This window comes from Populus euphratica, unplaced genomic scaffold (assembly GCF_000495115.2).
Source record: "Populus euphratica unplaced genomic scaffold, PopEup_1.0 scaffold158.1, whole genome shotgun sequence".
NCBI classification, from domain to species: Eukaryota; Viridiplantae; Streptophyta; class Magnoliopsida; order Malpighiales; family Salicaceae; genus Populus; species Populus euphratica.
In genome coordinates this window covers 670,116-775,890 of record NW_011499913.1, presented here as the reverse complement: position 1 = coordinate 775,890, position 105,775 = coordinate 670,116, and the positions used below count along the sequence as shown (strand labels likewise).

Genomic DNA, 105,775 nt, shown 5'->3' with positions numbered 1-105,775 from the left:
AACTCAAACCCTGCGTCGAAGCAAGCCCATGCGCTGTGGGCAACCTATTTTAAAGAGGCAATTACATTCTTGAACCTCAAGGGGCTAGAAGAGGGTTCGGCAAGCTTGGATGTGCATTATGCTCTTGATCAAGCTGGATATTGCGAAACTGCATTGTCTACAGGCCATGTTCATATTGCTTCAGCTACTGATAGAATCCAGAAATGGAAGAGTGTCTTTTCTGCTGCCTATGCAGCAGTAATTACTGTCGAAAATTAATTCCTGATTTGAAGATTATTGCTATTATTAATGTACGAATTCTAGTATGAATTCTTCCTATTTCTTCATCTATATATTCAACACTCATGCATGAAATCAAGGATTCTGCTGAGTGCAGCCATGTATTAGTTTCAACAGGATTTATTTCATCAGAATAATTTGTTAGTTAGCTAGGGATGCAAATATTGTTGCTGTTGCTATTTAGCTAGGTATGCAAATATTGTTGCCGTTGCTATTTGGCTAGGTATGCAAATATTGTTGCTGCTAGTGTTTTCTTTCCCTTGTGGCTCCTCTGCTGTGATCAAGAATGTCTTCCAAAATATTATTTTCTGTGATCAAGAATGTCTTCCAAAATATTATTTTCTGTGATCAAGAATGTCTTCCAAAATATTATTTTCTGTGATCAAGAATGTCTTCCAAAATATTATTTTTACTTGATTAATGTTTTGATCTAAAGAAAAGTAATTTGGGCTAACATCCTTCCCGAAAATTTCAAGGTAATAGGCTTTAGTCCTTTTTGCTGGATAAGTTGACAAAAAACAGGTTGAAAAACTAAGACAAACGAGCTCTTAGTTACGATTCAAAAGTTATTTTTCATAAATATTCTAGGACAAGTAACCCAAGATACAATCAAGATTCAAGTCTAGCAAAAGAATGACTAAACATTTGCTTTTATATTAAGAAATTAGGTGTCTGTTTGTGTTAGAATCAAAAAATTAAAAGCTAAAATTTTAAGTTTTGATTAAAGCAAATTTCATCTTAATTTTCCAAACAAATGCCATTTGGTAGATCAATTTTCCCTCCTCCATTTTAGTGATTTTATTGTCCTATGCTGCATAATACAGCTCTTACCTTTCCGTGTCTCCTTCAGTGGATTTCTTGTACCACAAAATCAGCTAACTCTCTGTGATGCTGCGTATCCATCGGGGCAGGAAATAGAAAAACAAAATATAATCTGAATGTGATCCAACCTGTTCTGTGTATCCTGTCAGGACAACAGAACTTGCAATAACATTCTAAAATTAGGCATGTTTCTGCTCTCTAAAATGCTAGCAGTGAGATGCAAATCCAACACAGAACATCACAGCAAGAAGCCTTCAATTTCTTTCGTTTGAACAATGGGTTCCAGGAATGCTAGTGTTTTGTTTTTTGCTCCCATTGCCTTGTTTCTCTTCCTGCATTTTCCCTCTCAAACCGAGGCAACAATCCCAACAGAATTGGTGAGCAAGGTCTGTGCACAAAGCAAAATCCATAGCTATGAAATGTGCGTGAAATTCCTGATGGCCAATCCAAAATCATTGATGGTGACCAGTGCCAAGGCGGTTGCAGAGATTGCCTTGGATATGGCAAGAAGAGAAACAACTGATGCAAGCTGTTTCTTTGCAGCCTTGCTCAAGAGAAAAGACATAAACCCTGCATCTAAGGCAGCCCTCGAGAGTTGTTCATCCTTTTTCAAACAATCAGTTACATTCTTTAACCTCGATGGGCTATCAGGCGGGACTGCAAGCTTAGACCTGCATTATGCTTTTGATAAAGCCACGGAATGTAAATCAAGATTATCGGCAGCCCATGTTAGTATCAAATCTGTTACTGACAAGCTCGAGGAATGGAGGAATTTCTATTCGATTGCCTCTGCAGCCGTAAATGCAGTTGAAAACCCCGAGCATTGATTCCTGCGGATTTGAACATTATGGATGATGATATTAATGTATCATTGATATGAATTTTGTCTTCAATAAAAACTCGTGTAAGAGCCGATGTTGTTGTGTTTTCTTTCCTCGTGTAAGAGCCGATGTTGTTGTGTTTTCTTTCCCTTGTGTCTTCAATGTTTGCGGACAAGAATATGTTGAAGGAAGCTTCATACTATTTCAATGAGTTCTTTTCATCGTATCAGTCATGACATCATGTATAGCGACAAGAAAGAAATCAAGGTTTCTTAAGCTTAAAATTATAACCTTAAATAGCATAGAAAACTTTGCATTGATAATCTTGAACATTGTAATTTTTAATCTTTTATTATCTTTAGAAATATCATACAAAATTGTTTATGTAGGGTTTAAAACAAATCTAGTTATCGAGTAACTAATACAATTTTGAAAATTAATTAAAAAAAATATAAAAATAACTAGAAAAATAAAAAAAAACCAAAATATTTTTAAACTTAATTTGGTCATGTTCCTGAAATTTGCTGGTGCTATCAAGCCGGCCTTGTAACAAATTAGATATATAAAAAAATACTCATAAAATTTCAATACAATTTAATAGTTGGATTAAAAATTGTTTATTTTAACAAAAAAAAAAATCACTTCATTTATCCAAACTTCCTTCTAAGAATTTTTTTTAAAACTAAGATGTGGATGTAAATCAGCCAGTGGCCTTTCATTGCTTTTCACATCTCTGTTTGATTATCCAACAACAGCAGGGAAACACAATGAACTAGATGAAGCATAAAGGGAATTGTGCATCTCCTCTTCTGCCTATCTCATGAAATTAATAACATACAAACTTATAGTGTGCTAGCAATCAATGCAAAATGCTCCATGGTCCCGAATTAGACTAAATAATTTATTTTAACTTGTGTTTGGTAGATGTTGAATAAAATAAAACAACATATTATGACAAGTTAATTTAGACCTGACAGACCTTAAATGTAGACCTGTTCAGGTTTAAAAAAAATAAAGGATTTATTAGACCTGACCCGATAAAAAATATAAATCAATTTATGACTTAATTAATAAAACACAGGTAAAAAATCTTTCAACTTTATCTATTTATTTATTTTGATCAAAAAGAGATTGCTTTGATTTTTTTTAAAAAAAAATAAGTCAACTCGGGTTGACTCTTCCAGCCCATGACCTAGACTTTACTCTTGATCAACTCTTGAGTCGGATTTTAAAATTATAATATTAACTATTTTTATTATTATTTTGTCCAATTCAACTTTAGTTGACTCTCCCATACGGTAACTTAGGCCTCTTTCCTGGTTGAACTCCTAATCAGGTTTTAAATTTATAATAATAATCATTTTTATTTCTATATTTACTCGGATCAACTTGAGTTAACTTTCTTGATTCGTAACCTGAGTCTTGTCCCGTGTTAACCCTCAAGTTGTGTTTTAAAACTATGATAATAATATTTTTTATTGTTATATTGACTCAACTCAACTCAGGTTGACCATCTTGACTAGTCACTCGAGCCTTGGCCTAATCGACCTCGAAATCGAGTTTTAAAATTGTGATAATAATTAATTTTATCTTTATATTGACTTGGATCAACAATCAACCTAACTCGTGACTCAGGTCTTATCCTAGATTAATCTCCAAGTCAAGTTTAAAAATTATAATAATAATTATTTTTATCATTATATTGACCCCAAAAACCCCGAGTTGACTTTCTAAATCCATGATCTAAGTTGACTCTTGAGTTGAGTCATTACTTATTAATCAAATTTTGAAAATTATACAAAATGTATTTCCAAGAGAAGCTATGCATTGTTTAGATCAGCTTACAGTACTTTGCTTACGTCTCACCTCAAATTGCGTTCATATCAAAATATTGTATCATATATACAAGTGGTTGCAGCTGCTAAGATAAAGCTACAACAATGGTGTGTGTCAGTCGAGTGCAAGGATGATAGAGATTATAATTATCAAAATCAAGGCATGCAATTCCAGAAAATGTTTCCCAAATTGTACTATGTACTAAAATCGCTCCAAAACATTCCCACTTGGGGTGCTGGATATAAAATTAAAAAAAATATTCAATAAACTCATATTTTTTTTTAAATTTGAATTTTTTATTAAGATTTTAGAAATATGTTTGAATTATCATGGAACAATTTCAACTTAATAATTTAAATTATTAAATAAAATTATAAGATATAATAACACTCCTTTCATTTGAAAGCTTTTTAAACTTGAAACTTGTATATATTCATTTTATCTTATATTTAATAAAATAATTTTAACTAAATAATTTAAATTGTGAAAATACTTTTAAAATATAATTTATATTATTTTTTAATATAAATAATTATATACACAAATGCAAAGGTGGAAGTAGCATTTTTTTTTTCCTTTTTACCCTTTTCCTACAAGTTTTGAAGTACGTTTTACATTGCGTTCTATACATTCTGAATTATAGAGTTCAAAGGAACCCCGAGTGACCTATTTAAAATTTTAAACGTGGAGGTTCTATGGCTGCTCTTTTCGAATTTAGTAACGAAGATATGCTCATCGAAAGACTTGCAAGGAATATGCAGGGGAGACCAATAAAAGTGTGTGTTAATCTTCCATAGAATGATTTTTTCTATAGGATTCCAACCCAACAAAACCAGCTAGTTTCTGTGGTGCGGCGTGTTTCATCACCTACAAAAAAGGAAACCATCTGAAGCTGTCCTATATATTCTGCTGCACTGACTAAAATTGCAACAACTTTCTAAGATTAGGGCAGTTTTTGGTCTATTAATACTAACAGTGAGATGCCGCAATAGAATCATTTCCCACAAGAAGCTCTTATTTTTCTCAGACGACAATGGGTTCCAAGAATCTTACTTTGATTTTTGCCGCCATTGTCTTGTTCCTCTTCCTGAATTTTCCTTCTCGAACTCAGGCAAATGTAGGGGCATTAGTGAGTAAGGTTTGCATGCAAAGCGATAACTACAAATCCTGCGTTCAGATCTGGACATCCCATCCGAAAACATTGGCAGCACATACTTTAAAGGAAATGGCAAATAATGGCCTGCAAATGGCAAAAAAAGATGCCATTGCTACAAGCAATTTCTTCACTGGCTTGGCCAACACAAACCCTGCGTCGAAGCAAGCCCTTGTGCTGTGTGCAACCTATTTTAAAGAGGCAATTACATTCTTGAACCTCAAGGGGCTAGAAGAGGGTTCGGCAAGCTTGGATGTGCATTATGCTCTTGATCAAGCTGGATATTGCGAAACTGCATTGTCTACAGGCCATGTTCATATTGCTTCAGCTATTGATAGAATCCAGAAATGGAAGAGTGTCTTTTCTGCTGCCTATGCAGCAGTAATTACTGTCGAAAATTAATTCCTGATTTGAAGATTATTGCTATTATTAATGTACGAATTCTAGTATGAATTCTTCCTATTTCTTCATCTATATATTCAACACTCATGCATGAAATCAAGGATTCTGCTGAGTGCAGCCATGTATTAGTTTCAACAGGATTTATTTCATCAGAATAATTTGTTAGTTAGCTAGGGATGCAAATATTGTTGCTGTTGCTATTTAGCTAGGTATGCAAATATTGTTGCCGTTGCTATTTGGCTAGGTATGCAAATATTGTTGCTGCAAGTGTTTTCTTTCCCTTGTGGCTTCTCTGTTGTGATTAAGAATGTCTTCCAAAATATTATTTTTACTTGATTAATGTTTTAATATTGTTGCCGCTGCTATTTGGCTAGGTATGCAAATATTGTTGCTGCAAGTGTTTTCTTTCCCTTGTGGCTTCTCTGTTGTGATTAAGAATGTCTTCCAAAATATTATTTTTACTTGATTAATGTTTTAATATTGTTGCCGCTGCTATTTGGCTAGGTATGCAAATATTGTTGCTGCTAGTGTTTTCTTTCCCTTGTGGCTCCTCTGCTGTGATCAAGAATGTCTTCCAAAATATTATTTTTACTTGATTAATGTTTTGATCTAAAGAAAAGTAATTTGGGCTAACATCCTTCCCGAAAATTTCAAGGTAATAGGCTTTAGTCCTTTTTGCTGGATAAGTTGACAAAAAACAGGTTGAAAAACTAAGACAAACGAGCTCTTAGTTACGATTCAAAAGTTATTTTTCATAAATATTCTAGGACAAGTAACCCAAGATACAATCAAGATTCAAGTCTAGCAAAAGAATGACTAAACATTTGCTTTTCTATTAAGAAATTAGGTGTCTGTTTGTGTTAGAATCAATAAATTAAAAGCTAAAATTTTAAGTTTTGATTAAAGCAAATTTCATCTTAATTTTCCAAACAAATGCCATTTGGTAGATCAATTTTCCCTCCTCCATTTTAGTGATTTTATTGTCCTATGCTGCAGAATACACCTCTGACCTTTCCGTGTCTACTTCATTGGAGTTCTTGTACCACAAAATCAGCTAACTCTCTGTGATGCTGCGTATCCATCGGGGCAGGAAATAGAAAAACAAAATATAATCTGAATGTGATCCAACCTGTTCTGTGTCTTAAGCTTAAAATTATAACCTTAAATAGCATAGAAAACTTTGCATTGATAATCTTGAACATTGTAATTTTTAATCTTTTATTATCTTTAGAAATATCATACAAAATTGTTTATGTAGGGTTTAAAACAAATCTAGTTATCGAGTAACTAATACAATTTTGAAAATTAATTAAAAAAAATATAAAAATAACTAGAAAAATAAAAAAAAACCAAAATATTTTTAAACTTAATTTGGTCATGTTCCTGAAATTTGCTGGTGCTATCAAGCCGGCCTTGTAACAAATTAGATATATAAAAAAATACTCATAAAATTTCAATACAATTTAATAGTTGGATTAAAAATTGTTTATTTTAACAAAAAAAAAAATCACTTCATTTATCCAAACTTCCTTCTAAGAATTTTTTTTAAAACTAAGATGTGGATGTAAATCAGCCAGTGGCCTTTCATTGCTTAATCTTGAACATTGTAATTTTTAATCTTTTATTATCTTTAGAAATATCATACAAAATTGTTTATGTAGGGTTTAAAACAAATCTAGTTATCGAGTAACTAATACAATTTTGAAAATTAATTAAAAAAAATAAAAAAATAACTAGAAAAATAAAAAAAACCAAAATATTTTTAAACTTAATTTGGTCAGGTTCCTGAAATTTGCTGGTGCTATCAAGCCGGCCTTGTAACAAATTAGATATATAAAAAAATACTCATAAAATTTCAATACAATTTAATAGTTGGATTAAAAATTGTTTATTTTAACAAAAAAAAAAATCACTTCATTTATCCAAACTTCCTTCTAAGAATTTTTTTTAAAACTAAGATGTGGATGTAAATCAGCCAGTGGCCTTTCATTGCTTTTCACATCTCTGTTTGATTATCCAACAACAGCAGGGAAACACAATGAACTAGATGAAGCATAAAGGGAATTGTGCATCTCCTCTTCTGCCTATCTCATGAAATTAATAACATACAAACTTATAGTGTGCTAGCAATCAATGCAAAATGCTCCATCGTCCCTCTGGTACCTTATTATAAATAATTATCTTCTCTTGTATTTTATATGCATTGAATTAGACTAAATAATTTATTATAACTTGTGCTTGGTAGATGTTGAATAAAATAAAACAACATATTATTATGACAAGTTGCTCTAGGCCTTACAGACCTTAGGGCCTTGTAACAAATTAGATATATAAAAAAGATACTCATAAAATTTCAACACAATTTAATAATTGAATTAAAAATTGTTTATTTTTATATAAAAAAATCACTTTATTTGTCCAAACTTTCTTCTAAGATTTTTTTTTTAAAACTAAGATGTGGATATAAATCAGCCAGTGGCCTTTCATTGCTTTTCACATCTCTGTTTGATTATCCAACAACAGCAGGGAAACACAATGAACTAGATGAAGCATAAAGGGAATTGTGCATCTCCTCTTCTGCCTATCTCATGAAATTAATAACATACAAACTTATAGTGTGCTAGCAATCAATGCAAAATGCTCCATCGTCCCTCTGGTACCTTATTATAAATAATTATCTTCTCTTGTATTTTATATGCATTGAATTAGACTAAATAATTTATTATAACTTGTGCTTGGTAGATGTTGAATAAAATAAAACAACATATTATTATGACAAGTTGCTCTAGGCCTTACAGACCTTAGATGTAGACCTGTTCAGGTTTAAAAAAAATAAAGGATTTATTAGGTCTAACCCGATAAAAAATATAAATCAATTTATGACTTAGTCGATAAAATACAAGTAAAAAATTATTTAACTTTATTTATTTATTTATTTTAATCAAAAAGAGGTTGCTTTGATTTTTTTTAGAAAAAATTAAGTCAACTTGGGTTGACTCTCCCAGCCCATGACCTAGACTTTGTGTGCTAGCAATCAATGCAAAATGCTCCATGGTCCCGAATTAGACTAAATAATTTATTTTAACTTGTGTTTGGTAGATGTTGAATAAAATAAAACAACATATTATTATGACAAGTTGCTCTAGGCCTTACAGACCTTAGATGTAGACCTGTTCAGGTTTAAAAAAAATAAAGGATTTATTAGACCTGACCCGATAAAAAATATAAATCAATTTATGACTTAATTAATAAAACACAGGTAAAAAATCTTTCAACTTTATCTATTTATTTATTTTGATCAAAAAGAGATTGCTTTGATTTTTTTTAAAAAAAAATAAGTCAACTCGGGTTGACTCTTCCAGCCCATGACCTAGACTTTACTCTTGATCAACTCTTGAGTCGGATTTTAAAATTATGATATTAACTATTTTTATCATTATCTTGTCCAATTCAACTTTAGTTGACTCTCCCATACTGTGACTTAGACCTATTTTCTGGTTGAACTCCTAATCAGGTTTTAAATTTATAATAATAATCATTTTTATTTCTATATTTACTCGGATCAACTTGAGTTAACTCTCTTGATTCGTAACCTGAGTCTTGTCCCGTGTTAACCCTTAAGTTGTGTTTTAAAACTATGACAATAATATTTTTTATTCTTATGTTCACTCAACTCAACTCGGGTTGACCATCTTGACTAGTCACCCGAGCCTTGGCCTAATCGACCTCGAAATCGAGTTTTAAAATTGTGATAATAATTAATTTTATCTTTATATTGACTCGGATCAACAATCAACCTAACTCGTGACTCAGGTCTTATCTTGGATCAATCTCCAAGTCAAGTTTAAAAATTATGATGATAATTATTTTTATCATTATATTGACCCCAAAAACCCCGAGTTAACTTTCTAAACCCATAACCTGAGTTGACTTTTGAGTTGAGTCATTACATATTAATTAAATTACTAGGTCAATTATAAAGGTATGTATTAACAAAAATAAAAATAAAAATAAAAAAAGAATTGGTCTGACTTGACCGAGAAAAGATTAGAGCTAACTCGTGACCTATGTAAAACCTATTGATTTTTTTTTTTTGATGTTTTGATCGTTTCAAAAAAATTGATTTTAAATGAAAGACATTATAGTCATTCCATAAATAACAATCCCTATATAGAGAAATCAACAAACTTATCGTGCTGTTATTAGTGGGACAAAAATCTCTCTACTAAAATGTTTTTAAACAAAATAAAAAATAATTTTTATATAATTAAAAAAAACAACAAACAACTTCACAAAAAAATTGTCTTATACCATCTATCTTTGCCGAATGTACACAGTGAAGGTGATATCTTTTCCCCAACAATATATTAATCTTGTTTGGTTAATAAAAACAGTTGGATCTCATTAAGAACTCTTTCTTAATCTTTGTTAAAAAACACTATAATTTATAATTTTTTTAATATTTTTTTTTAAATTACAGCATCAAAAGCTATTATAATATCAAATACACACTAATATAATATTTTATTTTTCCTTGTCAATAGAAATATTTCTTGTGTGAAATTTAGCATTCCCTTTGTTTCTATTTTATAAAGAAATCATCGTTTTCTTCGTCATGTTTAACAAAATGAGAGAAAAATAAATAATTTCAAGGATTATATAAAAGGGTTAATGTAAGACGATCCTCTAAAGTGTATTAACTGGCTAGAACAAATGACTTAATAATTGTTTACAATTAATTTTTTTAATGTTGAAAGCAAAGTACTAATAACTACAGTTTTTTAAATTATTGTAATGAAGGAGGATTCAATACTAAACAAAACAAATCTCGAATCTTCATATAAATTGAGCATTTGGAGTAAATCGGTGCTAAGGGTATATCCTTGCACTCGTACTCATTGTTATTAAAATTACTAATTAATATAAAATTGTATAATTTTATAAGTTAATATGTATTTAATATATAAAATCAAATTAAAAACTTAAAAACCAATAAAATTAAAGTTAATTTATATAAAATTAGTAAAATCAGTACATTCAGTTTGAGTTGATTAAATTTATGATATAATCCAAGTTAGATTCAAATTTGATCTTAAAATATTTATTAACCAGTTTTGTGATATTGAACATATCTTTCAAACTATACATTGGATAAAGCTAAAATTTTATAGAGAAATATCAAACATATAAAAATATATTGTGATAAATTTTTAGGTTAAATAAATTTCGGAAATATAATATTTCATAGGTTCAAAGTTAATAAACAAATTTTATCAAATATATCAAACGAGACCTCGATTAATTGTTTGTGACATATTTGGTGTTATAAGTGAAATTTTGCTGTGATTAATGTTGGGATGAGAACTAGACATTTAAAACTTTCCAATTATATATCGTAGCCCTAGTAATTCACCCAGATAAAAGAGAATGATATGTTTGAAATCAAGACTTAAATCTGTCAAAAATATATGAAAATTAGATATTCGGGCTTTATAGAGAAATTTTAACATGAAAATTTCTTTATTATTCTATTTTATTTATTTATTTTTAAATAATTATTTTTAATTTGAATTATTTCTAGTATATTAGACATTGTTTAGGAGTTTAGTTCTTTATTAAATTTATGTTAATTAATTATGAGTTTAGACTCATTAGCTTTCAATACAAAAAGGGACCATTAGATTCATGTTTATTTCTTATCATTAAGTGATTTCTTGTACTGATAAGTTTTGTTTTAAAACTTTTTATTTCTCATGTTATTACTTTATTAATTCATGTTATCTATCTATCCTTTTTTATTTAAATCATTCATTACTTATAATATTGTTGACTTTCTTTATTAGATTTTAATGTAATTTAATATCTTAGTTGGAATTATCAATATATAATTAATTAAAAAATTACTTGTAAGTTTACAATTCAAGTTTATATTGTATTTTTTATATTGTATCAAAATTTTTTTTTTTTTTTAATTATTGTAATGAAGGAGGATTAAATACTAAATAAATCGAATCTCGATTCTTCATATAAATTGAGCATTTGGAGTTAATCGGTGCTGAGGGTATATCCTTGTAGTCGTACTCATCATATTGGGTTTTGTTAGGATTATAGTTGCTAAAAACAATCCTTGAAACTGTCCTGGATATCCCGTTTTTTATTCCTTTCGACGAGTGTGATCCAACCTGTTCTGTATATCCTGTCAGGACAACAGAACTTGCAATAACATTCTAAAATTAGGCATGTTTGTGCTCTATAAAATGCCAGCAATGAGATGCAAATGCAACACAGAACATCACAGCAAGAAGCCTTTAATTTCTTTCGTTTGAACAATGGGTTCCAGGAATGCTAGTGTTTTGTTTTTTGCTCCCATTGCCTTGTTTCTCTTCCTGCATTTTCCCTCTCAAACCGAGGCAACAATCCCAACAGAATTGGTGAGCAAGGTCTGTGCACAAAGCGAAAACCATAGCTATGAAATGTGCGTGAAATTCCTGATGGCCAATCCAAAATCATTGATGGTGACCAGTGCCGAGGCGGTTGCAGAGAATGCCTTGGATATGGCAAGAAGAGAAACAACTGATGCAAGCTGTTTCTTTGCAGCCTTGCTCAAGAGAAAAGACATAAACCCTGCATCTAAGGCAGCCCTCGAGAGTTGTTCATCCTTTTTCAAACAATCAGTTACATTCTTTAACCTCGATGGGCTATCAGGCGGGACTGCAAGCTTAGACCTGCATTATGCTTTTGATAAAGCCACGGAATGTAAATCAAGATTATCGGCAGCCCATGTTAGTATCAAATCTGTTACTGACAAGCTCGAGGAATGGAGGAATTTCTATTCGATTGCCTCTGCAGCCGTAAATGCAGTTGAAAACCCCGAGCATTGATTCCTGCGGATTTGAACATTATGGATGATGATATTAATGTATCATTGATATGAATTTTGTCTTCAATAAAAAGTGTTTTCGTTCCTTTGTGTCTTCAATGTTTGCGGACAAGTATACATTGAAGGAAACTCTTACGAAGGTTGAATATGAAGACAGTGCTCGAGAGTGTATTAGCAGGTTAAAACAATGGCTTAATTAGCAAATAGCTTTTCTGGAACCCAGTTTTTCACCATAATTTGAGATGAAAAACATGTTTAAACGATAAAACCAAATGATTTTTGAAGTTTTCATCGCAGGTTTTGTCAGGATTATAATTGTGAAATTTGGCATGCAACGTTGATTTGAAAAATCCAAAACTCAAAACTTGATTAAACTGAATTTTTAGTTAAAATAGACAAGATATGAATTAAAAAAATAAGTTGTTTCTGATGAATTTTCAGTAACTTTCAAACTTCGTAGAGTCAATACTTAAAAAAATATAATATTTTTTTTTTATGATAAGTAATCCCATGATTCAATAATTCAAAAAAAAATTCTATGTTATATGATTTATCACACGAGTGTATCCAAACTGAAAATTTATCGTCAAGACAACTCTCCCCGTGTTTATCTTCACTTTGGGCTAAAGCTTAACCATAAGAAACAGTTGGGCTGATATGTCCTCCACTTTGGATCAACTGGGCTCGTATGGCCCATGTTTCATATTCCGAGCACACCCCTTACGCTACCCAACTCGACCTAGTCTGCATATGTAATTAGCCACAAGATTAGGGATACAGTTGGAAACCATATCTCTATCAAACCCTAACCCTAGCCTCCCATCTTTTCCCTTTTATAAACCCTAACCCCCGCTCTTTCTTCAAAACTTTCCTGCTGTTTCCCCCTCCTAACAAACTAGTTGTCAAGCTCCTCCTCCCTCTCTGTGTTTACTGTTCTCGTTTTTTTTCTCTTTGGATGTTTAATTCAGATTGCTTGCCTTAGCTATGATGATAAATGTTTATAATCCCAGCTCATTATGAGGCCTTTTTGTAAGGTCAGGGAATTTACTCTTTCCAACATTTATCTGAGCTTTTACATTGACTTTAACCTAAATTTCTCATCTGGGTTTATGGTCTTACTTATTTTTGTTCTTAATTTTTGTGAATTAATTTTCCCCGTCATACGTAATGCGGTGGTATCACTGATCGTACACTGACTGAAAACAGCGCCATGAAGTTACTGAGGTGACATGTTGTCCGTGTCATAATATGTGTGCTTGGATTTAGTATCTTTGGTGTTTTAAGCCTTCTGGGGTTGCTTTAAATCCTTGAAAGGCCACGCTGGTTTAACTCAGTTGTCTTGTTGTTGAAAGTTCATGTTTTTGCTGTGTCATAAATTTTAGATTTTGCTTTAAATCTTGTTTTTCATTTATTTTAACAATAGATTTTGTAATGACTTCATGTCTTCGTGTGCTGGGCCATGCCCTGTTTGCTGTCAGTTGGCTTGTAGTAGTTTAAGGTTTGTTTATGGTAATTGAAACTAAACTTGAATTGATGGATGTTCCCCGTGATGCTTAAATATGAACCATGCTAATGCTGATCATTGAATGACTGATACTCTTTCTCAATCTTGCTGAGGGAACAATTGCTCTAATTTTTCGTTATTACATTATATTTCTTTAGTTCATCCTGGTTTTTGGATTGTGAACTTTTAATTAACTTGATGAAACAATCAAGTTCCCAATTTTTCTTCCATGAAAAACTGCCTTCGAAGTGCCATGGCAAACTATAAACATTCTGGTTTAGTTGTCCAAATCCATCTACGAGCATGGCTCTAGAGATATTCTATCTTCCTATGGTCTAAGTTTTATTTTCAGAAAGCCAATATCTTCAGATAGGCCTAGCAAGCATTTAGTCCTAAAAACATGCTCTAGTGGGTGATGCTCGAAGAATAGGATATCTTCGAACATCAAAGGGTTTGCTTCGAAGGGTTTTGCTCAAGTAATGATGTCTTACGTGTCCAACTACCAATTTCTCTTTTAATATAAAAAAAATAATAAATATATTTTTCTGGGAGTGGACTCCGTTGGGTCTGTACTAGGTTGAAGAGGCCGCAAGATCGTGAATGTTTTGAATTATTGAATACCAAAAAAATCCCAAACAGTTATAGCATTATAGAGATGTTTGGAGTTTCTTGGTCTGTATTGCGTTAGCTTTAAGTTGTTTTAGTACTTTGAGGATCTCTGTGGGATCCTTTTTTAAACATTTTGCTGTTATTGCTACCATTTAGTACAGAGAAAATAGTAGGAATCGCGACTCTAAAAGAACCTCCAGGAAATTGGTTAGCAGCATGGTGTTTTTCAGTAGGAGAGGAAACAGTAACGTCGTCGTCGCGACTTTCTTTTGTTCATCACTACACTAAACATATCACACTCATCATCAAGACTTGGGAAATCATACATTCCCGCCTTCAATGCATTCAATAACCAAATGATCTTTATCATGAAAATTAGTTCAAAGAGCAAAGAACATGAAAAGCGAGAAAGTAACGAGGAAGGCGAAGATCAGAAACGGTAAGTGACGCTTGTTTGTTTCGCAGAAGATAATCGTATAAGAAAGCCAGCAGCTCTTCTGAATTGAAGTTATTTCCTGAAGATGTAGTTTGTGCAGCTTCTGTGCATTTGTCATAAATGAGAAAGGAAGATGTTGGGAGCTTGCTAATAAGATGACTGGAAGGAGCAGAACGTTGGATCCAGAGATTGGTTATGCGAGCCTTCAACCTTCATCCTTCATTCTACATTTTTTCACCTTAGATTCAACCTTGGTATTGGAATGCCATAAAGTTTTTTCACCTTATGAAATCATGACAATCTGACCATGAAGTTTAGTAACTATATTTGTAAGAAAATAATATAAAAAATATAGTTTATATTATTGGGGTTTATTACTTAATTCAGATTAAATTATGGTCAGCTTGTCGTTCGTTGGTATTCCAATCTCTCTGGGTAAATCAAAAGTTGCATGAAAAATTGTTTGCTATTTTTTTAACCTGGATAATAATCCAGGCCCAGCAGAGAGTCACTAGATGGGCTTAAGAGTACGACACCAATCTTCTATACATCTTGGTCCATCTTACAGATTGGAGGGATTCTTCACGAGCTTTTCGTAACATTGGAGGGATTCTTCACGAGCTTTTCGTACTTTAAGTTGACTCAATAAATTCAGTAATTTATTAATTCAAAGCTCGAGTTTTGGATCATCAGCCTGTTTATCAATTGAATTGAAGCCATTATTTTGACATGGAAGCGCTCGCTGCTGCTGTTGCTGGTGCTCTAACACGAAATAACATTCATGCTTGGCTACACACACAGAGCTCCACAGGAAGACATCATCCTACCTTCTTCAATTTTTCCGTATTCAAACGGGCCTCTGGTTTTGTCCGTTGCCATGGATGTTCTTCCACGAAATGCTGCATTACAGTGACATGATGGATGATGCGTCGCTTGCCTTGGCAACGTCAAGAGATTTTACAAAGTCTTCGAAAACATTGAATTTGGTCTTTTATCGGGCCAGATTCTAAGTGACCAGCAATTTGGTAGAGCAACATTTCTATATTCTAAATTCTTTTTCCCCCGTTTCCTTCTTGGATACGAAACAAAAACATCCTAGTATCCCTGTGAAAAAAATCAAATCTTGATTGCTTAAAACTTTTCCATCCATCTAGGTTTTATTTATTTATTTATTATTATCATTAAAATAACATATGTGTCAGCTGATACTTCGATTTTAAAGACCTGTTTTCACATCAAAATGATTTAATAAATCTCTTTAACCCAAGATTTAAATTTAAAAAACAAGGAAAATGTCATATCTTTTCAACTACCAAAGAAATCCATTGAATTTAAACTTATCTATTTAGTTTTAAGCCATAGATTATATATTTGAAATTTGAAGTATACTTACCATGAATAGAAGGAACAAATAGGCACTAGCCCTGTTTTTTATTCCCTAGTGGACAGCTTCAAAGCCAATTTTAGCCATGAAAAGATGCACAGAAAATGGAAAAAATAAAAAAATCAATGCATGTGCGCACTAGGTTCTGTTCCATGGGACCCACCTCCATCACCGCCATTAAAGGTAGGTAAGCAGATAGGTACGGTCTCTCTGGGTCCCGCAATACTAACCGTACAAAGGTTAGTAAGAAATCGTAGAAGGTGATGTACTCTTCTATTCACCCCACCAGAAAAAGACAGCAGATAAACTATATTTTATTTGGTCCCTGAATCTTGATAAAAGATCACTTCAGAGCCTATAGTTTAAGATCTTAACTTCCAACGGATTTGCTTGATTTGATTTTTGAAAAATATAATCTATCCCCTTACCAACGATTGAGTTTTTGGTTTAGAGTTTGTTCTTATGTTATAATATACATTGAAATTGTTTTTAAAATTATTTTTTTAAAAAAATTATATTGTTTTTTTAATATTTTTGAATGGTTTTGATATGCTAATATTAAAAATAAAATAAAATAATATTAATAAATATTTTTTAAAATCACCTTGCACCATAATATTGAAATTGTTTTTATTTTTGTGTTTTAAAAAAAAATTGAAAAAAAATAATTTTTTTATTTAAATTAATATTTTTTATTTTTTATATCATCTTGATGTGGTGATATTAAAAAATATATTTTTTTAAAAAATATTTTAATATATTTTTTTAAATAAAATATATTTTAAAAAATAACTACCACAATATTTTTAAACACTCTTTGAATACAGTAGAGGATGACATTAATAAAATCTATCATGGTGCTTCTAAAATGAGGGAACGAAAACAATGTCCTTGGTAAATGTTTGTTTGCATTGAAATTATTAAATAGGGAACGAAAACAATGTCCTTGGTAAATGAGGGAACAAGTACTTATAAAATATTTGTTTTACATGATAAAATGTTTTGTATTTTTTATTTTTTAATGTGCAATAAATATATAGCATACAATACAAGGCCCAATTCAAAAGCTTTAAATTTAATTTTACTTTTCTTGTTGTAGCCTTAATTTTAAATTTTTATATTGAAATGTTATGATATTATTTGAAACATTTTTGTTTAAATCATGAATTTGACTAAGGATTGAACATATAATGAAAAAAAAAAGAATCTAAGGATTGAACATATAATGAAAAAAAAAAAAGGAATTGCACCTAGTTTGTAAATTATTATTTAAAATATTCATGTGCTTTTTTTTATATATCAATGATTGCATATAAAATCATATATTCAAAGATTTACGAGAGGTAAAAAGAGAAAATAATTATAAACATCACTAATATATGTTTGAAATCATGGTTTGAGTTTTTAGTAAATGAAAAAACCAGTCTATAAATACTTTTTAACCTATTTTTCTTTTCAATGTAGTAGGTCGTTAAACTAAAAGAACTTGAAACTATGATTTTAATAATTTTTGCTTTGTTTAATATTTCAAAAACATGATTGGAATCAAAATCATGGTTATTAAAAATCAATCCCAAGCACAACCGCTAGATATCTAACAACCATTAACGATTTAGGGATTTAATTGAGCGTTAAAACTATAAGAGTTGAAATAGAATACTTCTTCATCTATAGGGGTCAAAAACTAATTTACCCTGAGTAGAAGCTTGCTTTTGTGAACTTTTTCCTGATTCTAATCTTTACCGACACGTGTCGTGCGGTGGGGCAGGGAGCACTGTTTTCACGACTTTTAATGCAGAACACCTCTTGACCAAAATGCCCTGATTATTTCTTCCACGTGGGCTTCTCTGGCTCAGCATATGTCCACGTACATTCGAGAGATCAAACAATTAAAGGATGTTTTGGTCAATTCATGTACTCCAAGAGAACCGCTTTGGATTTTTCCTCTTTTCTGAGCAAAATCAGCTGTGGAAGGCCTGAGAATCTCTAAAATGAACCAAGGAATAAAAACAGGACATGTAAAGTAAAGTCAAATAGTTGAATTCTTGCCATGATAATCAAATTATTGGAACCCTGAACTTTTACCATAGTAATTTTTGTTTTTATCCGATTAAAAAATAAAATTTAGCTAGATAGCTTTTAATTTTTATAGTTAATATTATATATAATTGTATTTTAAACATTAATTCTATAAAGCTATAATAATATCCATTAATTTATTTTATAATAAAATTTTTTTATAATAATTTTAATCAAATATAAATTTTTTAAAATTATAAGTAAAAATATTTTTTTAAATCACAATCATCATAACACCAAATTCATATTAAAGGATTATTTAAAAATATAATAATAGTTATTTTTTAAAGTATTTTTTCTCAGAAATATATCAAAATAATATTTTTATAAAAATTATTTTTAACATTTATATGTCAAAATAATTTAAAAATATCAAGAAAATATTAATTTTAAAAATAATAAAAATAATAAAATTTAATTTTTTAAAAAATATTTTTAAAATATAAAACCAAAGGGGTCCTAAGTTTGGTGAAGTGATAGTAATTTATATATATATATATATATATATATATTTTTTTTTTTTTAAGAATAATTTTTAAAGTTGACGTGTTTTTATTTATAACTTGCAATTTATTGGATTTTTCATAATTAAATTTAAAAAGTATTCTTGGAAATTGTTTGATCCACAGAAGCACATAAATTTAAAATTACTCAAAATCAATCAAATTTAAATATAATACATAAATGGAAATTTTAAATGCATATATTTGGACGTACCATTATCAATTTTTCTTTTTGGAATATGATTAAGTATTAAGGTTAGTAATAGGTATTTATGGGTCTAGTTTTCATTATATTATATACCTCTATTTCATTCATTGATTTTTAGATATACATATAAATGTTAATTATCCTAATATTATTTACTACTCAATATAAAATAAAATAGTAGTACATTAATTTTGATATTATATGTACCTTATTTTTTAATTCATCAAATTAAATATAAATATCAAAACATTTTCCTGTTTGTTACCCATACCAAGTAGTTATAATGCAATTGTGGTCGCCCAGACATCAAACAATTCTTCCATCTTCTCCGTCTCTACTTCTTCACTGCAACACAAACATATTCATCTTCACCAACCTCATCGGATTTCCTTTCCTTCTCATCGTCAACCGGTCCCTGGAAAAAGAAAATGAATTGGATCTTCAAAACTTGTCTCAGCCTTGCTCGAAGCCTCTCTAAACCCTCCCACCATCCTCTCCTCCACCTCCGCCTCCTCTTCCTCTTTGTTCCCACCTAAAAACCACCGCCCCACAATCCTTAATTCCCTCAAAAATCCCAAAAAAAATACACAAACCTTAATTTCCTCGAAGAACCAAGCTTATTGAAAAAAAGAAATCCTTCTCGAAAACTAGAAATTTTTTGCTCAAACTACGTTCTTCATCGGAAGAATCGAAATTCTTGCTTGCTTACAGCGTCGGAAAGAGAACTCATTTCTTCAAAATCAATGTCAACTCGGTCTACACCTATACTTTCTGTCTTAACAGAAGATTTACTCATTCGGATCAACGAGAAACTCGTTCAAGACTCAGATCGCAAGACATGGAGGCTCATTTGCAAAGAATTACATCGAGTTGACTCACTCACACGCAAAACTCTACGTGTCCTTCATGTTGAGTTCTTATTAACTCTCCTCAAGAACTACACCAACCTCCACACTCTAGACCTCTCAGTCTGTCCACGTATCGACGACGGGACTATATCGTTGGTGCTACATCAAGTTGATCACTCGATATGGGCTAGGAATTTGAAGTGTTTGAACTTGAGTAGGGCTAATGGGCTGAAGTTTGCGGGGCTGGAGATGTTGGTGGGTGTTTGTAAGGTTTTGGAGAGCGTTGATGTGTCCTATTGTTTTGGGTTTGGTGATAGGGAGGCGGCAGCGATATCGGGTTGTGGAGGGTTGAGGGAGTTGAGGATGGATAAGTGTTTAGGAGTAAGTGATGTTGGGTTGGCTAAGATTGTTGTTGGGTGTGGAAGATTGGAGAGGTTGAGTTTGAAGTGGTGTATGGAGATAAGTGATCTTGGTGTTGAGCTTTTGTGTAAGAAGTGCTTGGAGTTGAAGTTTCTTGATGTTTCTTATCTCAAGGTTTGTTTGCGGTTTACTACGTTGATTTTGTATTTGTGTTTGATGTTGTTCAGCTTGCCAAGTCACTTGGAGATTTAAGATCATAGTTTGTTTCATGAGAAAATGTAGATGCAGGATAATGTGGGTTTATAAGTTGGGGAAAACAGGGAAAATGGAGAGAAACGTGATTTGTGTTTTTGAATTACTAACATTTTCCTTTTTGTTAGGCAAAAAATTGGATGAGATATATGTTGAGCGAATTTGGGAAAATTTTCCGCCTTGATGTGCATTTTGCAATGAACTGGATTAAGTTAGTGTTAATGCATGTAATGAAACTTGATGGGTTGGCTTCAGGTGACGAGTGAATCGCTGCGTTCTATTGCTTCTTTGCCAAAGCTGGAGGATTTGGCTATGGTGGGATGCCCTTTTGTAAATGATGTTGGATTGCAATTTCTTGAAAATGGATGCCCTTTACTGCAGGTATCATACTTACAATGTGATGGGGTAAATTTGAAATTTAAGCTTGTGTAATTGAAGTAATCAATTCTTAATGTTCCGAGATTTGCATGTTCTTTTGGCTGCAGAAAATTGATGTTGCAAGGTGTGATTGTGTCAGTTCATATGGGTTAAGTTCCTTGATTGGAGGACATAGTGGACTTCTGCATATTGATGCAGGTCACTGCTTTTCAGTAAGTCAATGCTAACAATCTGTTGGATTTTTGGATTGATTATCTTTTCAGGTAAACTAAACTAAATTTAATCTGTCTTGCCGGCAGGAAGTTTCTCCAAGCTTTGTCAAGTGCACACAGAAATTGAAGAATCTGAACACTATCATAATTGATGGGGGTCGAGTTTCCGACACTATTTTCCAGACAATCAGCAGTAACTGCAAGTCTTTAATTGAAATTGGGTTGAGCAAATGCGAAGGGGTCACTAACATGGGAATTATTCAGCTGGTGTCTGGCTGTGTCAATCTGAAGACCATCAATTTAACATGTTGCCGTTCTATAGCTGATTCTGCAATATTTGCTATAGCAAACTCATGTAGGAACCTTCTGTGCCTGAAGTTAGAGTCTTGCAATATGATCACCGAGAAGAGTCTCGAACAGCTTGGATTACATTGCTTGCTACTTGAAGTGCTTGATCTCACCGACTGTTGTGGCATAAATGACAGAGGTAAGCTTTCAGGACACGAAGTCCATCACGTGAAGCTATTAGCATGTAGTTGATTTGATGACTTTGTTATTTGTAATCTGCAGGGCTTGAACTCCTTTCTAGATGTTCCAGGCTTTTGTGTTTGAAATTAGGACTTTGCACAAACATATCAGACAAAGGACTCTTTTATATTGCTTCTAATTGTTCAGAGCTTCATGAACTTGATCTATACCGGTAATTTAAGCCAAATAATTGTTGTGATTTTCCTCCCTAGTAGAAATATGAGATGTGATTTTCCTACCTGGTAGAAAGTAGAGTTGACTATTTTTATTTTTTGGACACAGCTGTAAGAATATTGGAGATGGTGGTTTAGCAGCTTTATCAAGTGGCTGCAAGAAGTTAAGGAAGCTGAACTTGTCATACTGCATTGAGGTCACTGACAAAGGGATGAAGTCTCTTGGTTATTTGGAGGAATTATCTGACTTTGAGTTGAGGGGGCTTGATAAAATCACAAGTGTAGGTTTGACAGCATTGGTTACCAGGTGTAAGAGGCTGACCTATTTGGACTTGAAACATTGCGAGAAAATTGATGATTCAGGGTTTCAGGTACTTGCCTATTACTCACGGAACTTGCGACAGGTATTGAATCGTGACTTCAACCTGGAACTGCTATTTCTATTGTAGTATCTATGCTTTTGTATGCAAATTAGAAAGAAAAAAATAAAATGCTAGAAGCAGTTTATACATCTCACGCAGGAGGTCACAAGACATAAATGACATGTTGGGTTTTACTTTTCGGGGGATTGGGGGAATCAGGATATTGCAATGAATAAAAATGAATGCATAGCCATTTTTTTATGGAAAAACTAGGTATTTGAACGAAACTGAATAGAGCTGTCATATTCTAAATATCTACATCGCCTGATTGCATTTCTGTTTCAAGTGGTACAAGTTAGTTTATTTTGGGTGTTAAGGTAGGGAATTCCATGCAAACACAATGAAATGTTTTGATGGTGGCAGTTAAATTTGAGCTACTGTGCTATCACGGACATGACATTATGCATGCTGATGGGAAACTTGACTCGCCTGCAAGATGTGGATTTGGTGCACCTCACAAATGTCACTGTGGAGGGGTTTGAGCTCGTGCTTAGAGCCTGCTGTGTCAGAATCAAGAAGATCAAGTTAGTTGCTGCCCTAAGTTTCTTGCTTTCCTCTGAAGTACAAGGGATTTTGCATGCCAGGGGTTGCAAAATTAGATGGGATTAGAGCAGTTTTAAGAAAGCACTAGAAAGTGATCCACTTGGCTTTATTCTTCCCTTAGGGAGGGTGTTTCATCTTAAGCTTTTGGGTTCATAAGATTTCATGATGAGTATTTTTCATGCTAATCGCTTTGTATAAGACTGCAAGTAATAAGTTGAACTTGATTGGTGAGATCAACAACATTGCAATAAGAATCATTTGAGAATGCAGACCTTTTTTCTCTTTGGTGTGCTTTGAATCAAAGCTCAGTTCTGGTGTATTGGCACAAGTCCTTGCTCATGAAGTCATGAGGTGATTCTCTCATTTATATGTTGAATGCAGTATTCAAATAGTTTGATTGGCTGAGGATGCCATGTTTCCTTCTGGGCTTAACATGTTTTGGGGTGCTTCCTTATCCCTACATGTGTTGGGCCACATATGTGCAAGCCACAATCGGTTCAAATAATACTACCAAGTCAGTGGGATCCTATCTGGGCTCGTGCACACTGTAAATTTTGCAGAGTGCAGCAAACAGTATAGGATTCCACAGATACAGAGAAGCGGTAGGCTTACCTAACAAGGGGAAAATAGTAGAAGAATATCGAACACCGTGACCTCAGAAGCAAGCATAACTTGAACTTTGTCCAAGGAAAAAGGCAGGCAAGAAGGTATACTTCGGAACTCAAAAGGTAATGCCCTTCCTTTGAAAGCAGACAATCCACATTCCCTAAAACGTTTTTCTTTAAAAAGGGCAACCAAACGACTTTCCCCCTCCTATCTTTGCTCAAATCATGGCCTTATCTAATTTTCTTTTTATTTTATTTTTCCTACCTTCTCTTGAAGCTTTATCCAATGAAACCCTATCAGAAGAACAAACATTAAATACACAATCTTTGATTATGCAAGCTTGTAGCGATGTTGAAAACCACAGTTCATGCCTGTCAAATTTGCAAGCTGAGCTAAAAAAGAGTGGTCCTCCTGCAAATTCTATTCTCCATGCTGCCCTTAGGGCAACGCTAGATGAAGCGATGCGAGCCATTGATATGATCACCAAGTTCAATGCGTTGTCTGTCAGTTATCGTGAACAAGTCGCGATCGAAGATTGCAAAGAGCTTCTTGATTTCTCAGTATCTGAGTTAGCATGGTCCTTAAAGGAGATGAACAATATCCGAGCAGGCATGAAGAATGTTCACTACGAAGGAAACTTGAAAGCTTGGCTTAGTGCTGCACTAAGCAACCCAGATACGTGCCTTGAAGGATTTGAAGGCACAGATGGACATCTCGAGAACTTTATCAGAGGAAGCCTGAAACAAGTCACGCAGCTAATTGGCAACGTCTTAGCTTTGTATACTCAGTTGCATAGCTTACCTTTTAAACCTCCACGAAACGATAATGCTACTACTACAAATTCAGGTTCGGATAAGTTCCCAGAATGGATGACAGAAGGTGATCAAGAGCTTCTGAAAGGCAGTTCTCTTGGTATGCACATAGATGCAATTGTAGCTGGAGATGGCACCGGTCACTACCGTACCATCACAGAGGCCATTAATGAAGCTCCAAGCTATAGTAATAAAAGGTATATCATATATGTGAAGAAGGGAGTATATAGAGAAAACATTGACATGAAGAGGAAGAAATCCAATATCATGTTCGTCGGGGACGGTATTGGACAGACTGTGGTCACAGGCAATCGCAATTTCATGCAAGGATGGACTTCCTTTAGAACTGCTACTGTGGGTGAGTATCTAAATATTTGTGCATGCTGTTCATTACATGTTTTTGGCTTCCATCTACATGTTGATACTTGTTCTACAATGATGTTTTTTTTTTCCTTTCTTTCTTGTAGCTGTGTCTGGGAAGGGATTCATAGCAAGAGACATGACATTTCGCAACACGGCCGGACCATTAAAGCATCAAGCTGTGGCCCTTCGAGTTGATTCGGACCAATCCGCCTTCTACCGGTGCAGCATGGAAGGCTATCAAGACACCCTATATGCTCACTCTCTCCGCCAATTTTACCGTGAATGTGAGATTTATGGCACCATAGATTACATCTTCGGCAATGGTGCTGCTGTGTTCCAGAATTGTAAGATATACACTAGAGTGCCACTACCACTACAGAAAGTTACAATCACTGCTCAAGGCAGGAAAAACCCTCACCAAAGCACCGGATTTTCGATTCAAGATAGCTATATTTTTGCCTCCCAACCGACATACTTAGGGCGGCCATGGAAGCAATATTCCAGGACAGTTTTCATGAACACATACATGAGCGCTCTGGTCCAGCCTAGAGGGTGGCTTGAGTGGTATGGGAACTTTGCATTAGGCACATTGTGGTATGGTGAGTATAGGAACCATGGCCCTGGAGCATTACTCACTGGCCGGGTCAAATGGCCTGGCTACCACATCATTCAGGATGTTGCCACTGCTAAATTCTTTACCGCCGCACAGTTCATCGACGGCTTGTCATGGCTGCCATCGACCGGCATCAAGTTCACAGCAGGCTTGATCAATTAATCCACCTTGTATAATATACAGTTTTTTTTTAAGCTTTCTGTTCGAATTTTTTTTCCAACACTATTTAATTTGTATGAAATTGAAGTTTATGGGCCAACCTCGGGCCATCTATCTAGTGGGGATCCAGTTGATCCGAATACGTGTATGTTTGGCTATAATCAAGGCAAATAACTAGTTAGTGTTAATTACTTGAATTTTCGTAGGCGTTTGGCTTATATTTTAGGATTGAAAGAACGAACACTCACTATGAATTTTGCTTCTTAAAATTTGTGATTTGCAGCTTTTGGTATCGATGGGGCCTCGGGATAACTGTTTTTGAAAGTGTATAAATACTTGTTTTTTAAAATATTTTTTTGTTAGTAAATATATTAAAATAATATATTTTTATTTTTAAAAAATATTTTTAATATTAACACATTAAAAAATATAAAAAATATTAATTTAAAATTAAAAAATAAAAAAATTTAAACTTTTTTAAAATCGTTATTCAAACACAAAAATAAATAGAGCTATTAGATTTTAACTCTCTTGTCATTTTAATTCTTGATTAATAATACCATGCTTGTCAAAATTTAATGTGTAGATTTGATGATTGATCAACTTAAAACTTCATCTAAGAATTTTTTTTTTTAAATTTAATTTAATTAAATTCAACTGATTTAATTAGATAATTCATAATTTAGATAAAACTAAGTAGAACGACCTAATTATTTAACTTCATGAAATTTTTTAAAATATTTTGTTCAGTGATTCGTATCTTGATTTGACGGCCTGCAACTTACATCTTCAACTAAGATAATCACTAGATCAGATTTGATAATTATCATTGATTCTATTGTACCATTGTATTTTATATATGAAAACTGAAACCCATGACCTAAACATTAATAAACACAGGACCTCAAGCCAAGAACTGTCAAAATTTAATGTGTAGATTTGATGATTCATCAACTTAAAATTTGATCTAAAAGATTTTTTTTTTTAAAAAAAATTAATCTAATCAAACTCAACTAATTCAATTAGCTAATTCATAATTTAGTAAAACTGAGCAGAATCTAATCGTATCAGCTTCATGTATTTGTTTTTTTAATATTTTGTTCAGTGATTCGTATCTTGATTTGACGGCCTGCAACTTACATCTTCAACTAAGATAATCACTAGATCAGATTTGATAATTATCATTGATTCTATTGTACCATTGTATTTTATATATGAAAACTGAAACCCATGACCTAAACATTAATAAGCACAGGGCCTCAACTCAAGAACTGAGGAGGAGGAGGAGGAGATCCTAGCAAAGCTTGATCGACGTCGTCCTTCCCAGTCAAGAACTGTCGAGGTGATGACCATCTGAGGCAGAATTAAGCTTGATATTCATGGAACTCAAGTCAAGTAAGAAATAGTCGGATGGAGGTCTTTAACAGGGACACCACTAATCAAAACAATTGATTAATATGTTTGTGAGTGGCATTTTATTTTAAATACCGACTTAGATTTCGGAAGAAATTGTTGAAATTCGATCCATTTTTTAACCAAAAAAATTAATTACAAAGACTTTCAATTATAAGATATACATGATTTATATATATTCTAATTAAGGTCTCATAATTCTCGCAATTTGGCCAAAGCCAATGAAATATAAATGCAACCTTAACTAGGTATATTAAGAAGTCTTAGAGAGTTTAAGATTAAACACATTTGTGTTCGAAATGATTATTTTTTCTTAATTAAGATCTTTAGATATTGTTTAAAGACAATACAAACAGATAATATACATATATAGAAAACGTTTTCATGTACTTTATATTTTTTTTTTAAATTCATTCTAAAATTATTAAAAAAAAAATTTATTTTATATTTTTATCTTTATTCTTCCAATTAAATTTATTTTTTTTCCAGAGTGGTAGAGAAGGTGGCTGAGGGGCCTGCAAGAACTTTTTTCTTTTTTTTGCTAACCTCTCCTTGAATAATTTATAGTTTTGGCCATAAAACTAGTAAAAACTAAATTTTAACCCTCCTAGAAAAAATTTGCTAATTTTTCCCCCTAATTAGATTTCCTAACCTTTCCCCATTTGTCCCCTTTGTCCTCCTGAAACACTACTTCAACGGATTTGTGATGTCTAAAAAAACAACAGAAGTATTTTTAAGTTAGCTTTAATTATGTATCAAAACTAAATAATTTTCCAATAAGATCTTTAATTTGTTTAAACATTCACAAGAATTTACTTTTTTAGGATTTAATTTATGGATGACAAGCTTCATCTGTCCTTGTAGAATGTCATCTCTGGAGCTTGATTGAAAGGTTTAAGACAGTTAATTACCATATTCATCAATCTAAACTCTTGTTATAATTGGATCATGTATCTTCCTCACATATTAAGGTGGCAAAAACACCGAGAGAGAGAGAGAGATGCAAAATTACTTCCTCCACTACAGTTGTGGTGGCACAAGCATGAAGATGAACGCGTTTTAATGCAAGATTACAAACAATTCAATGACCTGTATAAAGCTCCATTTCAACATTTCCATTCACAAAATCTTGTGTCAGCCATGGCTTCCAAGCTAATCACCTTACGCACAACTTCTCTCCTTCTCCTGCTCTTGTGTTCACCCTCTCTTGCAAATTACTCGTTTTCATCCATCTTTAATACACCAGAAACCATTTGTGACAACACACGTTTCACCCATTTCTGAAAATCTTCTTTACCACATAATAAGCCTGGAACCATACATGACTATGCCAAGATTTCATTTCAACAATCTTTGTCCCATGCTCAGTTTTCTTTAGCTTGTTCAACATTACTCAAGGCTTCCCTCAACAATGTACAAATCCACCATTCTTGCCCTTGAAGATTGCCTGTTCTTCGCTCAAGAAAACATAGACTACTTGTCATACGTAATGGAAACTTTAAAGTCTAGTGCTGATGATGCCCTTCAAGGCTACCAAGCTTAAGATTTACAAACCTTGCTTAGTGCAACTTTGACCAACCAGGACACCTGCTTGGATGGGCTTCAATACAGATCATCATCCTCAAGCATCAAGAATGCCCTATTAGTCCCTATCTTGAACGGAACCATGCACTATAGTGTTGCTCTTGCACGTTTTACTCGTGGTTGGGCTCATAGCACAATGAAAGGTAGATATTTAACCGAAAGAAAGCATGTGTTTTCTGACTTGGAAGGTGGTGCAAGCAAAGGCGCAAGGATAAACAGATCTACGAGTCGGTAAGTGGAAGAAGAGTCCTTAAAGCATCAAACCTTACTGGTGTCATGGTGAGCAAAGTGGTGGTTGTGGATCCATATGGATCCGGGAAGTTTCGAACCACTACCGAAGCTGTAGCTGCTGCACCGAATAACACCGTTGCTAGCAATGGATATTATGTGATTTATGTGGTTGCCGGGGTCTGTAACGAGTACGTTTCCATTCCGAAGAAAAAGAAATACCTGATGATGATCGGATCAGGTATTAATCAGACTGTGATTACTGGCAACCGAAGTGTAGATGATGGATGGACAACATTTAATTCAGCAACATTTGGCAAGCTTAACATTTAACTAAGACTTGATTGATCAGGAAATCTTATCCAACGTTATGAGAGTGACAATTTATCTTTGCAGCTGTGCTTGGTCAAGGATTTGTTGCAGTGAACATATATAACGTTTCGGAACACGGCAGGAGCAATCAAGCACCGAGCTGTGGCAGTAAGAAGTGGAGCTGATATATTCACATTTCACAAATGCAGCTTTGAAGGCTACCAAGACACCTTATACACTCATTCTCTTAGGCAATTCTACAGAGATTGCGACATCTATGGCACGATCGATTATATATTCGGTAATGCTGCAGTTTTTCTTCAGAATTGCAATATCTATTCGCGATTACCCTTGGACAGCCAGTTCAATACTCTGACTGCTCAAGGTCGGACTGATCCTAACCAAAACACCGGCACTTCAATACAAAATTGTACCATCAAGGCGGCTAAGGACTTGGCATCAAGTAATAGTTCAACAAAAACATACCTAGGCAGGCCATAGAAGGAATATTCAACAACTGTTATCATGCAGTCTTTCATCGATAGCCTAATCGATCCGGCTGGTTGGTCCGCATGGTCAGGAGATTTTGCACTTAGCACACTTTATTATGCAGAATTCAATAACACTGGTCCTGGATCAAATACTACTAAGAGGGTTCAATGGCCTCGTTATCATGTGATTAGTGGGACTGAGGCGGCTAATTTCACCGTGTCCAACTTCATAGCAGGAGGTTTCTGGTTGCCAGGAACAGGAGTGCCTTGCGTTGGTGGTTTACAGTGAATGTAATGATCATGATGATTTGCATGCTCTTTGTTCTTCCATTTTCATTAATTTTTTTGAATACCATGATTTTGTGGGCTAATTTTGGTACCCTTTGTAATTTTTTTTTAAAGTTGTGTGACCGAATATTTATAAAAACACATTTAACCACACATTAATCGTCACATTAATTGTTTGTATGATTTAGAAGACATTACATGAATTCGATTCACCACTTGTGGTTGGTTCATAATTTAAAATGGTGTCCCAGTGAGCAAAATGGTGGCTGTGGATCCATATGTAACAGGGGATTTTACGACCATTAGCGAAGCTGTAGCTGCGGCACCAGATAACTCTGTTGCTAATGATGGATATGCTGTGATTTATGCGGTGAATGTCTCTATGAAGAGTATGTTTCTTGAGGTGTAACTTCTAACAAATACATCTATGAATTACATCGACATTGTGTCAAACGAGTTTTTCTATATAAACTAGGTTGGTTTAGCTACTATATAAACAATTAATGTTTTTTTTTTTCCCGATCAGTTTTAAGAATTATTGAATTTCAGAATATACAGTTTAAGGCTTGATAAACACTAGTTTCCATCGTTGTACCTACCGCATTTCCATCCCCAATAACAAGGAATAATTGATGATGATTAGAGAAGATATATATTACAGGACGGCGGTAACCGGCAACTGGAGTGTAGCTGACGGGCGGGCTACATTTGATCCAGCAAAATTCAGTATGCTGAAACTTGCAGCAATATCGATCATGTGACATGTTTATTATATATTGAGTCCAGTAGCCTTAATTTCATTGACAGGGTAAATGATCAGATCATAAGGTAAGGCATATGACCCTTTAGCTTATTCACAGCGCCAAATCTTATGCTGTGCACCAAGATTCGTGTCCTCCGAGAAGAAGCTTCAGTATATTGTAGCCATTCTTGCAGTGAGTTTGCAGACTGTGACCTATACAGGAACGTTGATTTCATACTTGGTCTCCAAATTTTCGATATTTATCAGGAATTACCAGTGGACAAAATGTTCAATGCAATAACTTATCAAGGCAGAACAGATCAATGCATAATTGTTGCCACTGAAGCAGCTAACGACTTCGCCTCAAGTAAGGGTACTACAAAAAAAACCCAGGCAGGCCTTGGAAGGAATACTCAAGAACTGTTAACATGCAGTCTTCGTCGATAAGCTAATCTAACCGGCTGGTTGGGCAGCATGATGTGGAGATTTTGCTCTAATTACACTTCAATTATGCAGAATTCAAATAACATTGTTCTGATGAAAAAAAGAATCTTTTTAAGAAATATTTTGAGAACAAAAATTGTTAACCATTAATTAGTCTCTTAATGCAGTGGAAAAACCTCTTTCCACAGAAATAGAAACACATAAAACAGGTTCTGCATCAGAATAGCAATATATTTATTTCTGCAAGTTGCGATTGAGTTGCCATCTGCTATACAGCAATGCTAAGATACGACCTCAGAAGCAACAGATAAGCTCAATGCGCGCATCTAATTCTAAAAATAAACAGACTAACTTTTTCTTAAAATTTGGATGGTGTATACTACACGGTAGAATACGAGTATTTATCCATTATTAGAAGAGCTACATGTAAGTGGTCAATCACCTAAAATTAAGATGAAACACCAATAAAATTGTCCCTCAAAACTACAAGCTGTAGAGCTCCATTTTTAGGAAACTATGACAATGATCTAGCTTGTCTTACGTTGTCCCCTTTTCCTCTGTACCTCAAAATTTGGAAAACTATCATTCTTTCAATCTCTTATAAATATTCCTCTTCCTTGAATCACTTCAACTTAAGTAGTTCGGGCTTCAAAATAAAGGGGAAGGCCAACCGAGCTTTGCCCCACTACAGATAAAAGAAAACAAAAGCTAGGGAAAGACAGCGAGATCATTTTCTTCAGCTTTCTTGGCATTGAAGTTATTGATCCATAGTTTTATTTTTTTAAGATAAAAATGTCTTATGGGGATGATTCAAACAGAAAGAGGAGAATAGCCGTCATTGGCATCTCTTCTTTCCTCTTGGTAGCTATGGTTGTAGCTGTCTCCGTTGGCGTCGGTCTTGGCAATAACGGCAATGAGGACCTCAATGACAGCAGTCATAAAAGCACTAATCAAGTATCTGCCTCCATGAAAGCCGTCAAGGCCATTTGCCAGCCCACAGATTACAGGAAAACATGTGAAGAAAACCTCCAAAAAGCTGCTGGAAACACCACAGATCCTAGAGAATTGATCAAGATGGCATTCAAGATTGCAGAGAAGCACCTTAATGAGGCTTCCAAGAAATCAAAGGTTTTGGAGGAACTCTCAAAGGACCCAAGAACCCGAGGGGCCCTTCAGAGCTGCAAAGAGCTTATGACCATGTCCGTTGATGAGCTCAAGCAATCTCTTAACAAAGTAACAGATTTTGATATTACCGAGATAGAAAAATTGATGGCAGATGTTAAGACTTGGCTTAGTGCTTCCATCACATATCAAGAGACTTGCTTGGACGGATTCCAAAACACAACCACTAATGCTGGAAAGGAAATGAAGAAGGGATTGAAGCTTTCCATGGAGCTTAGCGCCAATCTCCTTGCCATCGTTTCCGGGATCTCTTCCGCAATCCCTTCATTGGAAAGTTTGGGCCAGCGCCGCCTTCTCCAAGATGATTTACCTGTTCTTGGACATGGTGATCAAATATTCCCCACCTGGACTGACTTTGGAAAGCGCAGACTTCTGGCAGCGCCTGCTTCGAAGATTAAGGCTGACATTGTTGTGGCTAAGGATGGAAGTGGAGATTTCTCAACTATCAGAGAAGCATTGCATCATGTTCCCATTAAGAGCAGCAAGACCTTTGTGTTATACATCAAGGCAGGAATTTATCAGGAGTACATTGATTTCAATAAGAGCATGACTAATTTGATGGTGATTGGAGATGGCAGGGAGACTACTCGCATAGTCGGAAACAAGAACTTCGTCGATGGAATCAACACCTATCACACTGCAACAGTCGGTACGTAAGCCTGAATTCAAAATTCTGTACAGTATTCCCAAATTTAACACATTCAACAACGATGTATTGGAATTTTACAAATTGCCTGATTGTTTACAGTTGTCCTCGGAGATAACTTTGTGGCCAAGAATATTGGTTTCGAGAAAAATGCTGGTGCCATCAAACATCAAGCTGTGGCATTGAGAGTTTCGGCTGATTATGCTCTCTTCTACAACTGCTCAATGGACGGACACCAGGACACATTGTACACAGACGCCAAGCGTCAATTCTCCCGCGACTGCAGCGTCTCCGGCACCATCGACTTCGTCTTTGGTCACGCTTCTGCAGTCTTCCAAAACTGCAAATTCTTGATCCGCAAGCCATTGGAAAACCAACAGTGCATTGTGACAGCTCAAGGCAGGAAAATGAGGAGGCAACCATCAGCTATTGTCATCCAAAACAGCACAATCACAGCCCATCCTGACCTATTCCCTGAAAGGAAACTATTCAAGTCATATCTCGGGCGTCCATGGAAGGAATTCTCAAGAACAATCATCATGGAATCCTTCATTGATGATGTCATCCAGCCCGAAGGATGGCTACCTTGGCTCGGAACTTTCGGACTCAAGACTTGTTGGTACACAGAATTCAACAACAATGGTCCTGGTTCTAGCAAGGCAGCTCGTGTGAAGTGGAATGGTATCAAGACCATCGATCGTCAACACGCCTTGGATTTCACACCAGGAAGGTTCTTCAAGGGCGGTGCCTGGATCAAGACTACCGGAATCCCCTACACGCCTTTCTTGGTCAGAAAATGAGCTCGGAGAAGGGATTGACTTGAGGGTGTTTTTCCTTCTCTTCCTCTTCTAAATTTTCGTGATCTATGTGCATGTAATGCCAATTATTGTTCCCCTGATTAGACCTCGACCGAAGTCTACAATGATCATTTATTAACTTAAATCATTAATTAGATTACTTAATTACTTGTCTCCCTCACCGTTCTTTCTTTCAAATATTGAAAACGAAAGAAATATTTTTTCACAATCTCCTGTTCACTTTTTTTTTTTTTTTTTTGCATATATACGCTGATTTGCTTATCTTCATGTTTATGTATCTTGTGCAAGATTAGAGCCATGGCCTTGTATAAGTCAGGCCATGTAATGATAATGGACATGAAATAATTTTAGAGATCGTTTGATCTTTGATACAGTAGTAATTATTATTTTATAAAGTATTTTTTATTTAGAAATATATTAAAATGATTTTTAATTTTTTAAAATTTATTTTTAATATTAGAACATCAAAATAATTTTAAAAAATTAAAATTTCACAAAAACCCCTTTTAACAGTAAAACAAACGAAGAAATACCCATTTGAGAACACAGCCAACAAGTCTTGTAAGATTCCTTTATCTAACTGGGGCACCCTGAGTTTTCTCAATCATGGCCCTAATATGATGCCCTCAAGCGAAATTAAAATGGATAAATTCTATAAAAAAAATTAAAAAAAATCCATATACCATTTTTTTATGTACTTAATTAAAAACAAAATGCATTAGCTAAAACACTAATAAATTACTGATAAATTGTCATTTAATTGCTTTAAAGGTGACATGAGGAGTCATATAAAAATACTAAGGTTAAGAGTATTTGTATGTTTTTTTATTAAAATATTAAAAGTAATTAATTTTAAAATGGATTTCCTTTACATTCTTAAAAAAAAAAGAATATACAAGGAAAAAAATAGTAGATTTCACTTAAATATTTATGATTTTATTTTCCAAGCGTTAAAGCCACATAATTTTTTTTTCTCAAAAAATTAATTGAGTTGATAAATATTACAGATTTTATGAATAAGTCACGAATCATGCTTCTAAATTTTTCCGGTGCAAAATATCATATGTTATAAATAATAAATTATTACTAATATTTTAGTATTGTCACATGATATTGTAACTTTAATATTAAAGATATGTTTTAAAAACTAAAAATTATGGCAATTATTGATTCCAATTACTATTTGCAAGTGAGATCTTCAAGATATCTTATTTTAGAAAGTATATAATGTAAAATACAAAATTTGAGCCAAATACTGAAGACAAATAAAATATGGACTTACTCCTTTTCTTGTGTGATCTTTTTAATTTTATCTTAATATTTTTTTTGAAAAAAACATTAAAATGAATTTTAAAGGTTAAAATTAAAGAGTAATTAAGATGGAATAGAAACAATAAATTATGGAGTTGGAAAGACACTATCCTTTGAAGAAAAAACTAATCTTATTTCTAATTTCTAAAGAAACCTGTTTGAGAAAGAAATGATTACACATCAAAGTTATAGTATTCAACTTACACGTATTAGATTTTTTTTTGGATTTGCCATGAGATGTAAAAGAGATAGAAAAGTTTGGGTTTGGAAGTTATCATAGTTATAAAAATCAATTTAATTTTTTAATCAGGTTATAGATGAGAGAAAGGATTTTGTGAAAAAAAATAGAGTTGATAATTGAGTTATAATAAAAAATTAAATTTTATTAATTTTATTTTTAAAAAGTTTACAAATTAAAGGTTAAGTTTTGACAGAATAAATATATCATCATAAAATTTTAATTAAATTAAATAATTTTTTTTAATTTTTCTTCAACTCGGATATGTTTAAATCCCTCAGTTGATCAAATAAAAATTTTATAATTATAAATTGGTTGGGTTTAAAAACAAAAACAAAAAAATATAATATATTTTAACCTAATTACCATTCACTTCTTTTTTTTTTGTTTTTATTTTAAACCTAATTACCATTCACTTCTTTTTTTTTGTTCTTTTTTTATTTTATTTACGTGGGGTGTCCGGGCCAACTTACGCGCACCACGACTAATCCTCATGGCCCACTGAACATCCTGCAAGCTCAATAAGCAAGTAAGACATCGCAGGGGTGACAGACATAGACGGTAAGGCTCGAACCCAGGTGCAAAGGAAAGAGACAAGCCCCGTCCACCGCTGGGTTAGAACCTCACGCGCAATTACCGTTCACTTCTTAATATATAATGAAGTGATGAAGTTAGTCACTCTATCAATCTATTAGGTATTACCAAATTAAACTTGATTTTAATTTTTGTAGCCTTTAAATTCATTAAAAAAGAATTTGAAATATAAAAAATTTGTTTTTAAATTTTCATACTTATATTAACTTGATATAATTTGATAAATAAAATTCTTTACAGTTATTAAACCAAGATTTAAGGAATGTTTCGAATCATTAACTTAAGTTGACTTGTTAATTATTTTTTTAAAATATTAAAATGATATTATTTTAAATTTCTTTAAGTTAAAAAGTTTTTGATTGTGTTATGAATTAATTAAAAATTTTAATTAAATCATAACAGATTAACTTTTCTTATTTACCTGGCCGTGGCCAAGCCCCGAGGCGGTCATGCCAGTCAAGTTTAATTATATGGGAAGATCCAACCATGAATTTTGTTTTAAGGATCCATTTGATAATCTTATAATAGTTGGGGACCAAATAAGTTATTGTCCCAAAATATAGAACTAAAATAAACCACTCCTCACAAGAACACTTTCAAAGACCGACTCTTTAAAGGCCTTTTCAATCTCCCAAATCTTCATCAAACCCTAATCAATCAGTCAATGGCGGCCTCATCATCTTCTCTGTCCTCTGATTCCTCCTCCTCTTCCCGCAACCGTCGTCGGCACCGCAATCGCCGGGACAGAGATTCTCTCAAGATCCGAAAAAAGAGTAGCAGCAACCATAAGTCTCAGTCCAAACGCCGCCGTAAACACCACCACCGCCACTCATCTTCCTCCGATTCTTACGATTCCTCTTCAGATTCTTACTCCTCCAGGTTCTATAAAACAAACCCGCATGTCAAGTTTCTTTTTTCGATTCTCTGTGTTTTTCCCATCCAGATTTTTTTTTTTAATTATCGTGGTAAATTGGGTTTGCTTTGTTTGGATTGGCTTCTCTGTTTAATCATGTAAATTATGATCGTTGTGGGTTTTGTTTTTGTGATATATTAGACTCTTGTTGGTGTAATTGAATTTGCTTTGTTGTGTATAATTTCTTGTAAGAAAATGACTGGATTTTTTTTCGGGGAAGAGTAGAATTTGGAGCTTCGCACATTAATGTCTGCTAAAAATATCCCATGTAGGCCTTTAAAGTATGCTACCTTTTGGTTTAATTAATGTTTATGACGGTGATCAAAGTGTTAGATTTAAGGAATCTGATTGAATAGGAGACTACATTATGAAATGGAACCGTGTGGAATAGTAACGCTCCAATTGTTTTGAACGTGAATTGTGTTGTAATTATTGATGAAGTTTGTTACTTTTTGGTGTAATTTTATGTTTTTCTAACTCAATTTTTGCTGGATTGGGTTTTTGTTTCTTGCTTTGGAATGTGTTATGATGTGTCCATTGCTATATCTTTAGTTGGAAATTGCAATGATTTAAAATACTAATTAATACCTTGTGTTTTGTTATTGGGTTAATGATATAGTTCTGATAGTGAGCACGAGACATCTAGTCGTTTAAAGAAGCTCAAAAAGAATGACAGATCAAAGAAGGTGGTTGTTTGATACTGCTATTGTTTTTTGACTGTCTTTTTTATATTCTCCGCTTGTGTGACAGTTTGTGTTAGTTCTCTTTTGTGTTCTAGAATAAAGAAAAGGATCGAAGTAAGAGCCATCACCATAAACGTCAGAAGCAAAAAGTTAAAGAGGTAGGCCTGTAATCTCCCGTTTGTTTTTTAGTTCCATATGACTGTTCAGTTTTAAAAAAAATGCAGTGCTTTCCATCTATCTATGTTATGGTGATTATACTTTAGAGCATCTAAGAGCTGTAAATGCTGGACACTTTCTTAATTTTGCACTGTTTTGATTGGTTATCCTATCTAGAAGTGATCACTAGTTAATTCAAAGTTGTTGAGAGTAGATGTAAACATGTAATTTCAATATTTGAGATACTTACATTAAGTTTTTGCCTGCGTTATGGTTGGCTCTTTGAAAATTGGAGCCGGGGCCTGGGACATGATGTCTGGGTGCTTGGTTGGTTTGCCTGGATTTTGTTTCAGCAGCAGGACGAGAGGAATAGCAGCCCTGTACAGCTTTCTAAGGTATATAGCAGTTTAGTGAATTGTGATTTGCGTTCTACCTTTTGCTCTCTTAGTTTTCATTAACCTTGTTATTGTCATGCCCTTGTAACAGTTTCTAGGGCGTGACAAAGAGGATGGTGTGCGTCGTAGCGCTGTTTCTGGTAAAAAGGTGAGTCTTCACTCCTTTACTTTGCTGTGAACTTTAGAGAGATTGAGAGTTACACCGATATTTAGCATCCTTTCTCCAATTTTCCTCTCTAGATTTTATTGAAACTTGAGAAATCAAAGGAGGACAAGGCAGCAGAAAATAAAAGGAACGAATTGTTGAAATTTCTAAATGCCAGTTGTGATTGATGTTTTGGAGTTTGGGTTCAAGTACACAAAGCCACTAGGCAAATGGAGGAGTTGCTCTAGGAGGGCAGTCTACTAAAATATCGTTGGGGACAAGGTATTCTAATGGAGGTGCATTACAGGTTATCCACTATGGATTTGCTTTTACCATTGAAAATGTAAAACACTGTTAAATTGATCTCTTGAGCCTGAGTGGCTCTGACAGTGAGGATCCTGATTGTGGGTCTAGTGATGTATCAGGTCTGGTATTCCTGTAAACGTTATTTTTTTTTATTTATATTTAAGTTTTTTTATTATCCAAGCTGCAGATAGCGTTCACATATGCATATATATGGGCAATTTTATTTCATATGACAAGCTTGGCTGTTTTTGGCCACCACTGGAGATTTAGTTGAATTCTGTAGCTTTGATTATTATTTATATTCAACTATTCATTTCCTGTGATCTGCAATGGTTAGGAGTTCCGACCTAACTGTTGTTACATTCAAGTTTTTCTGAATTTCTTCTGTTTTTCCTTTTTTCCCATTTAGTTGCATCGAAACTCTGAATCATATTTTAATGCTTCATATTATATCTTTGCATGTCTACCTAATCAATAGCTTTGATAATTGTTCTAGCATATGACGTCCTTCATGATATAATAAACCATGGTTGTGATAATTTGTGAGTTGTGAGTCCCAAGTTTTGAGGCATTTCAGTGTCAAATCACTTAGTGTGATATTGATAAGCTAGGAAGCACTTGATTGCCATCTCGAGTATCTGGAGAAAAGAAATTGACGCAATTCAAAGATGATATATCTCAATCTTTCATGACATAAATTTATTCTATTCCAAAACTAACCTATAGTAAAATAATTTTATGTTTATATCTAAAAACAATATTTGCCTTTTTGTATTTTCTTATATGTTTTGAGATGCTAATCAACGCCACATTAGAGAACTCTTGGATTGTGCTTACGTAGGTGGGAATTAATGAATGTTATGAAATAAGTTATTAGAGAAGTCTTGGATGGTTCCACGTAGTTGGGAATTATTGAATGGTAAGCTTGACAAGCCCTTTTTCCATTTAGGTCCCCTATTTGAAATCCCATATCTTGATTTCCTCTCTATTATGTGGGATACAGCTCATGGATTTTTTACCAAGAAAGGGTATAGCTTATGAATATTCCAATCTAGGCCAGAGAATTTCCTAATTTAGATAGTTAACAAGCTTATGAATGATTTCCCTTAAGCATGAATAGCATCCTCAAATCCTATTGAGATAATACCAAACCATTGCGCAATTCTAGACTCATGTGCAAAGTTGTTAATCCTTGACCTGGATGAATGTTTGAATTGATAAAAAATAGTTCGATGAATGTTTGAGTTATAAGTTAGATGAGTTAACTTGAATAGATTTAAATTGATAAAAAAGAAATATTTTCTTTTTAAATTAGAACTATATTTTAAAAAAATGATGTCTGGATTGCGAAGTAATTGGTTCCGGTTGTGCTTAGTTTAATGTCAATAGTTAGTTTAGTATCAGTTGTCATGTGCTATTTATTTTATAAGTAGAAATGAAAGAAAATAAGGGCAGTATAGTCATTCGGTTATCCTACCTGCTCTCTCTATATATAACCTCTTCTAAGAAAAGGATTGACTAGGGTTTTACAACCAGAGAGAAGTTCTGCCAGCCACATTTTTAACTCTTGGAGTCAGTTTAGATCTTCATGGGTACTATTTTCATAAGATTTCGTTCATAAGATTTTTTATGTTTTTAGCTGTGTTTAATGACTCGCATGTAGTTCTTCCTGGGAATCCATTTTGCAGTTTCCAGGATTTTATGTGTGCGTATAGCAAAACTGAATACTATCCTTTCTGCTTGAGCCTTCCCCCTGATATTTTCATGGAGCTGTGCTTCAATGTTATTGGATTACAATTTTTCCAAGATATGAAACATTTGTCATAGCTTTTTACTCATGTCAAGGCAGAGGAAGTGAAGAAATTCAATTCCAAGAATTTCCCTTGTTCACTTTTGATTCATAAACAGTCAACAATAACCACTTTGACATCCAGAGACACGAAAGTTTCACATTTCACTTTCTATATTGAGTTATACAAAAAATACTTGAGTGTTTTGATCCTGAAAATCTAGACTCGTCTAAACAATTAATGTAGGATAGAAGTCCTACCCCAACTTGATATTGGAAGGATTAAGGGAAAGAAACAGGTTTATGATGGCCTGATGCCTGGCCAAAGGCGGCCTAGTGAACTTCTTAATTAAAGGAAAAAATGTTATCAGAATAAGAAGTTCCCGAGTCCTGCCATGAAAAATCCCTTTCCTATAGTAGTTTAAATACATCAAACTGGCCAAGTGGCTAGCATATATTTAAACCCGTGTTTGTGTTCTTCAATTGGTTGATCTTTCTTTCCATAAGGGCTGCTATTACTCTTTTTCCAACAAAGAATTAATAGAGAAAAGGTCAGTTTTTGTTTTTACGGTTCATGTAATGGATGTTTGAAGAGTTGGACCCCTCCCATGGCAAGCACCAATTACTTATGGTGCAGGGGAACAACCTCCAATCTTAGCTAGGCAGGTGAAAGAAAGTATGCGGAAATACAAGAGGCGTGAATGGATAGGTGACCGATCAAATATTCAATATTGACAAATGAAGCGAGTAACACTAAAGTAAATTCATGCATCAAAATTCATATTGAATACGTCTTCTGTTTTATTCTCAGGAAATTTTCAATGATATTTAATCTTTCTGTAATTTTTGAAGTACATTTCTTGTTTTGAGATCCAATGGAAGAACTTGTAGATTTGTGCGCAGCAGCCACCTCAGGTTAATTTCCGGCTAGCTTTTTGATGACAACTAAAGAAATAGAGACTTGCTTATTAAACTCTGTTTTCATAGCGGTCAAAGGTGATATCGTCTTTGATTTTCCAGCTAACACACCCTCACATGTCTCCGCCGAGTCTATGGCAGCTCCAACCCATGTACTGGCATCACCATAACGATTACAATCCAAAGCTGGCAGCGACTCCTTAATCTTTTCAATTGCAGTCAGGTAGAACGCAGAACAACTTTTAAGTTTTTTCAGAACGCATTTATCTGAAGTTGTTTTTAGCAACACACTGATGTGGTTGTGGATTCTGGTGCCATCTTTCAATGCTTTCTCTACTGCAAGCTTGGCCAAGCCATGGAGACCAAGTCCTTTGTTTTCCAGGAAGAATTCGACTGTAGATTTGCACAGCTCCTTGTCTAAGGTTTGGCTACAACCTTCAGTTATCAAGCGTTCATTCTGGACTAACAGATTGATGTGTTTTAAACCACTCAAGCATAGCAGGCCAAACTTTGCTTTCATGAATGTAAATGGGGAATTTTGTTGTAATAGTTCCTCGAATCTATCTTCGCATTTCGTTGAGTTAGCCATGGCATCCGTGATACATGTCTTGGCATCATTGTAATTTTTAGCATCCAAAGCAGCCAGCGATTTGTTAATAAGGCCAACTGCATCTTTGTAGTTGGTAGAACAACCTGTTAGGCTTCTCGTAGTGTATATGTCCGAAGTTTTGAGTAGCAACGAGTTGACGCGGTGGTATATTGCATTCCCATTTGATATTGCTTTCGTTAATGCAAGCCTGGCTAGGCCTTTGAAATCAGCATTTGGAATTGCATTCTTTCCTGCAAGTTCGGCTATGGTTTTGAAATCAGCTTCTACTTTGATTTGATTCGTGGAATTTTTGTGGGCTTTAGCAATGAGATGATTAGAAGAGAGGACAAGAACTAGGACAAAGCAAAATGGAATGAACCCATGTAAAGAACCCATGCTGTTCAATCGGTTCAAGCGGCCAGGATTTTGCACGAATCAGTGTGTTGAAGGAAGGAATGGTCGATTGGAAAAACAAGGACAAATTAGAAGATTATATAGCCTTCATTTCTTACAACATTTTTCTGTTGTGTTCCTATTTTTACGTAGGAGAAAACTCAGAAGTTGAAGTAAGCTATTTTTGAACTATTTATATGGCTGTCTTTCTTGATTCTAGAGTTGTTGCTTCTATTTACATGGCGTTGTGGTTAAATTTGGGTTGAAGCTTTTAGGCTAAAAACAAGGAGTAGCTCAAAAACTGCCATGCCTCAGATTGGAAGCAAAATGATCCAAAAATGGCTTGGAAGCTCCAACAAATTTTGCGGTTATCTTTTGAACATGAATTGTTAATAGCAAATTCGTTTCCTTCTCAGAGAAAGTAGTTAGGACCAGCTCAATTCACCTTCTGAGTTGTCTTCTATGTAAAAATAGGAACAAAACAGAAATTTGCTGTAAAAATTGAAGGCTATATAATCTTCTAACTTGTCCTGATTTTCCAGGCAACCATTTCTTCCTTCAATACACCGAATCCTGCTCGATCCCGGCTGCTCGAACCGATTGAACAGCCATGGGTTCTTTTCATGGGCACATTACATTTTACTTTGTCCTAGCCCTTGTCCTCTCTTCTAATCATATCCTTACTAAAGCTCACAAAGATTTTGAATCTGAAAGTGAAGCGCAAGCTGATTTCCAAAGCCTAACCACACTTGCACAAAAGAAGACCTCGTACAAATATTCTGCCGAATCGGTACTGGAAAGCCTAACCAAACTTGAACAAAGGAAGACCTCGTACAAATCTTCTGCCTAACCAAACTTGCACAAAAGAAGACCTCGTACAAATCTTCTGCCGAATCGGTACTGGAAAGCAAAGGAGCAGTGGATTTTCAAGTTCTAGCGAAACTTACAGGAAAGAATGCAATTACAAATATTGATTTCAAAGGCCTAGCCAAGCTTGAATTAAAGAGTGCAATAACAAATTGTACATAAATTTATAACCGCATCAACTTGTTGATAAGGAAAACTCAGTATCCATGCATTAAGAGATGCCTAACAGGTTGTTCTGCGAACTACCAGGATGCAATTGGCCTGATTAAGAAATCATTGGTTGCTTTGGATGCTAATGGTTACGCTGATGCTAACATATGGATCGCAGGTGCCTCCGCACATTCAACAGCATGTGAAGATAGTTTCCAGGAACTAGTACACCAAAATTCTCCAATTGCTGATATGAAAACAACAGTTTGACCAGCTAAGCTCGAGTGCTTTAAAACAAATCAATTCGTTAGTCATAAAGGAACGCTTGATAACTGAAGGTTGTAGCCAAACCTTAGACAAGGAGCTGTGTGAATGTACTGTTGATTTCTTCCCGGAAAACAAAGGACTTGGTCTCCAAGGCATGGCCAAACTTGCCGTAGAGAATGCTTTAAAATATGGCACTAAAATACACAACCACATCAGCAAGTTGTTAAAAACAACTTTAGATATAAACGTTCAGAAAAACCTTAAGAGTTGTTCTGAGTTCTACATGTCTGCAACTGACAAGATTAAGGACTCACTGCCAGCTTTGGATTCTGAACGTTACGGTGATGCTAGCACATGGGTTGGAGCTGCCACTGACTGGGCGGAGACATGTGAGGATATCTTCGCTGGAAAATCTCATTTGACCTCTATGAAAACTGAGTTTGAGAAGCTAGTTTCTATTGCTTTAGCATTCATCAAAAATTTGGCAGGAAGTTAACCTCTTGTGTCTCTTGCACACAAATTTACAAGTACTTTCATGGGGTCTGAAAACAAGAAATGTAGTTCAAAATCATAGAAATACAATCATCATTGAAATTTTCATGGAAATGAAACAGAAACTTCTTTCAATATGAAATTTAACGCATTACTTAACTGGAGCATCAAATTGTCCAATAATGGTCCAGGAGACTTTTTAAGAGATATTTTTTCTGTTTTGTATTTTTTCTATTACAGTTTGAGACATACTTTCTTGTTCTCTATTTTTTTGTTTGTACTAGAATTAGCACGTATATATACACTTTTCTCGTTCTTTAATGTTTAACGTTTCGTGTTTATTTGATACGAATTTTCCAAAACAAAAAAAACTCTAGAATCAAGTGAAACAGATCTCAAAATGAAATCTTCTTTTATCCAATGAACATTTATCCATGTCTAAAAGTTTATCTTTTAGCCCCTTCATTACATGAGATGCCTAAATATTTTCAGTAAACTTGAAGAAATTTGGCCTTGATAATGTCTGAAGTATTTGATGCACAGCTGAAACCATTCCTTTAAAATGTCTCAGAATAGTGCCACGCATTATTACTAGTTAGCTTTGCTGGTAAAGTCACTTAACCTAATATGGGTTGCTAGTAAGAAGTGAATGAGCTAGGTTTATTTCGATGGATGAAAAAATGAGAGCATCTAGTAGTGTTGTGAGTACACAACACTTGATCACTGCCACAGTTCCTGAGCTTATCTGTTGTCAGTATTTATGCTGTCATAAGCTGAGAAGGATAAAAATCAGAATCTTGGAAATGCGTAACACCCATCAATGGGAGCACTAAAATTTAAAAACTTGTATCATCACTCAGCCTCTCATTTATTAGTTGCTTTCTGATGCTCCACAATCCTCTTAAATTTTAAAGCACTCTATATATGAAACAGGCCATGCCACAGAGTTCTCAGGTAACGTTAAAAACAAAATTAGGAAGAAAGAAAAGGATCTGTAGAGCAGTGGAGAGATGGAGGGGATAAGCCATAGAATGGTGAAGGTGAATGGAATTGACATGCACATAGCTGAGAAAGGCCAAGGTCCTGTGGTGATATACCATGCTGTCGCACCAGATCTTAGGGGATATGGTGACACTGAAGCTCCACCTTCAAGCTCTAGCTATTCTTGTCTCCAAATAGTTGGTGACCTTAGTGTACTTATTGACCACCTTGGGAGAGAGCAGGTGTTTCTTGTTGCACATGACTGGGGTGCTGTGGTTGGATGGTACTTGTGCTTGTTCAGGCCTGATAGAGTGAAGGCATATGTCTGCCTCGGTGTTCCATACAGGCCAAGAAATCCAAAAATGAAACCAGTGGTGACCATGAAACTTGCCTTTGGAGAAGACTATTACGTGTGCAGATTCCAGGTTTTTGTTTTCTTTAGCATATAATGCATGGTTTGAACTTCAATGATCACAATTTTTTAAGGGACTTATGGTGTGGCAAATTTTTGGATTCTAACATCTACAAATTTGGCAACTGTTTGTGTAGTTTTAGTGTATGAAACAATTAATGCTGACAGCAATCACTTTGTCATCTGCTAAATCTTACATAATATTCTCATCGAATTTACTCTCCGGAAAATCTCGTAAGAATTGAATGAATAAGTGGATCTTACTGCTAAGTCTCATATTTTTGTGAATGTCAGTTCGGTAAGAATGCTACAGACAATTAGAGGACTACTCAAAACAAGTTGAGTAGGGTTTTGGTATGAACTAATGCAAAAGTACTGTCTATTTAGTGTTGTCGGAACCAGGAGTGATTGAAGCTGAGATTGCACGTGCTGGAACTGCAGAAGTGCTAATGAAAATTTTAACAGATCGCAATCCAGGTTCCCCTTGCTTGTCTCAAGAAAATCCTTTCGGAATCTATCCAGAGAATCCAGTAACCCTGCAGCAGACCTTGCTTTCTGTGCCACAAAATATAGCCAGAAGGGGTTCACTGGAGGTTTGAACTACTACAGAGCTCTGGATCTGTATGTTTTTTCCTTTCCTAACTAGCAACTGAACCGAATGTAAACCCTCAACAACTTGGTCTAACAGTTACAATCTGGTGGTTGTAGGAACTGGGAGCTCACAGCACCGTGGACCGGGGCACTGGTGTGGTTGTAGGAACTGGGAGCTCACAGCACCATGGTTAATGAAGTTCCTGTAAAGTTTGTTGTGGGAGATCTTGACATGGTCTATACTATTCCAGGGCGAAGGAATTTGTAAACAATGGAGGATTCAAGCATCATGTGCCATTGTTGGAGGAAGTTGTTGTGATGGAAGGAGCCGGTCATTTCATTAACCAAGAGAAGGCAGAGGAGATCAACACTCACATTTATGACTACATTAGCAAATACTGATCTGTTTTGTTGACGTTCAAGAACGCATCCAGAACCATATTCTGCAACCCTCCACGCTTTGGGATCTCCCTTGAATAGAAGAACTCGGTTCCAGAGCACGAGATTATCAAACTAGAATAACCTTGTTGTATTGCGAATTGTTGATTTACAAGAAATACATGTTTCAATTCACCTGCTAGCTGAAATTGATTTCTATCAAACTAATCAGGCTTACCTTTTCATTCACTGGCTACAATTATTAAATTGCAGAACCTTTTTAATGTGGGTTGGGATTAAAATGCTTTGATCTGATCTGAACAATATTACTGTCTCTTGCAACTTTAAACACGAGATGAACAGAAATGAAGCTGAGCCGACTAAAGTTCTAACGAGCCGACTTAGCTACTAGCCTACTATACATTCACAAATAGTGGACGTTTAACAAGCTGTTCATTCCGCTCCTAGCCATCACACAGCTTAAGTGGCTCATCCGAGAAAGAGCCAGTTTAAAAAGGCTAGCACAAAAATACCTAGCAACAAATACAAGCGAAACGTAACACCTGCTTCAGGCTGCAAAGAGAAGCTCGTTCACAAGACAGGCTCAAAACCAAGACTAGAACAGACTACTACCATGACAATGGCATGGGCACAAATTTTGACTGACGGTTGTATAAAGAAAACAAAACTTGGGGCCGCTATAGGAAGAGATGTATAAAGAAAACAAAACTTGGGGCCGCTGAGTATCATATGTTCCATGAGTTTTAGTTCAATATTGTTGAGAAAATTGAGATCCTCATTGAGTATGACCAAGCATGACTGCTGAGCATTAAACAATCCAAGCTTATAAATAGATAACCAAAGTTAAAATATCATGAAAATGATCCTTGGATACCTAGAGTTGCACAAAAATTGGAACAGTCGATCAAAACAAACTGCCTCACACTCCCACTAAAACAAAATTAAACCCTGAAGCCCCTGCTGTTCCTCCTTCCTCTAGCTCTCTCAAACTTCCTTCCCTTGGCGCGCACAAATGGTTTGGTATGGCTGTGTGGCACACCTGGAGCTGGGCCAAAGTGTTTGACAGCTTCACGAGCATTCTTTGGACCTCTGAGGAGAACCTATAAAACAGAAAAACAAAAAAGGGATGAACAAACATCCACCTCAAGAATGAAGTTTGGTAATTCATACAATTGCCAGAATTCAGAGGATGGTTGACATTGCCTCATGTGCAACAAGAAACACCTGCTCTATCCCAAGGTGGTCAATAAGTCCACTAAGGTCACCAACTATTTGGAGACAAGAATTCAGAGGATGCATTGCGACCACCAAGATAACAGAGAAAATCACAGCAAGTGGCAACACATAAATCATATTAAACAAAAGATAAACTCCAACACAAAGAAACGTTAAAAGCATACCCATCTTGAACCCAAAAGCAGTAATAGATTACGAACAGCAATCAAGAAAATCAAATGATCAAATCAATTAAACTAAGACCAATCATCAACAAACATAATAAATATAAGATGAAGTTCTGCAATAAAACAAATTAACTAACAAACTAAAAGGAGTACATACTGTGTTCTGTCCCAATGGAGCTCTCAAAGCAAGCTGATCAAATGTCAAGCACTCTCCTCCAGCCTTCTCAATCCTGGCCCTAGCTGTCTCTGTAAACCTCAAAGCAGTGACTTTCAATGCAGGCACCTCATAGACTCTAATATCATCAGTTACTGTCCCAACAAGCACAGCAATCTTGTCCTCCTATGCATGAAACAAACAATGAAATAAAATACTAAATAAACAAACAATACAAAAACACTTTAAAGGTAAAAACTGCTAACCTTTCCCTTCATGAATGTAATAAGCCTAGAAAGAGAAAGTGGGGCCTTGTTAATCTTGCTCATAAACAGCCTCTTCAATATCACAGCATTGAACCTGCTTCCAGTTCTCCTCACAAGAAACCGGTACAGCTAATAAAAAACCACGGTTTCAAATCAATCACATTATACATAACATCCTTCTAAAGATTACAAAACAAATGGGGATTTTGACTAATCAGTAAAAACAAGGGTCTGAGGCCTAAGCATAGCATACACTTCCAAAAGAACATAGAAGATTTAAACTTCGTAGCAAAAACAGACATGGGTTTTTCACGAAAAGGACTATAAAAAAAAAAAGATCAAAACTTTACAGAAAAGTAGACATAGGTTTTTGAAAACTAACCTTAACAAGAAGCTTAAGATAGATATCATCCGACTTCGGAGCCGTACGTTTGGTCTTCTTGGACTTACCTCCTCTTTTCAAATCTATCCCCTGGAAATGAAAAAAAAAACCAACAAATCAGTAACTGAACCATATGCACACAGATACGTCAAGATAAGTATATTCGTAGGGATAAGGGAGGCACCATTCTTGAAGCTTTAAAGCTACCCGCCGCTACTGCTAGTGGTGCTGCTGATGGGAGATGGAAAGGGGAACAAAATGAAGCTAGGGTTTTTAAGTAGTTATATAGTTTAATCTATGTGTGTAGGTGATGTATATTGGTGTTTATGAAGATGCATCATTAACCGTCCACGTGGGCAACAAAGTTTGTGATCTTATGTAGGGTTTGATTTGATTGGGCTTGATCAGATAGAGAATAGTTATGGTTAGTTGGGCTAGGAAGTAGTCTGATTTTCTAAGATTTAATGGATTTTGGACTTCCCAGCCCAATTCGACCGAGTAAAATATTTTTTTTCTTGGGGTCGAGAATAATAATCATAACAGATATAAAATTTAAAAGAGTGGTTAAATATGTTTTTCTACATTATTTTTCATAAATTTTATATGCTACATTAAAAATAAAAAATAAATTTGAAAAAATTATTTTAATATATTTTAATTAAAAAAATTATATATTGCATTACCAAACACATGATCAGATAATTGTGTATTTAATAATTTTTAATAAAACAATGTTTAAATTATTTAAGATTTTCAATTATAATCATGTAATGGAAGAGGCTGCCTGTAACCACTCTCAAATTCATGTACAAAAGTGCAAAAAATTGTTGTAACCCTAGCTAAATAACGTCGGTCAATGTCTTGAAACAGAAAAAACAAACATAAAAAATAGATAAAATTAAAATAAATTTATCTCTAAAATTATTTCATCCTTTTGCACTTCCATCTTTATTTTTTATTGTCTTTGCATAATCTATCCCAATAAAGCAACCAAACACTACCGGTATGATTCACCAGACACCCATCGGTTTTAAATTTTCTTTACTGTGTAATAAGAGAGTTGACAGCAATGGCCTTCCTTTTTCCAGCACTAGATTGTTAGTTCTTATGAAGCTAATTCTATCTCACTCAATTGGCCTTATTTCAATGAAATTTGACAGGGGCTCAACATGCAAACTAATCAGACAAGTTAATCACAAAAGAAAGTAAGATTTCGCCACCGATATTGTCAAGATATCCGAGAAAAGTAATATCCATGATCGCCTCATTAAAGGATTGATCTACATGGTAAAAGCAATTTCTGTCGAGTGTACAAGGAACGAAAGGAGACAACATGCAGAGAAATGTTCACATAATTCCTTCAGCAACATCGGGAAACAGGACAGCTGCTTAGCCTTGATGAATATATGCTCTTTGCGACTCGTACTAAAGACCATACAGCAGTTGGTCTTGGAAAAACCTCAATCTAAACGCTCCATCTGCATAATACAATTAGTAAACTTGATTATATTTGTTACTAATCAACCACATCATGCTAACTTCTTTCGTCATAAAATGCCAATTTGATAATAAGAAAACAGTATATACTCCAGTGTGTGTGTGTGTGTATTAACAAGCCCATCAAGCGATCCAGTGCGCGAATCTTAAGTTCTCTTCATGTCATAAAATTGCTCCAACTTTAACATTAGGTTCAAAGGGATGGATTTTGTCCATCTTAACGGCCCTTCATAAAGAAATTGTCCTGCTATGTATTTACATAAAACCAGATCAACATGGCATTTGGATGAACAAAGAGTTGAAGATTTTATGATGACCTACCTTCCAAAGACCATCATTGAGATAATGCATGTTGTCAACGCCAATTCCCTTGTTGATTGACTTTCTGTGAACCAAAGAAATGCTTCTAGTTATAGCATATACCAATCACAAAGGGAACAGACAATATTATCAGTGGTGATTTACAAGTCTCTTATGCATCTGTTTTATTTTATAGACATTGGAAAATATAAAACTATAGCATGGTCAAAATCACTCCATCACTCTCCTAGAGCCCAGTTCACCGCCCACAAAATTGAAATATCAAGTTTGAATAAGTTAGAAAATAACTCACATGTCTTTTGCTGACATTTTTGTAAAGCCAATAGCAAGGGCATGTTGCTTTCCTTCAGCCATTATAGCCTGGAAGTATTTAGTTTGACAAATTAGGAATACATGTACACATTTTTGTCAAGGAAAAGCAAAGAGTAACAGAACTCCTATGCAGCATACTAGAACCGAAACAGCAACCGTAAATATCATGATTTATGAAAAGAACTGATCAGGAATAGACATTCTAAGTACAACACAGTTCAATTTCATACCACTGGAGTTTCAGCATCCACTTCATCATCTAGTGCACCACCAGGAGATGTGAGTCCAGGACACATTATGTTAGCACCAGCAAGGACAAATTTTATTGCACCCCTATCAACTTGCAATTTTTTCATTATGTTTGGAGCTGTAGAACCAGCAATTCAAAAAAAAAAAAAAAGCACGTCAGGATGTAAGCTTCCATAAGAACAACACGTAAAAAGCATTTGACAGGTCTTCCCATTAGAAAAACTAAATGAAAAAACATAGAGACAAATAGCTCCCAGTTCTTCTTAACTTGAAGCATCATAAAAAATATAATCCAAAGGCCCAATTTTCTTTTCCTGGTTACTATCTCTAACAAGTTCAGAGACAAATACATAAAAACTCTCATTCTAATTCAAAATAACATTACTACTTTCTTATAATCTTTAAATCATTCCAAATGCCCAAAACTAATACCTGAACAGAACTATCCACTTCTTCCCATATAAATCTTACAGTAAAACTAGTGGCTGTTAAGAGCAAACTGAACCAGATTTGAGTCTAGAGATGCATCCAAAACCATAACAGCAAAGGAAATCAAAACGTAAGGAGAAATCAGGCATGCACCATCATCCATATTCACAAACAACAATAACACCTTTTGTTTTAAAAAACCACATTTTTCACCCACTACATTACGACAAACAGACTAGGCATTTCTACGACAGCATACATAACTTCCTCATCATTTACACATAACAATAACAATAAACCACATCAATCAAGAAATCCAAACCTAAAAATTCACTACTTAACAAAATGCACACGGTAATAACATCATTAAAATGTCATTTCAGAGATAGAAAGAAACACTTTTGCTTACACTGATGAAGAAGTCGGAGCGTAGGCATGTAAGGTCCATCCCTTATATTAAAAAACAATGGCACATTATTCACCACCACCAGATTCAAATGATTCTGACTGCATTACAATCACAGTAAAAAATCAAAATCAAAATCAAAATCAAATTCATCAACAACAAAAGCCCATCAATTATTTCACACAGGTCAAAAAGAACATTACCATTTAACAACAATTAAAGGCGATTTCTTGGGCAGAAAATCATCCAATACTGGTTCAAGTCCTGGATACTGAAAAAACAAAAAAAAATCAAACTTTAGAGAAAATTCATGAAAAAATTGAAAAATAAAAAATGGGTTTTTCTTCTTGTTTAATTTCGAACCTCATCGGCAATGCTTTGTCTAATTTTGCGTTGAACTGATGCTTTCACTTGGTTTTGTGACGATACTTCATCACTTGAAAACCTGAAAAAATATAAGAAAAAAATGAAAAATGCTGAGGAAAAAAAAAAGTGAGAGACCGAGAGAAGAAATGATGGATTACTTTTTGAACATTTTCGTAAGATTAAAGAGTAAGAGATTGATTAAATTTAGGGTTTTTGTAGGGTTTGGATCGATCCAATCTGCAAATACAGATTTCTTTTTCTTTAAGCGGTTAATTAAAATTTAATGAGGGTGCAGTTAACTTAACCGCGCATGTTAGACTCGTGTGCTTATTCCAGGAGCTGCGCGCGGGACAAGCCTGTGGGCTGGGTTTTGTTTGGGCTTGATTGGTATTTATAAGAAAAGATAACTTCCCTTGTAAAAAAACAATCCAAAACAACAGGTGACAGGTTCGAGATATGGCTTAAGCAAGATTAATCCAAGTTAATTTATTTTAAAGAAAAAATTAAAAAAAAAATCAGAATTAGAGTTTAACCAAATCATGATTTTTTAAAACATGATCGGGTTCTAAGTTATCCTACCGGGTTTGCCCATTTAAGAGAGCGAGAGAGGCGTGAAGGCATGCCCATTTGAAAGATGTTAAACCTTGCTCAGAAGTGTAATATAAATTATTTTTTAAAATAATTTTTGTATATAAAAATATATTAAAATAGTATTTTTATTATTTTTTAACATTTATTTTTACCATCAAAAGAATTCAAGACCAAGACATATAAAAGCCTGCCCACCTAAAAAAAGTTAAAACATAAGTGTAGTAAAAATAATATTTTAAAAAAATATATGGAAATAATATATTTTTATTTTTTAAAATTTATTTTTTATATTAATATATCAAACTATTAAAAAAACTAATTTAAAACTAAAAAAAATAAAAATCTTTTAAATACAGTTTCACACAATACAAAACTGCGCTTAGAGAAACAAGAAAACGAGCACTTACTTCACTAGTTGAGAGAACTGTTCCGTTCTCCGTACTAAATAACTACAGCAAAGAAGCAGGGAAAAAAAGTGACAAGAAGGGAAAGGCTGCATCCAAAAGGAACCAAAAATTTCACTTGAACAACACCCTCTTGGAATCCATCAAATTTGAAATGAAAGTAGAGTTAGCGTAACTCATTTCTTTCTGCCATTTGCGAAAACTGTTTTCTGCTTTGTTGATCTTTTCTTGTGTGTTCTTCAACTCCTCCATTTTCTGGTTTTCCTTCTCAATATTCTTTGCAGCTGAAGCTTTCTGCGAAAGAACTGATTGTTTTTTTGCCATTAAGTTTTGGATTGCCGCTTCGATTCTAGCTTCTTCACATGTGAGCTGAGACAGCTTTGACTCTTCCGCTTGTAACGCTAGTTTTGCTCTGTCAATTGTTGCTGATAAATCAGGATTCTCTCTGTAAAGATTCTTGCATTCAGCTTGAGCAGATTTTTTTGAAGACCTTAGATGAAAGACCTTGTTCTTGTGTCCAGTGATTAATTTCCTCACATCTTGAAGAGTGGTGTTTACATCATCCCCAAAATATTGACTGATCAGAACATCAACATTTCTCTCCATATTGCTCAATTGCCTAATATTGTCTGAATTGGAGGTCGTCAATTTGCCCATATCTCTTTTCAGCTTCTTCCAATACTGTCCAGAATTTCCAGCCAGGTCAGGGCTGTTTTGACAAGTGGTGCCCCTTTCATCAATGGCATCCTGCAAAAGAACTGCTTGAGATTCTAAAATAGAAGACCCCAAAAGTTGACAGGCGGATTGGCTCCAACTCGGACTTTTTCTATATATATGCATCATTTCAGACTTCTTCTATCTTCTCATTATGATACTAGTAAAGATTAGATAAATAAGAAAGGGATCGAATATAAAAGAGCTTTGAAATTTCAATACATATGACTCTTATCTGTTCATTTGAAAAAATTCATGGGGCAATTGCCCACTTCAATGTGATATACTTTCATCCTAAATATAATTTTTTTAATTATATTTTTCTCAAATTCTTGTAACCTTATCAACAAGGTTAAAATAAAATACTGTTTGTTGTTCTCTGCCAAGGACCTACTTGGCTGCTTCCATTGGACATTAATGTCTACTCGAGGGTATTAAATTAAATGAACTATTCGAACTCCTAATATTTCCCTAAGAATATGAGACAGACAGAATAAAAGTATAAGGTCCTGAAAAAGAGCATGGAAGCATGGAGAGTTAATCTTCAAAGGGCAACATTCAACAGAATTCAAGAATTTAGCAAATATTGCTATGAAATATGCTGTGTGAAGTGAAATGAGAGACGTGTTACTGCGAAAGATATTCAATCAAAGGCCTCGCAAAAAAGTCCTAAAGACATTTGTAGGATCTGGGCATGTAAGAGAAGACTGGATTCCTTTTCAATCCATCAGTCTTTGGCTTTCTGGTCTCAATTACTTTAAGTTTTTAATCATTAGTTTCAGTCTCCTCGTAACACTTGGAGTTGTTTCTATTAGTCCCGTCTGCCTTCATTCTCTCTTTCATTAATGAAAAATCATTGACTCTGAAAAAAGAAGAAAAAAAGAAGAAAGAGAAGAACCTGCTGGTTAAAGGAAGATTCAAAGGATGGTTGCTCTTCCATTATTGCATCATTTATTGAAGGTGAATCATACTGTCAAGGCAAATGAGATTTCAAGTTCAGTTTTTGTATCAAAATGCAATGACATTTAAAGTCCAAGTTGAAAGCAGTCATCACCTCATCACCACTTGAGTCTAGAGGTTGCTCCAATGCAACACGTACAGCTCCTTCTTCTTCCTCCTCCTCTTCCCTTTCTTCTTCATCCTCAATACCCAACCTATCATTTGACACCAGGGGATCCCGCAATTGAGGAGGAATAGATCTATGTCGCCGGCGAAGAAATGGTCTTACATTAGGATCAATCTCATGAGAGTGTTCCAAATTTATTTTGTTGATCCTCCACCGCCCACCCTTCTGCAAGGTAGAATTGACAGCAACAGGACACCCCTTTTTCATTGATGGTCCCAAAGAACCTCGTTTTCCCTCTTTATTGCATACCATGCGAACACCACATATTTCACCACTGTTCTCGTTCTTTCTTGAAGTTCTCTTCCTCCATTCAAATCCGACAGCCTTTGCATAAGAGCACAAATACTGAATCAGTTCTTGTAAACTACCAAAAGTCTGCCCATTATACAGTGGATCAATAGAAGGACGATCAATATCATTGGACAAAGATGAGTTCCCAGCTTCTTCTTGTTCTGTCTCCCCCTCCCCCTCCTCCATTTCTTCTCCCTCCTCCTTTCCTTCCTCTTCCTCGATACCCAACCTACCATTCAATGCTAGTAGATACCATCGCCGAAGAATGGGAGTTGCATTTGGATCCATCTCATGACAATGTCGCAAATGAATTTTGTTGATCTTCCACTGGCCATCCTTTTGCAAGGTAGAACATAGTGAAACATCACACCCCTCCCCCTCAGAATTTGGCTGTTTTCTCCGCTTGCTTTTACTACATACCATGCAGATACCACAAGTTTTACCGCTGTTCTTATCCTTTCTTGAAGTCCTGATGCTCCATTGAAATCCAACTTTCTTGGCATAAGAAAACAAGAACTGAATCAGTTCTGCATAACTACAAAAAGTCTGTCCATCATATGGTTTCCCCTCCTCATCTTCTTCATTTTCCTCTTCTTCTTCCTCAATGCCCGACTTATCATTCAACTCTAATAGATGCTGTCGCATATGTAACGGTACAGCATTCAAATCAATCTCATGACAATGCTGCAAATGAATTTTGCTAATCTTCCACCGACCATCACTTTGCAAGGAAGAAGACATTGCAACATTACACCCTTCCCTCCCTGAAAGCCTAAAATACTTGGGACTCTTTCCTCGAGGCTTGTTCGTTCCTTCTTTAGTGCACACCATACGAACACCACATCTTTCACCATTGCTCTTATTCTTTCTTGAAGTTCTATATCTCCATTGAAACCCAATAGCCTTCGCATACGATTGCAAATACTGTACCATTTCTTCTAAACTACCAAAAGTCTGCCCATCATACGGTGGCTGTAACAAATTTCGATCAACACCATCCGCGGGCAAGGATGTGGGACCAGCAGCTTCTCCACTCGAGATATTTACATCCGAATTTGCGGCACCCCCAATACTCAGACGAAGTAACTCATCCATGCCTAATCAACCACTAATACACTGCAAGGCATAATTTTTTTCTTAAAAAAAAAAACTGCACTGTGTAATCAGCAAAATCCAGTTTTTTTTTTTTCATCAATGATATGTGAATAAAACTGAAAAAAAAATGAAATAAATCCCTTTCTTCTTTCCGTATCTTTAAGCAAAATACAATCTTGAAGCCGAAACTTTTTCCCAAAATAACCACACGAAAAATCTTTAATAACAGGTTGTTGGGAACACCATGATTTGGTCAGAAATGAATTCAATTATTAAAGTTTTTCCAACTTTCGGTAAAATCAGCATTAGCATTAGCAAACGAGGAAGAATTCTGGGAAAGAAAAAGAGAGAAGAGAAGCTACCAGAGATTGAAGAGGCTTAAGAAGAGTCTTCTGTTACTTTCCTTGATTGTTTCTTTGCATGAACACTAACAGCTTTTAGCTTTGCGCCATGTGGGTTTTCGTTCTTCAATCCAACTATGACTTCCAAATTAATTGATTTGCTTTTGCTATGCCATAATTGCCTGAATTTTTGTCTCTGGTTTTCAAGCTTTACTGTTTCTCAAGAAGAAACCGAGATGGATGCTTTGTGTTTTCAACACCCGCCTTCTCATCGCTGATTTCTAGCTGACGTGTCGTCTAGTTATTGAAACGGACGACCTGCTCCATGGTTGTCAAAGTCGGCGCAATTGAGAGGTCAACTGTGATAGTTTGGTCACGTAACGGTGCAGTATAATTTTTAAAAATGATTTTATTTTAAAAAATATATTAAAATATTTTTTAAATTTTAACTCTTTTAAGATTAATTAGATGAACCAGGTTTTACTAACTTTTTAAATTATTAAATAATATCTTTTCTTATTCAATTATTCAAATTAAAACTTAGACTAGATTTGATTTGTAGTCACAAGTTCTTCAAGCAGGTGGTGTTTAATAATTAAATATATTCCATTAATAAATCTGTTCCTAATCATTACTCGATAATCATTTCACGCCGAAATTTAACAGCTCAAGAACATAATAACAGAATCCAGAAGGCTACTCAATAATCATTTCCGATCACCATATTACTTGCAAGTCTTGACACCACTTTCAGTATCTGGTCCTGCATGGAACTACTGTATTGTCAAGACTGATGTGGTCACGACAGCACAGCAACTAATATTCCCACAAATGATAAGAAGGCAAGAAGAACTACAAGGTTCACAATTTACTACATGTATTAGCTCTAAAAGGGGAAAAAATCATTTGAACAAAACCCTTTTGGCATCCATCAAAGTCACGTTAATGGTTGCATTTACTTTACTCATTTCGTTCCGCTTTTGGAAACAACTATACTCTGCCTTCTTGATGATTGCCTCGATATCCTTCAGCTCTTCCATTTTCTGCTTTCTCCTCTCAACACTCTCTGCAGCTGATGCTTTCTGAGAAAGAACTGATTCTTTCTTCTCGATTAGTTTTCGGATTTCAACTTCAAGTCTAGCTTCTTCACTCGTGAGCTCTGAAAGTTTTGATTCGTCAGCTTGTAATGCCAGTTTCACTTGGCTCAGCTTTGTAAGCAGATCAGGGTTTTGTTTGCAAAAAGACTCTCGTTCAGCTTCGGCAGAGTTAATTGAAGACAAAAGAGATGGGATCCTATGCTTGAGACCAGTCAGTTGTTTCTTCAGATCTCCCAGAATGGGGGTCTCTAATGCATCACCTGAATGATGATAGATAGTGTCAACAGTTCTCTCCATGTTGTTCAATTGATTAGTCTCGAAAATGGACTCTATTGACATGTCCATATATTGTTTAAGCTTCTTTCTTTGCTGTTCAACGTTCACAGATTCGCCATGGTTCTGTTGAGGAGTTGTGTCGCTTTCTCCAACCTCATCCTGCAAAAGAACAGCATAAGATTCTAAGAGTAAAGCAACGAGTTTCAGATCAGGGCTGCAGGGGACTATGATTTCTGGATCATCTTTGACTACAAATGAATCAGGACATAAAAAATTCTCATCTGTTCGTCTGAGATCGCCATGGTGCTCTTACATTTATCAGGCAAGGATTGAAAGAAATAACAGATAGAATTCAATTTCAATAGTGTTCAGGAGCCAGATAATCTTGTTGAACAAATACAATACATAGTGAAATGTTGCCTAAGACGGAAATCTAAGGCTTTCTCAGCTAATATTCAATATACTTGTATCTCAAATTGTTATCAAAAGCTTTTGCTGTTTCTTTTATTCATTTTTTCAGGAAAAAGATGAAGAAGAAGAAGAAAGTACCTGATGATGCTCGGTGTTTACTAGATCTTCAGAGGATGGATGCTCTTGTAGTGTCCTGTCATTCTGTCAAGGCAAAGAAATTTCAATTTCAGCTTCCAAGTCACTACATCATAAACTTAAATGACCAGTTTGAAAGAAAAGTTCACTTCATCAGCAGAGGGTTTCTGATGTCGCAACTTTGTCAAAGGCAGATCAACATCTTCTTCGTCTTCTTTTGATGATGATTCTTCTTCTTCATCTTCTACTTGTTTTCCTTGTCCTTCTGTATTCGAACGCAGATCATCAGATGATGATGACAATGATTCTTCCTCTTCATCTTCCTCTTCCTTCCCTACTTTTCCTACTCCTTGTGATGATTCCAAAATAGCCGAAACCATTTTTTCTCTACGTTTTGGAACTGTTCCACATAAATTATCAAATCAACACTGACAGCCAAGAAATAGAACTCTAAGATGTACTTTGAGAGAGGGGGAGCTGCAAGATACCTCTTTGCAACTTCTGAGTACGTGCACGTCGTTTCTTACGTGTCTTCCTGGGACCATTTCCAAACTTCAAAACAAAATGTTTCCGAGCCTCAGAGAGATATGACGCAACATTTTCCCAGCACCATAACCACCAGGAATTGAAGGCATGGTCTGAAGATGGGAACCAATGAATCTGACGAACATGCGACATTGCGGATTTTCTGGTGAAATAGTCCTTCTCTGCATGCTTAAGAACATTAGGAGCCACAGTGTTCCTAGAATGCCAGGGTTGGTTGATAGTTTGGTAGAATGGGACAGGAACTGATTGAAGGTGTCCAAGTTGCCTGGCAAACTGGTTTGGGGAGTAAGGTTCAAGAAAAAATGACGGAGGGCTAAAATATGCTGGTAGATCCTGAGCAACAAGAACAGCTTTCCACGCATCCATTTCATCTCTAGTATGTTTCTGATGAAGTGTGAAAGCACGAAACCAGTCAGCACCAAATTCCCTATTAAGAAATGGGTTCCACTCCTCTCCTTGGCGTTTCCTTCTGCTGTCAGTCAAATAGATGAAACATTCCTCAAAAGTTTTCTCGCATTGCACCTGGCTGAAAATTATGTAATCCCCATACGAGTATATGCTATTAAAGTGTTGTTGCCTTGGGCTTGGAAGTTGTGCAGCAACGCTCCTAGCTGCAATAGGTTTAAAATAAGCCTGCGCCCATAGCACCACTAGCCATAGAGGCCCACTCACATGTTCGCTGAAATCTGATCTGAGAATGTTGCCTAGGCAATTATAGGCAAGGCCAAGTAAGAAGGGGGCAAGCGCAATTGGACTCTTTGCATGAAAGATGGTTTCAGCCACGCATTGAAAGCCCTTCAAAACCATGACTGAGCGGTTGCAAACAAGAAACTTGCATATCCAGTACAAGTAGAAAGCCATTTCCTTTTGTTCTTTATCTCTAAGAGCCATAGATCTAGTCACAAAATTGCCATAACTTGATACACCAATCCCTTGATAACTGTTCCTCGCATCTGGCAGGTCAGTCCCTAATGTAGATAACTCAATGCCAACTGGGGAACAACTGGTGATTGCAACCACATCCTCCATTGTTATGCCCATCAGACCTTCAGGAAGGAGGAAAGCGTTGCAACTTTTGTCCCAAAAACACATGAGAGCAGACATGAGAGGACCATCAAAGGAAATGAGACGTGTTGACAGCATAATGGTTTCATAGATTCTGAGGTCTCGCCATTTCTGTCCATGTCTCTTTTCCAGCTTCTTTACCCAATTACAGTAACTTTCATCTGGCATGTGCCATCCAACAATCGGGCTGGAATTTTTGCACCAGCTATGCCACGAAACCAAACTTGAGTGATTCTGTACCAAAATTTTAGATTTCTCAGAAGGGTAATATTTAGACAACCTTGCAGCCACAGGTTTGTTATCTTCTTCTACAGACGGCGAATTAAAAAATGGACCGAGCTTGTAACGCTGGCCCCAACCCGAATCCGAATCCAACCCCAATGAGGTTGCTGTATTATGTGATTCATAAGCTTGCTGAACCTCAAAATTCACAGCACCTGAAACCTCTGCCAACCCCTTGATTTCTTGGCAATCACCTACAAAGCTAGGCACAATACAAATCTTCGAAGTCTTTGTATTATTAACCATAATTCACTATGCACCTTTCTTCTTCCTACTGCAAGAAACAATCCGTAAATCAAACTATGCTTCACTTAGAGTCATTAACACCATTCTCTTTTTGCGATTCAATCCAAATAAGCATTCAAATTACATGAAATCAAATCTACTACAATAACAACAAAATGTTGCCCGAACAAAAAATAGCCCACCCCCATTTCTTGTATGATTCCAATTCTTGTTTTTTCTATACAGACAAAGAAATTCCATTCCATTTCCAATTCTTAACTGAACAAAATGAACAGAAAATTAACATGAGAAATCAGTAATCTTTCTAACAATGCTGATCATTATTAAAGAAAAGAGAAGGAAGAGAGAAGGTTCTTGACCTGGAACAACGCAGGAAGGATATCAGCTAGATGAAGAAGACAGACATAGATGCAGGCAAATGCAGTCCAGCATTAAAAGGCGCCTCTTACTGCAAAAGTAAAGTGGAGAAGTGAAGAAAGCAGAATTAGGGGAGAGTGAAGAGAGACGGAGGCAGGTTTTACACACCCGTTTTAGGAGGTGAAAGAGTAACTTTGGAACTTGGAAGTAGATAAAGACTTGGACGCTTGGACCGAGCTGAGAATCTGAGATATCCTTGGACTTTGGCAATGGGGTGCATGTGCAAAATGTGTTTCGAATTGAAAAAAAACACAAAAAACAAAGTTTCTAGGCGTGAAACACAGCTTACATCAAAGGGCACCACGCAGCAAATGTCTGTTTATTTTTGTGTCGTAAAAGTTAAAAAAAAAATGAAATTTTTTTTAGTAGTTTCATATTATTTTTTTATATGTTAATATCAAAATAATTTTTAAAAAATAAAAATATATTTTTAAATAAAAAATATTCAGAAATAGAAGATGAAGTTTCACGAAGGCGGCGTCTCCATACACACAAGATGCAAAGCTTTCAGTGCAAAAGACATCACAGCAGGGAACAAACATCAATTTAAGTACCGTTTTCTTGGAACTTTCTACAGCTTTTTGCAGAACTGGGGGGTCCTGCAATCTGTACTCGACAAACTGAATGAGGTTTTTTTTATTTTAGCATGGTAAAATAATAATAATAACAAAGTAAAAAAAAATAGATTTACGCAATTGTTATATATAACTCTTTTAAATTGTATTTTTTTTTAAAAAAAAAAAAGGGTCTAGGTTGATAGATTATCAAGTTAAAATCAATTTTTTAAATTAAAATAGCATTATTTTCTTAAAAAATCTTTATTGTTAACTTAAAGTTTGAACTAAATCAACATAAATAAAGAAAAAACGAATCAGCTAGATTTTACTATATTAATGTTTTTTTTAATTTAATTTAGAATTTAATTGGAATTAGGTTTGACTGCTACTATTTCAAGGAATCAAGGCTCCAAGAACCACTGCTTGAAAAAGACCTGACATCAAGAAAAGAAACCAGAAAGCTTCACTAGGCAAACTCTGTTTCATCAACAAGTCAACAATAGAAACCAATCGGTCAACGGCATTGCTGCTGAGATAACTATCCTTTTCATACAAGTGAATGGATACTGTCTCGATTTTTAATTTACCTTCAAAATCTCTATAATATAATTTTATAAAAATTAATGAGTTTTTCTTTCCATTGCATTACAAGAAGAAGATTCCAGATATGTTTTTTTTTTTTTTTAATAATAGAATCTGAAATGTAATTTTTGGGGAAGGAAAGGACAAATTTGCCGCATGCTATCATACATGTTCCAATTGGGTCCCTCAACTATCAATTGTTCCAGTTGAGTCCTACATTTATTTGGATTTTGATCACTCTCAACGCTGATCTATTAAGGTTGCTCTTCTAGCCAATTGGCTAAAACTTTTGCTTGTATGTACATATTTGTGCATAATTTGGTGACGATAAGCGATACATTTGTAAGTTAATTTGCATCAAGCTCTATCGTCCAATGCATGAACCTTTAGATAGACAAAAATTTTATGAGCCCATATATTTTATTAAAATTTGGTTAATAATGATGTTGGTCTAAATTTATTATAAAGTCAATCCCTCAACTAATATTGTTTTTATTTTTATTTATAGCCTCTTGATAATTTTTATACCAAAAAGATTGATTCATGAAGTTGTGCTGACCTTCAACTCCTAGCCAATATAAGATATTGATATCATTATAGATTTGTTGTTGCATTTTAAAAAAATGAAAAAAAAATTAATATTTTAAAATTATTTTAATGAGCTGATATAAAAAATAATTTTTAAAAAATAAAAAAAATATTTTACTATATTTATAAATAAAAAATATTTTAAAAAACAATCATATCTATATTTTTATATTTTTAAACGTGGTTTTAACACTTCTAAAAGAGTTTTTAGTTGAGATGTCTGGGTTGATAGACGACATGAAGTGAATGATGTTTGCCTAAATCCGTTACATAACTAACATCTGAAGAGCTATTGTCTTCCTTTCGGGCTTATAATCTCCCGATGAATTTGTTCTTAAAATTTAAATAGATATCATGGGAGACTCAATTGAGATAATCCGTAGTTTTGGGGTCAATTCTATCCTTTTTTTTTCTTTTCATTCAATGAAAATATCTCCACCAGATCAAGGTGATGTTTGATTATAGGCTAGGCTGACGACGCTAGGAAAAAACAACAATGGCTACACATAAGAGAATTTAACATCTAATTTCCGAGTCTCTATTTAAATCACTCTTGGGATTCATTTTATGCATGCAATGCTTAGAGACAGTACTTCTCCATGGCTAACACAATTTTTATTGTTGGGGTACTAGGTAATGAACCCTGGATTTCTCTGCATAGAATGGTGAAAGGATCTTCTATCTATTTCTGGCATGTACAGGGATATCTTCTGGATTCATGCTAAGTACTTAAATTATATGTTTGCAGGCAACATCATTTCAAGTCTGGCCTACCTTTCTCCCTTGTAAGTAAGCAAATCAAGATTGTTTTGTAAATTTGTGGTGCCTGACAGTAAAATATTGAGATGTAATATTTCCCAGGAGAACTTTTTGGAGAATTGTAAAGAAGAGATCGACAGAGGATTTTTCAAGCATTCCTTATATCTGCACATTAATGAATGCTATCCTGTGGATTTACTATGGAATCACCAAGCCTGATAGCTTCCTCATCGCCACCATCAATGGTTTTGGTGCCGTAACTCAGATTGTTTACATTCTGATATTTCTGGTGTTCATATCTCCAAGAATGAGAGTGAGTTTTGTTTTGTTTCATTTTAACGAATGAACACACGCATGTTTTTTTCGTTCAAAAACCATCTTTTTATAGCGTTTGATTACGGTTTCGACTGATAAAAAAGCAAAGATAGTTGGGATAGATGAGAAGGGTCTCTCTGTGTTTTCTATTTAGAATAACAAAAATTCACTCCAAAATTATCTCATAAACATTTATTTTTATCTCTCCGTCTCAAACAAAACAAGTTTTCATCCTCTCTGTATTGTGACAATAACTAAACACAATTTTTATGTTCTCTTGATCCTATGATGTATCTATATGTTGTTCCCAATTAGGCCAAGACCGCCTTGCTAGTCGGACTTTTGGATGTGGCATTTGTTGCAGCAGCAATCTCGTTCACCCATTTTATGTTTCAAGGAGATGTAAGAATCGATGTTGTTGGCTTCATCTGCGATTGCTCCAGTATGCTTGTTTATGCTTCGCCTCTTGCGGCTATGGTAAGAAAATTAGAAAAATTAACTATGCCAAGTTCCATACATTTGTACTCGGTGACTACAATATTATAACTGCTACAGGTTAGAAATTTGTACGGTGCCCAAACTGTAACTGTTAGATACAATATAGGAAAGAGATGTATTCTCGTATCTATTTTCTTTTTTTTATGTTGCAAGTATTTATTAGTTACAATAACAACTAATGTGCTTCTGGTCCAGAACAAAAACTGTTTTCAGCTATTCGGTGTCTAAGAATGCTTGGTTTTCTTGGAATGTACTAAAGCAGAAAACAGTCATTACAACAAAGAGTGTAGAATTCATGCCATTCCTTCTCTCATTTTCCATTCTACTAAATGGAGGCTTCTGGACTCTCTATGCACTGCTTGCAAAAGACATTCTTGTTGGAGTAAGCTCAATTCTTCTCATCACTATTTGTTTACATTTCCAAGCATTGAACATCCATTGACTATTAGAAAAGGGACTGATTCTGTGTGTGTATAGATACCAAATGGGATTGGATTACTTCTTGGGATAGCCCAGTTGATTCTATATGGGATATACCACAGATACAAGCCACTGAAGGAAGCATCAGATAATTTGGAGGATGGATTGCAAAATGAGTCCCTTATCCCTACTCGCGACTCTGTTTCATAAAAACAGCAGATCAGGGTTTTGAGACTTTTTGTGCCCGCCACACTATTTATGCTATGAAATGCAGCATAATAGATTACTCTGTAATGAAATACTGTATATTGCTATATATAAGATTATTCTGTTAAAAATAGGATTTGGCTCGGGTAGCTTGGGCAAAGATTGGCCCTCGAGAGTAAAGGCAAAAGAGAGCTAGACTGCAAAACACATCTATTAAGCAAGGAAGGAAATCAACCTTAATGATCCGATGGTGCTGGGTAGAAGGTTCATCGCCCAACGGATAAAAATTACTCTAGAAGTATAGACTAATCTTCCCCGAGAGCTGTAATATATTCCAAGGTTTAATGTTTTATGAATTCCACTGCAAATCTTCTAAAAAAGACATTACTTTTTCAAAAGTCACACTAAAAGACAACTGCCACCTAAGCTATGCCTTTAACTGCCATTCATATGGTCTTCTTCCCATAAACAAGCTCTCTTTCAGACAACACAAAACAGCCAACCAGGAGCTCCAAGGATAGATGGCTTCATCATACATAACTCTTTGCCTCATTCTCATACTCTCACAGTCTTTACCATCATCATCTTCATTCCGAGAAACAAGTTTTCTTGATCAAAAACCAACAGCCTATGAAATATTGGGAGACTACAACTTCCCTAAAGGACTGCTTCCTAAAGGAGTTGTCGGCTATTCTCTTGACACCACAACAGGTAGATTCTCCGCTTTCTTGAATGGTTCTTGCAGTTTTTCTCTTGAAGGATCATACCAGTTAAGGTACAAGTCAAGCGTCAATGGTTATATATCAAAAGGGAGACTCTCAAGGTTGGAAGGTGTGAGTGTGAAGGTGTTTTTTATGTGGGTTGATATTGTTGAGGTTTTAAGAAACGGTGATGATCTTGAATTCTCTGTTGGAATTGCTGGTGCTTGTTTTCCTATTGATAATTTTGAAGAGTGTCCTCAATGCGGTTGTGGTTTGAATTGTGGTGGTGCTAAAAGGAAAGTTAGCAAGATTAGATCAAACCCATTTGTATCTTCTTCTTAGAAAGATCTGTATATTTCAATCATTGAATTGTTCTATTGTGTTTTTTATTCTCTCATTTAATTGGGATTTAATGAACTGGGTTGTAATTATTTTCTTAATTTGTCTACAAATTCTCTCTTTTGTGTTCTCTATCGCAGGATTATGCCCTTTATTGCAGCCCACTTTGGTATTAAAGCCCATGTTTGTGTGATTAGAAACAGATCTGTGTAGAAAAAATTGTGAGGTTTTTATTTCGGTTAAGGAATTCATTGAATTTGTGCCTTCATCTCAATGAAACTTTAGTTGTTTTGAAATGAGGCTGGTGTCATTGGATCTGCAATGAGGATGTTTAACCCTGTACTCAACCCGGAATAGCTGGGTTTTTTTTGTGATAATATGGAATTTGATGATAACTGCAGAGTAAAAATTCACAGAATGTAGTCATTGACGAGTTTTTCTTAACCCTTGAGAATTGGGGATACCAATGTGCTTGTTTTATTTGTTATTTATTGGTCAAATCAGACCTAGTTGTTTCCATAAATCGTCCTCCGAGCTGTCATTTTTTAAGTTAGAAAACAGGAATTAATTGGCCGATTCAAGGAGCATGGAACAAAAAGGAGTGGCGTGCTTGAATTGGAATAATAACATTATTTGGCTGGCATTAACTGATAATACCTGTGCTTATGATGTTGTAATAATTCTAGTCCTGATTTGTATGATCAGATGATTGCCTTTACTGTTTTTCATTGCCAGTGTTGTTGATGGAATGGTTTTTTCTTCATTTTCTTTGTAAGTGATTGTGAAGAGATTGAGTGGGAAGTTATTGAAGTGTTTTAATGGTGTTAATTTGAATCTGCTACTGAATTGTGAGTGTCAGTTTACATGCGCATCTGTGCATGCATATCTATGCCATTGTCAAGGCCGGGATAGATTATGTATAGGGTCGGTTCCGAATGAGGATTTGCCTTCTCTTTGCTTTCTGTTAAAAAATGTAGCTTTCCATTTCTTTTGTGCTAAACCAGAACAGAACCTGAGATACGCCATTGTTAGAATGGATAAGCCAATGATAGTCTTTGATTTGCTCAGAAAGAATTTGAGAAGTTCCTCTTTCTTCTGTCCGCCAATGGCTGTTTTGTGCGAGTATAGTTAGGTTGTCTTCCTGCCTTTGCCTGCTTGCTTTTGATGCAGTCTGATCCAGGAAACACTGCTTTTACAAAGATTCAGGGTTATAAAATATGGTATTAGCATTGTATCATCGTCGGTCGTTCAACTGTCCCTCAGAGACATGATCGAGAAGTACCACGCATCCCCCGGTTAAGCCGGCAACTCCCCATAGTCGAAGTTGTGCATTCTTGTTTGCTCTCTTTTTCTGTAGCTTTTGGATACAGGTCTGTGATGGTCAATAGATCCTCGCTACTTTTATAACTGGAGTGTGTTCTTGCCTGACAATATAGCAAAACTAGTTTATGCTGCTAGAACATTGTAATCCATGCAATTTCTTCATATCTGCATGTAGGCAAAATACATGTTGCTCTATGGCATTGAACATTCGGTTTGGATTGCTTGATTGAAAATTCTTATGTCGTTGTAAACCAAATCTTATATTCAGATTGTCTCGGAATCGAGTACTCCAAATTAACTGCAACTGAAAAGCCCTTGTCTAAATTTTCTTGGTGCACAGTGGTAATCCTCCTCGCTCTATAGATTACAATCGTCTTCATGCGCACACCTGCCAATCCTCCTTTCTTCCCAATTTAAACCAAAAGCTTTTGAATTGTGCGGATTCTATAAAAAAGTTGGATGCCTACCATGGTGAATTGCAGTATATTGCCAGGTGAAGAAGTGACATCTTATGATGTTCGATATCATCATTTGAAATCACAATCTGTGCTTCCTTTCATAATCCCAGAAATTTTACTTCAGTGAAGTGCAATCTTGCTGTCCAATGTAGAGAGAGACTGATAATATGGCTGTGCTAGTTGAGTCCGTTCACAGTAGAGAGGAAAGTCTCACAATTAAGCTTAATGGTCCTTACTGCATTTTGCCTGATAATCATCCATCTCTGTGGCTGTGCCTGACTGTATTTTGTTATCAGAAGAGTTTTGATGAGTTGAGAGATCATCAGAAGCTTCTATGTTCGTCACAGTTCATTTTAAAAGTTGATGAAATCTGAGGGTTATATTTCAGTCCTTGTGTTCATGTTTGCACACGGTCACACGCAACAGAAAAGACATTAATATTGGCAATTTGGCATTGATGGTTGTTGCTGAGGCTGAAAATCACTAGAAATTTCCCTGGTTTTCCATGGTAGAAAACACACATTGTAAAGGAAATCACTTTGCTGATTACTTGTCTAAAAAGGGGTGTGCAGTCAACATCCACTCCCGATTTCAGACCATGCTTTTTGCTGAGTTCTTAAATGTACAAATTCCAAGAGTTTCAGTTCACATGACCTTTTCCATTTGATTGGTTTGGTTTTAGAAAAGATCACGAGAATCGATGCTTCATGCATGGCCAAACTGCATTGGCCCTCGAAAGCTAACCTAGAAATACCTAAAATCATTGAACAATAAAAAAAAAATCTGATATTGGATATTACTGTTAGACTTGTGATTTCATTGGTAGCAGGGAAATTTATAAGATCAGTAATCAATTCACTGCACCAAGAAGGGCGACCCTTCAATACTGTAGATCATAGATGTGTCCCAACCTTTTATCATCTGATGTGGGGCTACCATTGTGGGTACACAGTCATGTTTACACCAAACAATCAAGCATTTGACTAATCAGGATTATTTAATACTGTAATAATAATTGTTTTTTAAAATATTTTTATTTAAAAATATATTTTTTATTATTTTAAATATATTTTTTATATAAAACATGAAAACAACCTAAAAATATAAAAAATATATATTTTTAAAATACAAAACAAACTAGTTACAGGAGTTATTCCTGATTTTGATAGGAAGAAATAATAAAAATAGGGGGGTGTTCTTACAGGGTGTAAAATAATAACTTTTTACATCAAACATCATCGAAAGAGCATAAAATTTGTCTTCGCATCTGGGTCTTGTGTTCACACAGAGTAAATGCTTTTGGTCTATTTTGTGTTCTTACAGTTTCATCACTTTAATAATGGCTTCTGGGAGACTGGCTTCAAGTTTGACTTCATAGCCATTCAAGTAAAGGCTATATTGCTTTCCTTTTTCTTCTGCGTCCGAGATTTGAGTTTGAAATCGAAGGTCTCATCGTAATTACGGAAAAGACTTCTTCCCATGCAAGATTTTGGAGCACACAGTTAATTTTATTTCCAGTTAATTTTTTCTTTCAAAGCAAAAATATGACACTCAGCTCAAGGCATAAGTCGCTTGTTGATCAGGTTGATTATAGTGAATTAAAATGACATAATTTTTAGTAATTATTTTTTAAAAAATAGATTTTGGGTTCACTCAAACCAATGAAGTCAAAACAGGTCAATTTTGATTTGATTATTTTTATAACCCAACCCAGATCAAGAGCACTTCAGCTAGCTCTCAGGGTGACTCGTCTAGCCAATGCAGTTTTAGTAACTGTGTTTGGAAGAATGATTTATTTGGAAATCTAACATTTTGTCAAAAAAAAAGAGAGAGAGATAAATACCCCTTCCACCTCTTCTTGAGATAAGAAAGAAGAAGAAGAAGAAGAAGAAGGAAATGAAACCCTAAATTCATTTCTCATGATTAATCACTGGAGAAGGGTTTGATCATGGCATCTTAATTTCTGGAATGGTGATGGAATTATGAAATTAATAATGTCATGGGAGAAAATAAAAATTTTAAAAAAACTGTTTGCTTTTCAAAATATTTTTAAGTTAAAAATGTTTTCAAATAATATTTTTTTTAAAAATATTTATATTATTACATCAAATCAAAACAATATAGTAATACTAAAAAAATTAATTTGAAAAAAAAATTAAAATTCTATATAATAATGACACAGTAAATGTCAAAGTAATATATTGATTAAAAAAAGTCTTCGTACCAATTTCTTCTTGAATTATAACCTCAAAACATAGGTAGTTAAAGTTGATTTCTTCACGAGATGCACTGGGTAGTATACCTCGCGCATTGTGTAACGCAATTGCACAGCACCGCACCGCACCGCACCGCGCGTTTTTAGCACTAATGATTGGTTACTCGTGTGATCTAATACATGGATTTACCAGTTTTTTATTTGATATATTGATTGAAATCATTTATATAAGAGAAAATGCATTATTTTTTTATTTTGATAATATGCATTAAAATTAAAAAATTACATATGAAAAATTAATACATGATAAACTTAAATCATTCTATAAATTGTTCACTTGTATTTTTCTTAACTCAAATAAATTTTTTTTATCAATAATTAGATCTAAAATAATTAATATTCTTTTAATAACGTGGCATGTTGTCTTCTTTAACATAAAAAATAACTCAATGAAATGCTCATATATATATATATATATAAAGCTCACCATTAACATGAATCAATTTAATTTTCGATCCATTGTAAGTCATAGATGTGATATACCATGTAACTTTTCAACATAAAAATGTGCCAATGAATTGTAGCATTAACCTTTTATACCTCAATGATTAACATAGAATATTGACAATAACTCGAGCGAATTAATCTTTCCAAATTTTATTTAATAATCCTGTCATTCTAACCCTTTTTGCCCTAACCTTTGTTCTTGATCAATAAAAAATCCTTAACAAATACTTTCCTATATATTTATATTTTATAAATTCAATAATTTTATCTTTGACTATAAAATACAAATGCCTTGACTGTCTTATCAGTCATTATTTCAAAAAAACAAATTCTCAATAATAAAGATATCTTGGTTCTAATTTTTTTTAATACCAATACTTAGTTGTTCTCATCAAATCTTTAAATAAATATTCCATATATATATTTTATCTTAAAAATTTAAGTAAGATTTAGTTTTTATGGTCATAATTTTTAAAAAATTATAAATTATTATTTTTTTAATCCCAAATACCTACTACAATTTAAATTGACAAGTAATTTTAAACAATGAAAATTAAATAAAATTTAAAATTATAATAATATCTTTAATTACATTGCTTTATAGTGTCAAATAATGAGCTTATTTATTTTTATATTTCAAAAATATCTTTAAAAAATTAAATATTTTTATTTTTTCAATTTATTTTTTATATTTTTAAATGATAATATATTAATATCAAAAATATTTTTTAAAAAATAAAAATATATTATTTTAATATATTTATAAATAAAAAAATATTTTAAAAGATGTTCACGGCAAGCCATCCAAATAACCTTCGAAAAAGTTAGGAAAACCATGACACTATTTAGACACCCTCTTGGAAAAGAAAGATCACAACACGACATCAAGAAAAACAGACATCAGAAAAGAAAACAGGAGTGGCATCAAAATATCTCAGTGTAAGAAAGTGTAAGTGTGTGGGAGAGTGGTAGGCCAATCTCTCAATCAAGAGACAGCATTTCACGTATCAACTGGCTTTTCAAAGTACGCGGTTTTTGTCCTCTGATGAAATCTCTCTCTCTCTCTCTCTCACCTTTGAAGGTTTCAACCTTCCTTTTCGAGTTATTGTGATTCTTCTTGGCAGTTGGCATTGAAAAAAAAAAAATACCTTTTTTCTTCTTTAGATTGACAACCCATATCCATCACTATTTGCTTCTCTCTTGATCTAATATTTTCTCACCTCTCTCTTCTTTTTTAACCTTCTTCACTCCTTAATTTATTTGCTTCTAAAGATAAGAGAGAGAAAGATTGAATCTTTCTTTCTTTTTTTATTTCTCTCTCTCAAAGCACACCAACCCTTTATCTGTTTTTGTATAAATTCTTCATTTGGATCCTTTATTTCACTGCTTCAGCACCAAAATCCATCTGGGGTCTTTTATCTTCTTGTCTAAGAACTTAAATTTTGATTCTTTATAAGAAATAAAGGATTGGGTTTTGGAAGAAGAAGATGATGATGATGACGATGGAAGGGATGATGGATAAGGCAGTATTGGATGATATAATAAGGAGGTTGTTAGAAGGGAAAGGAGGAAAGCAAGTGCAGCTATCTGAAGGAGAGATCCGTCAATTATGTGTTAATGCTCGCCAAATCTTCCTTTCTCAGCCTATTCTCCTCGAGATTAAAGCTCCCATTCGCATCTGTGGTTGGCACTCTCTCTTCTCCTCTCTTTATAATGATAAATTGACTTTCATCCTGTTTGATGCTGTGTGTTTATGTTTTTCATGCTATGTGATTGCGTGAAATTGTTGGAGAAGACTGTTTTGAATGATTTTAAGCAAAAGGGATTAATTTTCAGCTTATCTACAGACATGGATCACTTGATAAATTAATTATGGCTTGATTTGATTGGTTGATCTTGTCTTAATTGTATTTCAATTGTTGAAGGATTTGTAATGCTTGATGTGAAAGGATTGGTTTTTAACTCTATTTAATGGATTTGTGTTGGAGGACATCTATGTCGTTGTAAGTCATGTGTTTCTTCGGGGAGAGACATAAGGCAAAAGCTCAGTTCCATCCACTTGTTTATTACCATCAAATCCAACATTGATTGGCTGAAGCATGGCCTATTTGGTAGCTGCACTTCCTTTGAATAGGAGAATCTGTTCTTCATGACTACCAAATTATAAAAAATGATAAAACTTCCAACATTCTGAATGGTTGTTGAGCTTTGGTTAGATCAAATTGGCTTCTTGCTCATTTGGTCGATTCGTGTCTTTATTTTGCAATAACCCGCGCACAGGTCCGGAGAAAGAAAAGAAAAAACAGAAATAGCAGGGCCTTAGAATCAGAATTAGGTATGAGCAGTCTCATAAATTTGAAAGGACATGTGCTGTGGGAGAAAGTTATCAAGTTCTTCACTTGTTTCCTATAAACTATGTGAAACTCACGGTAGCACTTTGGTTCTTGAATATTTTTTAAAATACCTCTCCTCTGGCAAGGATCTTACTGCTTATTTGCACAAGCCAACTGGAACAAATTATACTTTACATTGCAGCAAAGTACTGTAGTCATTGTTTGCCTCCTCTTTCGCCCCTTGCATATCTAATTGTTGTCTTTTTACAGGTGACATACATGGGCAATATCAAGACCTCCTGAGGCTGTTTGAATATGGTGGCTACCCTCCTTCAGCAAACTACCTCTTTCTTGGGGATTATGTTGATAGAGGGAGGCAAAGTTTGGAGACTATATGCCTGCTTCTGGCCTACAAAATCAGATATCCTGACAAAATTTACCTCTTGAGAGGTAACCATGAGGATGCGAAGATCAACAGGATATATGGGTTTTATGATGAGTGTAAACGGAGATTTAATGTTAGGCTATGGAAAATATTTACTGACTGCTTCAATTGTTTGCCTGTTGCCGCACTGATTGATGAGAAGATACTTTGCATGCACGGAGGCCTCTCTCCAGAGTTGGAACATTTGGGTCAGATAAAGGAAATTCAAAGACCTACCGAAATCCCTGATGGTGGCCTCCTTTGTGATCTGCTTTGGTCCGATCCTGATGCTAGTGTTGAGGGCTGGGCTGATAGTGATCGAGGTGTTTCATGTACCTTTGGACCTGATAGAGTTGCTGAGTTTTTGAATAAAAATGACTTGGATCTCATTTGCCGAGGTCATCAGGTGAACCAACTCTGTTTAAGAAAGCTTAATACCCATTAAAAATTGCAAAGTGAACAAGCAGCTTTTATCAGCTACCATGCTCTTTCTCCTTGCATATAGCCAAGTTGAAGCCTTGTAAATGTGTTGGGTCATGATTTAGGGTATTGCAAAAAGCTTTTGCCTCGGTTTAACTATTTTATCTAGAGATTGTGAAAATGTGCAAAACTATCATGATAATCTGAAACTCACCAAAATATATAAACTGATACTCTTATGTAGTTAGCATCCTTTTCTGTAATATTGGACCAGAACTTCTGCATTGATAACAGATGAAGATTTTTCTTCTATGTTCCAGGTGGTGGAGGATGGATATGAGTTTTTTTCCAAACGAAGGTTAGTAACAATATTCTCAGCTCCAAACTATGGTGGGGAGTTTGACAATGCAGGCGCTCTCCTAAGTGTTGATGAATCTTTAGTGTGTTCCTTTGAGGTATTAAAGCCAATTCTACCAGCAAGCAGTTCAAAGTTGACCCTTAAGAAGGTATGTTCATGTTATAATTGATATTTTTTTCTCCCTTGTCTTTATCTGCGCTTCCGCATTTGGAAGTTGAAACACTCTGATCTCCTTTCCTTGTCTACATCCAAACAGCCTCCTAAAGCCGGAAAGATCTAGCATGGGAAAAGGGCGTTCAGGGATCTCTTCCTGTTTCAAATTGGAGATTGACCTAACTCAGTTCGAGCAGTGATTTGAATATCTATCACAATGTGGGTTTATCATCAGAAAGAATCCTTTTTGTCTTGTTAAAATGTTACCCAATTCAATTTGCAATGCTGCAAATTGTTAGGAAAATCTGCAAAAACAGCAGCTCATGCTATGTTATGTGTAGGAACACAAGGTCTTATGTCAGATGCTCTTTTAGAACTTCCTGGTCAATCAGTATATATGCTGTTTGTAAGGAGTGACTAGAATAGGTCTGATTTTTGTTGAGATGTTTGTGCAAGTTTAATCTTGTGGTTTGCTTAGGGAGACCCCATGTCCATCTAATGGCAATCAAAATAGGTCCATTTCTGGCAACTTGACTGTACCAGAAATGGCCCTGTTAGCAACCGAAACATCCTCTGCTCCTGGTTCATTCTATCTCCCTTAAAAATATCTTGTTCCATATCCGAATGTTTGTTTTTATGGCGCAGTGTGATTGTGTTCTATATTCTACCTCATTAAATTGTCTAGTTAATCAACACGAAGTATAATTTTAATAGGCCATATAAAAAAACTCTCTTGTTATAATAAAAACAAACTATAATTTATTGTTTTTTTTAATTTAATTTTTGAAATCGTAACTATTAAAGTTTTTATATGGTCAAACTCGTTAATAATTTATAGCGATTGGATTTGTGATGACAAGTTGCTTCAAGAGGTTCATGCAGATTCCTGTAGCTGCTGGGCAACCTAGCCTGTACAGTTACCTGAGAACAAATTCTACACATTTAACTTCGGCAAAATCATGAATTATTGTTATCTCGAAAGCTAATGATTATGCTCTAGATGTTCTAGCAAATGGTGGATTGTCTATATGGGTCTTCTCATCACTTCCATGTGTCTGTTAGCTATGCGCCTCAACCAATCCTGTATCTCTCTCAAGTTTTCTGCATTAGAATATGGAAGGGTCGCAGCAAAAACTACGAGTGTTTATTCTGAAAGAATTTGTTTTTGAAAAAAAAGATATTTTTTTTAATTTTAAATTAATTTTTTAATGCTTTCAATTGTTTGAATGTACTAATATCAAAATTAAATTTTAAAAAATAAAAAAATATTTCAATTAATTTTCAAGTGAAAAGATTTAAAAAAAAATTACCATTACTGTAATACCAAATAAACTCTTAAAACTTCATCATATCAGCCAGGTTATCAACTACCTGAGCAAATTAACTTAAATTGATATTGTTTTTAATATTTTACTCTTAAATTAAAGCATAGGTCATAATCTAACCCGGTTAGATCGAACTTAGTCATGGTTTAATTAGCTAGATCTAACAGGATAAACTTTTACCTAATTTGGTTACTGATCTGTCAGGGGGCCTGATATGATTACAGTGCATAACATAACGAAGGACATATTGGCGTGTTCATATTTCATGACCCTATTTTCTTCCACCTCCTAAATCTTGGAAGCAATTCATAAACTCTTTGGAAGGATATGAAAGGGACTTATTTATCTCATAGGAGGAAAATCTTCTGTTACAAAGCACCATCATGTATTGACAACCTGTTCTTGGAAAACAACGTGATACAAGTAACCCTAGTTTCTCTTTCCCACCACAATCATCGGAGCTTGACAAATATACACTAGTCAATCTTGAGATTGCGTGCTGTTGATGATAGCTTCCAGCTAGATATCGAGGCAGCTTGTTCCAGACTGGAGCTGTAAAACGAGTAGTTGCATGTTTATGATAAGAAATATATTTATCTGAATCGTTTTTTATTAGCAACTGAACTGGTCAAGAACATCCAGTTATCTTCGTGCCTCCAATTTCTTTGCAAGGACTTGAAAAGAAAGAGAGAGCGGGAAAATTCAGGAAATAGTATTTTGCTTACTCAAACTGGCTTTGATAGCTTTTAATAATAAGAAAAACTATAGAGTCGTGTATGCTTCTCTTTTTTTATCTTTTAACTAGGAAGAAAAGAAGGGAACAAGTGATTCATATCATAACACTAGTTCTCCACCAGCATCACTCACCTGTAAATTAAAAACATCATCAAGCTCATGTTCACCTACGTTTCATCTTCGATTTCCTTTCCTGTTTACTAAACTATCAGGAGAATTCTGGCTCATCTTGCCATCCAGTCTCCTTGCTGCTCTTTGAATAGCTGCAAGCTTTTGGCGCTGACCATGGCTCTTCCTTTTGCTGCAAAAAGCAATTACTTCTATTTCATTCATCATTAATGCTAATATAATGAAATTGAACGATCAACTTCACAACCCACTACTAGACAAAAAAGGATAGCATGGATGATTTATGAAGGAAAATCAGTTAATCATAATGGTATCCGAGTGTGTTTGATGTCTCCCACATGCTGTTTCGCAATGAGTTTGAAGAAGGGGAAGTAGAAGGAATCAAGTATTTACTGAAATGTGCTAGACATCTGCAATAAAAGGCAGCACACTTCCAAACTTCTAAAAAGAAAAAATATCTACTGCTAAATGCCAAAGATGTCACTCCAATTTTCCCACTTGGATGATTAGTAGCATTCTAATTTTTAATGAGAATGCTTATAAAATGAAGCCTATTGTCCTTGTGGTTCCTATGGGGGTTTTATCCGTTTTGAAAGCAGGAATCCTTTATTTTATCTTTATTTAGTGTAACTACTTGAGCTGGATAAAAGGGGATATCATGGACATTATCTTTAGAGTAATCCTCATTTTCTAAGGAGCTAAATGAAGGTTGAAAGCCGAGAAGCTAAATATGAAATCTCGAAGAAATAAGAAAGGAAAGAATAGATTGGTCTAACCTCATGAACAAGAGGCCTGCAGTAAGAACTAACCCTCCTACTGCCCAAGATATTTTTTCACTGAACGGCATTTCCTGCACCCACTGCTGGAAATCTTCCAAGACCCTTAAATTCTCATCTTTCTGGGGAAACTCAGATCGCGAAGACCTCCATGAATCAGCAATAGAATCAAGACTTACTCTACCACCATAGCAAGGTGCTTCTTCTGCACCAACATACGCATCATCGGTCAACTTAACAGCGAAACCTGCAGCATGGCAGAGCTCTGTGCCATTGGAGACCCATTCAGCTGCTTGTCCACAAACGAAGTCATTTACTCCACATGGGGCTATGACCTGATAGATGAAATACAATCAGGAAGTAGATTTTGTAAGGCATTCTGATGGATGACATAATAGATCCTCGATCAGTTTTGATATTTTAACAACTGACAGTAGTCTACCAGGAAAACACAAAGGAAAATGCATAACTTAATAATTTCTTTAAGCCCATTGGGGAAATGTTAGTTCGTGAACTCATTAACTGAGCTAAGGAGCTCTCAGACCTTAAGCAAGCAATAAGCATTGAAGTCATTAAATGCAATTCTCATTTCAAACAGATGTCAATACCATAAGCTAATCTAATCTTAAAAAGATGATAAGAGGTGAAATCTTGCACCAGATAACTCAAAAGGTCTTTTGATGAATCAGCTAGTCTAGAAGTCAGTAGTTTTGCTCTTACCCGTTTATTTGCATCCATAGAGAAGTAAGCATTGGCACACGCTTGATAGACTCTGTCACAAAACGAGGCACATATAAGAGGAGGTCCAGGCTGAACACCAATTTGGGGATCACAAATTGAACATTCCAACAATTCCCATAATTGCAAGCACTCCTGGCTGGCTTCTCCTGTTGAAGCCAGCCTCCTAACAGACAGCAAAGCAGGATATGTCTGAGCCACATCACAGCATGTCTTTTTCCGAAACACCCTGCAGAGGGTCAAATCTTTTGCACCTTTGCTTACCTTCTTCGGTGGTTTCCCTTCCGATGTATATGGCGGAAAGCGACCGCCTTTAGAAATACATACTCCAGCATTTTTTCCTGCATTAACAAATTGAACCCTTGCATCAATCAGAATTTGCAATTGGAATCTGATCCTTTGAGCTCAGGATCGTTCTCAAACAGAAATGAGATAAATTAATTGAATTTTAGCTTTCCAGAAACAAACACTGAGCTTTTTTAACTTACTAAAATTCAATTCTTACACACCAGCAAATTCCAAACAGGCTTTAATGGACATATAAATAACATGTTCTCAGTTTTCAAAGAGAAACTACCTCTCTACTCCCCCAAAAAACATGTAAATTCTCGGACAAAGACCATGTTCCAGTACCAAATCCATAAAAACACCCACCAATATTTGGACAAAGAACATGTTTCAATCACCAAGTTAATATCCTTAAAGTTGAAGGGATTAACTTGCAATAACTTAAACAAGATTTTGTCTATAATTCAAGCACCCCAATTCATCGTTATCTCAACCAATTGCCATCCATTATTTAACAAAACAAGTCTCAAACTTTTCAAGTGTCCTACAAAAAAAAAAAGTCTAAAGAACCTAATTAAACGGTATGGCTTCAAATACAGTGATTCCCTTCATCAAAACAAAGCAAAAAAACACGAATTTCTTATCTTTTAACTTTATAAAGGGCAAGCCACGCCCTAAAACCGAGACCCAACAAGTGAATTTCTGTACCAAAATCAATAGGTTACAAATGGGTTTATCAAAATCAATGCAAATAACAGTTAGTGACAAAATTGAGACAAAAAAAACCGTAATGGAGAATTGACAAAGAAAGAATCTCTACCGGAGGAGAAGTGGATTTGCAAGTGAAAAAAAAGTAGCAAGATCAAGAACCCATATTTTTTTCTCTTCATTTTTGGCCTTTCAAGCTCCGAATTGACTTGGAATTTGAGAGAAAGGACCTGAGGAGGCTGCATCAACTGTGGTGAATGATAGTACGAAAATGGAAGTTGCTGTAGGATTACCCGGTTGGTGTGGATTTGGATCCGATGGATTGGATTGAACCCGGTAAAAAAAATTGAATTCTGCCTGGGTCCATAAATAAAATCGAGGACCCAAATGTTGTTTGAATAATTCTGTTTCCGAGTTGAGGACATTGGGCTACACTTGCCTTCTTAGTCCCCTAAAATCCATCAAACCTCTAGCCCTTTTCGGATAATTCTTGTCCATCCAACTAATCTTTTTTTCAATTTAAATTCTATATAGATTATCTGTGTAAATGAATTTATTCATTAGAAGCTTTTATTACGCCTTTTCTCCAAAATTTGGATTCAAGATAGCAGTGAACTTAATTACCATCCAAAACGAAATATAATTGTTAAATCTAGCTTGAAATGAAATATTTAAGATCTAGGTATTAATTTGAATTATATTTTTAATTGAATTTGATAAAAAATTAATTCAAAAATACTTGTTTAATCTAGTTAAGGTTTTAGTAATTTGGCTAGGTTTTAAGCAACCACTGGATGGGTCACCAATCAAGAAAAAAAAAATAAGTCATTAAAATTATTAACAAAATAAGTAAAAATATTATTTTAATATTTTTTAGATAATAAATCATTTTAAAATATAGACTATAATATAAAAAAAATAATAAGCACTTAACCTGTGCTATTTTTCATATCAATTTCTAACCGAATCTGACACCCTGGTATTATCTGCGAAGAATTACATTGAATTTGTTGCACATACACTTAGATCACATCGCTTGTAATTTCCATTCTACATATTTCATTTGTGTATTGTTCAAGAATTAATTTCGTGTTTCTATTACTTATTAGTGGATTTTCTTGATAGATGTAGAAGACCAAAGACATAGCTCTGATAATTTATTTGAAATAATAATTTAAAAGAAGAGCACGCCAACAAAGTCTACAGCCCAATTGGCACTCCGGTCTATTTCCTTATAAAACTATACAGAGAATTGGATGCATCTGATCATTGAATACGTGGAAAAGGACATCACAACCCAGAGGGTATCACCTCTTGGTGGGAGAAATTTGTCTTTTTCCATTATTTTTAAGTTTGAGTTTTTATATATTTATTTATTATTTTTATGATGTTTTATATATTTATTGGGTTTATAGAGGGAGCTGCGGGATTAGATATGGTGGGTTCAAGTTAATCTAGATACTCATATAAATCAAAAAAATAAAACAAAACAAAAATAAAAAACTTGCCTTTAATTATTCCCCTTTACCAATTTCATCCCTTCTCTCCGCTGCTCCCAGCAGCACAATCCCAAGTGCTTAACAGCGTATGTGTGGAAAAATAGCTGAATTTCTGTTATATGTCTGGATATAAAAAATAAATTTTAAGAATAAAAATTAATATTTATAAATAAAAAATATTCTAACAAATAATAGTCACCGCTACAGTAGAAAACACAAAACGTGCGCTGAGATGGTAAAGGAGGTGACATTTCTTGCAGCCTGATGTGATGGATAAGAAAGCCGATAAATGGTATTGGTCCCCCACTTGACTCGGTGCACCCCTGTAAACTTGCTACGAGCCAAAACCACTCCCATCGTTCACAAAAATTTAAAATATTTCTTATTTATCAAATATTAAAATATTTTTTATTTTTAATATCGGTACAATAATCTAAAAAAATATTAAAAAATTAATTAGATAAAAAAATTACTTTTTTTAAAAGGACACCATACTACAATAACAAACAAGGTTTTAAAAGTATTTGCACCGTAATTCATCCATAATTTTTTAGATTTTAAATTTTTTTTCAATTAATTTTTATATTTTTAAATTATTTTAATACAATTTATTAAAAAAAAAACACTTTCGAACACAAACGCCAAGCCGGACTACATGGCTACCCGCAAGGTAGACCTTTATAATCATTGCCCACTCATTACTTAGTGGCTACCCACATACGAGGATTTTTTTTAATCATTACTTATTGAGTACAGTAAGAAAAATATAAATATCCATACCATGCACTTCTCAATATTTATTATCCGACTATCATATATTATTTAACATAAAATAAAATAATATATATATATAATTCATAAAATATAATAGGATCAGTTTTTAAATTGAGTTTAACAATTGCATTTATATCTTATTTATTAATTATCAATTACAAATATTACAAAACAAGTAAAATACCCATTAAAACTCACTTTGGGATTTTGATTAGATTTCCATCCCTCCTAATCAAATTAGAATGAATAAATAAATAAGGCACCAAAATGAAGTAATGGAAAGCCCACCATCCTTGACGGTCTTCACGATAACAATTGGCTGTCCTATCTCAGCTTCCATCAAAAGCATCATAATGCTATGCTGATCCCACACACACACACACACACACATCACATATAAAAGGAGAAGAAGCAAGCAACGGACAAAAATTGAAAAGCTCCATACAAACAGGGATAACAAGCAGGAAACTGCATTGAGAAATACCATCCCTACATATATTACAACTTAATTACGACACGTCTCACAGACCATCGACAACAGTGCATGAGATCAGAAAAGCGTTGTCTAAATTAACAGCTGAAACACCCACTAGGATACAGTACTGCATCGTCACTACAAACGGAGACAGGATCACCCGAGGAGGTGAGAACTACTACGGATGCCGGAGAAGATGCATGTAAAGGGCTCATATTTCACACGCCGTAAGGAGAAGTAGGATTTCTGGGTCCAACCTCGGTTGGCTTCTCGTATGCATCCGATGTAGACCTCCTTCGAAACCGAAAGGACTCTCTGCTTCCTTGACAAAATACAATAGCTAGCTCATGTCAGTCATGAAGTTCAGAATCCCACAATTCTCCCAAATGAGAATATCAATGGAAGCACATTAATGGAATCAATCTGACCCGAACCGTAAACATAAAGATATAAAAAGAACATGTGTTAGGCAGGCACGCTAGCAAATCCTAAGAATTAATGGAAATACAACCATCACCAAATATCATACAATGCGATGCCTCCCATCACTTACACAAACACCATATGTCAATCAGTCTACATCTAGTTAGACGGACTCCCCCACACGGCGCCCGCCACTCATTCCTCGCCGCAAGGAATTATTCAACATATACGAGTTTTTACTTGTTACTCTCACGTGTGTGTGTGTGTGTGTGTGTGTGTGTATGGAACCACTGCATTGTTTTCTTGATGGATCCATGCTTCCATAATTGGAGTATACCCTGATCATCACATCCATCTACTCTTCCACCAAGATTTCACATCGTTTGGTAGAGAAGCCAACCACGCTGTTGACCGCCCTACCAAACACGGTGGGCCGCGCTAGCGAAAAGGTACTTCAAGTAACACGAGCAGCAAGTGAACCCAACTAGCGACAACATCTGAATTTCTTAATATCTACTCTTCTTTCTTAGCCATTCTACTAAATCCAATCTGAATTAATCAACTTAAACAAAGGCTGCTCCACATAATCCATCCAGGTGACAGTACCTGGATTGACTGGCAATCACTGAACCATTCAATACGTTGTTGTATCCACCCAAAAAAAAAAAACAGAGAGAGAGAGAGAGAGTTCTACCTACCCATTGCATATAATCTTGACGTGACAGACCAACCAAACCCTAAACAAAATGTAGATACAATTTACATAATTAGGTCAACAAAAATTAATGGCCCTTTCCATATCCATGACCAAACTCATCAAATTAGGGCATGGATCCTAACATAGCAGTAGCAGCATCCATGCATCATTGTACGTTGTTAAGGACAAAAAAGTCATCATCCAAAACGGCAATCAAACAAACAGTTACACACCTTTGCATCCACCCATCAGATAAAGCAATCACCATTATCCACCTAACCACTAATATGACAAGACTACCCCTAAGCTCCACCTATCTGGGAGGAACAAAGACAGGGCATTTTTGACTTACCAGCAAAAGGAGACACGGGAGGGGTCGATCCAGCTGGTGAAGCCGGCGGTGTAGTAGACGAAACATTAGTGTATCCCGGTGGTCTTACTATCATGATACTCCGTGTCACTCTCTTCTCATCAACCGTCGTCGCTTCCTCTCTGTACGATTTCATCACGCTGCCGCCGCCTGACTCTATTCATAACAATAGAATAATAAAAAAGCTTACTTAAAAATCATAATTATGCTACATTTAACAAATCACTATTCAAGTTCTCTAATTTATAAGAACCGTCCGATTGAAATGAGTTGTTTTCATCATTTTATTATGGTTCGGTAGTCGTGGCAAGATTTGGGTGGCATACCCTTGCCGGGGTTTGGCCGGAGGCCCGAGCTCGGCATCTTCCGGAGCTTGCCGAGACCGCTTTCCGGAAGGGGACCCGCAACGGTGTCGTCCCAGAGCTGATCGAGAAGGCTCATAGTGGAAGCTGGACAAAAAACCCAGCGAAATTTAACCAAAGAAACGGCGCGCTTCCGCAAATACGGCGTAGTTTAAGGCCTGCGGATGATAGAGCGAGTAAGCTTCGTGGAGTGGGGAAGGGTATTTAAAGAAGAAGAGAGGGTTGAGGGTCTAGCAAGTTTGGCTGTATCTCGGCCGCTGATTTAGATCAAGTGGTGTTGAAATGACTGGGGAGTGGATGGAGGGGACACGTTTGGAGAGATAAGATCAATGATGCGAGAGTGGGTCCCGGGGTTGCCGGAGATCTGAAGAGGAGATGTGAAACGTGGTGTGTCACGTGATGGGGGTCCTCGTCTACATCGGAGAGACGAGCATGTCCTTGGCTTTGTCTATATGGATAGTTTTTTGAGTTGTACTTTATTGCGATGTTGAATTTGTTTAATAACTGTGAATGTGGAAAATATATTTGTAAGAATACAATTTTTTTTATATATTTTTATATTATTAAGTATTGTTAATTTAAGATTACATTTTAGATTTTTTTATAAAAAGATAAAATTGATAGATTATAAATATATTATGAAATCTTTAAAACTAATATTTATAATTTTTATTTTTTATTGTATATATATTTTTATAGTATATTTTTCTATAATATTTTTATATTTTTTAAAAAATTATATATTTATTTAAAAATAAAAAAGTCTTTGTTTTTACTTGAAAAAAACTTACAAGCACTAGTAATGAGTAGTTTTGATTTATCAAAAACAAAGCATTAGCTACTAACTAAATGAAGGAGAATGTTATAATCACTTAATTAACTTATTATCCAACTTTAAAACTTTATTTTTAAACTAGTTTAAGTTTAAAATATCATCACTTATAATTTAAATTATTAATCATTTGATTTAATTTGACGGTAATGACAAACTCTTTACTTTATCTCTTCATTTTAGTTTTAATATCATCTAAACACAACACAATAATAATAACATTTGAATGAAACAAAAATATCAAAAGCTTTTTTTTATATATAATAATAATAAAAATATTTATAAAAAAATTATTTAGGATATTTTAATGATAATTTAATTTATTTTTTTAAAAAATTAAAAAATATTTATGAAAAAATAATTAGCATTTATATTCAGATACTTAATGGGTAGTTAAATATTTTTTTTATAATAAATAAAAAATTATAAATAAATTAATTATGATTTTTGTTTATAATATTTTAATTATAATTTTAATGTTTTTTAAATAAAAAAATTTATAAAAAATAACATTTTTTATGATATCTTAATAATAATTTAAATACTTTTTAAATAAAAAATAATGTATTAAACACGATAACTTAACTATCGAATTCAAGCATTTTGAGTCTATATTAATGCTATATTTTTTATATTTTTAAAAATAATTATAATTAAAATATTGTGATTAACAATAATAATATCGTGCGGAGTGTGGCTGTGAATTAATTCTAATACCATCATAAAAGGCAGTTCATAATAAAGCTTCAAATATCATTAAAAAAAAGGTTTAATATTTCTTAATATCTTCGTCTACCACCTCAATATTGAAAATTTTTTTCCCAACATGTGAAGTACTCACTGATTCTTCAGTTATCATATCAAATTAATGGAGTCGGACCTTGGATTTTCAATTGAGGAAAAGAAATTCATAATAGATAAAAAAAAATAAAAAAACTTCCATGACTTTGATAATATTTATGATTATGGTAATAATATTGTAAAATATTTTTTTATTTAAAAATATATTAAAATAATATTTTATTTTATTTTTGATATTAACACATCATAATCTTTTAAAAACATAAAAAATATTTTTAAAATAAAAAAATATTTTTTTACTGTAAAAACGAATACACTTTTCATCCTTTATTATCCATTTGGGATTGTAGCCAGCCAGATGCAAGTTGGTCAAAATTCATTTATTTTTATTTAATTTGTTTTATTTAAATTTTAAAATTATTTTAATATTCTAATATTAAAAATAAAAATTTAAAAAATAAAAAAGTATATATTATTTTAATATATTTTAAATAAAAAATAATTTATAAAATAAAAATTATCACACTCTCTTATACCTTCTTATCCTAGCTTGGTTTGAAATTTAGGAGATTGAATCATGGAGTTAACTTATATCAATTATTTTGTTTCTATTAATTGGAGGAGCAGATATAATTAGATTTTTATGAACTAAATTACATCTTAATTATCAATAATTACGGCTCATTATATATATATATATATATATATATATATATATATCAAAAAGCTATTTATCATGAGAAATTAAATGTTTTAGTGGATCGCATTATCATTAAAAAATCTCTAATAATCCCAATTCCTAATTATGTTCCCAATTAACCTAAAAATATCCGAATTGTAAGTACATCATCATTGGATATGTGACCCACTACTACATGATGTGTGGGCTCCATTGACAGGGGAAATTACTGACTTTTTTTATTTTTTATTTTTATCAAATACACACTACAAAGTTCAGCCTGGCACTAATATTTAATTTAGCCTCCTCCTGTCTCCATCCCGCAAGTTATGTTTTATTTATTGTCAAGACTACCTCAATTATTTGCCTAACCGGATAAAATAAAGAAACAGCTGAAATATCTAGAACTTCGTGATTAAGAAGGAACAGTTGACATAAATCTTAGCGTTTAGAGTTTGGTAAAAAAAATTTTTTGGTTTTTGATATTTTGAAGAGTATAGAATAGATTATTTGTTTTATATTTTCGATGGAATGATATAAAAATATAATTATTTTAATATATTTTTAAATAAAAAAATATTTTTAAAAATTACAATACTTAGCATATATAATTATAAAAAATAGCCTGGTAGGTAGAACAAAACCTGATTGATTTGGAATTTGTTTGGTAGTCCAATGAGATATAGCTGTAACTGTATTTTATTTTCATTATAGTTTTAAAATTGTTTGATTAATTAATATTTTATATTTTTATATGAATTTTATTGAAAATATTCTTTTAAAACCTCAATTAAAAAAAAATTATGATTTGTAGCTTTACTTAAATCTACTTTTTAAAATGCAAAAATTATCGTATACTAAATATATATAGATTTAGCTTTGACCCAGATAAAGTTTTTTTTTTTAAAAAAAAATCAACTAAAGAACCTCATGGTATGGGCCAAACCAAACTACCATGCCAAGAGTTCCAGACATTTTCATGGCATTGAAACCCATATCAAGCTTTTTGTTTCTGGTTTGTCTTTTTGAAATTTATGACTAAAAACCCTTGGAATGCATCGTAATAACCAGTGTAAGCGACAGATTTTATACCAACCGGTAAGATCTTGCATGGTCGGAATACCAACTGACATTTGTCTGAATAAGGCATAGAAGAAATGATGCATCCTTTTCTTAGGAAGTGATTAAAACATATGATAAAATGAAAAACCATGTAATTAATGTATAGCAACTACCGCATGGATCATGGGAATTGCAGAGGATGACTAGATAAACATGAATACAATGCGCATGAGTGTGGCAAAATATAGGGCTTTAATCGATATTTATGTTTTATTCATTCTAAAAATTCAATTTCTGAATAAATCTGTTCGTGAATATTAATTAATTAATTTTGCATGTTAGATCCAGTGCATTTTCAAAAATAACTTCTGACTTGTGCAGCGATGTTGTCTGGATTATTGGAGGAAACAAATTATGCGTGTTATACGAGGGAACAACACTGTGATTTTCCTTTCGGCTAAAACACTTGCAGGCCAAGCAGGAGAGGTAGCAGCTGCAAATTTCACTTCATGACCGCGAGCAAATGTTGCGTTCGGATTCTGCAGGCATCAAACAACGTAACACCAGCTGAACTTGCCATGGTGAGCAGAGCATGTTATACGTAGCCTTGTGCACATCTCTGATCGTGGAAAAACTAGCGTTTGAAATTTAGAAATGCATGGAGGAACCCATCATTTCTTGTCTTTTCTTCTCCTGTTATTTACCTGAAAACAACAAGGGATAAAAAAAAGAATAGGCTGAAGGAACAAGAAGATTGGCTTGCTTAAACAATCAATTATCAGCATCCATTAGAGAATCTACCAGTGTACTCGGTGTTACAGATTCTGCCCTAATGAAACCAGTGTACTCGGTGTTACAGATTCTGCCATAATGAAACCAGGCTGACACAGATGAAGGGCTCTCCTTATCGATTTGCGTGTCTGATATCAATTCACAAGCTGATAGATTGAATCAAATCCACAGGTTTTGAGAACCTGTGCATTGCTCGCATGAGGAATTGATAGAAGGAAGAAAGAACACAGGACTAAAGCTGTAACAAGGTGGTAGGCATATCTCAATCTTGTGTCAATAAAACAAGAACAAAATCAAAGTATATCCTTTCAGCTTTACTCTGTGAACATAAACTCCACCTTCCTTGTCCCTACAGGCTAAGTTTTAGTATTATCAGTGCCACAAGGTTGGGATGATTTTTGTACTATGGAAATGAAATTAATTTTGAGTTAGAGAGGAATTCAATAGTTTCGCCATGCAAATCCAAAGGCACTTTGTTTAGAATTTGATGAATTAACAGGCTATCTATCTATTAGATTTTTTTATTGATAATTAAATTGTAATAACTCTTATGATTTATTAGACTACCCAATCTTGAGTTAGATAAGAATTCAATAGTTCATCAGTTATTTCTGCGTATAATTTAAATCAGATTATTAGACTATTCAATTTTATGTTATATATATATATTATCGTCATCTTGAAATTTTTTTGGTAGGACCCGGAGGAACAGCCCATCCGTAGGTTTTCAGGGAGATGTGTCTTATCAGTAACTTTCAGAGGAAGTTCCTGAAGGAACGAACATGCAAGAATAGTCATAGTTTGGCCAATATAGGAAACCAAACCCATGAACAGAGTCAAATTTCCAGGCGCAAACCGAGATTTTACAAGAGGAGACATGGATGCCATTAGAGCAGAAAGTTGATTGGCTAGGAATGACTAAATTAATATATAATAATGTAATATTCAGAGTCTTAGTCGTGCATGTAGCATGAATATTTTTTTTCTTTAAAAAAAGTCTTTTCAAAAACGAAATTAACGTTAATCAGGACAATACCACTTGAAAAGCTTACTGTATATGTGAATATGTACACACGTTATCAACATTTTTGTCGCTTTGCTCGGAGTTGGGGCAAAGAGGAGTCATGTCATTTATATTTAACATATAATGTAATGTTAATGATAAAATACATCATGCTAATATTTATGTGAAGCTATGTTTTATTTAATATATTGATAAACATTTATCAACCTGGAATTTTAACATGCGTCATGTTCCATTATTTCATAATCAAGCTAGCCTAAAAAAATAAAATCAAACTTCATAGAATCAGGCAGGGCATTGAAGCTCTGGTAAGATGTCATCAATGATCCACAATGCCATGTATTGGTATGCCTTTTCGGTCAACTGAACTCCGTCCCAGCTGATATACCGATCAGGTTCAGGGCAAACGGGCACACCAGGAGTTCCACACATTTTCAAGGCATTGAAACCATAATCACCGCCAGTCCCGCAACAAGCCTTCTGAACAGACTTGGCATCAAAACCTGTTCATGTTAAAGAAAGAATTATATGTAAGTCTACTGGATAGTCTTTTTGTGTTTTTTGAGGGTCTAAAGATGCTAACCAAGGTTTGGAGCTTTGGTAAGAATCCATTGGAATGCGTTGTAATAATCAGCATATGCAATGAGCACATTAGGGTTTTCCTTCTTCAATTCTTCTATGGCTTGTTTGAGATGATCATTGTGGGAAGCAGAGAGATTGTTAAGTCCTTTCAGGCAGTGAAATTTGTCGTAGGCATCCGTACTGTTGGTCTGAAATCCAGTAAGATAGATAGGAAAACAACCTATTGGGACATTTCCAGGGACAACCACGCGTCTAGCGCCATAACCAATAACTCTCTGCAACAGCAAGAATTAACATTAGAAGATAGAACAAGAACTTCTGATATCATGTAAGGAACCGATTAGCGTACCGTCACCGCATCTTTGATGGCTTGAACAACATCAGGGACCATGTTTTTTACCTCCTCCATGATTTTGCCTTGGAAAAAAGCATAGGTATAGTCATTGACTCCAATCTCTCCGACCATGAAGAGGGAGTTTTTAAGTTTTTCAGCGCAATCTATACGTCAAAGGTTACAGAACAGATGAGAAATTATGCGTAGTCTGAAAGAGACATATTGCACAACTACCAATCAATTACCTTGCTCATTGAAACAAATTGAATTGAAATAAGAGAACATCCAGTCAAGTTGTACACTAAGAGAACTACGAGTAGGAGGAAAGATGTTCTTTTTTGATAGAATATCTGCAGGCAAGGCAGTAGAGCTAGCAACTGCAAAATTCACTCCATGGCCGCGAGTGAATGTTCCATTTGGATTCAAGTGAGCATCAAGAAATGGAACACCTGCTGAACTTGCTGCAAAGGGCAAAGGGAATTTAGCCCGCCACTCAGAACTAAAGAAGTGCAAACATCACATAAACAACAGGCAAATCTTTCGATCCTTTCCTTACCGATAAAATCAATAATCAGCCTCCCATTTGAGCATCTACCGGTAGGTTTGTTGAAAAAAGTTTCCCCATAAGGAAACCTAGCATACACAGATGAAGGTTTCTCCTGGATGAAATTGCCAGTGTCCGATATCGAATCACCCAGCTGATAAATTGCATCAAACCCACAAGATTTCAGAGATTTTGCATTGGATGCATAAGGGAGCACTGCTACAAGGAAGAGAGAACTAATCAGGACCGAAGCTATAATAATTTTACTGTTAGCCATAGTCCAACAACTTATGAAAACAATGCTAGAACAAAAGTTGGCTGAGGCAGGATGTGTGAAATCAAAGGTTCATGCATGTGTTATTTATAGTAACCGTAACTTACAGGATTTGATGTAGAATCCAATCAGTCGCAAGCTTATTTGCTCTGTAAATCCTGAATTTAAATTCTTTTGATGAAAACGAAGAGTTTGGTGATGCAATCTAGACCGCCATGCAAAAGAGAATAACACAGTCAACGCGCTATCATTTGCTTGTCGTTTTTGCCGGAGGGATCATGCCAAACTTTTGTATACCTTTCCTATTTAGAAGGGTCGGATATTTGCTTATATGGTGGCGCTGCCGGTGCCTCTGGAGTTTCTTTTCTAGGTTCTATTTTGTGTGCTTGTCCTTTCCAAAGTACCAAAAAGTAATCATCCGCTTGATTTTTCCTTCCATGAAAGCTACTTGGGGCTGCAGTAAGGAAAAAATATATTACTCCAGAGTATCTACCATTTCGTAACATATTCAATTAAATTAAGTTATTACCTCAAACAACTAAATAAACTGGATTCTTTTTTATGGACAATGAAACTCTTTTCTTTATTTTGCATTTCCTCATCTTTCTTCTTCCCAGTAACTCTTCAACATTTGTTTAATTTTTAATATATTTTTATAAACTTTTTAGGGTAGTTTTCTATAAACAGATGACAGTCTTGGAAAAAAAATCTTGATATTTGATTTATATTTAATTTTATAAATATTTTTTGTTATTATATGATTAAGTAAAAATTATTTTTTAAAAAAACAATTCTTAAACTCATTAGAACTTATTACCTGGATCATGAATTTAATGCGTTAAGTTGTGAAATTCGGGTCGATTCAACATATTATCATTTTAATATTAAAAAAAAAAATATTTTTATTTTTTTTAAGTGGAATCATATTTTTTTATTAATTGTTTTGGCTGTTTTTTTTTTTTTTAACTCTTATCATGTTAAGAGAAATCTCACACCGTTTAATTTGAAATTTAAGCAGCTAGAGAGTTGGATTATGAGATTTCAAGATTAATTACATAGACTATATTTAATAATAATATCAAATAATTTTATATTATCTAGACATGTTTTATGTTATTTTTTTTATTTGAACCACATTATAACCCTGTAAACTAGAAAAAACTAATTGATATATCATATTAAATTGATATAGGTTATTTAGAACCAATTATCTATTATAACTAAATTCAATTATAATATTTAATTTGAATTTAATTGATAAATAAGTTAAATTTCATTGTTTTGTCTAGAAAAAATAGAATTCAATTCATTTTGTTTTTTATATTAACATCATCACTTTGATTATGTCAAACTTTATTTTACAGTGATTATATATCATATTAAATTGATACAATTTCTTTTTTGTTTTTCTATATTAGCTGTATCAAACGTTATTGTAATTTTCACCTAATAAATGTGGCTTAATTAAAGTAGATGAAATAAGAAATTGAGCATTAAGTTTCCTGTTGCCTTGTGCATAGTCATCATCAAAGCAAAACGAAAGAGTAGGATCCCAAGTGATTTTAAAACTGTTTTAGCATCAATTTGAAACTTTTTAGATGATATTAAAAATTAGAAAATATCTAAAATACATCATACAGTTTCAATTGAAAATTTCTTATGCAAAAACACTTTAGTGTATTTAGCACAATCCCCTAATCTGTTTCGTCCTAAATGAGAGGTGGGTGACTGAGCTAGACCACTTGTTTGACAAAGCTTTTAGAACTGCAACCCTTATTCATGGCAAAGCGAGTTTTATCACTAGGCTTTAGCATCCTCTACAATGCGTTAATGGGATAAGCAGAGATCAAGTGATAATAGCAATGAACTTGACCAGCTCAGACCAATTCTGTAAAGCTGCAGTCAATTGATGCTGCGTAGAACAAAATCCACTTAGCTGGTGACTGATCATAAGAGTTGACTGTTGAGAAGCAAACCATGGCAAAGCAGAAAGCAGGAAACCACCTACCCTAGAAGAATTTCAATGAAAATCATATTCCGTTAGCCATGCATTCAAATCACTACAGTACTCGGATTTCAAATACTATGAATAAATTCAGAGGACGCACGTTGTAAAAGATGGCTTGAGCAAAACCCAGATTTTCTTAATGGCAGGGAGGGTCTTAATTTTGCAGTAGCAATATTGCAAAAGCACCACCTCAACAACAAAATTATAAAACATTTAACTCAGTAAATGTGCCATCACTTGATCAAACAAAAAAAAATGAAAAGGGTTCAATCTAGGCAGCAACATAATCGAGGCTATAAGGCCTAAACTTCAGTCTTCTTCCTCTCCCTCGTTCTCAGCAATGTTGAAGTATCTCAACTCATAAACATTGCGATCTTTGTTGGATGAAATCACTCGTAGCCAATCCCTAACATTATGTTTCTTCAAATACTTCTTTGTCAAGTACTTCAGATACCTATTATACACAGAACAAAATCAGGAATCATGTGAAATAGGGCACAAAGCCGTGATAGTGCTGTTGGCACAGATTGTGACAACTTCGGCTAGAAGTTAGGAGAAAAAATTGAATGATTTATGGCAACCTCTACAAACAAAGCAAATTGAGAAGGAATAGAAACTCAAAAGTCCATGTTCTAGTGAAACAAACAGGCTTCATGCAAAATCAAATGCTAGTTGTGAAGAACATAACTATTTAGTTGTCAAGTTTTCCACTCCACTAAACCGGCCCGGGTCGTACAATGCAACACTCGTCCAAGAAAAATACAAGCAATGTTATCAGAGCAAAAAAAGCACCGTGCTCTGTACAAAACTCGTTCATAAAATAGAATGTGAAGCAAGACAAAACACCTAATCATCATAATCCCTGAATGCCACAACAAGCTGGAACCACCTCCTTTCTCCTACGAAACTCTAGTTTCACTTATAGAGTACCTAAGACTTCTGCTATAAAACAAGCCATCCCCACTATTTCCGACCATTTATATGATTAGCATCCACAGAATCAAATCAACTAGAAAACAAAGAAACCATTCACTAAAACTAGAAACAACAAAACAGTAACAGTACCAAACGGTTCCTGAACCATTAAAGAAAGCAGCAAATCCCACAATTCTGGAATCACAAAAAGTACCGCTAAGAAATTAATATCTCAAGCAAACCAGGAAAACAAAAAATAACAAATTATACAGCAAGACAACAAAAGGGTTTACCTTTTGGAGAAGTTGCTGTCAGAAGTGACAGTAATCTTGCTCTTTTCACGTGAAACAGTAACAGTGTCACCGAGAGCACCAGCTTTGCCTCCAACTTTGATCCTCTCTTGAAGAAACTTCTCCAATGACGCAATGTCCATAATCTTGTCCTCCACTGGCTTTGCACAATCTATCGTGAAGGTTACACCTTTCTTCTTCCCTTTGGCTCCTGATGCTGTTGCCTTACTCATCTTTGATCAATCTCTAACATCAAAAGCACAAGATAAACAAAAACAAAAGCATAAGTAAAGAAAAAAAAAAAGCTAAGCTTTTATGCTAATGTAAGAGAAGAATAAAAAGTAGAGAGAATTACCGGTGGCGTCTGTGGAGGGAAAGAGAAGAGGCGGCGTCTGTGGGAAGAGGAGCACAGACTAGGGTTTTGGCTTATAACGGGTCGCTTTTTTTATTTTAACTGTAAAGTCTAAGCTGCTGTTTAGTCCTTGTATTTGTTAGACATTCCATTTCGGTTCCTAATGTTTAAGTATCTCAATGTTGGCTTTTTGTTATTACGGGTTAACAATTTTAGCCTCCTCCTATATTTTTGTTTAATACTGTGGTGTGGTTTTTTTTTAAATATATTAAAATAATATTTTTATTATTTTTTTTAAATTTATTTTTAAAATTAATATATTAATATATATATATATATATATAATTTAAAATTAAAAAAATATTTTTGCACTGGCTTGAAGTATGGTACTTTGAAACATTGCTTTTGTGTCTTGAAGTATGATAACTTTGTATATTTGTCAAATCTGATATGATGACCGACGTGAAACATGGCTTGGAAATCATAAATGGATCAACAAATAAATTATTAGGTTAATTACTTTTATTAAAATAATAATATTTTGTTTCTAATTATTTTTATTAAAATAATAATATTTTGTTTTTTTTTCCTTGATTGATGGCCTGATTTAAACCAATTTTCACTGGGTTAATTTAATTACTTAGAAACTTGTCAGGTCAAATCATTTTTTTCGAATCAATGAATTTAATCAAATTAATATCTTGTCTAGCATAACTAGAAACCCTTCTTGTATCAGAGTAGAATGTTGGAATAACTATAGGAGCCAAACGTAGTTGATTTTATTTTTTTGGAAATAAAATTATTAAAATTAAATGAATCATCATTAAATTCTATTTTAAAATCATATGATTCAATAGCTTACGATTTTCTTTTGAGATAGAATCCATTAAACAGATCTCACATTAAAATAATGATTCAATAACTCATTCTCCTTAAACAACATCCTAATCGTCCCATCATCGTTTTTGTTTTCTGTTCTTCTAAAATCTGTTTTCATAATCTTAAAAACAGAAAACGATGGCAAACCAGAAAACCTTTAATAATGCTAAAAAAAACAAACCAAACCAAAACACTATACAATTCAAGCAGTCTGGTGCTAAACCAAAACATCATACTTCCCAAACAGATCGGTTGTATCCATTTGCCGGATGCAGTTCTGAATAAAAGTCTCAGGCAACCAAATCTGCAGGTCTTTGTAAGTATGGAACCATGTCTAGAGAAAGACTGTAAAAAGCGGCCGCCTCTGCCCTTGTTTTTCTTAAGAATGCAGTACCTGTTCTATAATTCTATCACCTTCAAGCGCGAACCAGGAAGCTACAACATATATTACTGTTTAGAAAAGCGCGAACCAGGAAGCTACAACACATGTTACTGTTTATATACATTATGCAAGCTAGGGTTCATAAAAAATTATATTTTTATATATTTTAAACCGTTTTAATACATTAATCTCAAAAATAATTTTTAAAAAAATCATTTTAATATATTTTAATATAAAAAACAACCACAATTATACTTTCAAAACAGCCACTAAATATATAACCACGGGTCAACAACCATTATTAACTGCAGCAGGCTGCTAACAATTCTTAACATAATTTTCAATTAAAAAATAACTAAGAATCAATGAAACCAGTGATTGATTGGATTGCTAATGGTAAGGTCATCATAGTAATCCACTCATCCACCACTTATCCCTCTCTAGTAGAATCTGTAATCGTATTTCTTTAGGAGTACAATTGAAAACAAATCATTTTTCACTTCATTATCTAATGGATTTTGACTGTGCTACAAAGCAGGTATTCAGTCAACCCAACTACAACCAAAAGATAAAAAGGAACAAAACTAATGCCCATTCAAGGAAATATTGTTGTTATTAACTTTCAGTGGAGGACAGAAAGGTATGCTGTATCTTGAATGTATTAATCCTTGTGTGGGACAAGCTCTGCATATCGATCAGCCTTTCCTCCCGAGTTATGGTCATAGTATTCAACCAAAGCAGCACCAGCTAATGCAGCCAGGGTGAGAGCCTGTGCATGCAACCTGAATTCCAATTGGATGAGCACAAGGTTAACAAGGCAAAAGTAGAAACATAAGAAATGTAAAAGGATATATTAGAACATCAAACTGTATATGAACAAGGCAATCCGGAAGAAGGCACGTAGAGGGCATCAGAGAGCGATAAAAAAATCATTTACCCATGTGGAACATGAAAATTTAACACTGGAAGGCACAATGAGGAAAACATGCTCCATAGACTGTTTATTGGAAAGAATTACAATTAAAAACTCCGAAAAATCCTGATCTAACAAAGTTTTCAAGATCTGGTGAATCATTGACAAACAAATTACGAAGAACCATTTTGTCCCTAATTATTGGTTTTGCATTCTGGAACGATGCAAATGATAACTGGGTAAAAGTCGAGTAGAAAACATCAATAACAGCATAAATTGAGGCATGATCAACCAACAGTTAGAAACACAAATAAATCATAAAATTTTCCAATCCTTAACTAATCATCGCACAACATATACTATGAACCATTCACAATTGCTCAAGCACTAGGTTGCTTTCTGATCATCTCACAGGTAACCAAAGATGCCTAAAAGCTTTTAGGTTTAAAAAGATCATCCTTTTCCATAGTTAGGTGCACCTAAAAAGAATATACATTATTCTATGCCATTACCCAAGAAACAGATAACAAAGAGATTCAAAGCTTCAAATTCATTTCCTTCGAAGCTTTGCAGCAAATAAACAGAAGTATACTTGTTTCTGATCAAAATTTCTTATTATTTAATAGGATACATAAAAAATAACATAATAAAGTGAGAGAGTGAGGAACTTTACCTAGCATGAATGATCTTGACACTGGGTTTCATATTTGGTTTCGACCAATTGTAGGCAAACGAACCCGTAATACCACTGAGCCATAGACATCCTTTCACAAAAAAAAATCAAGTAAAAAAAAAATCTCCACATCACAAAATCAAGAGAAGGATCAAAAGAAAAAAACTCCGATCCATTACAGAATTAAGCACTGAACAAATTTACAAAGAACCCCTTTTTAAACCACACCATCAAATCAAAAATCCATATGAACCCATGTCACAGATTTTAAACAAAAGGAAACAGCTTTGATCCAATTGGAAACAAAGCACCGAAGGAAATTTAAAAAGAAACCCTTTTCAAACCACGCAATCAAATCAAGAAACCATATCACAAAAATTCAGAAAAGAAACAATAAAAAGGAAAGGCAAAAGGCAATTAATTACCAACAGCTCTAAGCTTATGCTCAACAACCCATTCCCTGATAGATTCCACTTTGGTCTTAGCATCAGCCATTTTCACGGGAGAATCTTGTGTCCGAGAGAAAGTGTTTATTTTTATGTTTCGTTTTTGTTGTGAGGCGATTTTATAAATAGCAGGCGAGAGAGGGAGGAAGACAGCAGAGGAAGCAAAAGAGAAATTGTAGACCGCTTTGGGAGAAACAGTGGGCAAGCAAAGATTAAAAGAGGTATTTTTGTTATTACTGTTGTAGATTGTAGCAGTTTTTTTTTTATTGTTATTCTTAAACTTTTATTTTTGTATGATTTAATATTTTTTTAAAGTTTAAAATATATATATATATATATATATATATATATATATATATTTTAAATAAAATATTGAATTAAAAAACAAAAAACTTAAGTGAGAAACTGAAATAAAAAACACCATTAGAATACGTGATGAGATTGAAATTTAATTTCAAAGTTTATTTTTATTTTTATTTTTTTGAGCCATGAAGTAACCAATTCATGTAATTTTTAAAAATTTAATTTTAATACTAACTTTTATTTTTTATTTTTCTTTCATTTTTTATATGTAAAAAGTTAAAAGATTTTGCATATTCAATTTTTTTTATTATGTTTTGATATTATAGATTAATTCTTTACTCTTATGATTTCTGATTTTTTTAATTCTTTTATAAAGTTTCATTGTTTTTAATTTAAACTTCAATCAAAATTTATTTTTATTGTTTTTTATCTTTATTTTTTTATTTTTTATTAATATTTTTATTTTTTTCAATTTAACTCTTGAATTAAAAATTTGTTGTTGCCTTTAGATATTATTTTTATGTGATTTTAACCCTTATTTTTATGTTTTTTTTATTATTTTTTTTTGTAATCTTGTTGTGTAATTTTAATCTTATAATTTTTTTATATATATAATATTTTTGGTCTAATAATCTAAGTCTCAGTTTGAAAAAATTAACAGCAATTAAAATGTTTTTTTATCTTATTTTTTTCTTTTAGAATCTTCATTTGACATTGTTTCTCAGTTTTTAGTTTTTTGGTTGTTGCCTATTGTTTTTGTCATATTAATCAAAATTTAACAAGGTTATTGAATTTCTCTTACTTTTCTGTAAACATAAACATCTATTGAACCTTTGTTTTTAGTTAAAAAAAAAAAAATTCCATCCGAAATATTGCACAAGCCACCAATCTGGTAAGTAAAGATACAGCACGTAGAGGTGCCAGAGGCTATAATATTGTATTACAATTGTTTTGTGACAAGTGAAAATCATATTCATATTCCAAGGTATCCTTCGTTTTCATGGCCATATCATGTTTTTTAAAAAAAATTATTTTTTATGGTTTTAAAATATTTTGATATATTAATATCAAAAATAAATTAAAAAATTTATTTTAATACATTTTAAAAAAAATCATTATTTCAATATCAAACACCATCTAATTTACCATGAGTCAATTTAATGAATTATTCAAATTATCCTAAGTTATAAAAACATATTTAATATCAAGTTAATTTCAATTTATATATATATTTCACTTAACAGCATGTTTGCTTACATTTTAAATCCTAATCTCGTACAAGCTATAATAATACTGTTTTTTTTTAATTTCTTTTGCATTCAATAATTCATCTCTCAGTTATTATAACAAGACATATACTTTTAATTCTTTTAACCACAACTAAAAATATCTTTTTAAAATAAAAAATTTTTAAATTATAATTGTGGAGTTCACCACAATGTCAAACATTGATCACAAATGATATCATTTTTTAAAAATAAATTACTATTATTTTATATTAAAAAATAAAATTATTTTTAAAATTAATAAGATCAAATTACTTTAAAAACTAAAATATATAAGGTAAATAATGTGTAACCAGTATTGTTTACCTCCTCACAAAACACCATAAATAACCTTGTTTATTTTTTAAAAATTCATTTTGATCCTCAAAGTTTTATCCTAAAAAATTTAACCTTAATTAAAGACCTATTAATTTAGATTTCTTAAGCAGTGGTAAAATTAAGAGAATAAAAATCAAGGTTAAAAAGGCACTAAACATGAGCAGCGTGTCAAAAATTTTGAGAAAATTACTCTTTAATTCTTTAACTTTAAAAATAATATAAATTATACAATTTAGATGTCTTAATTTTTTTCCATGTTTAAATATGATGCAAAAGTTTGTTTTTGTTTATTTATAATTAATGGTTGAGAAAGGGGAGACAGAAGTTGTTAGATTCTAACATTAAAAAGAAAAAAATATTATTGATACCTGTTTAAATAAAAAAAATAGTTGATATTTATATTAAATGGTCTAATTTAACGAGGAAAATTCATATTAAGTGTTTTTATTTTTAAAATTTATGAAAAATAATTTTGAGCTTGGTTTGATTTTTTTTTCTGATTAATTTTGATTTCTAAGATTGTTTTTTAGATTATAGATAGGTTTATCATGGTTCATAAGTTATTTTTGATAAAAAAAAGTTAAAAAAATATTTTTTAGTAAAAAAATTAAAGCCCCAATTTTTTACCACTAAATATGGGTGAATAAGATGACCTAGTATTTATGTTGACAAGAAACATGTTTTCTATTTACCATTGAATATGAGTGAATGAGATGATCCGTTGTCTGTCTTGACAAGTAACGTGTTTTTTATTTTATTTTTTTTCAAATTTATTTGGAATGAATAATAATTACAAAATGACCCCACTATATGATTACTTATAAAACGAGTCGGATAGGCTAACATGATTTTATATATATATATATATATATATATATTATTTTTTTACATTAATGTTTTTTATATGATTTTTCTTTTAATTTTGTTTCAATTTAGATCAATATCCTTTCTCTTTTTTATTTTGTTTGAAAAATCTATTTTAAATGTTAGTTATTTTTTTGCTATACATCTAAATTTTGAAGAGTTTTTTTAATTTATCTATATATTTTTTAATTTTATTACATATAAATTTTATTTATGATTTTTTTCAAATAATATTTATAATATGTGCGGTCTTGTATAATATTTTTTTTCTTTTAATTTTATCTAGTTAATTTAACTTGTATTTCTATTTTAATTATTGCTTGCTTTAATAAAAAATTTAGCAAACATAATTGATTAAATATCCCAACTTTCAAAATTAAATATCTTGATTTATATTCATCTTTTAATTTTTAATTATTTTTTCTTAGTTATTAACATACATAAATTTTAATTTATTTAATTACAAAAATGTGTAAATTTCTAATTTTTTTAATATAAAAACCTGTTAAAAGAACCTTATATTAATCGCAGGGTTGAAACTAATTCAACGGTCGAATAAGACCTTTCACTGGGTTAATTTAATTACTTAGAAACTTGTCAGGTCAGATAATTTTTTTTCAAATCAATGAATTTAATCAAATTAATATCTTGTCTAGCATAACTAGAAACCCTTCTTGTATCAGAGTAGAATGTTGGAATAACTATAGGAGCCAAACGTAGTTGATTTTATTTTTTTGGAAATAAAATTATTAAAATTAAATGAATCATCATTAAATTCTATTTTAAAATCATATGATTCGATAGCTTACGATTTTCTTTTGAGATAGAATCCATTAAACAGATCTCACATTAAAACAATGATTCAATAACTCATTCTCCTTAAACAACATCCTAATCGTCCCATCATCGTTTTTGTTTTCTGTTCTTCTAAAATCTGTTTTCATAATCTTAAAAACAGAAAACGATGGCAAACCAGAAAACCTTTAATAATGCTAAAAAAAACAAACCAAACCAAAACACTATACAATTCAAGCAGTCTGGTGCTAAACCAAAACATCATACTTCCCAAACAGATCGGTTGTATCCAGTTGCCGGATGCAGCTCTGAATAAAAGTCTCAGGCAACCAAATCTGCAGGTCTTTGTAAGTATGGAACCATGTCTAGAGAAAGACTGTAAAAAGCGGCCGCCTCTGCCCTTGTTTTTCTTAAGAATGCAGTACCTGTTCTATAATTCTATCACCTTCAAGCGCGAACCAGGAAGCTACAACATATATTACTGTTTAGAAAAGCGCGAACCAGGAAGCTACAACACATGTTACTGTTTATATACATTATGCAAGCTAGGGTTCATAAAAAATTATATTTTTATATATTTTAAACCGTTTTAATACATTAATCTCAAAAATAATTTTTTGAAAAATCATTTTAATATATTTTAATATAAAAAACAACCACAATTATACTTTCAAAACAGCCACTTAATATATAACCACAGGTCAACAACCATTATTAACTGCAGCAGGCTGCTAACAATTCTTGACATAATTTTCAATTAAAAAATAACTAAGAATCAATGAAACCAGTGATTGATTGAATTGCTAATGGTAAGGTCATCATAGCAATCCACTCATCCACCAATTATCCCTCTCTGGTAAAATCTGTAACCGTATTTCTTTAGGAGTACAATTGAAAACAAATCATTTTTCACTTCATTATCTCATGGATTTTGACTGTGCTACAAAGCAGGTATTCAGTCAACCCAGTTACAACCAAAAGATTAAAAGGAACAAAACTAATGCCCATTCAAGGAAATATTGTTGTTATTAACTTTCAGTGGAGGACAGAAAGGTATGCTGTATCTTGAATGTATTAATCCTTGTGTGGGACAAGCTCTGCATATCGATCAGCCTTTCCTCCCGAGTTATGGTCATAGTATTCAACCAAAGCAGCACCAGCTAATGCAGCCAGGGTGAGAGCCTGTGCATGCAACCTGAATTCCAATTGGATGAGCACAAGGTTAACAAGGCAAAAGTAGAAACATACGCAATGTAAATGGATATATTAGAACATCAAACTGTATATGAACAAGGCAATCCAGAAGAAGGCACGCAGAGGGCATCAGAGAGCGATAAAAAAATCGTTTACCCATGTGGAACACGAAAATTTAACATTTGGAAGGCACAATGAGGAAAACATGCTCCATAGACTGTTTATTGGAAAGAATTACAATTAAAAACTCCGAAAAATCCTGATCTAACAAAGTTTTCAAGATCTGGTGAATCATTGACAAACAAATTACGAAGAACCATTTTGTCCCTAATTATTGGTTTTGCATTCGGGAACGATGCAAATGATAACTGGGTAAAAGTCGAGTAGAAAACATCAATAACAGCATAAATTGAGGCATGATCAACCGACGGTTAGAAACACAAATAAATCATAAAATTTGCCAATCCTTAACTAATCATCGCACAACATCAAGATACTAAGAACCATTCACAATTGCTCAAGCACTAGGTTGCTTTCTGATCATCTCACAGGTAACCAAAGATGCCTAAAAGCTTTTAGGTTTAAAAAGATCATCCTTTTCCATAGTTAGGTGCACCTAAAAAGAATATGCATTATTCTATGCCATTACCCAAGAAACAGATAACAAAGAAATTCAAAGCTTCAAATTCATTTCCTTCGAAGCTTTGCAGCAAATAAACAGAAGTATACTTGTTTCTGATCAAAATTTCTTATTATTTAATAGGATACATAAAAAATAACATAATAAAGTGAGAGAGTGAGGAACTTTACCTAGCATGAATGATCTTGACACTGGGTTTCATATTTGGTTTCGACCAATTGTAGGCAAACGAACCCGTAATACCACTGAGCCATAGACATCCTTCATCACAAAAAAAATCAAGTAAAAAAAAAATCTCCACATCACAAAATCAAGAGAAGGATCAAAAGAAAAAAACTCCGATCCATTACAGAATTAAGCACTGAACAAATTTACAAAGAACCCCTTTTTAAACCACACCATCAAATCAAAAATCCATATGAACCCATGTCACAGATTTTAAACAAAAGGAAACAGCTTTGATCCAATTGGAAACAAAGCACCGAAGGAAATTTAAAAAGAAACCCTTTTCAAACCACGCAATCAAATCAAGAAACCATATCACAAAAATTCAGAAAAGAAACAATAAAAAGGAAAGGCAAAAGGCAATTAATTACCAACAGCTCTAAGCTTGTGCTCAACAACCCATTCCCTGATAGATTCCACTTTGGTCTTAGCATCAGCCATTTTCACGGGAGAATCTTGTGTCCGAGAGAAAGTGTTTATTTTTATGTTTCGTTTTTGTTGTGAGGCGATTTTATAAATAGCAGGCGAGAGAGGGAGGAAGACAGCAGAGGAAGCAAAAGAGAAATTGTAGACCGCTTTGGGAGAAACAGTGGGCAAGCAAAGATTAAAAGAGGTATTTTTGTTATTACTGTTGTAGATTGTAGCAGTTTTTTTTTTATTGTTATTCTTAAACTTTTATTTTTGTATGATTTAATATTTTTTTAAAGTTTAAATTAGCATCTAATTATATATATATTTTTAAATAAAATATTGAATTAAAAAACAAAAAACATAAGTGAGAAACTGAAATAAAAAAACACCATTAGAATACGTGATGAGATTGAAATTTAATTTCAAAGTTTATTTTTATTTTTATTTTTTTGAGCCATGAAGTAACCAATTCATGTAATTTTTAAAAATTTAATTTTAATACTAAATTTAATGCGTTAATGGGATAAGCAGAGATCAAGTGATAATAGCAATGAACTTGACCAGCTCAGACCAATTCTGTAAAGCTGCAGTCAATTGATGCTGCGTAGAACAAAATCCACTTAGCTGGTGACTGATCATAAGAGTTGACTGTTGAGAAGCAAACCATGGCAAAGCAGAAAGCAGGAAACCACCTACCCTAGAAGAATTTCAATGAAAATCATATTCCGTTAGCCATGCATTCAAATCACTACAGTACTCGGATTTCAAATACTATGAATAAATTCAGAGGAAGCACGTTGTAAAAGATGGCTCGAGCAAAACCCAGATTTTCTTAATGGCAGGTAGGTTCTAAATTTGGCAGTAGCAATATTGCAAAAGCACCACCTCAACAACAAAATTATAAAACATTTAACTCAGTAAATGTGCCATCACTTGATCAAACAAAAAAAAATGAAGAGGGTTCAGTCTAGGCAGCAACATAATCGAGGCTATAAACTTCAGTCTTCTTCCTCTCCCTCGTTCTCAGCAATGTTGAAGTATCTCAACTCATAAACATTGCGATCTTTGTTGGATGAAATCACTCGTAGCCAATCCCTAACATTATGTTTCTTCAAATACTTCTTTGTCAAGTACTTCAGATACCTATTATACACAGAACAAAATCAGGAATCATGTGAAATAGGGCACAAAGCCGTGATAGTGCTGTTGGCACAGATTGTGACAACTTCGGCTAGAAGTTAGGAGAAAAAATTGAATGATTTATGGCAACCTCTACAAACAAAGCAAATTGAGAAGGAATAGAAACTCAAAAGTCCATGTTCTAGTGAAACAAACAGGCTTCATGAAAAATCAAATGCTAGTTGTGAAGAACAGAACAGGATAGTTGTCAAGTTTTCCACTCCACTAAACCGGCCCAGGTCGTACAACGCAACACTCGTCCAAGAAAAATACAAGCAATGTTATCAGAGCAAAAAAAGCACCGTGCTCTGTACAAAACTCGTTCATAAAATAGAATGTGAAGCAAGACAAAACACCTAATCATCATAATCCCTGAATGCCACAACAAGCTGGAACCACCTCCTTTCTCCTACGAAACTCTAGTTTCACTTATAGAGTACCTAAGACTTCTGCTATAAAACAAGCCATCCCCACTATTTCCGACCATTTATATGATTAGCATCCACAGAATCAAATCAACTAGACAACAAAGAAACCATTCACTAAAACCAGAAACAACAAAACAGTAACAGTACCAAACGGTTCCTGAACCATTAAAGAAAGCAGCAAATCCCACAATTCTGGAATCACAAAAAGTACCGCTAAGAAATTAATATCTCAAGCAAACCAGGAAAACAAAAAATAACAAATTATACAGCAAGACAACAAAAGGGTTTACCTTTTGGAGAAGTTGCTGTCAGAAGTGACAGTAATCTTGCTCTTTTCACGTGAAACAGTAACAGTGTCACCGAGAGCACCAGCTTTGCCTCCAACTTTGATCCTCTCTTGAAGAAACTTCTCCAATGACGCAATGTCCATAATCTTGTCCTCCACTGGCTTTGCACAATCTATCGTGAAGGTTACACCTTTCTTCTTCCCTTTGGCTCCTGATGCTGTTGCCTTACTCATCTTTGATCAATCTCTAACATCAAAAGCACAAGATAAACAAAAACAAAAGCATAAGTAAAGAAAAAAAAAAAGCTAAGCTTTTATGCTAATGTAAGAGAAGAATAAAAAGTAGAGAGAATTACCGGTGCCGTCTGTGGAGGGAAATAGAAGAGGCGGCGTCTGTGGGAAGAGGAGCACAGGCTAGGGTTTTGGCTTATAAGAGGTCGCTTTTTTTATTTTAACTCTAAAGTCTAAGCTGCTGTTTAGTCCTTGTATTTGTTAGACATTCCATTTCGGTTCCTAATGTTTAAGTATCTCAATGTTGGCTTTTTGTTATTACGGGTTAACAATTTTAGCCTCCTCCTATATTTTTGTTTAATACTGTGGTGTGGTTTTTTTTTAAATATATTAAAATAATATTTTTATTATTTTTTTTAAATTTATTTTTAAAATTAATATATTAATATATATATATATATATATAATTTAAAATTAAAAAAATATTTTTGCACTGGCTTGAAGTATGGTACTTTGAAACATTGCTTTTGTGTCTTGAAGTATGATAACTTTGTATATTTGTCAAATCTGATATGATGACCGACGTGAAACATGGCTTGGAAAACATAAATGGATAAAACCATAAATTAATGG

General features: G+C 33.8%; 20 protein-coding genes, 2 long non-coding RNA genes and 2 pseudogenes across 37 annotated transcripts; 11 read left to right on the top strand and 13 right to left on the bottom strand.

The window, feature by feature from the left end:
* Window positions 1-13,125: 13,125 nt before the first annotated feature.
* On the bottom strand, window positions 13,126-14,821 carry LOC105134258 (uncharacterized). The gene is made up of 2 exons (XR_843950.1): window positions 14,703-14,821; window positions 13,126-14,572 (listed from the first exon to the last, which is right to left on the bottom strand). It is a non-coding gene; the product is annotated as an uncharacterized LOC105134258 (long non-coding RNA).
* Window positions 14,565-15,033, top strand: LOC105134259 (uncharacterized). The gene is made up of 2 exons (XR_843951.1): window positions 14,565-14,745; window positions 14,828-15,033. It is a non-coding gene; the product is annotated as an uncharacterized LOC105134259 (long non-coding RNA).
* Window positions 15,034-19,195: 4,162 nt separating this feature from the next.
* Window positions 19,196-22,914, top strand: LOC105134257 (F-box/LRR-repeat protein 3). 2 transcript variants are annotated; one of them, XM_011038606.1, is made up of 7 exons: window positions 19,196-20,298; window positions 20,632-20,757; window positions 20,862-20,966; window positions 21,054-21,453; window positions 21,537-21,666; window positions 21,777-22,038; window positions 22,453-22,914. In XM_011038606.1, exons 1-7 carry the CDS (start codon window positions 19,660-19,662, stop codon window positions 22,696-22,698), a joined length of 1,908 nt encoding a protein of 635 aa, XP_011036908.1. In that variant the 5' UTR covers window positions 19,196-19,659; the 3' UTR covers window positions 22,699-22,914. The 2 variants fall into 2 exon arrangements, with proteins under 2 accessions (XP_011036908.1, XP_011036907.1); XM_011038605.1 differs by having other exon boundaries at window positions 21,777-22,071.
* Window positions 22,915-23,011: 97 nt separating this feature from the next.
* LOC105134256 (putative pectinesterase/pectinesterase inhibitor 22) lies at window positions 23,012-25,378 on the top strand. The gene is made up of 2 exons (XM_011038604.1): window positions 23,012-24,408; window positions 24,518-25,378. Exons 1-2 carry the CDS (start codon window positions 23,463-23,465, stop codon window positions 25,186-25,188), a joined length of 1,617 nt encoding a protein of 538 aa, XP_011036906.1. The 5' UTR covers window positions 23,012-23,462; the 3' UTR covers window positions 25,189-25,378.
* Window positions 25,379-27,738: 2,360 nt separating this feature from the next.
* LOC105134255 (pectinesterase-like) lies at window positions 27,739-29,520 on the top strand (annotated as a pseudogene).
* A 240-nt stretch (window positions 29,521-29,760) lies between these two features.
* Window positions 29,761-30,690, top strand: LOC105134315 (probable pectinesterase/pectinesterase inhibitor 34). Its single transcript, XM_011038670.1, has 2 exons — window positions 29,761-29,890; window positions 30,362-30,690. Exons 1-2 carry the CDS (start codon window positions 29,761-29,763, stop codon window positions 30,688-30,690), a joined length of 459 nt encoding a protein of 152 aa, XP_011036972.1.
* A 789-nt stretch (window positions 30,691-31,479) lies between these two features.
* On the top strand, window positions 31,480-33,315 carry LOC105134254 (probable pectinesterase/pectinesterase inhibitor 21). Its single transcript, XM_011038603.1, has 2 exons — window positions 31,480-32,518; window positions 32,618-33,315. The coding sequence occupies exons 1-2, from the start codon at window positions 31,480-31,482 to the stop codon at window positions 33,313-33,315; spliced, it is 1,737 nt and encodes a 578-aa protein (XP_011036905.1).
* Window positions 33,316-36,057: 2,742 nt separating this feature from the next.
* Window positions 36,058-38,341, top strand: LOC105134253 (DNA topoisomerase 1). 4 transcript variants are annotated; one of them, XR_843949.1, is made up of 7 exons: window positions 36,058-36,355; window positions 37,009-37,075; window positions 37,168-37,230; window positions 37,582-37,623; window positions 37,715-37,771; window positions 37,864-38,006; window positions 38,053-38,341. XR_843949.1 is itself a non-coding variant. In XM_011038602.1 (6 exons), exons 1-6 carry the CDS (start codon window positions 36,141-36,143, stop codon window positions 37,954-37,956), a joined length of 534 nt encoding a protein of 177 aa, XP_011036904.1. In that variant the 5' UTR covers window positions 36,058-36,140; the 3' UTR covers window positions 37,957-38,339. The 4 variants fall into 4 exon arrangements, 3 of the variants coding, with proteins under 3 accessions (XP_011036904.1, XP_011036903.1, XP_011036901.1); XM_011038602.1 differs by having other exon boundaries at window positions 36,058-36,350; window positions 37,007-37,075; window positions 37,864-38,339; XM_011038601.1 differs by having other exon boundaries at window positions 37,585-37,623; window positions 37,864-38,339.
* A 2,299-nt stretch (window positions 38,342-40,640) lies between these two features.
* Window positions 40,641-43,887, bottom strand: LOC105134250 (uncharacterized). 5 transcript variants are annotated; one of them, XM_011038596.1, is made up of 4 exons: window positions 43,362-43,887; window positions 43,132-43,241; window positions 42,877-43,027; window positions 40,641-42,556 (listed from the first exon to the last, which is right to left on the bottom strand). In XM_011038596.1, the coding sequence occupies exon 4, from the start codon at window positions 41,764-41,766 to the stop codon at window positions 40,780-40,782; it is 987 nt and encodes a 328-aa protein (XP_011036898.1). In that variant the 5' UTR covers window positions 41,767-42,556; window positions 42,877-43,027; window positions 43,132-43,241; window positions 43,362-43,887; the 3' UTR covers window positions 40,641-40,779. The 5 variants fall into 5 exon arrangements, 4 of the variants coding, with proteins under 4 accessions (XP_011036898.1, XP_011036899.1, XP_011036897.1 ...); XM_011038597.1 differs by having other exon boundaries at window positions 42,877-43,241; window positions 43,346-43,887; XM_011038595.1 differs by having other exon boundaries at window positions 42,877-43,241.
* A 4-nt stretch (window positions 43,888-43,891) lies between these two features.
* Window positions 43,892-46,092, top strand: LOC105134252 (bifunctional epoxide hydrolase 2-like; annotated as a pseudogene).
* Window positions 46,093-46,707: 615 nt separating this feature from the next.
* LOC105134249 (60S ribosomal protein L18-2) lies at window positions 46,708-48,422 on the bottom strand. The gene is made up of 5 exons (XM_011038594.1): window positions 48,312-48,422; window positions 48,128-48,217; window positions 47,746-47,874; window positions 47,483-47,665; window positions 46,708-47,022 (listed from the first exon to the last, which is right to left on the bottom strand). The coding sequence occupies exons 1-5, from the start codon at window positions 48,312-48,314 to the stop codon at window positions 46,864-46,866; spliced, it is 564 nt and encodes a 187-aa protein (XP_011036896.1). The 5' UTR covers window positions 48,315-48,422; the 3' UTR covers window positions 46,708-46,863.
* Window positions 48,423-49,305: 883 nt separating this feature from the next.
* On the bottom strand, window positions 49,306-52,019 carry LOC105134248 (malignant T-cell-amplified sequence 1 homolog). The gene is made up of 8 exons (XM_011038593.1): window positions 51,866-52,019; window positions 51,705-51,786; window positions 51,545-51,612; window positions 51,345-51,442; window positions 50,488-50,624; window positions 50,238-50,305; window positions 49,946-50,009; window positions 49,306-49,605 (listed from the first exon to the last, which is right to left on the bottom strand). The coding sequence occupies exons 1-8, from the start codon at window positions 51,874-51,876 to the stop codon at window positions 49,588-49,590; spliced, it is 546 nt and encodes a 181-aa protein (XP_011036895.1). The 5' UTR covers window positions 51,877-52,019; the 3' UTR covers window positions 49,306-49,587.
* Window positions 52,020-52,677: 658 nt separating this feature from the next.
* On the bottom strand, window positions 52,678-56,555 carry LOC105134247 (histone acetyltransferase KAT6B-like). Its single transcript, XM_011038592.1, has 4 exons — window positions 56,291-56,555; window positions 54,471-55,949; window positions 54,315-54,386; window positions 52,678-53,449 (listed from the first exon to the last, which is right to left on the bottom strand). The coding sequence occupies exons 2-4, from the start codon at window positions 55,926-55,928 to the stop codon at window positions 52,817-52,819; spliced, it is 2,163 nt and encodes a 720-aa protein (XP_011036894.1). The 5' UTR covers window positions 55,929-55,949; window positions 56,291-56,555; the 3' UTR covers window positions 52,678-52,816.
* Window positions 56,556-57,050: 495 nt separating this feature from the next.
* LOC105134246 (uncharacterized) lies at window positions 57,051-60,993 on the bottom strand. The gene is made up of 5 exons (XM_011038591.1): window positions 60,687-60,993; window positions 58,677-60,355; window positions 58,338-58,588; window positions 58,192-58,254; window positions 57,051-57,801 (listed from the first exon to the last, which is right to left on the bottom strand). Exons 2-5 carry the CDS (start codon window positions 60,325-60,327, stop codon window positions 57,172-57,174), a joined length of 2,595 nt encoding a protein of 864 aa, XP_011036893.1. The 5' UTR covers window positions 60,328-60,355; window positions 60,687-60,993; the 3' UTR covers window positions 57,051-57,171.
* A 1,947-nt stretch (window positions 60,994-62,940) lies between these two features.
* LOC105134244 (bidirectional sugar transporter SWEET16-like) lies at window positions 62,941-64,888 on the top strand. Of its 3 annotated transcripts, none has more exons than XM_011038587.1 (6): window positions 62,941-63,104; window positions 63,220-63,256; window positions 63,333-63,543; window positions 63,861-64,022; window positions 64,306-64,425; window positions 64,521-64,888. In XM_011038587.1, exons 1-6 carry the CDS (start codon window positions 63,071-63,073, stop codon window positions 64,671-64,673), a joined length of 717 nt encoding a protein of 238 aa, XP_011036889.1. In that variant the 5' UTR covers window positions 62,941-63,070; the 3' UTR covers window positions 64,674-64,888. The 3 variants fall into 3 exon arrangements, with proteins under 3 accessions (XP_011036889.1, XP_011036888.1, XP_011036890.1); XM_011038586.1 differs by having other exon boundaries at window positions 64,303-64,425; XM_011038588.1 differs by having other exon boundaries at window positions 64,303-64,425; window positions 64,586-64,652.
* Window positions 64,889-65,057: 169 nt separating this feature from the next.
* LOC105134245 (uncharacterized) lies at window positions 65,058-65,811 on the top strand. The gene has a single exon (XM_011038589.1). It carries the CDS (start codon window positions 65,192-65,194, stop codon window positions 65,711-65,713), a length of 522 nt encoding a protein of 173 aa, XP_011036891.1. The 5' UTR covers window positions 65,058-65,191; the 3' UTR covers window positions 65,714-65,811.
* A 5,367-nt stretch (window positions 65,812-71,178) lies between these two features.
* On the top strand, window positions 71,179-74,488 carry LOC105134243 (serine/threonine-protein phosphatase PP1). The gene is made up of 4 exons (XM_011038585.1): window positions 71,179-71,896; window positions 72,817-73,376; window positions 73,711-73,896; window positions 74,005-74,488. Exons 1-4 carry the CDS (start codon window positions 71,701-71,703, stop codon window positions 74,026-74,028), a joined length of 966 nt encoding a protein of 321 aa, XP_011036887.1. The 5' UTR covers window positions 71,179-71,700; the 3' UTR covers window positions 74,029-74,488.
* Window positions 74,489-75,547: 1,059 nt separating this feature from the next.
* LOC105134242 (folate receptor family protein) lies at window positions 75,548-78,961 on the bottom strand. 2 transcript variants are annotated; one of them, XM_011038584.1, is made up of 5 exons: window positions 78,713-78,961; window positions 77,587-77,945; window positions 76,867-77,201; window positions 76,107-76,262; window positions 75,548-75,786 (listed from the first exon to the last, which is right to left on the bottom strand). In XM_011038584.1, exons 1-4 carry the CDS (start codon window positions 78,843-78,845, stop codon window positions 76,136-76,138), a joined length of 954 nt encoding a protein of 317 aa, XP_011036886.1. In that variant the 5' UTR covers window positions 78,846-78,961; the 3' UTR covers window positions 75,548-75,786; window positions 76,107-76,135. The 2 variants fall into 2 exon arrangements, with proteins under 2 accessions (XP_011036886.1, XP_011036885.1); XM_011038583.1 differs by having other exon boundaries at window positions 75,548-75,778; window positions 76,094-76,262; window positions 78,713-78,960.
* Window positions 78,962-81,294: 2,333 nt separating this feature from the next.
* On the bottom strand, window positions 81,295-83,394 carry LOC105134240 (auxin-repressed 12.5 kDa protein-like). Of its 5 annotated transcripts, none has more exons than XM_011038578.1 (4): window positions 83,165-83,394; window positions 82,821-82,994; window positions 82,470-82,508; window positions 81,295-81,666 (listed from the first exon to the last, which is right to left on the bottom strand). In XM_011038578.1, the coding sequence occupies exons 1-4, from the start codon at window positions 83,277-83,279 to the stop codon at window positions 81,560-81,562; spliced, it is 435 nt and encodes a 144-aa protein (XP_011036880.1). In that variant the 5' UTR covers window positions 83,280-83,394; the 3' UTR covers window positions 81,295-81,559. The 5 variants fall into 5 exon arrangements, with proteins under 5 accessions (XP_011036880.1, XP_011036881.1, XP_011036882.1 ...); XM_011038579.1 differs by having other exon boundaries at window positions 83,171-83,394; XM_011038580.1 differs by lacking the exon at window positions 82,470-82,508.
* A 5,220-nt stretch (window positions 83,395-88,614) lies between these two features.
* On the bottom strand, window positions 88,615-90,127 carry LOC105134314 (acetylajmalan esterase-like). The gene is made up of 5 exons (XM_011038668.1): window positions 89,863-90,127; window positions 89,552-89,767; window positions 89,322-89,470; window positions 88,974-89,247; window positions 88,615-88,893 (listed from the first exon to the last, which is right to left on the bottom strand). Exons 1-5 carry the CDS (start codon window positions 90,125-90,127, stop codon window positions 88,676-88,678), a joined length of 1,122 nt encoding a protein of 373 aa, XP_011036970.1. The 3' UTR covers window positions 88,615-88,675.
* Window positions 90,128-92,247: 2,120 nt separating this feature from the next.
* Window positions 92,248-93,797, bottom strand: LOC105134236 (60S ribosomal protein L22-2-like). The gene is made up of 3 exons (XM_011038574.1): window positions 93,693-93,797; window positions 93,341-93,581; window positions 92,248-92,586 (listed from the first exon to the last, which is right to left on the bottom strand). Exons 2-3 carry the CDS (start codon window positions 93,568-93,570, stop codon window positions 92,442-92,444), a joined length of 375 nt encoding a protein of 124 aa, XP_011036876.1. The 5' UTR covers window positions 93,571-93,581; window positions 93,693-93,797; the 3' UTR covers window positions 92,248-92,441.
* Window positions 93,798-95,273: 1,476 nt separating this feature from the next.
* Window positions 95,274-97,175, bottom strand: LOC105134237 (uncharacterized). The gene is made up of 3 exons (XM_011038575.1): window positions 96,962-97,175; window positions 96,537-96,627; window positions 95,274-95,732 (listed from the first exon to the last, which is right to left on the bottom strand). Exons 1-3 carry the CDS (start codon window positions 97,029-97,031, stop codon window positions 95,612-95,614), a joined length of 282 nt encoding a protein of 93 aa, XP_011036877.1. The 5' UTR covers window positions 97,032-97,175; the 3' UTR covers window positions 95,274-95,611.
* A 4,223-nt stretch (window positions 97,176-101,398) lies between these two features.
* LOC105134238 (uncharacterized) lies at window positions 101,399-103,197 on the bottom strand. Its single transcript, XM_011038576.1, has 3 exons — window positions 102,979-103,197; window positions 102,553-102,643; window positions 101,399-101,743 (listed from the first exon to the last, which is right to left on the bottom strand). Exons 1-3 carry the CDS (start codon window positions 103,046-103,048, stop codon window positions 101,623-101,625), a joined length of 282 nt encoding a protein of 93 aa, XP_011036878.1. The 5' UTR covers window positions 103,049-103,197; the 3' UTR covers window positions 101,399-101,622.
* Window positions 103,198-103,831: 634 nt separating this feature from the next.
* Window positions 103,832-105,345, bottom strand: LOC105134239 (60S ribosomal protein L22-2). Its single transcript, XM_011038577.1, has 3 exons — window positions 105,268-105,345; window positions 104,916-105,158; window positions 103,832-104,161 (listed from the first exon to the last, which is right to left on the bottom strand). Exons 2-3 carry the CDS (start codon window positions 105,143-105,145, stop codon window positions 104,017-104,019), a joined length of 375 nt encoding a protein of 124 aa, XP_011036879.1. The 5' UTR covers window positions 105,146-105,158; window positions 105,268-105,345; the 3' UTR covers window positions 103,832-104,016.
* Between the last annotated feature and the right edge of the window lie 430 nt (window positions 105,346-105,775).

Bases quoted from the DNA above. Each gene is read 5' to 3' on its own strand.
- LOC105134257 (XM_011038605.1), top strand. From the start codon at position 19,660: ATGTCAACTCGGTCTACACCTATACTTTCTGTCTTAACAGAAGATTTA. The intron at 21,454-21,536 runs GTAAGCTTTCAG...TGTAATCTGCAG, and splicing joins TTGTGGCATAAATGACAGAG to GGCTTGAACTCCTTTCTAGA. The intron at 22,072-22,452 runs GTATTGAATCGT...TGATGGTGGCAG, and splicing joins ACTCACGGAACTTGCGACAG to TTAAATTTGAGCTACTGTGC.
- LOC105134256 (XM_011038604.1), top strand. From the start codon at position 23,463: ATGGCCTTATCTAATTTTCTTTTTATTTTATTTTTCCTACCTTCTCTT. The intron at 24,409-24,517 runs GTGAGTATCTAA...TCTTTCTTGTAG, and splicing joins CTTTAGAACTGCTACTGTGG to CTGTGTCTGGGAAGGGATTC.
- LOC105134315 (XM_011038670.1), top strand. From the start codon at position 29,761: ATGGTGGCTGTGGATCCATATGTAACAGGGGATTTTACGACCATTAGC. The intron at 29,891-30,361 runs GTATGTTTCTTG...GCTTATTCACAG, and splicing joins GGTGAATGTCTCTATGAAGA to CGCCAAATCTTATGCTGTGC.
- LOC105134254 (XM_011038603.1), top strand. From the start codon at position 31,480: ATGTCTTATGGGGATGATTCAAACAGAAAGAGGAGAATAGCCGTCATT. The intron at 32,519-32,617 runs GTACGTAAGCCT...GATTGTTTACAG, and splicing joins CTATCACACTGCAACAGTCG to TTGTCCTCGGAGATAACTTT.
- LOC105134253 (XM_011038599.1), top strand. From the start codon at position 36,141: ATGGCGGCCTCATCATCTTCTCTGTCCTCTGATTCCTCCTCCTCTTCC. The intron at 37,076-37,167 runs GTGGTTGTTTGA...TTTGTGTTCTAG, and splicing joins AGAATGACAGATCAAAGAAG to AATAAAGAAAAGGATCGAAG. The intron at 37,772-37,863 runs GTGAGTCTTCAC...TTTCCTCTCTAG, and splicing joins GCGCTGTTTCTGGTAAAAAG to ATTTTATTGAAACTTGAGAA.
- LOC105134250 (XM_011038597.1), bottom strand. From the start codon at position 41,766: ATGGGTTCTTTACATGGGTTCATTCCATTTTGCTTTGTCCTAGTTCTT.
- LOC105134249 (XM_011038594.1), bottom strand. The intron at 47,666-47,745 runs GTTAGCAGTTTT...TTTCATGCATAG, and splicing joins TTACATTCATGAAGGGAAAG to GAGGACAAGATTGCTGTGCT. The intron at 47,023-47,482 runs GTATGTACTCCT...TCTGTTTTATAG, and splicing joins CTCCATTGGGACAGAACACA to GTTCTCCTCAGAGGTCCAAA.
- LOC105134248 (XM_011038593.1), bottom strand. The intron at 51,443-51,544 runs GTAATGTTCTTT...ATTGTAATGCAG, and splicing joins CCTTTAATTGTTGTTAAATG to TCAGAATCATTTGAATCTGG. The intron at 50,306-50,487 runs GTATGAAATTGA...AAATACTTCCAG, and splicing joins TGGATGCTGAAACTCCAGTG to GCTATAATGGCTGAAGGAAA.
- LOC105134247 (XM_011038592.1), bottom strand. From the start codon at position 55,928: ATGGATGAGTTACTTCGTCTGAGTATTGGGGGTGCCGCAAATTCGGAT. The intron at 54,387-54,470 runs GTGATGACTGCT...TTGCCTTGACAG, and splicing joins TAGACTCAAGTGGTGATGAG to TATGATTCACCTTCAATAAA. The intron at 53,450-54,314 runs GTTCTTCTCTTT...GTTCTTTTGCAG, and splicing joins AATCTTCCTTTAACCAGCAG to GATGCCATTGATGAAAGGGG.
- LOC105134246 (XM_011038591.1), bottom strand. From the start codon at position 60,327: ATGGTTAATAATACAAAGACTTCGAAGATTTGTATTGTGCCTAGCTTT. The intron at 58,589-58,676 runs GTATCTTGCAGC...TATGTGGAACAG, and splicing joins TACTCAGAAGTTGCAAAGAG to TTCCAAAACGTAGAGAAAAA. The intron at 57,802-58,191 runs GTACTTTCTTCT...GTTCTTTTGCAG, and splicing joins TAAACACCGAGCATCATCAG to GATGAGGTTGGAGAAAGCGA.
- LOC105134244 (XM_011038586.1), top strand. From the start codon at position 63,071: ATGGCTAACACAATTTTTATTGTTGGGGTACTAG. The intron at 63,105-63,219 runs GTAATGAACCCT...ATATGTTTGCAG, and splicing joins TTTTATTGTTGGGGTACTAG to GCAACATCATTTCAAGTCTG. The intron at 63,544-63,860 runs GTGAGTTTTGTT...GTTCCCAATTAG, and splicing joins TCATATCTCCAAGAATGAGA to GCCAAGACCGCCTTGCTAGT.
- LOC105134245 (XM_011038589.1), top strand. From the start codon at position 65,192: ATGGCTTCATCATACATAACTCTTTGCCTCATTCTCATACTCTCACAG.
- LOC105134243 (XM_011038585.1), top strand. From the start codon at position 71,701: ATGATGATGATGACGATGGAAGGGATGATGGATAAGGCAGTATTGGAT. The intron at 71,897-72,816 runs GTTGGCACTCTC...GTCTTTTTACAG, and splicing joins AGCTCCCATTCGCATCTGTG to GTGACATACATGGGCAATAT. The intron at 73,377-73,710 runs GTGAACCAACTC...TCTATGTTCCAG, and splicing joins TCATTTGCCGAGGTCATCAG to GTGGTGGAGGATGGATATGA.
- LOC105134242 (XM_011038584.1), bottom strand. From the start codon at position 78,845: ATGCAGCCTCCTCAGGTCCTTTCTCTCAAATTCCAAGTCAATTCGGAG. The intron at 77,946-78,712 runs GTAGAGATTCTT...TTGTTAATGCAG, and splicing joins GCAAATCCACTTCTCCTCCG to GAAAAAATGCTGGAGTATGT. The intron at 77,202-77,586 runs GTAAGAGCAAAA...TTCATCTATCAG, and splicing joins CTATGGATGCAAATAAACGG to GTCATAGCCCCATGTGGAGT.
- LOC105134240 (XM_011038578.1), bottom strand. From the start codon at position 83,279: ATGAGCCTTCTCGATCAGCTCTGGGACGACACCGTTGCGGGTCCCCTT. The intron at 82,995-83,164 runs GTATGCCACCCA...TGTTATGAATAG, and splicing joins CCGGCCAAACCCCGGCAAGG to AGTCAGGCGGCGGCAGCGTG. The intron at 82,509-82,820 runs GTAAGTCAAAAA...CATTTTGTTTAG, and splicing joins TCCCGTGTCTCCTTTTGCTG to GGTTTGGTTGGTCTGTCACG.
- LOC105134314 (XM_011038668.1), bottom strand. From the start codon at position 90,127: ATGGCTAACAGTAAAATTATTATAGCTTCGGTCCTGATTAGTTCTCTC. The intron at 89,768-89,862 runs GTAAGGAAAGGA...TGCCCTTTGCAG, and splicing joins GCTGATTATTGATTTTATCG to CAAGTTCAGCAGGTGTTCCA. The intron at 88,894-88,973 runs GTTAGCATCTTT...TAACATGAACAG, and splicing joins TACCAAAGCTCCAAACCTTG to GTTTTGATGCCAAGTCTGTT.
- LOC105134236 (XM_011038574.1), bottom strand. From the start codon at position 93,570: ATGAGTAAGGCAACAGCATCAGGAGCCAAAGGGAAGAAGAAAGGTGTA. The intron at 92,587-93,340 runs GTAAACCCTTTT...TGTGTATAATAG, and splicing joins GACAGCAACTTCTCCAAAAG to GTATCTGAAGTACTTGACAA.
- LOC105134237 (XM_011038575.1), bottom strand. From the start codon at position 97,031: ATGGCTGATGCTAAGACCAAAGTGGAATCTATCAGGGAATGGGTTGTT. The intron at 96,628-96,961 runs GTAATTAATTGC...TTTTTGTGAAAG, and splicing joins GCATAAGCTTAGAGCTGTTG to GATGTCTATGGCTCAGTGGT. The intron at 95,733-96,536 runs GTAAAGTTCCTC...ATTGGAATTCAG, and splicing joins GTCAAGATCATTCATGCTAG to GTTGCATGCACAGGCTCTCA.
- LOC105134238 (XM_011038576.1), bottom strand. From the start codon at position 103,048: ATGGCTGATGCTAAGACCAAAGTGGAATCTATCAGGGAATGGGTTGTT. The intron at 102,644-102,978 runs GTAATTAATTGC...TTTGTGATGAAG, and splicing joins GCACAAGCTTAGAGCTGTTG to GATGTCTATGGCTCAGTGGT. The intron at 101,744-102,552 runs GTAAAGTTCCTC...ATTGGAATTCAG, and splicing joins GTCAAGATCATTCATGCTAG to GTTGCATGCACAGGCTCTCA.
- LOC105134239 (XM_011038577.1), bottom strand. From the start codon at position 105,145: ATGAGTAAGGCAACAGCATCAGGAGCCAAAGGGAAGAAGAAAGGTGTA. The intron at 104,162-104,915 runs GTAAACCCTTTT...TGTGTATAATAG, and splicing joins GACAGCAACTTCTCCAAAAG to GTATCTGAAGTACTTGACAA.